Genomic DNA, 144,179 nt, shown 5'->3' with positions numbered 1-144,179 from the left:
TCATAAAATCTGTTCTCAGTGATTTTGGCTATGGCATGGGTCCTGGTCCTAGACAGGCTACTTTTAATGTTTCAGAAATAGCTGACAGGTCTGTGGGCAGAAATGGCTTATTATATAAAAGGTCCGATGGGCCAGAATGGTGAGAGCTGACAGCAAGGCTACATTAACTCAGATAACCATTCTTTACAACTGTGGTGGGGCGGCACGGTGGTGTAGTGGTTAGCACTGTCGCCTCACAGCAAGAAGGTCCGGGTTCGAGCCCCGTAGCCGACGAGGGCCTTTCTGTGCAGAGTTTGCATGTTCTCCCCGTGTCTGCGTGGGTTTCCTCCGGGTGCTCCGGTTTCCCCCACAGTCCAAAGACATGCAGGTTAGGTTAACTGGTGACTCTAAATTGACCGTAGGTGTGAATGTGAGTGTGAATGGTTGTCTGTGTCTATGTGTCAGCCCTGTGATGACCTGGCGACTTGTCCAGGGTGTGCCCCGCCTTTCACCCGTAGTCAGCTGGGATAGGCTCCAGCTTGCCTGCGACCCTGTAGAACAGGATAAAGTGGCTAGAGATAATGAGAGACAACTGTGGTGAGCAGAAAAGCATCAACACGTCAAACCTTGAGGCGAATGGGCTACAACGGCAGAAGATTCCACTCTCGTCAGACAATAATTGGAATCCGAGGCTACAGGGTCACTGAAACTAGACATTTGAAGATTGAAGTTTAAAGACAATGTCACCTTGTCTGATGAATATTGATTTCTACTGTGACATGTTCATGGTAGTATCAGCAGCATGAATTCATGGATCCAATCAACCTCTTGTCAATAGTTCAGGCTATTGTTGTGCATGCTTTTATGGCCACAATTTACCCACCGTCCATGGGCCAGCATAATAATGTGCCATTTCAGAAAGCATCTCAAACTGGTTCCATGAGCATGTTGTAGAAGAGAAGAGTGTTGAACACACCACTCACACTGCAATCTTTTGCACAGTGGACAATAATGCACTATTGCCTTAAAATGTTTACAGTGTCTCTCGCACACACAAGGTTTATATTTATTTATTCCCTTTCATATACTACCTCAATATGCACACTCAACTCTGCACCTTATGTTGCTTGTGTCAGCACTTTATATTGTTTGTCATTTATTGTCCATTTATTGTTTGTCTTTTGTGTTATTTACTGTCTGCAGTGTTGCACACGTTGACTCTTGCACTTTATGTTCTCATATGTAGACTTGTACTCCTGTGATGTTTAATGTAGTACCATGGTCCAAGGAGAAACGTAGTTTCGTTTCAACTGTGTACTGTACCAACTGTACAGTGGGGCAAAAAAGTATTTAGTCAGTCACCAATTGTGCAAGTTCTCCCACTTAAAAAGATGTGAGAGGCCTGTAATTTTCATCATAGGTATACCTCAACTATGAGAGACAAAATGAGGAAAAAAAATCCAAAAAATCACATTGTCTGATTTTTAAAGAATTTATTTGCAAATTCATTCATTATCTCTAGCCGCTTTATCCTTCTACAGGGTCGCAGGCAAGCTGGAGCCTATCCCAGCTGACTACGGGCGAAAGGCGGGGTACACCCTGGACAAATCGCCAGTTCATCACAGGGCTGACACATAGACACAGACAACCAATCACACTCACATTCACACCTACGGTCAATTTAGAGTCACCAGTTAACCTAACCTGCATGTCTTTGGACTGTGGGGGAAACCGGAGCACCCGGAGGAAACCCACGCGGACACGGGGAGAACATGCAAACTCCACACAGAAAGGCCCTCGCCGGCCACGGGGCTCGAACCCAGGACCTTCTTGCTGTGAGGCGACAGCGCTAACCACTACACCACCGTGCCGCCCTTATTTGCAAATTATGGTGGAAAATAAGTATTTGGTCAATAACAAAAGTTCATCTCAATACTTTGTTATATACCCTTTGTTGGCAATGACAGAGGTCAAACGTTTTCTGTAAGTCTTCACAAGGTTTTCACACACTGTTGCTGGTATTTTGGCCCATTCCTCCATGCAGATCTCCTCTAGAGCAGTGATGTTTTGGGGCTGTCACTGGGCAACATGGACTTTCAACTCCCTCCAAAGATTTTCTATGGGGTTGAGATCTGGAGACTGGCTAGGCCACTCCAGGACCTTGAAATGCTTCTTACGAAGCCACTCCTTTGTTGCCTGGGCGGTGTGTTTGGGATCATTGTCATGCTGAAAGACCCAGCCACATTTCATCTTCAATGCCCTTGCTGATGGAAGGAGGTTTTCACTCAAAATCTCACGATACATGGCCCCATTCATTCTTTCCTTTACACGGATCAGTCGTCCTGGTCCCTTTGCAGAAAAACAGCCCCAAAGCATGATGTTTCCACCCCCATGCTTCACAGTAGGTATGGTGTTCTTTGGATGCAACTCAGCATTCTTTCTCCTCCAAACACGACAAGTTGAGTTTTTACCAAAAAGTTCTATTTTGGTTTCATCTGACCATATGACATTCTCCCAATCCTCTTCTGGATCATCCAAATGCTCTCTAGCAAATTTCAGACGGGCCTGGACATGTATTGGCTTAAGCAGGGGGACACGTCTGGCACTGCAGGATTTGAGTCCCTGGCGGCGTAGTGTGTTACTGATGGTAGCCTTTGTTACTTTGGTCCCAGCTCTCTGCAGGTCATTCACTAGGTCCCCCCGTGTGGTTCTGGGATTTTTGCTCACCATTCTTGTGATCATTTTGACCCCACGGGGTGAGACCTTGCGTGGAGCCCCAGATCGAGGGAAATTATCAGTGGTCGTGTATGTCTTCCATTTTCTAATAATTGCTCCCACAGTTGATTTCTTCACACCAAGCTGCTTACCTATTGCAGATTCAGTCTTCCCAGCCTGGTGCAGGTCTACAATTTTGTTTCTGGTGTCCTTTGGCAGCTCTTTGGTCTTGGCCATAGTGGAGTTTGGAGTGTGACTGTTTGAGGTTGTGGACAGGTGTCTTTTATACTGATAACGAGTTCAAACAGGTGCCATTAATACAGGTAACGAGTGGAGGACAGAGGAGCCTCTTAAAGAAGTTGTTACAGGTCTGTGAGAGCCAGAAATCTTGCTTGTTTGTAGGTGACCAAATACTTATTTTACCGAGGAATTTACCAATTAATTCATTAAAAATCCTACAATGTGATTTCCTGGATTCTTTCCCCCCATTCTGTCTCTTATAGTTGAAGTGTACCTATGATGAAAATTACAGGCCTCTCTCATCATTTTAAGTGGGCGAACTTGCACAATTGGTGGCTGACTAAATACTTTTTTGCCCCACTGTATACGGTTGAAATGACAAAGAAAAAGACCTTGAGGTGAATTGCAGCATGAGTGTGCAGCAATTATGTGATGTAGTCATGTCAACTTCTTTTTCCAGCTGCTCCCATTAGGGGTCACCACAGCAGATCTGTTCCACATATTTGCTCTGGCATTGGTTTTACACCGGATGCCCTTCCTGATGCAACCCTCCCCAATCTATTCGGGCTTGGAACCGGCATTAAGTATGCACTGGCTTGTTACCTAATCTGCATGTCTTTGAACTGTGAGGGAAACCAGAGCACCCAGCAGAAACCCACACCGACAGAACATGCAAACTCCACACAAAAAGGCCTCCATCGGCTGTGAGGTTTGAACTCAGAACCTTCTTGCTGTGAGGTGACAGCGCTAACCACTGCACCACCATGCCACCCACTGATGTAGGCATGTCAACATGAACCAGAATCATAAAGGAATGTTTCCAATGTTTTAGGAAATCCATGCTGTAAAGAATTGTGGCTGTTCTGAGAGCATGGGGAGGTCCTACCCAGTATTAGTGTGGTGTTCCTTATAAAGTGGCTGATGAGTGTTTAACAACAGTAGCAGGCCAAATAATCTGAATAACTGCATGTTGTATGCTTTACTTGGATTTGGTTTCACTTGAGGCTCTTTCTGTGTCATTTACACTGGTCTTTGTTTTTATTTCGTAATAGGATTTTGCTCTCTCTCGTTTTTTCTTCTTATGGCTCACCTTTACTATTTATATATCTTGAAAGGATCTGACCTGGCACGTCTCCAGAGGAATGAGAGGGCCATGCTCTGTTGGATGTGTGCTATTAAGCCTACAAATAACATCAGTACACATGACCTCTGCCTGAGGCTAAACATAAAAGATCTTGATCTAGTCCTCAGATGGAACTGTCTTAGACGGTTTGGCTATGTCCAGCGGAATGTGTCTTGGACCAAGAAGATCTGTTCCCTCCAGGTGCATGGATGTAGGACATGCGGAAGGCCACGAAAGAGCTGGCAAGAGGTGTTGCGAGAAGATCTTAAGTTATCTGGACTAGATACCAGAGATACTGCTAATCACGATTTGTGGAGGGAAAGAATAAATACCATGTGCCGTCAAACCCACATTGGTGGAAACATTGACGTAAACGGATAGTGAGTGAGTGATTATATTTTTCTTATTGGCATTCAAATCCCCTATTTATTTATTTATTTATTTATAATCTGCTTGAAACCAGTGAAGTAGTATTGAAAGGCAATTTTATACTAAAATCGATTCAAATCTATGTCTCAGACTGTCTCAGATTTTGGAAAGCTCTGCATCTGGAAAGATCCCAGAAGGTTTCACGTATTTTGCCAAAAAAAAAGATATTTTCATGGACGTGTAACCCTTTGCTAGACATATGGCTTCTGAGTCATGAATACATAAGGAATTAAAAGTGATGACTTAAATTATTGATTGTCCTGAAATTAAGCAAGCAGTAAGAGGAATGGCGCAACTGCAAGGGTGGTCAGAGGAAGAGAAACTCATGTGATGTGGCTCACTTGGCAGAGGCAGCAGCATGTTTTACTGGAGATCAGATGCTTTTCAGTGATTCATGTGCTGTAATAGAATCCTTGGAATGAATCTTCCAGCATTCTTCCAATAAATGGTCTTGAGTCCTAAATACCTGTATCTCTCCCTCACATTATGAGCATATAAACACTCTTTCTTCAAATCTCCCCAACCCCTCGCCCAATTCATACTTTCGACTTCTGTTTTTATACTCTAACCACTTCATGTAGCTTCACATGCAATTAGTACTTATAAAAAGGATAAAGATCTTTCTTTTTGTGCTTTGCCCTTTTCAGTGTAAAACATACAATAATGTGGACAGGAAAGCCGCTGCGTCCTGTAGTGAAAAATATCTGTAGGCTTTAATGATCATCAAGTGTTCATTTTGCTCTATAGGCATTCTAAATGTGTGACTCTCTGCACAATTCAAAGTTAAAATCACACCGTTTTTGTTTACTTGCATACTCTACATTCACCTCATGTTGCTAATAGGTGTTTTTAATGTACATTGGCTAGTTTAGGACTTTTGTGATCAGTACTGGCATGATGGTTTTTCACAATAAGTTTTACAAGTGGATTTGTCAGTAGTGTTTGGAAATAAGCATGTGAAGTAGATCAAAAGGGAATAAAAGACTTGAAAAGGTACCTTTTAAAGTGTTATATATCATAAAATATGTATATGAAATGTTAGTTTTAGAGCATACACAACTAAAAGAACAGTAAATTTTTAAAAAAGCATTTAAATGTGCATCAGTCAGGATTGTCTAAGATTGGAGTTCTAGCAGTTACGTAGATGAAGTACAACAACATTGGAATAATTTTGTTTGTTTTTACTCCTTGAACCTGCCTCCAATTCCCATGTACATAAATCTCACCCACCCAAATCTACGGTGTCCAGCGAGTTCAATTAGTTACTCTATCAAGAATACTTATAACAACCAGTTATATATTTCTCCATCTTGGAACAGTGCTACCAGTGTTTATTCTAGTTTTAATGCAATCCCTGTTATTAAAGCTAGGGGAGGTAATTTGGAGAAACCAGCAAGAGTAAGCTAGATTTCTACCAAAATCTACCAGATCCAACCAAAAAATCCATCCTATCAACTCCCTTCAGCCTTCCCTCCAAAATACATGAACGCGCATTGCCTGACTACTGCTGGAAGATGAGTCCACGAAGGAGAGCATGGGGGAGCGTAGGACATCACTATCATATCCAAGAAGGGTTTCTCATCCACATAAAACATTGGTGTAATTGTATTGCTTAAAGAAGCATTTTTTATCACGTTCTACAAATTTTCGAGGTTATTTATACTTCTTCTTCAGTGTTCTGCCTGACGCTGCTCTGACGGCTGCAGCTGTCAAAGTTTCTAGGGAAGGGTTACCGTAGTGGCTTCCTGTTGCCTTGTACTGGATTATTGTAGAGGTTTTCTCCTCTCAGCCATTCACACCTATGGACAATTTAGAGTTGCTAGTTAACCTGGCCACATGCCTTCTTGCTGTGAGGCGACAGTGCTAACCACTACGCCACCCTTATTTATACTATCCATCCATCCATTATCTGTAGCCACTTATCCTGTCCTACAGGGTCGCAGGCAAGCTGGAGCCTATCTCAGCTGACTATGGGTGAGAGGCGGGGTACACCCTGGACAAATCGCCAGATCATCACAGGGCTGACACATAGACAAAGACAACCATTCACACTCACACTTACGGTCAATTTAGAGCCACCAATTAGCCTAACCTACATGTCTTTGGACTGTGGGGGAAACCGCAGCACCCGGAGGAAACCCACACAGACACAGGGAGAACATGCAAACTCCACACAGAAAGGCCCTCGTCAGCCACTGGGCTCGAACCCAGAACCTTCTTGCTGTGAGGTGACAGTGCTAACCACTACACCACCCTTATTTATACTAGTAAGGAAAAAATCAACTATTGCATCTTTAGCACATTTTGAGAGCAAACACTCGTCTGTCTCATGAGCTGAAGTAAAAATAGAGATTATATTTAACACAGTCTTACTAAGTGGAGCGGACTTCTTTATAGTCATATACAATGAGAACTCTTTAAATGTATAATCAGACTGAACACCAGAAGCGTAATAAACCCATTCCTTTAGACTATGAATAAGACCTATTATTGCCAACCCGTCGCAAAAAAGGTTTTGACAATAATCCTTCCACAAACAATTCAATAGCCCAAAATGAGTGGGTAGCTAGTAACGTTTCCTGAATCAAAAGCACTGTGATTAGGTGTTTGGTTTGACCAACATAAATTATAGTGAGCACGTTATATAATTTTCACACTACCTAAACAATGCTGGCAGCAACAGACTGACTGACAGAGTGAATAATATGAACTGAACAGAGGGACATTTTATACAATGCTGATACAGCATATATTCTTTATCAGTGAAAATGAAGATACAACGTGAAGTTGGAAATAAGGTTTGTGTGTTCTAGATTGTCGATAACTGGGACAATCTTTACATCTTTGTTGAGATGTAGAGAAACAAAACAAAAATGAGACTGAGAAGAAGTAATTTAGGAAGAGTTACATAATTTTAGCTATGTAAGCACATACAGTATTTGCGTAACTGTGAGTAAGGATGACTGTTTTGAATTATGAGAACCGATCCCCTGAATTCTTGCTGCTAATTTAGCTCTTGTAAACACAGTCTCATGTAGGTACACTTTTAAATGTATGCCATGTTTTTACCTTCCTACCCCCCAAAGTCAGCATTGTTGTCTAATATTTCAGAGGGTTGTTTTATATCTCTGCATGGGTTGGTGTGTGCTCCTCATTACAGCATTTGTCTTGGCCTTGGCTACTTCGTCTTCCAGAACTGTAACAAGTTCCATATGTGAGGCTTTAAGTTGATTCCCCCCCCCCCCCCCACCTCACCTCACAAAAGCACAGAAATGTTTTGCTTGATTCAGTGAAGGCAACTGAGCACCATGGTACACCTCGTTTAGTATTCAACAAGGCCGCCTCTGTTACGTGCTGGGCAACAGGCCAGAGTTTCCCACCTAATACATTAATACAGCCGCTGGCTGAGTGTGAAAAAGGTACTTTGGTTGTATTTAGGCAGCATTGTTTTGGTGAGACTTGTGCACCAATAAGTGCTTAGGGTCATTTGGGCTCGCTTCATAAGCCAGGACTTTGACCCACACTTCAAGGAAAAAAGGCTATTGGTTTCCTCTTTCCAATAGGAAAAAGAAAACAGAGATTAAGTCTGAGGATCTTCAGTGTCTTAATCGCTTGCAGAGGGGGAGAACCGCTTGGTCAACATGGGGGTGAACACAAGAACATTAAGCCTTTGGTGTGTTTATTGTTGTGTTTGTAGAAGGAAAATGAGATGTGAACCCTGAAGCATTCCTCAGACTCTTGGCACAAGATCTGGGATGTTTGTTGTCCACTTGGGAAGTGGCTCTTGCAGAAGAGGAAGAGGGTGAGCAAAGAGAAGAGGGTGTTTGGCATGCACTGAAATTAAAATGCCGAGAACTTTCAACTGACAAAACATTTAACTGTTGACTTAAGTAGAGACTGTAAAATACCTGGAACACGTAAAATTAACGGCAGCATTACTTCCTCCAGGCGGTACGGTGGTGTAGTGGTTAGCACTGTCGCTTCACAGCAAGAAGGTCCTGGGTTCAAGCCCAGTGGCCGGCGAGGGCCTTTCTGTGTGGAGTTTGCATGTTCTCCCTGTGTCTGCGTGGGTTTCCTCCGGGTGCTTCGGTTTCCCCCACAGTCCAAAGGCATGCAGGTTAGGCTAATTGGTGGCTCTAAATTGACCGTGAATGGTTGTCTGTGTCTTTGTGTCAGCCCTGTGATGACCTGGTGACTTGTCCAGGGTGTACCCCACCTCTCACCCATAGTCAGCTGGGATAGGCTCCAGCTTGCCTACGACCCTGTCGGATAGGATAAGCAGCTAAAGATAATGGATGGATGGCATTGCTTCCTCCTCTTCTTCTTTCAGCTGTTCCCGTTATCCACAGCAAATAATGTCCCTCCATCTCCTCCTGTCCTCCATATCTTTTTCTGTCACACCAACCATCCTCATGTCCTCCTTCACCATAAATCTTATCTTTGGTCTTCCTGTTTTCCTTCTACCTGGCAACTCCATCTCCAGCTCATTCTTTTCCCAATAAAGGCATCATTGCTTCCACAGAGCTTATTCACCATGACAAGCACAAAGATCATTTTCTTGGTTGTACATTTTCATATTTGATGTCACAAAACTCTTTAACAGTCAACCCTACATTTAATGGCACCATTGGACAAATGATATGTATCAAATAAACATTACATACAGTGGTTTGAATTTTCAACTCAACCTAGAGAAAGCTGAAGAAAATATTTACCTTTCCGTGATAAAGTCTTTCTCATAAGACCAGTTGAACTCACATTTAAAATAAATGCATACAAATGGTTATTTTCAAAACCAAATAATGTTGGAGACAGATGGATCTTGATGTCATGTAATGGACATTTTTTTAAAAAAGGATTATTAAAATGTCTTTAAGCAATCAGTATCATAATATGAAAAAATATTAAAGACTCAAATGCTTAAAAAACTTTGGCAGGAACTGGATACATATGCATACTGACCCCACACACAGAGGAGAAAATGGTGAAGCAGGAAAGAAGAAGAAGAAGCACCCAAAGATCAGATTCAGGAATTCATTGTTTCATTGATATTTGGGCTGTCCATTTTCAAGATCAACACCACCTTCATAACAATTACCTGTTTGTAATGGTTGCATGACAGAAGCCCTTCACCAAACATCATGAGGTGCGACTGAAGCTATAATTGGAATCATGTCTCATCTCATCTCATCTCATTATCTCTAGCCGCTTTATCCTTGTTAGGACTAGGACTGTTTTGGCCTCTAGAGGCCGCTGTTATTTCCTTTTCATGTCGTGTTTATTTTGGCCTCTAGAGGCCGCCACTGTTCCTGTGTTTTGTGTTTGTGTTAATTGCCTAATTATCTTCACCTGTGTCCTTAATTAGTTTGTCTATTTATACCCCTGAGTTCAGTCCTCTTGTCACGGAGTCTTTGTGCTGTTATGTTTATCTCCAGTTTCCTTTGTACTGTGTTTTTTGATCTTCTTAGCTTTTGAATTTTTGCACTTTGCTTTTCTTTTGGATTATACTCTTTGGTTTTTTTTTTTTTTTGGTCTTTTGTTTTGCCCTGTATATAGTGTATATAGTTTAAATAAACCTTTTGATTCTTTTTCTACTTCCGCCTCACGCCTCTGCATTTGAGTCATCCCCCTGGTGGCCTAGTGGGGGTTTGCTGGATTATCACACCAACGAACCAGGTTCGAATCCCAGCAAAACCCTAACAGAAAGACTCCGTCATGACCGACTCAGCAGAGGCTGCTTCAACTGTCTACCCGGCCAACCTTCAGGGAATTATGGCAGCTTTGACACGCTTCGGAGCTACCATGGACGCTCATGGATGTACGCTCACCAGCCAACGTGAGGCCCTCGCTCGCCACGAGGAACTGCTTCAGCAAATTGGGAAAACCCTGGCACAGCTGACATCTCTGCCTGCATCTCCTGCTCCTGATCCAGTTCCTGCTCCTGATCCAGCTCCCACTCCTGCTCCAGTGCCTCCTGCAATGCTGCCTTCTTCACCTCGCGAACCCAGCCTTCCTGCACCACAGAGGTATGACGGCAAGCACAGTGAGTGCCGAGAGTTCCTTACCCAGTGTCAACTCACCTTTGAGCTTCAGCCTACCACCTACACTACGGATCGCCGCAAGATTGCCTTTGTGATCACCTTATTAGCTGGTAAGGCGCGAGCCTGGGCTACTGCTATCTGGCAAAGACAGGGACCTGAGTGCTTTGATTTCCAGCTGTTTTCTGAAGAGATGCTTCGGGTCTTCGATCAGGCAGACATCAGTACTGACGCAGCCCGAAAGCTCATGTCCATCCGGCAAGGAGGAAGCGTCGCAGATTACGCCATCTCGTTCCGAACACTCGCAGCAGTAAGTGGATGGAACGAGACTGCCCTGGTGTCAGCCTTCCACCATGGTCTGTCTGACCCTATCAAGGACGGTCTGGCCTCTATTGGATGCCCAAGTGACCTCGAAACCCTCATCTCACATGCTATTCGTCTGGACAACAGGATGAGAGAACGCCACCAAGCCTTGAGCCCCCCCAGCCTCCCTACCTCTACCTGGAAACCATCTACCTCCTTCAGTGACTGTCCAGAACCCATGCAAGTGGGTCGTACTCGCCTCTCCGCATCTGAGAGGGAGCGCAGAAGGAGGGATAAGTGCTGCATCTACTGTGGCAAGCCTGGTCACTTCCGAGCATCATGTCCCGAACTCTTGGGAAAAGGACCGCCCCGTCCAGCCGAGGGAGGGTTGTGACGGGGCCTACCCTCTCTCCCGGACTCCCTGGCCAAGGAATCTACATCCCGGTCTCCATCTCCTGGGGTGAGTCTGTCCACTCTTGTCAAGCTTTGATAGACTCAGGGGCGGCTGGGAACTTTATGGATATTCACTTCGCCCAAAGCATCAATATTCCGACTGCACCTCTTGAAGTCCCACTGTCTGTGTCTGCCCTCGATGGCCAAGCGTTAGGTGATGGAAGAGTCACCCAAGTTACTTCTCCAGTTTTCCTCCAGTCTCAAGGTCACAAGGAAGAAATATCCCTGCACCTGATTCCTTCACCTGAGTTCCCAGTTATTCTAGGCCTTCCTTGGCTTACTCGCCACAACCCTCGCATAGACTGGGTAACAAGCCAGGTTGTGGAATGGGGCCCTGCATGCCATGCCTCTTGTCTGCTCTCTAGCTCTCCTGTGTCTCCTGCCGAGCCCCCTGATCTCACCGAGTTATCTCAAGTTCCCACAGAGTACTGGGATCTCAAGGAGGTATTCAGCAAGAGCAGGGCCGCCGTTCTTCCTCCGCACCGGGCCTACGACTGTGCCATCGACTTGCTCCCTGGGACTACCCCTCCTCGTGGCAGACTGTTTTCACTCTCTCAGCCAGAACACAAGGCCATGGAGGAATACCTCAAAGATGCCCTGGTCTCTGGGTTTATTCGACCCTCCACTTCACCTGCTGGAGCCGGCTTCTTCTTTGTCGGCAAGAAGGATGGGGGGCTCCGACCATGTATTGATTACAGGGGCCTGAATAAGATCACTGTGCGCAACCGATATCCCCTTCCGCTGATGTCCACAGCTTTCGACCTGCTCCAAGGCGCCACCGTCTTCACCAAGTTGGACCTACGGAACGCATACCACCTCATCCGTATCCGACAGGGAGACGAGTGGAAGACTGCCTTTAACACCCCGTCTGGGCACTACGAATACCAGGTGATGCCCTTCGGACTCACCAACGCACCAGCTGTTTTTCAGGCCCTAATCAACGACGTCTTAAGGGACATGATTAACCTATACGTTTTTGTCTACCTCGACGACATCCTTATCTTTTCCAAGACCGTGCAGGAGCACCGCCACCATGTCCGCCAGGTTCTCCAGAGGCTGCTACAGAACAATCTGTTCGCCAAGGCCCAGAAATGCGAATTTCATGTTCCCGAGGTCTCCTTTCTGGGATTTATTGTACGGACAGGCCAACTCCAAATGGACCCTGCCAAGACCCTGGCCGTCCGGGACTGGCCTACTCCCAAGTCTGTTAAGGAGGTTCAGCGGTTCTTAGGATTCGCTAACTTCTACCGCAAGTTCATCAGGAACTTCAGTTCTGTGGCAGCACCCATGTCAGACCTCACCAAAGGGACAGGTGGATCTTATGGCTGGTCTCCTCAGGCAGAAAAGGCGTTCAAAGACCTCAAGGACCGCTTCTGCACGGCACCCATTCTGGTTCTCCCGGACACCTCCCAACCATTCATCGTGGAGGTGGACGCCTCGGACAGTGGTGTCGGCGCGGTGCTCTCTCAACGTTCGGAAGGAAAGCTGCACCCCTGCGCTTACTTCTCCCACCGCCTGAGTCCTGCTGAGTCCCGGTACGATGTGGGGGATCGAGAACTGCTAGCGGTCAAACTGGCCCTTGAGGAGTGGAGGCACTGGCTGGAGGGAGCACAACATCCATTCCTGGTTTGGACTGACCACAAGAACCTGGAGTACCTCCAGCAAGCCAAGAGACTGAACCCTCGACAGGCTAGGTGGGCCCTGTTTTTCAGTCGGTTTGACTTCACCCTCTCATACCGCCCCGGCTCCAAGAACACCAAACCTGACGCACTGTCCAGACTGTTCTCTGCCACTAACAGGGAGAATGAAGTCGGGCCTATTATCCCTGTGTCCCGGATTGTGGCCCCTGTCCGCTGGGGTATTGAGGAGGCTGTCCGACGAGCCCAACGCCAGGATCCCGGTCCTGGGACGGGGCCACCAGGCCTCTTGTACGTCCCACATCAAGCCCGGGCCAAGGTTCTCCAGTGGGGTCACTCTTCCCCTCTCACCGCCCACCCGGGAGCTCGGAGGACCCTGGACTTCCTGAAAAGACGCTTCTGGTGGCCTAACATGGAGAAGGAAGTAAGGTCATTTGTCCTGTCCTGTGAGGTTTGTACCAGAACCAAGAACCCACGACAGCGTCCCCAGGGTCTCCTGCATCCTCTGACCATTCCCCGGCGTCCCTGGTCCCACGTGGCAGTCGACTTTATCACGGGTCTCCCTGAGTCACAAGGTAACACGGTCATTTTGGTCTTAGTTGACAGATTCTCCAAGGCCTGCCGCTTCATACCACTGTGCAAACTCCCCTCTGCTCTTGAAACTGCGAAACTTTTGTTTAATCATGTCTTCCGAGTCTTTGGTCTTCCACAGGACATCGTCTCAGACCGAGGGCCCCAGTTCTCCTCCCGAGTGTGGCACGGGTTCTGCAAGGTCATCGGAGCCACTGCCAGCCTCTCCTCTGGGTTTCACCCACAGTCCAATGGTCAGACGGAGAGGCTCAACCAGGACCTGGAAACCACCCTGCGAGGCCTGGCTATGGATAACCCGACATCGTGGAGCACCTGGCTGCCATGGGCGGAGTACGCCCACAACACCCTGCAGTCATCGGCCACCAAGCTGTCGCCATTCCAGTGCCAATTCGGGTTCCAGCCACCTCTGTTCCCGGACCAGGAGGAGGACGCGGGGGTGCCCTCGGTCAACCAATATGTGAGACGGTGTCGCAAGACCTGGAGCAAGGTCAGGAAGACCCTCATACAGACCTCCAGAACCAACCAGACTCAGGCCAACCGCCATAGAAGACCTGCACACGCTTTCCGCCCTGGGCAGCGTGTTTGGCTGTCCACTAAGGACCTTCCACTGCGGGTGGAGAACCGCAAGCTTGCTCCTCGCTACATTGGCCCCTTCAAGGTGGTGCGCAGGGTGAACCCTGTCTCCTACCGGCTCCAGTTGCCCCGGACTCTGAGGATCAACCCCACTTTCCATGTTTCCCTGTTACGGCCCGTACTGACGTCTACGTATGCCCCTGCCCCTAGGAACCCCCCACCCCCCCGCATCTTCCAGGGGCAGACTGTGTTCACTGTGAATCGCCTGCTTGACTCCCGCCGGGTCCACGGCGGGTTGCAATATCTGGTGGACTGGGAGGGCTATGGTCCTGAGGAGCGCTGCTGGGTTCCTGCTCGGGATGTCCTTGATAAAGAACTATGTCGGGATTTCCATTCGGCCCATCCGGATCGCCCTGGGAACGTCAGGAGACGCTCCTAGAGGGGGGGGTCCTGTTAGGACTAGGACTGTTTTGGCCTCTAGAGGCCGCTGTTATTTCCTTTTCATGTCGTGTTTATTTTGGCCTCTAGAGGCCGCCACTGTTCCTGTGTTTTGTGTTTGTGTTAATTGCCTAATTATCTTCACCTGTGTCCTTAATTAGTTTGTCTATTTATACCCCTGAGTTCAGTCCTCTTGTCACGGAGTCTTTGTGCTGTTATGTTTATCTCCAGTTTCCTTTGTACTGTGTTTTTTGATCTTCTTAGCTTTTGAATTTTTGCACTTTGCTTTTCTTTTGGATTATACTCTTTGGTTTTTTTTTTTTTTTGGTCTTTTGTTTTGCCCTGTATATAGTGTATATAGTTTAAATAAACCTTTTGATTCTTTTTCTACTTCCGCCTCACGCCTCTGCATTTGAGTCATCCCCCTGGTGGCCTAGTGGGGGTTTGCTGGATTATCACACCAACGAACCAGGTTCGAATCCCAGCAAAACCCTAACAATCCTGTTCTACAGGGTCGCAGGCAAGCTGGAGCCTATCCCAGCTGACTACGGGCGAAAGGCGGGGTACACCCTGGACAAGTCGCCAGGTCATCACAGGGCTGACACATAGACACAGACAACCATTCACACTCACATTCACACCTACGGTCAATTTAGAGTCACCAGTTAACCTAACCTGCATGTCTTTGGACTGTGGGGGAAACCGGAGCACCCGGAGGAAACCCATGCGGACACGGGGAGAACATGCAAACTCCACACAGAAAGGCCCTTGCCGGCCACGGGGCTCGAACCCGGACCTTCTTGCTGTGAGGCGACAGCACTAACCACTATACCACCATGCCGCCCTTGGAATCATGTGTTATGATCAAATGGGAGCAAATCAAACCATTTTAGCCTTAGCACCATCGACATGTTTATTAAAATGTATACAAGGAAAAGTCTCTAAATCCATTGTAAAATACTGTATGATGGTAGTTCATTAATGCTTTGGTCCAGTGGCTCTAACTACAAGGATATTTTAATCCAAAACCTGGTTGTCTATTCCAAGAACTTACAATTTGGCTGTAGATAAGCCTTTCAACAAGGCACTGACCCCCCAAATTTACCACTGGTCATGTGAACAAAATCAATGTGGTCATCAAAAATATTTTCACCACATGTTTTAAAGTTCAGGAATCATTTAATCCGCTCCCCTTTCTGAATTGTTTGAGCTGGTACCCATCCCCATGCATCATCTTGTTTCAATACATTTTATTTCCTAATGTAGGGCGTCCTAACCGCACGTTAGTCTGTTTACAAACCGCTCGCTCAGCAGCCAGTTCGGAAAAGTCACGTGAGGTCATGTGTGGGTCAGAGGTCGCAACCGAGGAGCCACAGCAAACATGGCGGATCACCCAGATTGAACGAAGACTCTTAAATGGAGACAAAAAATGACGATTTTAAAGAAGTATCTGACACTGTTAGAGGCAAAACACACCAGAAAAGGGGGGGGGACAGAGCAGACAAGCAGAGTAAATATTGCTAGCCAGCTTTCCCGATGGCGCGCTCACTTCTGTGTCAGAGGCCGCCAGTTCTTGCATGTTTGTTGCGATAATATTATAATGAGGATGAACTTCGGCCGTTTCTGTACTGAAGCATAAGCATTAGCGCGCAGTGTTTTTCCAGCTCGTTCTCCTTCACAGGCATGAGACAGTGGGCAATACAGTGTGTGATTCAAGTACCTAGGGGTTATTCTAGCTCCACAGGGTACTATTCATCTTTTTAATACATCGATCTTTGTCACTTTAAACAATTGAACTTGGTCCTCTTTAGGTGGAGCAGCAGTTCTTCTTCTTCATCCCATAGCCAGCAAGGGCCGTAAGGGCACCGCTGATGACATAGGTGTGTCTAGGGCATTTAAACTTGGTAGAGCCCATCCCTCTCCAAGCTTGATCAATTTAGAGTAGCCAGTTAGCCTAACTTCATGTATTTGGACTGTGGAGGAAACCAGAGCATCTGGAGGAAGCCCACAGAGACACAGGGAGAACATGCACACTCCACACAGAAAGGCCCCCGCCGGTCATGAGGTTCAAACCCAGAACCTTCATGCTGTTAGGTGACAGTGCTAACCACTACACCACCATGCTGATGGGCCAGAAATTGGGCTGACGAAAAGAAAACTGAGTTCCCTTTGTGTTCACACTGTCTCTGGTATTGAAAGTGCACACCAATCACTTTCTGGTTCCCTTCAGCTCTTGGACCAATAACCACTTACATTTGTGGATAAATACAGTAGAATTTTCCAAATAACATTATTCCAGCATTGTATATGGGTCTTGTCGAATCCCTTGGGCTTATTTTTGCTTTTTTTAAAACTGTTCAAGCCCTATAAAGTTTTTTTAATGAGTTGTCACTGATTCCTTATATAATCCTTACTCCAACTGTCAAAGAGAGCCACTGTGTCCTCCTCTGACCACACAAGTCAAACAAAAGTATTACATTTTTGAGCTCAGCTCCGATGTAACATGACCTGAAGAATGTAGAAGAAAACTTGGGGGTCAAAATGGTTTTAAAAAGCAATTATTTTTGAGAAGTGTGCTGGTTGTGCTTTGCATTTACAGTGTGTCAACATACAAAACCACAAAGCAGAATTGAAACTAACCATACTCTGACCACCTCCCATGATGTTATGAGTTTGGTTGGCATTGGGGGGTCTGAGTTCAATTGAAAACTTCACATGTGGCCCAGATGGGGGGATGGGGGGGGCATCAAGCGTCTGAAACAAGCTGAGTGTCAAAATACCTTTGGTCTTTGGATTCGAACTCTATTGAAAACTGGGTCAGTTCATGATTTTATAATACATTACAGAATGTGTGATACAAACCATGGAATTCATTTGAACCATCATTTGTGTGTGTGTGTGTGTGTGTGTGTGTGTGTGTGTGTGTAGAAAGCACAGTATGATTAGCAAAGCCAGAAGAAATAACTTTGCGACAGGAAGAACGGCAAAGCTTTTCTAGCAATTGTTCAGACAGGCAGAGGGGAACCATCAGGTCTTCTAACCTTTCAGAGAAGGCCCAAACATATCAGCATTTCAAATATTATATTTAATTTCTTTCATTCTTTAATTTCTTTCATAATTTAATTATAATTATTCTCCTCTAATTCTAATCTGGCCTCATTTTCTATCAAAATTGCTTCAGAAATGAAAGCGTTACTGTCCTGAAAACATTAAAATCGAGTTATCCAATGAGATTTTTTGTTTGTTTGTTTGTTTGTTTGTTGTCTCTTGGCAGAGAAGAGTTTAGAGCTGGCTCGCTCATTGGTTAGGACTTCATTTCTGGGACAGAAGGCCATGGCAATGTGTGTTTATGTTGGAAATGACAGATGAATTAACCAATCAGATTTTGATTTATAATGGGAGGGACCAACAATGTATCGCCCTAGGCCTTCTCGAAGACCAACGTGAGCTTACCTGCGAGTCTGCGAAGTCAGCGCGGCAGTGAAGTCACCTTCCAGCCGGTGTAGCGTTCATCGGTAGTTTTAGCAAATGCTAATAAAGCGGTTAAGCCTGTGCTATTAAGAGCAAGTAGCACAGGCTAATGACCGAGAAACTAAGATTTCTGTCTCCAGACTCTTCTTCCACGCACACTTGCTACAGTATTTTTCACTCATACTTAAGTATTTATTTCTATATATAATTTAGTTACTAGGGCGGCACGGTGGTGTAGTAGTTAGCGCTGTCACCTCACAGCAAGAAGGTCCGGGTTCAAGCCCCGTGGCCGGCGAGGGCCTTTCTGTGCAGAGTTTGCATGTTCTCCCCGTGTCCGCGTGGGTTTCCTCCGGGTGCTCCGGTTTCCCCCACAGTCCAAAGACATGCAGGTTAGGTTAACTGGTGACTCTAAATTGACCGTAGGTGTGAATGTGAGTGTGAATGGTTGTCTGCTGTATGTGTCAGCCCTGTGATGACCTGGCGACTTGTCCAGGGTGTACCCCGCCTTTCGCCCGTAGTCAGCTGGGATAGGCTCCAGCTTGCCTGTGACCCTGTAGAACAGGATAAAGCGGCTACAGATAATGAGATGAGATAATTTAGTTACTTTTAAAATCAACATCATCAACTACACACAATGGAGCGACCTGGCAGCCTGCCACTAATTCCTTGCAAAATCCTTTGCCCTGTTGCTTTTTTGGTGTGTCTAAGTTTTGGCTGAGCTGAAATTCCAGCTTTAATAGTCACAGTTTGCCACTGCAGACAGATGTGTCTCTGCAAATCGTGACTTGAATTGCAAGCTAGACCTTGTCTCTGTTGACCAGTGCTCTGGAAAATTTAGTATTAACATCATGATGAAGTCAGAACTGCCACAATTTTTGTGTCATAGTCAAAATAACAAACGGTACCTTCGAGTAAACATCAATATTGAATTGCAGAGAGACAGACAGACAAACACAGGATAAAATTACTTTGGAAGTCAGTGCAGTTTAAATCCTTTTAAAAGCATAGCCTGTGGAACAACCTGTGCAGTATTTCAAAAACACATGACAAATCTGAATATACACTACCGTTCAAAAGTTTGGGGTCACCCAGACAATTTTGTGTTTTCCATGAAAAGTCACACTTTTATTTCCCACCATAAGTTGTAAAATGAATAGAAAATCTAGTCAAGACATTTTTCTGGCCATTTTGAGCATTTAATCGACCCCACAAATGTGATGCTCCAGAAACTCAATCTGCTCAAAGGAAGGTCAGTTTTATAGCTTCTCTAAAGAGCTCAACTGTTTTCAGCTGTGCTAACATGATTGTACAAGGGTTTTCTAATCATCCATTAGCCTTCTGAGGCAATGAGCAAACACATTGTACCATTAGAACACTGGAGTGAGAGTTGCTGGAAATGGGCCTCTATACACCTATGGAGATATTGCACCAAAAACCAGACATTTGCAGCTAGAATAGTCATTTACCACATTAGCAATGTATAGAGTGGATTTCTGATTAGTTTAAAGTGATCTTCATTGAAAAGAACAGTGCTTTTCTTTCAAAAATAAGGACATTTCAAAGTGACCCCAAACTTTTGAACGGTAGTGTAGAGTATGACAATCTATTTAACACTAATTAACAGTCTTGGTATTCAGTCTCATATACTGTCAATGTCACTTAACAGAACCATTATTTCGGTATGAAAGTACTTTTTTCTAATGATTTAAAAAATCCATTAGAAAGGAACAAAATGTTTCAGGAGTTATGGGAAATATCTGTTTTCTTAGCTCTTTCCAAAACTAGAGAGGGAGAACATCTGTGTCTGAGGGATGTGAAAAACACCACCAGGAATGAGCCACAGACCTACAAAGAGACGAGTCAGCAAGCAAATTTTCAGGAAAGGATTCCACTGAGAGAACAACTCCCATCCACTGTGTGTGTGTGTGTGTGTGTGTGTGTGTGTGTGTGTGTGTGTGTGTGTTCCTCAGACCGTAATTGTGCGATTCTAGTCAGTTTGAGTGGCGACAGGATTGTGGAGAAGCGGATATGATGCAAGCAGTTGCACTTCGCAGTTTGCTGACCTTTTAATTCAATGTGGAGTCCTCAGCAGAACATCTGGAGCAGCTTATCATCACTATACGCTTGTTTTAGTGCTGTTCTTTGACATTTAGATCAAGTACTAATATTTGAAACATATTCATTCGTTCATATTCAGGAACCGCTTTACCGTATATTGGTCAGGGTCGTGGTGGATCTTAAAACATATCCTGTACCAGTCCATTTTGCTGGAGTTCTATAAGACACTACAGCAAAAGTTGACACAAAAATCCAAAATATTTGCACACAATTAGCTGGGCCTGCTAGTGTCATGGAAACTCTCCCAAGCAAAAATAAGTCAAAGAGTTTGCAGAAAAATTTAAACTTTTATTAAATCAATTAACAAAAGCCGAGTCAGTCTGCAGAGTGATTTGACTCCAGAGTGTAAAAGCATCCATTTTTTATAGTGTTCTGATATAAAGGTTGATCAGTATAATGAATTCTGATTGGTTCACACATATGGTGGTGTAGTGGTTAGCACTGTCGCCTCACAGCAAGAAGGTCCGGGTTCGAGCCCCGTGGCCGACGGGGGCCTTTCTATGCGGAGTTTGCATGTTCTCCCCGTGTCTGCATGGGTTTCCTCCGGGCGCTCCGGTTTCCTCGACAGTCCAAAGACATGCAGGTTAGGTTAATTGGTGGCCCTAAATTGACCGTAGGTGTGAATGTGAGTGTGAATGGTTGTTTGTCTCTGTGTCAGCCCTGTGATGATCTGGCGACTTGTCCAGGGTGTACCCCGCCTTTCACCCGTAGTCAGCTGGGATAGACTCCAGCTTGCCTGCGACCCTGCGCAGGATAAGCGGCTACAGATAATGGATGGCTGGATCTTCTGCTTGGTTTAACTAAAAGAATAAACAATTCAAACAAGACTTTATTCTGATTTAACACATGGTTCAAAGTTCTATAATAATCTAATGCTTTAACCAATCGATTTGTAATTAATTTTTAGGTAAATCAACTTCATTTACTCTTTGCTGAAAATCAACATGATTGGCGCTGAATCAAAATACATTCATCATAAAACAAATTACTGTGTGTGATTACATCAAGGGGTGTGTGTGTGTGTGTGTGTGTGTGTGTGTGTGGGTGGTTACGTGGTTACATATGCATAAAATCACCACACTAGTTCCAATAAACCTCCAGAGAGAAGAAAAGTAACAACTTTTACACTACTAATACAGTCGTAGATCTGTGTGTGTGTGTGTGTGTGTGTGTGTGTGTGTGTGTGTGTGTGTGTGTGTGTGTGACAGGACAGCACTGAAGCCCACTGTAAAGCAAATGCCTTTAATATGCTGCCTCATTTGTAACCCTAAACATTTGGTCTAATGCAATTCAGCCACAAAGATGCATCAGTCTTGGACCACTGCAAGCACAAAGAACAGACTGAACATCTACATTTCAAAAATTCATCAGATTACGACCCCACAATGAATGTAGGCTTTATCAATGAAGCCCTTCCTGTTAAAGAGGTTCTTGTGAGTGGAGATCGAGGGCAAAAGATGAGGTGAAATCATGTGACCCGTAACCTCTGGATGCCTCGGAAGAATGAGCAGCTTTCCGGGAAGCCATGAACGTCATTCACAGATACAGAGCCTCAAATCTTTCATGGATTTTCCACTGCTCTGATGTTTCTTCATCTGCTCTTCCTCTCCTGCCTGTTTTTTTTTGGAGAAATATACTTGGACAAAAGTACTGTCAGGGGTCAGTGTATGACTCAGAGCTGCTGTTTGAACAGTTGAAGTGTGAGATGAACGCAGTCGACTCTGCCATGGCAACAACGTTCAACAGCCCAAGCCTGTAATAGGTGGATTGTTTTTGCAAAAAAAAAAAAAGACTGGTGAAACATTTACTACAGGAATAGTGTGTCGAGAAAAAAACATTCACAACAAGTTCAGTTTATGTTCTCCAAGCTGTGTGCTGGTGATCCAACACCCAGAAAGGGTTAAAAAGGTTTACACTATCCTAGAGTAATTATGATAACGTTTTTTTTTTTTTTTTAATCTCAGGAGAGTAGATAGCGATATTCCTTATCTTATCTTGGAATGAGGGAAGAGAGAGAAAAGGCTTGGAACTGCTTGATATCCCAGGTAGAAAATAGTTTTATGGAATTTGATCAGCCTTGTGTTTAGCAGACTGAATTTAATTTTTGGAAAAGGTGAACATGAATATGAGACTCCTAAAAGAAATATAGATGAAGAACTATATGTCTGATGTTGTACTGTAAAGCAAAGAAGATCAAGGATGCCTTCACAACAGACTCCTTTATTTTATATTAGTTTTTGCACTTGTTTTTTTTTAATTATTCTTTACATTTCTTTGTGCATTTACTGGAAATCTTCCACCCTCCCGGGTCAGACAGACGTTGTTTTCAGTGTCAACAAAATGTAGAGACGCATGAACAGGAAGGAAGGCAGTGTGTCATTCAAGTTATTCCCGGGTTAGTGTGACATGCATTTCCTTTTTCCCTTTCTTTTGAATTCTTGTGACACAATAATGTGGCTGTCAACACATTTCCCTGAAGAAAGTAAGCGAATTATATGTAGAAAGAAAGAAAGAAATTAATTTCTAGCTGATATATATAGAATATATTATTTTATAAAGATGATCCATCTCCACAAAATATTAAGCACATTATTTAAATGTATGCAATAATATTCTCACTATTTACTGGAGCTATAGAGCGTTTTATTCCTGACCTTCCCATTGACAGAACACGCCACCTAACTGATGGTGTTTGTAGGCTGACTTACATTTGATTTATTGAGGTTTGGATTAAAACGAATTAGATTCAAGTGACATTCAAAGCAGTGAAAAACTTCATCATATCCCCTTTGGACATAATGTGTACAATTATACACATGAAGTATCATTGCATTTTTTTCCTTGTGTCCAAAGAGGATAAATATAAGCGTGATAATAGTGGGCGGTGATTTCCAACACTGTAACTCACAAAAAAAAAAAACACACAAAAAACAAATAGCGAACCACTTCCACTAAATAACATGACAAAACAGTACCAAGCAAATGTCCCCTGTAACAACATACTGTTCATATTGTTGTGATAATCAATATAACTAGATACTTTAAATGCTTATTATTTTATTTTATTCTAAAATGTATGCACAAGAATGTCATAGCTATAGTTTGCACTTTCTTTCTACAAATAATATCAGGCTGTCTTACTATTATACTAAAGATTATAACTACCGTAGATGTGTAGCCTATATGCTACATTTAATGCAGAATGTCATAGCTATGCTTTTTAGATCATTTTCTAAGTCTGTCTGCCTGCCTGTCTGTCTCTCTTCCTGTCTGTCTGTCTACTTCTCTGCCCACCCACCTGTCTGCCTCTCTGTCTGTATGTTTGCCTGCCTGTCTCTCTGCCTGTATGTTTGCCTGCCTGTCTGTCTCTCTTCCTGTCTGTCTGCCTGCCTCTCTGCTTATATGTTTGCCTGCCTGCCTGTCAGGTCTCACTGCTTATATGTTTGCCTGCCCGTCTGTCTCTCTGCTTATATGTTTGCCTGCCTGCCTACCTGTCTCTCTTCCTGTCTGTCTGTCTACTTCTCTGCCCACCCACCTGTCTGCCTCTCTGCCTGTATGTTTGCCTGTCTGTCTGCCTCTCTGTCTCTCTGCCTGTATGTTTGCCTGCCTGTCTGTCTGTCTGTCTGTCTGTCTGTCTGCCTCTCTGTCTCACTGCTTATATGTTTGCCTGCCTGTCTGTCTCGCTTCCTGTCTGTCTGCCTGCCTCTCTGCTTATATGTTTGCCTGCCTGCCTGTCTGTCTGCCTGCCTCTTTGCCTCACTGCTTATAATGTTTGCCTGCCTGCCTGCCTGCCTGCCTCTCTGCCTCACTGCTTATATGTTTGCCTGCCTGCCTGCCTGTCAGGTCTCACTGCTTATATGTTTGCCTGCCCGTCTGTCTCTCTGCTTATATGTTTGCCTGCCTGCCTACCTGTCTCTCTTCCTGTCTGTCTGTCTACTTCTCTGCCCACCCACCTGTCTGCCTCTCTGTCTGTATGTTTGCCTGCCTGTCTGTCTGCCTGTCTGTCTCTCTGCCTGTATGTTTGCCTGCCTGTCTGTCTGTCTGCCTCTCTGTCTCACTGCTTATATGTTTGCCTGCCTGTCTGTCTCGCTTCCTGTCTGTCTGCCTGCCTCTCTGCTTATATGTTTGCCTGCCTGCCTGTCTGTCTGCCTGCCTCTTTGCCTCACTGCTTATATGTTTGCCTGCCTGTCTGTCTGCCTGCCTGTCTCACTGCTTATATGTTTGCCTGCCTGTCTGTCTCTCTGCTTATATGTTTGCCTGCCTGCCTGTCTCTCTTCCTGTCTGTCTGTCTGCTTATATGTTTCCCTGAGTGTCTCTCTGCCTGTCTGTCTGCTTATGTTTCCCTACCTATCTGTCTCTCTGCTTATATGTTTGCCTGCCTGTCTCTCTTCCTGTCTGTCTGTCTTCCTGTCTGTCTGCCTGCCTGTCTGTTTTTATACTATATAGTCCATTAGTGTGTGCTTTCAGTCATTACCTCACTCTGCTTAATGAGGTGTGTGTGTGTGCGCGCGCGCTCCGGCTCATACAGAGTTAAGTGGAGGCGTGCTGAAGGCGGCACTCAGTGGGGGAGTTGGTGGGGGAGTTACTGCGTCTCCAGCCGCTGCTGCAACATCACACAGCGCATTCCAGAGCTGAGCTGAGCTGAGCCGCTAACATCTGACTACCACATCCCATCTCATTTCATCTCATCTCACCTCATCTCGTCTGATTAAAGCCCGGCTACACGGCAGACTGCCTGCACTGTAGGTTAGTGAAACCCCGCCATCCTCCTCCTCCTCCTCTTCTCTTCTCCTCCTCGGCACAGGACACAAAGCAGTGCGCGCTCCGAGCACCACGGCTTCAACACACATCGGTGAGTAGCTATAGCGATACCTACAACCTGTTTCTGTCGATTTACCTGGAAAAAAAGAAACACTGGATGATTTTCATGACAAAATTGGAAAGATTATCCTACCTGTCAGATATAACTGCAACAAAATTAAAAACAAAAAGCACCTTTGGTCACCATTTATTATTTTCTCCATTTCCTTGTGCGGTGTTCATCTGAATTGTAGACTGTACATGCAACCTGTTGTTATTTTTAGGCTGGAAGCGTAATCACTATCCGACCTGAACAGGACCAAACCACACACACACACTGACACACAGCACACACACACACAGCACACACTGACACACAATACACACACACACACACACACTGACACACAATACACACACACACAAACAGCACACACTGACCCACAACACACACACACACACAGCACACACACAGCACACACTGACCCACAACACACACACAGCACACACACACAGCACACACTGACCCACAGCACACACACACACACACACAGTCCTAAAACCGGACGGTCTGTTGGGGTATTTACATATGACACATGACACAGAACAGTCTGTCTGCCCAAACACTTGTGTGTTATATTTTGACACTTTTGTTTCGCCACATCTCTGTTTGACCTTTGAACTTTGCTATTCTTGCTTGTGTGTGTAATGTATAAGGACTGTGTTGCATATCGCGTGCCGGGCGTGAGCTCAATAGGCTTCACTAAAATGTAGCCTGAGGTGTGATGAGATGTAGTCTGGGTTACACTTAAAGGCTTGTCTGATATTCTTTGTGTTTTAACACCGAGGACTTTTCAAGTCTCTGCTTCACAATTTGTCAACCCGCGTATTCTGAGATTCATAGCTACACGATGTGTCAGGCTTAATTAAATTAGCTGGTGTTTAACAGACTAGCCTCTGAGGATTTATTCAGTTGTTATAGCGTAGCCTGTTAGCTCAAGTGTTCTGGGTTTTCAAGAATAACTGAGGAAAGGACTTAGTCCTGATCATGTTTGTCGAGAAAATACAAATTAGTTAATTGGTTCATTTCTTATCCGATAAAATCTTGATGTTCTACCTACTGTTTGGTTTCACAAAGGACAAGAACATTACTCATTAATGACTGTTAGGCTATAACCTACCACCTACTGTCAAAACATATGACCAATATCTTATTATTCGGTTTATTTTAGGAGAACATTGTGTACAAACACTTTTTCCCTGACTGCAGGAATGATCTAAGTCAGAAGGAATGTGTGTGTGTGTGTGTGTGTGTGTGTGTGTGTAGACCTGGACCTTTATAGCAGTCCAGGATGTGGAAAAGTAGAAAGAAAGAGAAATGAGAGATGACAGGAAGAACGAGTAGGAGGGGCGAAAAAAATGTCAAAGAGGCCTAGAAATAACCATAATTATGCCATTTTCTCTTTCCCTCTTACTGCCTTTGCCCACTACCTCACCACCCTTCATGTTCCATCTAGTGGAGGAAATGCCACTGTAAACTCACTGCACTCCATTTCATAAGGAGCCAACAGATTGTGGAAGTGTTTTAAAGAGTGTTTCAAACAGTTTGGAGTCATGTAAGGTAAACATTACCAAAAAAAATGTCAAGGGAAAATGCTCATGGTCTTTCTGTGGCTCCAGAAACGGCCCGGGATGTAGAGACGAAGATTTAATCTTACAGAAAGTAACCGCACCCCCAACTAAACAGCCCTAAATATCCTAGCTGAGTAAGATGTTTAAACACAAGTCATCACTGTGTGTATAACTATGTTGTAAGAAGTGAAATAGCATTTTTTGGGGGGGAGAATAGCTATGTTTGAGTATGACTCAGAGCAAGACACTTGAATTTTTTTCTCTTTTGGTACAATGCATGCAGTTTTATTAGAAGCAGATGTTGGCGCTCAACTTAATTTCCCTCCTTGAGTCATTCCTTCGCTTTGGCGTGCTCCGAAGCATTTCTTCTCCTCGGCTATCCACCTCTCAATAGAAGGAAAATAAAATTTGGTGAAGAAAGTTCAGCAAGGACAAAGAAAGTAATGCGAGGTCCCGTTAAGAGTATAGAATGCCAGAAAGCTTTCTCGTTTGAATTTTCTTGGTTGCCTTTTTCTGTTTGTGTGGATGGGTAAATTAAAAAAAAAAAAGAAGTGCGATTGTATTTTATTGGCAGCATATCCAAGTCACTCGAGAAGTCATGGTATCTCTTGTATGTGAAGAGCAGTATTTCAGTGGGGTGGCCACATGCTGAGGTAAATGACCTTTGCATTGCCTGTTTGTTTGTGTCCCACTTTCCTCCTCTCGTGAAGAAAGAATGAAAATCTGGACAATCACTTAAAGCTCTGCATTGCTCCATGGTAAAAAGAAAAAAAGAAAAGAAGTTGAGACCAGATGTGGAACCATTTGTTTTCTTCACTTTAGAGCTGTAACAGAGGATGACACTTGACCTCCATTTCTGTAAAAGTTAGAGTTTTACAGGTCAGCTCAATTTGAGTCACATTTTGAGTAAATGCTCATGTGCAATTTGAGTCGCTGTTCTTGACAAAACATGTCCTTTTGGTGTTAAGAACCTCTTGTAACGGTGACCCAACATGTTCTCACACTTGCAGATTTGTAATGACTGGATTTGTATGAAAATCTATCTTCTTAATCACCTCAAAGCTACTTGATGAGGCTGAGAGAGTTGAGGAAGACTGGATCCCACTCAGTATGGTTTTGTCAGGAGTTTCCCCAAACAATTTCATCCCAGAGCTCATTGTAGGACTGTAAACTGATATATAGTATAATTGAAAAAGAATGGCCTGAGCTGACTTACTCACTACCAGTTTAAGTAAACAAGGGCATTTTATAAAAATCCTTGAGGAAAACTGCCATTGTCTGGTGTTTGGTTGTGTTTTTATACTCCAACGCTACTGACTTTTAAGACCACACAAGATGACAGCTTAAAACTATTTTCTTATCCTAGTCCAGTGTTCACCCTTCCATAACATAAAGTCTCTACTTACTATGGGAATTTTTGGTGGGAAGATACACTGTCCCTTTGTCATGGAACGGGACTGGGTTAATTTTATTATGAGCAAAAACAATATAAATTCAGGGTAATTATGTTAACAACTGCTTTTGGTGGCTTGTAAGCACCATGCTTATTTTCGCTTTTCAGGAAATTATACTAAGCACCTTTAGACGTCACTGTAATGAAAAGGTATGTTTATCTTGTTACTATGCTCTGAGCATAAATTGCAGTTATTACGGTACATGCACCTCCCATATTGGTGCATAGGTATACATTTACTAGTACTGTGTTATATTTACTGCATGACTGTAGCTCATCTGCTGCAACGGACAGTTTGTCAGCCTGACTCTACCCCATTGATCAGTGGAAGGGGATCACCACAGGACCATCACAGAGCTGGTATTATTTACAACCCCGATTCCAAAAAAGTTGGGACAAAGTACAAATTGTAAATAAAAACGGAATGCAATAATTTACAAATCACAAAAACTGATATTGTATTCACAATAGAACATAGACAACATATCAAATGTCGAAAGTGAGACATTTTGAAATTTCATGCCAAATATTGGCTCATTTGAAATTTCATGACAGCAACACATCTCAAAAAAGTTGGGACAGGGGCAATAAGAGGCTGGAAAAGTTAAAGGTACAAAAAAGGAACAGCTGGAGGACCAAATTGCAACTCATTAGGTCAATTGGCAATAGGTCATTAACATGACTGGGTATAAAAAGAGCATCTTGGAGTGGCAGCGGCTCTCAGAAGTAAAGATGGGAAGAGGATCACCAATCCCCCTAATTCTGCGCCGACAAATAGTGGAGCAATATCAGAAAGGAGTTCGACAGTGTAAAATTGCAAAGAGTTTGAACATATCATCATCTACAGTGCATAATATCATCAAAAGATTCAGAGAATCTGGAAGAATCTCTGTGCGTAAGGATCAAGGCCGGAAAACCATACTGGGTGCCCGTGATCTTCGGGCCCTTAGACGGCACTGCATCACATACAGGCATGCTTCTGTATTGGAAATCACAAAATGGGCTCAGGAATATTTCCAGAGAACATTATCTGTGAACACAATTCACCGTGCCATCCGCCGTTGCCAGCTAAAACTCTATAGTTCAAAGAAGAAGCCGTATCTAAACATGATCCAGAAGCGCAGACATCTTCTCTGGGCCAAGGCTCATTTAAAATGGACTGTGGCAAAGTGGAAAACTGTTCTGTGGTCAGACGAATCAAAATTTGAAGTTCTTTATGGAAATCAGGGACGCCGTGTCATTCGGACTAAAGGGGAGAAGGACGACCCAAGTTGTTATCAGCGCTCAGTTCAGAAGCCTGCATCTCTGATGGTATGGGGTTGCATTAGTGCGTGTGGCATGGGCAGCTTACACATCTGGAAAGACACCATCAATGCTGAAAGGTATATCCAGGTTCTAGAGCAACATATGCTCCCATCCAGACGACGTCTCTTTCAGGGAAGACCTTGCATTTTCCAACATGACAATGTCAAACCACATACTGCATCAATTACAGCATCATGGCTGCGTAGAAGAAGGGTCCGGGTACTGAACTGGCCAGCCTGCAGTCCAGATCTTTCTATCTTTCTATCATCTATGTTCTATTCTGAATAAAATATGGAATTTTGAAACTTCCACATCATTGCATTCCGTTTTTATTTACAATTTGTACTTTGTCCCAATTTTTTTGGAATCGGGGTTGTAGATGGTGGAGTTTTCTCAGCACAGACATGATAATGTAGTGAAATTTTTAAATAATATTGGCTGGCTTTTTTTCGTGGTATATCAGATATACACATAAGCATAATCTCACACTGAAAATTGTAGAAAAATGTAACCCTTAACTCAAGTGAATTAACAAATAAAAATAAAAAAAATCCCTGATTAAGAAATAATTATTTTTCATAAAATCACCTGTTCCACAATTATTGGCACCCATAACGATTCCTAGAAAATAAATGTAATTGAAGCATATCTGTCATTTCTACTGTAGTTTATAAAGTTGATCAGAGTATCTGGGAACCTTTAATTAGTAATTCATCACATCCTGTTTCCCTGGGGTATAAATATGATATGACACAGAGGCCTATTTCTCTTATCCACTCTTCAACATGGGAAAGACAAGAGAACACACCGTTCAAGTAAGGCAGATGTGTGTCGACCTTCATAAGTCAGGCAGTGGCTACAAGAAAACAGCCACTCACCTACACTGGCCCATATCTACAGTCAGAGGAATCATCAAGAAGTTTAAAACAATTGGAACAGTTACAAGCCTGGATGAGGATGCAAGTTTATCTTGCCACCATGCACAGTGAGGAGGATGGTAAGAGAAGTAAAAAGTTCTCCGAAGCTCACTGTTAGAGAATTGCATCAAAGAGTAGCATCTTGGGGTCACAAAGTCTCCATAACAACCATCAGGCGCTATCTACATGCCAACAAGCTGTTTGGGAGGCATGCACGAAAAAAGTCTTTTCTCACTTACAAGCATAAACATAAACATCTGGAGTTCGCTAAGCGGTACTGGGACTTCAACTGGGACCGTGTGCTTTGGTCAGATGAGACCAAGATAGAGCTTTTTGGCAACAAACACTCTAATACATCACAAAAGATGTGGAAAAGCACCTCATGCCCACTGTGAAGTATGGAGGAGGATCGGTGATGCTGTGGGCCTGTTTCTCTTCCAAAGGCCCCGGGAACCTTGTTAGGGTGCATGGCATCATGAACTCTTTGAAATACCAGGGCACTTTAAATCAAAATCTGGTGGCCTCTGCCTGAAAGCTGAAGATGGGTCATCACTGGATCTTTCAGCAAGATAATGACCCTAAACATGTGGCCAAATCTACACAAAAATGGTTCACCAGACACAAAATCAAGCTCATGGCCATCTCAGTCCCCAGACCTCAACCCAATTGAAAACCTGTGGGGTGAGCTGAAGAGGAGAGTGCATAGGAGAGGACCCAGGACTCTGGACGATTTAGAGAGATTGTGCAAAGAGGAATGGTTGAATATCCCTCTCTCTGTATTCTCCCTTCTTGTGAAATGTTATAGGAGAATATTAAGTGCTGTCTTGTTGGCAAAAGGGAGTTGTACAAAGTATTAACATCAGGGGTGCCAATAATTGTGGCATACATGATTTCATGTAAAAGAATTATTTCTTAATGTGGGATTTTTTTTTCCTACTGAATAAATGCACTTGAATTAAAGGTTGGATTTTTCTCTTTTTTTGCATTGTTGTCCTATATTATTTTTTTAAATGAATTTATTAGAAGCCTAAGAACATATCTTAACGAGGGGTGCCAATAATTGTGGAGGGCGCTGTATTCCATTCAGCTAGCATGATATTGAACAAGTTGAAAATGAGTTCAATATCATGCTAGCTAAATGGAATATATCTGATATACCATGAAAAAAGCCAGCCAATATTATTACCTCACCTGCTACGGAGTAAGCGGGGCAAGGTTTTGTTTTCAGTTGGGTTTCTTTGTTTTTTTGTAAACAATATTACACGCTGGACCAATCTTCATGAAACTTTCAGGATAGATGGGCATTGGTCTCAAATAGAACCTCCAACATTTTGAGGGTGATCCGGTCAAGGTCACCAAAAAGGACAAAATCGTTTTTATTGTGGCTACTGCCTCATATCGAGGCGCTAGCCACTACATCATCATGCTGTAAGAATGTAAGAGTGTAACAGTCACGCACTGCGCACACGCATACACATGTTCTGATTAAAATGACCGGTGAGTGTATACAATTCGGTTCACCATTCGAAATAAATGGACTAGACTAAAGAAATCGCTTTCAGACATATTTATGCTTATTACAGAGGGAAAGTGCGTTCCACTGAGCTCTAGCACCGGGCCATTTCCGGGAAATAAGAGTTTTGGTCATGGCGACAGCGTGCGTATGTCAGCCTCGGTTCAGAGGTTTCAGTTTTGAAAACTGTAAGAGGAAAGAGTAGAATAATATAAAGTATAGACACTTGGTATATTTTACTTCTGTGATTTTTTAAATTGTTCATTTTTGGATTACGTTTCATTTTTGTGGCTACTGCCTCATAGAGTAAATATGTATGCTATATTTACTGTATGGACATGGTATCAGAAAACAATTTTATTTACAGTATAAGCAGTAGCCACATGTATCCATAGGGTACCTATTTTTTTTTGCAATATCTTCCTTCATATTCATCATAAGTGCTACCGGGTGAGGTTTGTTTTGCCTGGCAACACATTATTCTCATCTCATTATCTCTAGCCGCTTTATCCTGTTCTACAGGGTCGCAGGCAAGCTGGAGCCTATCCCAGCTGACTACAGGCGAAAGGCGGGGTACACCCTGGACAAGTCGCCAGGTCATCACAGGGCTGACACATAGACACAGACAACCATTCACACTCACATTCACACCTACGGTCAATTTAGAGTCACCAGTTAACCTAACCTGCATGTCTTTGGACTGTGGGGGAAACCGGAGCACCCGGGGGAAACCCACGCGGACACGGGGAGAACATGCAAACTCCACACAGAAAGGCCCTCGCCGGCCACGGGGCTCGAACCCGGACCTTCTTGCTGTGAGGCGACAGCGCTAACCACTACACCACCGTGCCGCCGCAACACATTATTATTATTATTATTATAATACATGCACAAAATCTTCCATTAACTCTTCCATATTTAACGACGCAAACCTGGCGGCCATGTTTGTTTACAAATTGTCACAGTTGCATGGAAGTTTTATGTGTAATATGTATCTTATGGCATTTTCAATTAACTGCGACAGTTTATTGCCTGGTGCCGCCGGCAAACAAAGAAATGCTTCTGCGCATGTGCAGCAGAAAACTTTCTCACTGCATATTCCCATCAGCTCCGATGTGTGACGTCATGTTGTCTTGACAACCATGCAATGTCGTAAATCATATTCAACGCTCATTCTCCATTGGGTAGAGTGATGTAATACATGTAGGATAAGCGATATGCTAACAATATTGCATGCTGTCAAACCAAATGAATGAAACCTGCTAGAAGGGAAGAGAATACATGTTTTTATTCCATCAAAAAAGTGTCCTGTGTGTATAATAATAGTGTGTATTGCACTGGTACGAGTGCTTCTGTGGCACAACTTTCAAGGAAAAAGGGAATTACCATATTCCACATAGCAACAGATGAGCTTCAGGCAGTAATGGTATACCTACAAAGTGAACTTCTCTTATACGTACAACTTATACTGTATGTACCTATAAACTGGCATCTGATTGTATTAGGCCACTATTATATGGCATTTCTGATATAAAGTGTGACTTTCACTGTGGCGTGGGTGTTGGTTTGAGCCAGATGGACTGGTTTGAGTATTTCAGAAACTGCTGATCTCCTGGGGTTTTCACACACAACCGTCTCTAGAGTTTACACAGAATGGTGCAAAAAACAAAAAACACTGAGTGAGTGACAGTTCTGTGGGTGGAAACAAACACCTTGTTGATAAGAGAGGGCAGAGGAAAATGGCCAGATTGGTTCAAGCTGCCAGGAAGGATATAGTAACTCATAGTAACTTTTTACAACCGTGGTGAGCAGAAAAGCATCTCAGCATGCAACAGCAGAAGACCACATTGGGTTTCGCTCCTGCCAGCAAAGAACAGGGATCTTAGAATCAAGAGCAAGTTCCTATTAAAGTGGCCAGTGAGTTTATATTAAATTGCGTTACTAATCAGAAATGTTTCCTGCTATAGCAGATCAACCTGAGGTATTTTTGGTATTGTAAGATTACGCAGAAGACGATATTCAGTTTATTTCTTTACGTAAATGTTACTATTTACATGCCTGCCATGTTGTGTAAGCTCAAAAGACCAGCTCATTTTCTGCAAGCTCGTGACTAGTAAACAGAACAGAAAAATCCTTCCAAAGCTATTTGTATGTCTTCGTCTTCCCTCCATTTTGTTTGATTATGTGTCTCTGGTGATGGATTGTGTGTTTGCTGTGTAAAGCCAGACTATAATAGCTCAAAGTAGAGCAGTTTTGCCAGTACCTGTCTAAAGAGCATGTGGGAGTCATGGCAACTCTTCCAGAAAGTGCACTGTGGAAATCATCTGTCCTTATTTTCTTATTTTCTCATTTACAAGCCTGTAGATCTCACTCAGCTAGGGATGACTAATTGTTGACTGGAAAGAAGTTGGCAGCCGGTGCATTTTACATGTCCTACCTTTTAACCTAGAGCAGTTATTTAGAGCAGATACTCAATTATCTGTTCAGTTCGAGTTTTTAAATATTAACACATTCTTAAGCACACATTTATTTAAGGTTTCAAAGTGTGAAAGATGGCATCGATCTCATACCCAGGACTGATCCAGGCTGACGCCAGGAAAAAATGGTGTTTTGGGTATCGTTGACGAAAACATGAGTGTTTTTGGAATTGGAAATATTTATACATAAAGGGACTTGGCTGATTTTTTCCTTTGTTAGGATTGAATTATATTTATAATTTATACTTATGTATTTATACTACATACTTGTACTTTGTTATATTTATTATATTTGCAGTATAAGATATTTTTGTGCAGAAGAGTTTTAATTGTGATGAAAAGATGGACAGCTTAGTTTTTAAAGAAAACAATATCGGATTGGTATCAGCTGATGCTCAAGGTTTCAGTATCTGTATCAGGAACAAAGTGTTATTATGCCATCTTTAGTGAAAACCAATGTTATGGGTCCAATAGTCAGAACTGTGGATTGAGACCACCATATCAAGCATTAAATTAACACTAGTTCCACAAACTATAACATATTATTCTATCCCCAGTCACTGGACATGAGCAATCGCACACTCTGATTGGCTACTCTACTACTAGGATATCAGCTCCTATACCGTGAGTAGAGAAAAACAAAATGGCGGAGCGTGTTGCTGAACCAACCGAGGATAAAATAAAAACTGTAGTCGAAAACAAAACCCCAAAAATTGTTATCAAGTATTTAAAAGAAATAGAAATAGCTAAAAGAATATCCATCCGTAGCCGCTTATCCTATTGATTGATTGATTGCTTTATTCCGAACAGTAAAGAAGATGTAAAAAAATAAAATTAAAAATGCAATAATCAAAACATTGTCACAAACAAACAGAATAGCGTAACTACAAGGCAGTAACATAATAATGTTTGGAAAGGATTAGGAAGAAGTAAATAACTTATCAAATCCTAACCCTCTATACCACCGCTAATCAAACGTCACTTTCTGCCATAATAAACTATATATACAAAACAAAACAAAAGCAACAAAAAGAAAACATACCAACATGGTATAATATCGACCAAATCAAATATACAGATATTTACAGTATGTTATGCATATATACACACATCCTATACAGGCTTGCAGGCAGGCTGGAGCCTATCCTAGCTGACTAGGGGCGAGGTACACCCTGGACAAGTCTCCAGGTCATCGCAGGACTAACACGTACAGACAAATAACCATTCACACTCACGGTTAATTTAGAGCCACCAATTAGCCTAACCTTCATGTCTTTGGATTGTGGAGGAAACCCACGCAGACAACATGCAAACTCCACGCAGAAAGGCCCCGTCGGCCACTGGGCTCGAACCCAGAGCCTTCTTGCTGTGAGGCGACAGTGCTAACCACTACACCACCATGCCACCCGCTAAAGGAATATAGTTTTTTGTTTGTTTTTCGCCAATATGTCCTGTTCCGGTGGCATGGTTGTGTAGTGGTTAGCGCTGTCGCCTCACAGCAAGAAGGTCCGGGTTCGAGCCCCGTGGCCGGCGAGGGCCATTCTGTGTGGAGTTTGCATGTTCTCCCCGTGTCCGCGTGGGTTTCCTCCGGGTGCTCCGGTTTCCCCCACAGTCCAAAGACATGCAGGTTAGGTTAACTGGTGACTCTAAATTGACCGTAGATGTGAATGGTTGTCTGTGTCTATGTGTCAGCCCTGTGATGACCTAGCGACTTGTCCAGGGTGTACCCCGCCTTTCACCCATAGTCAGCTGGGATAGGCTCCAGCTTGCCTGCGACCCTGTAGAACAGGATAAAGCGGCTAGAGATAATGAGATGAGATGAGATGTATCCTTTATATTTTTCAAAAATTATTATTATAGCATTTTTCACAAATTGCTACCGTCATTTCGCTGGTTTCTTTACATTCTAAACAGACATTATTTTGTCAGACATTTTGTACAAAGTTTTTATTTATCGAATTTGCAAAAAAAAAATGCTCTGTTTCTCAAAATCCAGTAAATGTGGATAGAATAAAAGTTATTCCACTCAATCTCGTCGTACATGGCTTATAGCCAACTCAGCACTACGTGCCTCGTTAACTATCAGCTCATGTACGACTCGATTTCGTGAAATAACCGTTAAATGTTTTCCCCTCTACACTGTACATTAGCAGCAAGTATAATGGTAGTTTTTCACCCCAAAATATACCGTAAACCTCTCATTATGTGTGTATTGTCACCCTGTCATGTGTGTCCCAAATGTCCTGAAGAAGTCTGTAACTCCTGCAAACAAGGCTACTTTAATTTTGGTGTTAGCTTAATTGCTACCTAGTTGCAGTTTGTGCTTTCTTTAACGGTCTAATTCTAAGGTACAGTCTTTGGTGAATCAAATACATGTGGCCTCAGACCTTTCTGTAACCTTTGCAGTCTTGTTTGGGGTAACTGCTAAATCTACACCCGCTGAGATGCTTTCTGTTTGGAGACTTGTCCTCTGTGAAACATTCCTGGCACAGTGCTGAGGTAGATGCGTCTCGGCTTCCAGCCTTTTTTTCTTGATGTGTGTATTTAGGGATCTGCACAGCCTGTGTGAAGAGAGAGGCATGGGGCCAGGGAAGAGAAAAGCTGCTGTTTACTGTACACTCATTGTTCTCCCTGGCTGGAAGGAGTCGTGGCTTCGGATCTGGCCCCCTTGTTCACTTTCTTTTCTGGAACTAGATCCTAGGAGGCTGGAGGTCATATCAGGCCAGAAACTAGGTGTAAATATAGACGTCGCATTTGGGGCTTAGTTATGACCAGGAAGTCCTGGAATCATCTGTATTAGTGGGGGAAGAGGCTTTAAAGGAAGTCTCCAAGCGACTTCTAAAGAATACTTTGAGGCATGGTGTCCTGAAAAAAAGGAAAGAATGTGCTTTGAACTAACACCAGAGGTTTTAGAAGAGCTGGTCTTATAGCCAATCTATTAAGAAGTTTCCCTGAAATCAAAATTGGTTGTTCAGAGCATTTGGTACCTGTGATGTAACATTTTTCAACGGCTAACCTGCTATATAGTGAATGGGTGGAGCTAATTTGCTGTAAAGTGAATGGGTGGGACTAAGGTGTTCTGAAGTGAATGGGTGGGACAAATTTTCTCTGAAGTGAATGGGTGGGACAAATTTTCTCTGAAGTGAATGGGTGGGGCTGATCTGCTGTAAAGTGAATGGGTGGGGCTAACCTGCTCTGACGTGAATGGGTGGGGTCAACTTGCTGTGATGTGAATGGGTAGGGCTAATCTGCTCTGAAGTGAATGGGTGGGGTTAACTTGCTGTAAAGTGAATGGGTGGGGTTATTCTGTTCTGAAGTGAATGGGTGGGGTTAACTTGCTGTAAAGTGAATGGGTGGGGTTATTCTGTTCTGAAGTGAATGGGTGGGGCTAATTTGCTGTAAAGTGAACGGGTGGGGCTAAGGTGCTCTGAAGTGAATGGGTGGGGCTAATCTTCTCTGAAGTGAATGGGTGGGGCTGATCTGCTGTAAAGTGAATGGGTGGGGCTAATCTTCTCTGAAGTGAATGGGTGGGGTCAACTTGCTGTGATGTGAATGGGTAGGGCTAATCTGCTCTGAAGTGAATGGGTGGGGTTAACTTGCTGTAAAGTGAATGGGTGGGGTTAATCTGTTCTGAAGTGAATGGGTGGGGCTAATCTGCTGTAAAGTGAATGGGTGGGGCTAAGGTGCTCTGAAGTGAATGGGTGGGGCTAATCTTCTCTGAAGTGAATGGGTGGGGCTGATCCGCTGTAAAGTGAATGGGTGGGGCTAACCTGCTCTGACGTGAATGGGTGGGGTCAACTTGCTGTGATGTGAATGGGTAGGGCTAATCTGCTCTGAAGTGAATGGGTGGGGCTAATCTGCTCTGAAGTGAATGGGTGGGGTTAACTTGCTCTGAAGTGAATGGGTGGGGTTAACTTGCTGTAAAGTGAATGGGTGGGGCTAACCTGCTCTGACGTGAATGGGTGGGGTCAACTTGCTGTGACGTGAATGGGTAGGGCTAATCTGCTCTGAAGTGAATGGGCGGGGCTAATCTGCTCTGAAGTGAATGGGTAGGGCTAACCTGCTATAAAGTGACTGGGTGGGGCTAATCTTCTGTAAAGTGAATGGGCGGGGCTAACCTGCGGTAAAGTGCATTGGTGGGGCTAATGTGCTGTAAAGTGAATGAGCAGGGCTATCCTGCTGATAAAGTGAATGGGTGGGACTATCCTGTAAAATCAATGGGCAGGGCTAACCTGCTGTAAAGGGAATGGGCGGACTTATCTGACTGTACATTGAATGAGTGGGGCTAATCTGCTGTAAAGTGGATGGTGGGGCTAATCTGCTGTAAAGTGAATGGGTGGGGCTAATCTGTTATAAAGTGAATGGGCAGGGCTAACTTGCTTTGAAGTTAGTGGGCAGGGCTAACCTGCTGTAAAGTGAATGGGAGGGTCTAACTTGCTGTAAATTGACTGGGCGGGGCTAATCTGCTGTAAAGTGAATGGATAGGGCTAACTTGCTGTAAATTGACTGGGTGGGCTAATCTGCCCTAAAGTGAATGGGTGGGGCTATCCTGGTATAAAGGGAGTGGGCGAATATAATTGTGTTTATTTTTGTGTTTTTGAAGAAACAAGAAATCCAAAACAGTAAAAAAAAAAAGCAAGTCAACAAAACACGCTCTATCTACAGCTTAGTATTAACTACAGTATGTATATGAGCCTCTTTTAGGCAAATTTGGTTTTCCATGACCCTTTAATGATTACAAGGTTTACTATGATCTGTGAAGAACAACATTTTGTAGCAGTTATTCAAGTGATTGCATGCTATCCCTTTGAAAGGATAGATATCTGCGACTAATAACAGTTAGTATGCATAGCATATGTGTGCAGGTCTGCTTCAAGATTCTGTGCTTCTGAAATATTGTCACAGCCTGGTACAAGCTCTCAGGCATGATTTGGGTGTGCACCCTTCCAGCAAGAGGTCAGTAAGAAACATCTTTGCACACAGCTTCCCAGGATTAGCTGTATCAGACTGAGAATTCCCAGAAATGTTCTGCCAGTTCCTTTTCTGCCTGTTAGCATACCATATTCTTTTGATTTTTTTCACCATATTTTGACATTTCTTTTACCAACTGGTTTGTCCTATTTCTAAATAATTATTATCCTCTCAAAGGTCATTAACTATTGGCCACATGATGACCATGGATTATTTTGTTTTGTACACCATGAAGCAGCCAAAGTTGTGGTTGAGTCTAACACAGCTGCTCTCTTTATGATATAATCTGATCTACATTTATAGTCGTGCAGCTCAGTTTACATACATTACCTGCTAAAAAAAGCTGGGGTTGTCGATCGTTTGCTGCTCAGTGAGGTGCAGCTGATTATAACGTGCAAAAGGAAGTGTTAATGTCAGGTGGCACAGAAAAGTGCTTATGTTCACCCAGCCTGAAAAAAGAGCAGGAAAGGAAACAGGCTGTGAGATAATAAAAGGTGACCTTTTCCATTTTGGGAAATTTTCAGGAAAGTGTGTTGGTAACTGTGTGTCATTTGGGGAATTACTCGTCTGTAAACAAAGCTTCTTACAATGCAATCCAACTTGTGTGTTTAGATGAGGATTTGTAAATCCTGCTTCTTGAACTTTGGGAACATTTCATTCTCATTACTCACACACAACACAGCCATCAACCATCCTACTCTGAGATGAATGACAATTGTAGCATTGCTTTCATTAAGAGCAGAGGAGCATATTTATAGAATTTACATTAATTTCCTGCTCTTAAATAGGTTGACACGGGCAAAAAGGAAAGACGCCCCAAATATTTGTACAGAGGTCTCGCTCTGATTTCCTAGATTGAAAACAAGCGCAAGAAAACAATCAGCCTATGTTCTGAATAAGGTGGAGGCTCTATGGATCCCAGATGCAAGGGAAGCCCCCATTTCCTTTCGCCACATTTTTGGTGACATTTTTAATAGCTTGAATACCAAGGCAAAGTATATTGACAGCACATGTTCTTTTAACTTCTAATACCAGCTTGTTTTAATCAGTTTACTTTTTGTTCTTGCTTCCTTTTTTATTTATACATACAGTACTGTGCAAAAGTCTTAGGCACCCTATTTTTTTTCATACAAACTTTGTTATAGATTTTTATTTTATGACTTCTACATTATCGGGTCAGTACAAAAACATTTTAGTGTTCCAAACGTTCATTTTCCAGCACAAAATTAAATGTTACAGAAAAAAAAATTTTGGACCTGAGCAGCATATTACATAACAGAGCACTTTTCAGATTAAAAAAGAAAACATAATGAAGACTACTGGGTTTTGGTGCAAAATTAAGAGGCGAGTGTGACAGTCAAAGTGTCCAGAAGAACTGTGGCTGGTTCTGTAAGATGCTCAGTAAAACCTACAGCTCATTTCCGCATAAAACTGCACTCATTGTACTTTTTTTTTTTTAAAGCAAAGAGTCGTCTCACACCAAATATTGACTTTGTTTCATTTATTATGGCTTACTGCTGTTTATAGTATTTTTTTATGTTGAAACATTTCATTTCATTATTTTTAAGCCATTTTTGGTCCACAGCATTTCTTTACATGTGCCAAAGACTTCTGCACAGTACTGTATTTATACAAATATAATTATATAAACCTTTTTCATTTCTTCAAGGTGTGTTAGAGATTATAGTAAGAAAATCAGACTGTCACATTACAACTTCCGTCAAGAAAGAAGAAGGCGACTGCAGCACAGTCAGTCAAGTTGAGAGAATTTATAACCGCTGCAGTGCTCGCTCGTTAAAACAATGGCTTTGTTAGGACTGAGGAAAAAGTGTTTTGAGAGATAAGCTAGCTGAATGTTAGGTGCAGTGTAATAAACAATGAAAAGTATATTCTCATACTGTAACACCACAGCCATTTTCAGATGCACCAAAATTCAGGATCTTTCTTTCAGCTTCTGTTTTACTGCAGGGCCACTTTCATTTCTGCTGTTGTTATTTGGACACTGACACAAATTTTGTTTTTTTACCTGTTTACTGAAACATATTCAAGTTATAGTTATATAATGGACATGGACATAAAGTCCAGACTTTCAGCTTTCATTTGAGGGTATCCACATTAAAATTGGATGAAGGGTTTAGGAGTTTCAGCTCCTTAACATGTGCCACCCTGTTTTTAAAGGGACCAAAAGTAATTGGACAATTGACTCAAAGGCTATTTCATGGGCAGGTGCAGGCAATTCCTTCGTTATGTCATTCTCAATTAAGCAGATAAAAGGCCTGGAGTTGATTTGAGGTGTGGTGCTTGCATTTGGAAGATTTTGCCGTGAAGAAAACATGCAGTCAAAGGAGCTCTCCATGCAGGTGAAACAAGCCATCCTTAAGCTGCGAAAACAGGAAAAACCCATTCGAGAAATTGCTACAATATTAGGAGTGGCAAAATCTACAGTTTGGTACATCCTGAGAAAGAAAGAAAGCACTGGTGAACTCATCAATGCAAAAAGACCTGGACGCCCACAGAAGACAACAGTGGTGGATGATCGCAGAATAATTTCCATGGTGAAGAGAAACCCCTTCACAACAGCCAACCAAGTGAACAACACTCTCCAGGAGGTAGGCCTATCAATATCCAAATCTACCATAAAGAGAAGACTGCATGAAAGTAAATACAGAGGGTTCACTGCACAGTGCAAGCCACTCATAAGCCTCAAGAATAAAAAGGCTAGATTGGACTTTGCTAAAAAAGCATCTACAAAAGCCAGCACAGTTCTGGAAGAACATTCTTTGGACAGATGAAACCAAGATCAACCTCTACCAGAATGATGGAAAGAAAAAAGTATGGCAAATGCGTGGTACAGCTCATGATCCAAAGCATATCACATCATCTGTAAAACACGGCGGAGGCAGTGTGATGGCTTGGGCATACATGGCTGCCAGTGGCACTGGGTCACTAGTGTTTATTGATGATGTGACACAGGACAGAAGCAGCCGGATGAATTCTGAGGTATTCAGAGACATACTGTGTGCTCAAATCCAGCCAAATGCAGCCAAACTGATTGGTCGGCATTTCATAATACAGATGGACAATGACCCAAAACATAAAGCCAAAGCAACCCAGGAGTTTATTAAAGCAAAGAAGTGGAATATTCTTGAATGGCCAAGTCAGTCACCTGATCTCAACCCAATTGAGCATGCATTTCACTTGTTAAAGACTAAGCTTCAGACAGAAAGGCCCACAAACAAACAGCAACTGAAAACCGGTGCAGTAAAGGCCTGGCAGAGCATTAAAAAGGAGGAACCACAGCATCTGGTGATGTCCATGAGTTCAAGACTTCAGGCAGTCATTGCCAACAAAGGGTTTTCAACCAAGTATTAGAAATGAACATTTTATTTACAATTATTTAATTTGTCCAATTACTTTTGAGCCCCTGAAATGAAGGGATTGTGTTTAAAAAATGCTTTTAGTTCCTCACATTTTTATGCAATCATTTTGTTCAACCCACTGAATTAAAGCCGAAAGTCTGAACTTCAACTGCATCTGAATTGTTTTGTTCAAAATTCATTGTGGTAATGTACAGAATTAAAATTAGAAAAAATGTTGTCTCTGTCCAAATATTTATGGGCCTAACTCTCTCTCTCTCTCTCTCTCTCTCTCTCTCTCTCTCTCTCTCTCTCTCTATCTATCTATCTATCTATCTACTTAGTCTTAAATGTCTGTTATAGTCTTTTATATAAATATAAGAAAACTACTATAAGTAACACTACAGTAAGGTTAAGTAACTTGATTTTTCACAATATTGAATAAGCAAACTTATCAAAAGCACATTACAGATGAAATGATCAAAAACAACATTACACAAAAGTTGACTACTTGCATTTGTCTGGTTTAAATATTTATTACAGTCTTTAATCTCATGAACAGTTCATGAACACCTCCTAACAGTCAAGTTAAATATTTGACCTGGGCTTGGAAGCAAAAACCTTACTGACAAAACTTGAATGGTTTGCTGTGTTAGTCAGTGGTAAAGTATTAAAAGTGCAGTCATCGACTCTAATCCAGTACACCTTTTATCTAATTCAGTGAATATCCCCTCTCGGTGTGTACGCTGGGAAAAAAATCTGGGGTTCGTACACAGCCCTGGCTCTGAAACTGGGAAACAAAAAAGTGGCTCAGACCGAGCCACACAATACTATTCTAGCCAATCAGCAGCACGGGGCAGGGTGTTCGTGTTCATGCACAGGACAGGGGGAAGGGGAGGAGTGAAGGGAGTGGCACTGTTAGTGCCGTTGCCTTGACAATGCGCATCCATGGATCTGGTGGGTGGAGCTTCTGAAGGAGCACTGAAGGTGGGTGTGTATTTGTGTATCACCCCCTAATTGATGACCCCTCCCTCCCCAATTTAAGGCAAATAATAGTATGATTTCATCCTTACTTTGCACTCTGAGTATCTTGGCTCGTGCAGCAGAGAGGAAGTGGAGAAAATCCAGGGCCCCTGCTGACCTGTCCCGCTACCAGTCCCTCCTTGCTGAGTTCACAGCCTCGCTCAAATCAGCCAAGATCAAGTTTTATCACTCCAAAATTCGTACCTTCATCTCCAACCCTCGTCAACTGTTTTCTGTTTTCTCTTCTCTCTTCAACTCTCCACCAGCTGTACCTCAGTCCTCCATCACTGCAGAGGACTGTGCAGTCTTTTTTGAGGAGAAGATCATAGCCATCCACAACTCCTTCACCATGCCTGCCTCATCCTCGCACCCCCTCCCCACCCTCCCTGTCCCTTCCCCCTTGCTCTCTGCTTTTTTACCTCTTTCTACTTCAGATGTCTCCCAGCTCCTGCTCTCTCACCGTCTGGCCACCTGTGCCCTTGACCCTATCCCCTCATCTCTCCTCCAGATCATCACTCCTGACATCCTCCCATTTATCACCTTCCTCTTCAACTCCTCCTTGCCCTTCGGATACTTTCCCTCCAGCTTCAAACAGACCCACATCACCCCTCTGCTGAAAAAAAAACACCTTAGACCCCTCTGTCATCCAGAGTTACCACCCCATTTCTCTTCTCCCCTTCTTGTCAAAGACACTTGAATGTACTGTTGCTAACCAACTCTCCTCTTTTCTTTCACGTAACAACCTCCTGGATCCCCCCCAGTCCGGTTTCCCAGCCGGACACCCAACTGAGACAGCGCTTCTCTCCGTCAGTGAGGTACTTCATGCAGCATGTGCTGCATTCCTCTCCTCTGTCCTGATTCTCCTTGATCTTTCTACCGCATTTGGCACTGTTGATCATGCCATCCTCCTGTCATCCTTATCAGCTCTATGGATCTGCAGGACAGCCCTAGACTGGTTCAAGTCCTACCTCTCTGGTTGCTCCTTCCAGGTTACCTGGTCTGGTACTGTATCAGCACCACGCCCATTTACCACCAGTGTCCCTCAAAGTTCAGTCCTTGGTCCGCTTCTCTTTTCCCTCTATACCCAGTCTCTTGGCCCAATTATCTCTGCTCATGGTCTATCCTACCACTGCTATGCTGATGACACCCAATTGTTTCTCTCTTTTCCTCCTTCTGACACACAGATCTCTGCTCATATCTCTGCTTGCCTGCATGACATCCAGAGCTGGATGGACAACCATCACCTGCAGCTCAAGCCAGGCAAGACAGAGGTAACCTACATTCCTGCTCCATCCTCTTCACCCCTGGACATTGTCATCTCACTGGGGGACATCTCTAGGTCTTCTTCACCTAGTATGAAGAACCTAGGGGTCATGTTTGATGACAAACTCTCCTCCTCAGCGAACATCGCTGCAGTGACCTGGACGTGCAGATTCCTCCTCTACAACATCTGAAGGATCTACCCTTTTCTTACCACCTACTCTACTCAGCTTCTGGTCCGAGCACTGATTCTCTCCTGCTTGGACTACTGCAACTCTCTCCTTGCTGGCCTTCCAGCTTCTGCCATCAGACCCCTGCAGCTCATCCAGAATGCTGTAGCTCGCCTGGTCTACAACCTCCCTCGTTCTTCCCATGTCACCCCTCTGCTTGCCGACCTACACTGGTTACCTATCGCAGCTTGCATCAAATTTAAGATATTGGTGCTAGCTTACCAGGCTCTCAAGGGATTAGGGCCAGCATACCTCCAGAGTCTGTTCTGCCCCACACACCAGCCAGATCCCTACGTTTTGCTACTACTGGTCGTCTGGCCTCTCCTCCTCTTCACTCCTGCCCAACCCACTCAAGACTACTGTCTGTCCTGGTTCCCCATTGGTGGAATGATCTTCCCATCGAGGTCAGAACTGCTGACTCCCTGAGCACTTTCAAGTGCAGACTAAAGACTCACCTCTTCAGGCTGCACCTCTCCCCTTCTTCCCTGCCCACTGTGTAACCGCGTTTCGGTCTAGACCAACCCGGGCTGTGTAGGGTCTAGCCTGGCGTTAGCTGTTTGGAGTTCCCTATTTAGTTATACTTTTTGGTTCGTTTGCTTGGCTGTTTGAGTATTGGTATTTCAACAGCATATTACACTAGGTATTGCTGTCACTTGTTCAGTTGGCACTAGAACTTTCTTGTCTAGAAGTTCGGCACTTTGTGTACCTGACTTTTGCACTCATTGTACGTCGCTCTGGATAACAGCATCTGCTGAATGCCATGTAATGTAATGTAATGTAATCACACAAAATGAATAAAGCACTTAGTGTCAGATGTGTTGAAAATGTGTTGTATAGGTTGTATTCAGTCACATGATTTTTGCTTGGGGCAGCATGGTGGTGTAGTGGTTAGCGCTGTCGCCTCACAGCAAGAAGGTCCTGGGTTCGAGCCCCGGGGCCGGCGAGGGCCTTTCTGTGTGGAGTTTGCATGTTCTCCCCGTGTCCGCGTGGGTTTCCTCCGGGTGCTCCGGTTTCCCCCACAGTCCAAAGACATGCAGGTTAGGTTAACTGGTGACTCTAAATTGAGCGTAGGTGTGAATGTGAATGGTTGTCTGTGTCTATGTGTCAGCCCTGTGATGACCTGGCGACTTGTCCAGGGTGTACCCCGCCTTTCGCCCGTAGTCAGCTGGGATAGGCTCCAGCTTGCCTGCGACCCTGTAGAAGGATAAAGCGGCTAGAGATAATGAGATGAGATGAGATTTTTGCTTGCGAGTTTACTTCCGGTGAATAAAGTGGTGGTCTGGCAAACCGATTTGGCTGCGATTATGCGAAGAGCTAGCAAAACTGTCTCTGACTATTTTCACAGCTTAGAGGCCAATGCATGGTCAAGATCTCATCTCATCTCATTATCTCTAGCCGCTTTATCCTTCTACAGGGTCGCAGGCAAGCTGGAGCCTATCCCAGCTGACTACGGGCGAAAGGCGGGGTACACCCTGGACAAGTCGCCAGGTCATCACAGGGCTGACACATAGACACAGACAACCATTCACACTCACACCTACGGTCAATTTAGAGTCACCAGTTAACCTAACCTGCATGTCTTTGGACTGTGGGGGAAACCGGAGCACCCGGAGGAAACCCACGCGGACACGGGGAGACCACACAGAAAGGCCCTCGCCGGACCCGGGGTTCGAACCCAGGACCTTCTTGCTGTGAGGCGACAGCGCTAACCACTACACCACCGTGCCGCCCCATGGTCAAGATACCTACAGAAAGTTTCTCTTTGCAATGGGATAGTTCCTTACACGTTATCAAAGAAGGATTTTTTCTATTAGTTGGAAAATCATCCATCTGTTGAGTTCCCCAACATCTCAAACTACCTGGTGTTGCAGACATCGTTTTACACAGACAAACAGATGAAAACCTGGAAGAGCATGGAGGCGTACAACTTTTTATATGTGGCTGGGTTAAAGATCTGGGGATCAAAACACTACAAGAAAATCCTCTATTGTTTTTGCCCAGGTACGTAGCATTTTTGGGCTTTTTATTTGCGTCTTTGTGATGATTGCTAGGACACTACAAGTTTTAGTATCGGGTGTAAACAAACCACAGTCATTCTCAATCCTCCCTGATCTTCTCTTCCAGGTAAATCCTTCACCAAGGTCCACAGAAACACCTTTAAAGACCTGGGTATTGGTGAAACAGGATGGAGAAGTTATCACAGCTTACTGTAACTGCATGGCCAGGGAAGCAGTTTCGTGCTGTTAACTCATGAGCTCTGCTTTTGTGCTTACGTGGCTTGTCTTGATTATCTGATCTATCTAGTTCAGTGTAGGAACCGAATCTATATCATCGTCCTTGTAAAGATTGCTAGGACATCTTGAAACATAAAGTGAAAACATATGTGTTAGTTTACAATATGGCAACCACAATCAAACAGTAAACAAAAACATATCTGAGGACTTAAGCATCTCCTGAACTTCAAAACATCATGAAATAATGGAAAATGGTAAGAAAAGTAATTTGCAAATCCAAACTAAATAAATCAGAGGAATTTAGGATTAGAATTAGAATTAGAATTAGAATGCCTGTACACAGTACAACAACATTGAAGTGCTTCATCTGATAACGCTTAGAAAAAAAACGCATTTATAAATGAGACATAGACATAAAATTTATAAGACAGAAACATAAAATCTTTACAAACCTTTCACATAGCGATCACTGCAAACTTGAGCGTTCTTCAACTCTACTCCGTTCCATCGCAGAGAAAGGTTCAAGAGTCACCTTTCTCATCGTCTTTTGGTAAAATCCTTTGCTCTTTCACTCTTTATTGCTTCACAGGGAAGGAAGAAACTTTTATCAGTTTCATGGTTTGTTTGATTCAAACAGCGCAAAACAATGCAAGCGTAGGGCATTTTAATGACTAGCAAGGTGCCTCAGTGATAGTATAACACTTTGTGAAGTTTAGCTGACCATTTCATGTCTTGTATATCTAATGAGACGGTTGCTATGTCAGATGCAACCTACTTATAGTATGATTTCATCCTAACTTTACACTCTGAGCATCTTAGCTAACAATCACACAAAATTTAAAAAAGCACTTTGTGTCAGACGTGTTGAAAATGTGTTGTATTGAATGTTGTATTTAGTGCATCAGTGTGAAAGTATGGATGGACTGTATGTTCTGCAGAAACCACAGTTTTTGGAGTTTTATTCGGAGGTGAAGGAAATATTGTAACTTTCTAGTGAAAGCTAATGTTACTTAATATACGTAAGTGGCAAAATTCCCCACTTTTTGCAACATCATACAACTTCCGTGTTTTGCACTCAAACTGTGTGCAATGGTAAGAAAACTGCAGTGTTAGCATTTCTAGGTCCATAGATGGAACTTATACCAACCTCCAACGTCGGGTTCAAAACATCCATTGGTTTTCCCATGCCACCTTGGAGGAGATGTACGGGAACTTGCCGCCAGTCACAATGAGACTCAAATCAAGAAGAGTCCTCTTCGCGGGGCACTGTTTTAGAACCAAGGGGGAGGTGATAGCTTGCCTTCTCCTCTGGAGCCTGGAGCACTGCCCAGTGAGGTCAAGAAAGATAACCTACCCCTCCCTATCTACAACCCTGATTCCAAAAAAGTTAGGACAAAGTACAAGTTGTAAATAAAAACAGAATGCAATAATTTACAAATCTCAAAAACTGATATTGTATTCACAGTAGAACATAGACAACATATCAAATGTCGAAAGTGAGACATTTTGAAATTTCATGCCAAATATTGGCTCATTTGAAATTTCATGACAGCAACACATCTCAAAAAAGTTGGGACAGGGGCAATAAGAGGCTGGAAAAGTTAAAGGTACAAAAAAGGAACAGCTGGAGGACCAAATTGCAACTCATTAGGTCAATTGGCAATAGGTCATTAACATGACTGGGTATAAAAAGAGCATCTTGGAGTGGCAGCGGCTCTCAGAAGTAAAGATGGGAAGAGGATCACCAATCTCCCTAATTCTGCGCCGACAAATAGTGGAGCAATATCAGAAAGGAGTTCGACAGTGTAAAATTGCAAAGAGTTTGAACATATCATCATCTACAGTGCATAATATCATCAGAAGATTCAGAGAATCTGGAAGAATCTCTGTGCGTAAGGGTCAAGGCCGGAAAACCATACTGGGTGCCCGTGATCTTCGGGCCCTTAGATGGCACTGCATCACATACAGGCATGCTTCTGTATTGGAAATCACAAAATGGGCTCAGGAATATTTCTAGAGAACATTATCTGTGAACACAATTCACCGTGCCATCCGCCGTTGCCAGCTAAGACTCTATAGTTCAAAGAAGAAGCTGTATCTAAACATGATCCAGAAGCGCAGACGTCTTCTCTGGGCCAAGGCTCATTTAAAATGGACTGTGGCAAAGTGGAAAACTGTTCTGTGGTCAGACAAATAAAAATTTGAAGTTCTTTATGGAAATCAGGGACGCCGTGTCATTCGGACGAAAGAAGAGAAGGACGACCCAAGTTGTTATCAGCGCTCAGTTCAGAAGCCTGCATCTCTGATGGTATGGGGTTGCATTAATGCGTGTGGCATGGGCAGCTTACACATCTGGAAAGACACCATCAATGCTGAAAGGTATATCCAGGTACTAGAGCAACATATGCTTCCATCCAGACGACGTCTCTTTCAGGGAAGACCTTGCATTTTCCAACATGACAATGCCAAACCACATACTACATCAATTACAGCATCATGGCTGCGTAGAAGAAGGGTCCAGGTACTGAACTGGCCAGCCTGCAGTCCAGATCTTTCACCCATAGAAAACATTTGGCACATCATAAAACAGAAGATACGACAAAAAAGACCTAAGACAGTTGAGCAACTAGAATCCTACATTAGACAAGAATGGGTTAACATTCCTATCCCTAAACTTGAGCAACTTGTCTCCTCAGTCCCCAGACGTTTACAGACTGTTGTAAAGAGAAAAGGGGATGTCTCACAGTGGTAAACATGGCCTTGTCCCAACTTTTTTGAGATGTGTTGTTGTCATGAAATTTAAAATCACCTAATTTTTCTCTTTAAATGATACATTTTCTCAGTTTAAACATTTGATATGTCATCTATGTTCTATTCTGAATAAAATATGGAATTATGAAACTTCCACATCATTGTATTCCGTTTTTATTTACAATTTGTACTTTTGTCCCAACTTTTTTGGAATCGGGGTTGTAATATCAGGGGACACTGAAATTGGGGTACAGGACCTGAAATTTGCAATGGCTGACAGGAATGTGTGGAAGAACATTGGGTGATTTATCTCGGCCGAGGCCGAAGAATGGATGATGATGAGCATTTCTAAAGACATCTGTGAATACTTTTGTTTTAAAAGCATCCAGTATACAGACTTATTTAATATTTGTATATGCTACCGTATAATATCACTGATAATGTACGTGGCACATATCAAGACAAGTTACACTTGTATCGGGTAGCCATGGCCTAAAGGTTAGAGAAGCAGCTTTGGGACCAGAAGGTTGCCAGTTTGATTCCCTGGACCAGCAGGAATGGCTGAAGTGCCCTTGAGCAAGGCATCTAACCCCCAACTGCTCCCCAGGCAGCTCTGGGTATGTTATACGTCGCTCTGGATAAGATTGTCTGCTAAATGCCAGTAATGTAACTTTCATGTCATGAACAACAAGGAAGCAAGTTATTAGCAGTAAACTAGCGGTTTACAGAATGCTTTGAGTTGTCTGATGAGTGTAGTTTCCCTATAAAAGAGATATTATCAGCTTCATTTTCAGTCGTTTCCCAAACAGTTTACTCTTTCATCTTCTCAGTCATATTTAGCTTGTGTTTTGTTTTTTCTTTTACTAGAATTATTTCACTCAACCTTTTCCTCTTTCATGTCTCCCCAGCTCATGCTTTGCTGAACATGACCCACTGTTGAGTCAGGCTGTAGCGAGCACACTACACAGTGGAGAGAAGGACAGAGAGCTGCTTTCGATCACCCCGTCACGTGAGGCTGGCCTCGAAAAATGTCTGCAGAGGTGGAGCCCGGCATGCCTCCAGCTGAGCAGGCACCCATGAAGACACCATCCAAGAAGGAGAAGAAGAAGGGTATGTGAGCATGCTTGGTGGTTACAGCATGGTGCATGGTTATGGAATTTGGAAACGGTTTGTTTTTCTAGCTGCATCTTTGGAGCTTTGGAGGCTGGAGGCCATGTACAGAGACCTGGTTTGTTGAAGGTTTTCTAGTTTGACGTATGGAGCATCTGACTGAAATTGTGCTTTATGCATCCTTTTTCTTTGGAAGTCTTTCCTTTTTTTTTTTCAAAAGAAGCAGCTGCCTTTTTTTGGTGCTATGATATCTGCTGTTGTTTTCCTGTGACGCAAGAAATTCCAGGGATGATAGAATTCTTTATTACTTTGCAAGAATTGCACATTTTTTAAAGATACATTGATGATTGATGTTCCTTACACAGAGGAACACATGAATGCACAGATCTGAATGTTTAAGAGAAACTCCATTCAGTCTGACGAACACAGGACTTCTCGTTTTCTTGTTCTTTTTTTCCCTATACGTGGAAAAAGCAGAAGGTCATCAGTTTCACTGGGTTTATGTCCAAATAAACCACAGATGTAGAATAGTTACCCAAGTATTCACAGTATTTTTGAGGCAAGTATGTTCATTATGGATCATTACGTCCTTATATTCTGCCGAACGTCCTGATCCTGAAATAAACGTCCGATGTGCTTTTAGCTTTGATGCATTTTATACACAAGTTCTTTAACAACCTTAAACTCCCAAGACCTGTTTACGGGTCCAGAGTTACATTCCTGACCCTAGTTACTGCCTTTCTGATGAGTTTCACTGTATTTACGAGACATTTTGAAGTAATCACTTAATGATATACTGAATATATACTGCTGAATATAGTACACTGTTGAAGTGTTGAATTAGATTGGTCAGAGGTTTGTATCATATGTTTATATGAACGTGCAGGTTCTAATACCTGTTATAATGCAGTAGTAGGGATCCAAAGGATTCGACCGTGTTATGAGTGAATCTGCGTTGTAATGGAAAATCTGGCATGGCTCGAGTAGAAAACATTCTACCATATAAGCTTTATTTTTTGGATAAATCAGTCCCTTGAAGATATCCGATGAAGAAATTCCAAGAACTACGATCGTTTTTACTGTGCTGATAACTCTTTTTGTGGCTACTGTCTCATAGAAGCGAAGCGAGGCAGTAGCCACTATGTCATCATGTTGTAAGAATGTAAGAATGAATGTAACAATAGCACACTGCGCATACACATACGCATTACAATCACCAGAACGGCGAATCGTGATCTTGCGATAGGAACAGTTGATCTTGCGTTATCAAAGGTACACAAGAACAATGTCATCATGTTGTAAGAATGTAAGAATGAGTGTAACAATAGCGAAACTTTGTAACCAATCAGCACTTATCCTGATCAAGTTCGATTACCCGTTCTACTTCTTGATAAACTTCGGAACCAGTCAGAACCAGAAACAAACCTCGTTATAACTTCGTAGTATCAGAAGATAATCGGCAGATAAACGGATAAACGAAATTGACCTCGTGGTTCACCAAGGCTACTGATTCAATATCGAGTAAGTGGTGTTTACGAAAATTTACCTTTTGATTATCACGGCTTTTGTTTGGTCCTTCTGAAAGGTTAAACGAAAGGTTTTGTAAGTTGTTGTGGTTTTTTTTTTAGCTTTTTGGCAAATACATTGAGAAGCCGATATCAAACTTCTGCTATTCGCTTTAACTTTTTAATTAAGTTTTTTATTATATGGCCCTTTTCCACTACCCTTTTTCAGCTCACTTCAGCTCGCTTCAGCTCACTTCAGCCCGACACGGCTCGCGTTTCGACAACCAAAAACCAGCACGACTCAGCTCGTTTCAGCCCTGCTTAGCCCCTAAAACTCGCACCGTTTTGGAGTGGGGCTGAAGCGAGCCAAGCCGTGCCGAGTGAGGCTGGGGGCGTGAGCAGACACTCCCCTGTGCACTGATTGGTGAGGAGGAGTGTCCTCACATGCCCACACACGCCCTGCGAGCGCGCTGGGATCTGTAAACACCGCAAACCCGGAAGGAGAATAATTACGAATTACGAGAATTTCTGGAGCCTTATGCGCCTCGCCTCATCTATACGCTCTTGCCAGTATCTGTTGGCGTTGTCGGTGACAACAAGCCACAGCACCAAGACCAGCAACACTAACGACTCCATGTCCTCCATGTTTATTGTTTACTATTCGGGTCGTGAGACTACCGCTTAAAAGCTCACTGAATCAGTGACATACAGAGCATCGTGCACGAGTTCGCGGAGTGCAAGGCTCGTCGTATGCCCTTCAAATAATGCGCGCAGTAGGCTATTGATGTTTTATTATGAGCCATGTACAGTATGTCGCCTAATGTTTTTTTGTTTCTGAGTTACATGTTCGTTTGAAGGACTTAATGTACAAAATAACATAGTTGCACCCCGTAGTGTTGAAATTGGTAAACACAGTGCATTCAGTGAGGTTTGCACCGCCCTCCTTTTATTTCTGACTCTTCCTGTCACCGTTGCAGCCTCTGAGCGCTCATTCGTATGCCCTTCAAATAATGTGCGCAGTATAGGCTATTGATGTTTTATTATGAGCCATGTACAGTATCCTAATGTTTTTTGTTTCTGAGTTACATGTTCGTTTGAAGGACTTGATGTACTAAATAACATAGTTGCACCCGGTAGTGTTGAAATTGGTAAACACCGCAGTTGCGGACATTTTGTAGCCTAAAATGATGTTATGATAAGCTTTAATAAAGGGCCCGGTCATTTGCCCCGCCCCCGGCCCGGCTCTGACTTGTTCCGCCACTGTCACTGATGTCACTGTTTGCGCTGCTTAACGACATCACGTGACGTCCACCCACTTTCGCTAACTCCACCCAATGTGTCCACCCACTTCCAGCCAGCACGGTTCAGCGCGGTTGTAGTCGAAATGCAACTCCAACAGCCCCGCTCAGCTCGACTCAGCTCGACTCGGCACGGCACGGCTCAGCCGCGTTTGTAGTGGAAAAGCGGCATTAGAGTCTTTACACTACACCAGCCGTCTCAATATATTTCTGAGAAAGGGGCAAGTAAGAAAGAGTAGTAGGCAGAGGTTAAGCGTAAGCTGAGCGGAGGCTGCGTTAGCCGCCGCCGCGATGTATAAAAAAGAGGGGGGTCCAGGGGTCCTCCCCTGGAAAATTTTGAAAATGTAGATGTTAAATGGTGAATTCTGAGTGATCCTGAATGCAAAATTTGGATACAAAAATTATATTCATGATCTGAAGATCATTTAGTGTGTTAATATGTACAAATATAATTTTTAAAAATCAAAAAGACTGACACAAGAATACAATTTCAATCAGTTATTCATTAGAACGTAGAAAAACTGACAAATACTGTACATCATTTGTATTTCAAACTATTACAAACAAGTCAATTGTATTGAAATGTTCTAACAGAACTTTAGTAAATATCATATTCACAGTCACACAGCTTATAGCATTCATAAAAATATTTATGATCTAATATTGGAAATTGTTCAGAAGCCATCAAAGTCCTCATCATCACTGTAATCCCCTTTACTTCTTGTACAAGCTCTGGTCTCGGTGTGTTTAACAATGTCGCGCCATTTTGACTTTAATATATCGGCCTTAGGCTAGTATTTACGGTCACCGGAAAATTAAAAACTTTTAAAACTAACAAGAATTCATTTCTAAACATTTTCCAACATGATAAAAGGCATCTTTATACATATACAAGCAGACTTTAGATCTACCTGATACAGGCTATAAATCATTATAAACTACATTAAGAAGCCAAAACAACATGCTAAGATGCTCAGGGACCTCATAAACAATAAAAACATTCACAAAATTATCAAGTTTTATTTACTTTGAAGAGTGACAAAAGACGATCACATTAATCCCGGTCTTAACAGGTTGCCGGTATTGGATTTGATATCATCATCATATGCTTATTCCGAGGGCCGCATACAAATAAATGACACTTAATGACGGCCCACGATAAAGCATACATAATTAGGCCTGCTTACCACAGTTAATAGCTAGCACTTCACCACTAACTTGAGTTAATCATTGTCCAAGCATGTAACGTTAGGCCTAACAAAATGACCGACATACATCGTTTTAATACAGCAAAGAACGTTTTTAACCCTGATACGCACACACAATGGACTATATATATATATATATATATGGAATGGCTAGCTATCCATATGCTAAATTAATTTGAAAAAACGTGCGGGGCCAGATACTATAGGCCCTACAGCGAAACGCTGCATGTTAACCTAGATCTGTTATCGCTCCAATGTTTCTCCCAGAAGCTGGAGAAAATAAAAAAGAAATAGTCACTTTCCAAGCATGGTTTGTTACATGTTTACAGCAAACACTGGAGGACCTGTCACAGTCTTATTACCTTGTGTTTTCGACCTTTTTTGCAGCGAAAAAGTCGCTGATGTTTGCCTGGCACTTCCCCGACATTTTTCGGCTTTTTGTAAGCCTAACGTAGTGCTGAACAGCCCCGGGTGAACACTGCAGTTACACATAACGCGCGTGCACGCATACCGCAATATATCTGTCAAGTCTAAGCTGTCCGCGTACCTGAACGGAATTCTTAGACCTACTGTCTAAAACAACCGATTTTTGAGTGAATAAAAGAATGTCTTATAAAAATAGATGGGGGAAAATTTTATTTTTATGAAGTAAAAACTTATGAATTTCAATTCTTTGAAAAACCACTGTGAGTAGCCGGCAATGGAGCGTTTGTAGGCGGCAAAATCGCCGGTTGCCGGCAGTTGTTGAGAGGACTGCTACACTTGTGAAACAAAATGTGCTCATTAGTACTTAATAATGCTTCTAAGACCATTCATGAACAAGTGCTTTTTTACTATTTTGAAAGTAGATCCAGTTCACAGCACTGTATTTTGAACAAAACACAGTAAACAAAATTGGTAACCAAAATACTACAAGCCCTGATACTGCTCACAGCTTGGTGATGCTTGCAAGAGATGAGGCGAGTAGAATTGATAACATGTATATATGCGATATTTACTGTATGGACACGGGATCAGAAAACAATTTTATTCATAAGCAGTAGCTACATGGACCCATACTGGGTACCTATTTTTTTTTATTCTTGACTGTCAATCTCGTCAGGTCATCACAGGGCTGACACACAGACACAGACAACCATTCACACTCACATTCACACCTACGGTCAATTTAGAGTCACCAGTTAACCTAACCTGCATGTCTTTGGACTGTGGGGGAAACCGGATCACCCGGAGGAAACCCACGCGGACACGGGGAGAACATGCAAACTCCGCACAGAAAGGCCCTCGCCGGCCACGGGGCTCGAACCCGGACCTTCTTGCTGTGAGGTGACAGCGCTAACCACTACACCACCGTGCCGCCCTGTTGACTGTCAGTGTAACAAATAATATGAAATAAAATGAATGAATTTATTCTTTATAAAACTCATTTTTCTATCGCAACATCCTATGTTTACATTGCAAGGTATTAAAAATGCAAGTTTTGGCCTGCTCTGAAGCATAAATCTATACAGCGTAGTAGCACCGCTGAGTTAATTACAACTCACTATAAAATTACAGGAGCAGTGAGAAGAATATGGACAATCGTGTAATAATTAACTGCATGTAATAACAAGTAAACGAGAAGTGTTCAAACAAGCACAGTGCAGGCGTAGCACCTTATACAGCACATTTTAGTCATACTTGGTTTGACTGAAAAAAATCTGTAACTTTTGTTTGTTGAAATCCCGTGTGGGCCTGGAGTCGGATGAAATGAAGCGCGTTTCATAGATGCGTGACGCTCGCCGCAGAAGTACCGCTGCATTCAAACCATCTTAACGCACTTTCAGGAAACTCTTCTTCCAAGTCGGAGACTGTTGAGTTCTCGAATGCAGCGGCATAAAGTTACATTTTGGGAGCCATGAGCTGACCGTGTCACAACAATTTTCGTGTCACAGAGATCCGTATTATAACGGCGCTCCACTGTATTGTTTCTGTACTACTCCGGGTGTTAAATGACGGATGCACCACATAAAAATGTGTCATTGATATTGGGGGGTTTTCTATGAGAAGACGTTTATCAAGCAGTTTCGGAAGGCGTCTCCTCCAGTCAACTCTGTAACTTTAACAACACGAGAAAGTCCTGAGGACGGAGACCTCTGCGGTTTCTCATGAACATGACAATCTGCATTTTTTTTGTCTTATTAACCGAATAGAAAAGAGAGTCGAGTGCGAGAACAGCTGTTATAATAGAAATGATTACAGAAATTCATTTGTCTCACAAGTTTTCCACAATATTAAATATAACTATTAATTAAGGGCGGCACGGTGGTGTAGTGGTTAGCGCTGTCGCCTCACAGCAAGAAGGTCCGGGTTCGAGCCCCGGGGCCGGCGAGGGCCTTTCTGTGCGGAGTTTGCATGTTCTCCCCGTGTCTGCGTAGGTTTCCTCCGGGTGCTCCGGTTTCCCCCACAGTCCAAAGACATGCAGGTTAGGTTAACTGGTGACTCTAAATTGACCGTAGGTGTGAATGTGAGTGTGAATGGTTGTCTGTGTCTATGTGTCAGCCCTGTGATGACCTGGCGACTTGTCCAGGGTGTACCCCGCCTTTCGCCCGTAGTCAGCTGGGATAGGCTCCAGCTTGCCTGCGACCCTGTAGAACAGGATAAAGCGGCTAGAGATAATGAGATGAGATGAGATGAGATGAGACTATTAATTAATGAAAAGTGCAACGTGACATTGTTTAGTTAATAAAAATCACAACTGTTGACCAATTGTTGTGGTATAAAACAATACAGGACATTACACTTCACCTCAGCCTGCATTAACCCAACACCCCACCCCACCCCACCCCACCACCTGGGTGATTATTTTCCTATAACAGGACGCCCTATTGTTTTATTCTTTACTTATGATAAATAACTGACAAATAAATTAAGAGTTTAAGAGGTTCAATAAGAATAAATATAGATCTAATAAAGTAAGAATAAGAATAAGAATTATTCTTAATTCTTATTATAAAAAGAATAAGAATATTCATTATTCTTATTCTTTTTACTTTGCACTTTAAGAAGAATAAATGCTTCTATTGCGCAAATTTACATATCAGTATGATCAAATATGCATTACAAGAGTAAAATCAACATAAAATTTGACAAAGACACAAAATAGCTAACGTAATGTCCGATGGTAAAGCGCCCTATGATTACTATAAAAACTATCAATATTAAAACATCCTGTTGTGAAATACCCAATAATTAACAGTTATTCCATGAAATCGAATCGTACATGAGCCGATAGTCAATGAGGCGTGTAGCACCGAGTTGGCTATAAGCCATGTATGACAAGACTGAGTGGAATAATTGTTTTATTCTATCCACATTCACTGGATTTTGAGAAACAGATCATTTTTATTTTTATTTTTTGCAAATTTGATAAATAAAAACTATACAAAATGTCCGCCAAAATCATTTCCACTTAGAATGTGAACAAACCGGCGAAATGACAGTAGCAATTTGTGAAAAATGCTATAATAATAATAATAATTCTTGAAAAATAAAAAAGATACGTTCTTACCACCAAATATTTTTATTCCATATTTGTTGCTTTTTTTGTATTTTTTTTTCTTCTTTAGGGTTTTTTTGGTGGTTGGCAAACCAACTTAAAGGTGCATTACCACCACTGACTGGGCTGGAGTGTGGCACAGGAGATATTGGGGGGGGAGGCTGTATTCTTTTAGATATTTCTGTTTCTTTTAAATACAGTATTTGAGAACAATTTTTAGGGTTTTGTTTTCGAGTAGAATTTTTATTTTGTTCTCAGTTGGTTCAGCAACATGCTCCGCCATTTTTGTGGCTACTGCCTCATAGAAGCTGTAGCCACTATGTCATCATGCTGTAAGAGTGTAACAGTCGCGTACTGCGCATGCGCATACAGGTGTTCCTATTAAAATGACCAGTGAGTGTATACAATTCGGTTCACCATTCGAAATAAATGGACTAGACTAAAGAAATCGCTTTCAGACATGTTTATGCTTATTACTGAAGGAAAGTGCGTTCCTATTTTAAAATATACTCCAGGTCGTCCCCCTTTCCTCACCTTCTTCGGCCAGTGGTCCCATGTATGATGTAGATGTGACGCACTTCCAAGTTCTGACAGGAAGTTGTCGAAAAGAGTATTGAGACCACTGAGCTCTAGCGCCGGACCATTTCCGGGAAACAAGAGTTTTGGTCATGGTGACAGCGTGTGCATGTCAGCCTCGGTTCGGAGGTTTCAGTTTCAGAAACTGTAAGAGGTAAGAGTAGAATAATATAAAGTACAGACACTTGGTATATTTTACTTCTGTGATTTTTAAATTGTTCATTTTTGGATTATGCTTCATTTTTGTGGCCTCACAGAATAAATATATATATATATATATATATATTTACTGTAGGGCGGCACGGTGGTGTAGTGGTTAGCGCTGTCGCCTCACAGCAAGAAGGTCCAGGTTCGAGCCCCGTGGCCGGCGAGGGCCTTTCTGTGTGGAGTTTGCATGTTCTCCCCGTGTCCGCATGGGTTTCCTCCGGGTGCTCCGGTTTCCCCCACAGTCCAAAGACATGCAGGTTAGGTTAACTGGTGACTCTAAATTGACCGTAGGTGTGAATGTGAGTGTGAATGGTTGTCTGTGTCTATGTGTCAGCCCTGTGATAACCTGGCGACTTGTCCAGGGTGTACCCCGTCTTTCGCCCGTAGTCAGCTGGGATAGGCTCCAGCTTGCCTGCGACCCTGTAGGACAGGATAAAGCGGCTAGAGATAATGAGATGAGATATTTACTGTATGGACATGGTATCAGAAAACTATTTTATTTATAAGCAGTAGCCACATGGACCCATAGGACACCTATTTTGTTTTTTTCTACTCAAGGTATACGAGCTGATATCCTAGTCGTAGAGTAGCCAATCAGAGCGCGCAATTGCTCATATCCAGTGAATGTGGATAGAATAATGACTATGATAACCACCCTATCTTCAAATAAGATCATCTCATTATCTCTAGCTGCTTTATCCTGTTCTACAGGGTCGCAGGCAAGCTGGAGCCTATCCCAGCTGACTACGGGCGAAAGGCAGGGTACACCCTGGACAAGTCGCCAGGTCATCACAGGGCTGACACATAGACACAGACAACCATTCACACTCACATTCACACCTACGGGCAATTTAGAGTCACCAGTTAACCTAACCTGCATGTCTTTGGACTGTGGGGGAAACCGGAGCAAACCCGCATGGACAGAACATGCAAACTCCGCACAGAAAGGCCCTCGCCGGCCACGGGGCTCGAACCCGGACCTTCTTGCTGTGAGGCGACAGCGCTAACCACTACACCACCATGCCGCCACTTCAAATAAGATATTCAAGATAAATGTACATAATAAAAAAACTAACATACTAAATATATCATAAATTCAATAATAATAATAATAATAATAATATGATTCCTTAGCTTCTATTCGATAGCTTCATAAGAACTAATAAAAAGCCAACCTAAAAAAATATGTTTCCTGTAAACTCTTGAATCTATTAAACCGAAATTTGTTTAAAACTTCTAAAGCCGATCTAATAAATTAAGTAGGTGGTTCTCTTACATAATTCCTGACCAAACACATCACTATGTTACTGCTAAACTTCTCTGCTCCTTCCAAAGCAGACCACAACAGTGTACAGAACATTAAAAGTCTCGAAGCAGGATTCGGTCAGCCTCCTTGACCCAATAGTTCTCTGGATTTATTTTTGTTAAGCTGGACTCAGTGCACAGTGATATTGTTTGTCTTTGCCTGGCTTGCTCATAGCAGAAGAGTGCACTGGTGATAGAGTCCATTAGGGCTGTCTCTACAATATCTTCCAGCTGCAAGTGCAAATCCCTCCCCACCCTGTCTGTTTATGATCCTTTTTCACAGGCATGAAAACAAGTGAAGTGTTTCTCACAGTTTCATGCTGAGGATCTTACGGTGACTTGGGTTACAAAGTGCATCTGGACAGCTCACGTCGTAGTGCATTTCAAAAAAGTGCAGCTAGATCATGTAAGCTGATTTGGTTTTGCTGTCTCGATCTAGTTTGCAGAAGACCAGAAGACAAATCTGGTGCATAACACTTGTGGTGTGACTGTTCTAGTTTTCACCAAAAGCTACTTGTATCACTTGCTTGTATCAGCAGGCTAATTTCTAAATGCCTGGGTTTCTAAATACCGTAGCTGTCACTTGTTAATCTCAAAACACCTCATATCAGGACGACAGTGGGAAATGTTTAGTCTGAAAATAATGCTGTCTTGCACATAAGGTACTTAACAGGTCAGAGGTTACGTCGTAAAGAACATGTTCACTGAGGTTGTGTTTCCAGACAAGAAGCAGTAATGTTTCACCCTTTAAAAGCCCCACAACATCTGATAAGAGAGACCAGTTCAGTTTTTCTTCTATATCAATGACTTTGCTGGGCGGGCGGCACGGTGGTGTAGTGGTTAGCGCTGTCGCCTCACAGCAAGAAGGTCCGGGTTCGATCCCCGTGGCCGGCGAGGGCCTTTCTGTGCGGAGTTTGCATGTTCTCCCCGTGTCCACGTGGGTTTCCTCCGGGTGCTCCGGTTTCCCCCACAGTCCAAAGACATGCAGGTTAGGTTAACTGGTGACTCTAAAGTGAATGTGAGTGTGAATGGTTGTCTGTGTCTATGTGTCGGCCCTGTGATGACCTGGCGACTTGTCCAGGGTGTACCCCGCCTTTCGCCCGTAGTCAGCTGGGATAGGCTCCAGCTTGCCTGCGACTCTGTAGAAGGATAAAGCGGTGCCGGCTAGAGATAATGAGATGAGATGAGATGAGACTTTGCTTCGTTCAGTCATCCATTTGTCTTCAGTACGTGCTTTATATTGGCCGGGACTATGATAGATTTGGACCCTGGGGCGTGAAGTGAGATTACACCCTCAATGGGAGCCCAGTTCATTAATTCATACACTTTTAGATAACTTTGCACATTTTAGTGTGGTCAAGTCAAGTCAAGTTTATTTGTATAGCGCTTTTAACAATAAACATTGTCGCAAAGCAGCTTTACAGAATTTGAACGACTTAAAACATGAGCTAATTTTATCCCTAATCTATCCCCAACGAGCAAGCCTGTGGCGACGGTGGCAAGGAAAAACTCCCCCAGACGACATGAGGAAGAAACCTCGAGAGGAACCAGACTCAAAAGGGAACCCATCCCCATCCGGGCAACAATACCAGTAGGTCACCTACTGGTATGTTCCTGGGAGGTCGGAGGAAACTGGAGTGCCCAGAGGAAACCCATGAAGGCACAAGGAGAACATGTGAAACTCTAGAGACCCTGCAGTTGTGAGGCAGCAATTCTTGGGTTTCACGTGACGTCACATCCGCCTCATTAGTTATTCAAAACTTTAGTTGGTGGTCTCCCAAAGCTCAGTTGACAAAACGTTCGTACGGAGAAGGTGCATTGCTCGCATGAAAAATGCCTTACGCTTGCGTTGTCTTAGGTTGTTCGAACCGTGAAACTGATAGAAGTTTCTTCAGGGTTCCCCGTGAAAAAGGGCGAACAAACACAGGATTTCACAAAAAGACGTCGAGAAAGGTGGCTTTTGAACCTCTCACTGAAATCGAAGGGAGCCGAGTAGAAACATGCTCGAGTTTGCAGTGATCACTTGGTGAAAGGTTTGTATCTCCCTCTCAGCTACGTCCTTAGTGTTTTCCAAGTACTTTTCTTGCTATGTGTCGTTATTTTCTGGTACTTTATTTTGTCACGAAGCGCTAAAGTCCCCAGCTGTTTCTCTGTTTACTCCTCACAAAGTCCATATGCATGAAGGTCGCGACAAAATTCTTCCCCAGCCATATCGTTACAATGCGCCGTGATCACTTCTCCGTCTTGTTTAACTAAGATCCAGGTCTTTAAAGAGGTTTCTGATGATCTTTGTGAATGATTTACCTGAGAGATAACAGCCAACACAAGTGAGAATCAAGCGAACTGTTGTTCGTTTACACTTCACCTTGCAGCGCTTCGTTGTAAAGACATGAACGAAAAGCTTAAAAACATACTTACACGGGCAAAAACAATACAGGATTCATTTGGCAGCGATTTGATACCAAGGTCCTTTACCCAGACACATACAAAAACGTTGTAAGCCTCCATACTCTTCCACGCTTTCATCTGTTTTGCGGTGTAGAAGGACGTCTGCAACATCAGATAGTTTGAGATGTCGGGGAACTTGACTGAAGGGTAGTTTTCGAGATCGTATGACAAATCCTTCTTTCCCAGACTGTAGGGGTCGATTCCATTGCACATAGCAAGCTTCTGAATGTATCTAAAGCCAGCAGTGGCTTAGAGATTACTCGCGTCCTCTGATAAGTTATCACTAGTTGTTTGCACTACGGCAGCCGTTTTGGTTTGCTCGACCACCAGCTGTTTTACCGGAACTGAAATTGCTAAGAAAAGTCATGTGACCGAAACCCAAGAATAAGTGACCAGCGACATGTATGACATGAATTTAAATTTACAATGAACAAGTAAACAATCACAATCACAGCTCTTTTGAACACATTTTGGGAAAGAGTGAAGCGTTATCTTACAGAGAGTCTTACAGATTTTCGCCAAACTGTCTAATTGTTTGGTCACACTTTACCAAGCCTTGAAGTCTTCTATCTTAATTCACTGGCCAAAGTCATCAAATGCAGTTGTGTCTGATCTGTTTAAAAGGGGAGGAATTGACTGAAAGCGGCCTGCGCATTCATTGGTGTGGGGGTCGTCCTGTGTCCCCGTGATAATGAGGGGGGAGCCTCCAGCCTGTTGAGTCGCTGCATGTTTTGAAAGTCAAAAGCGTCCCTTACTTTGTTCACAAACTGTCTGGCTGTACCCATTCTTTCACTCCCTCTCTCCGCCCCTGCCATCTAAACAGGACTGACAGTCGAGTGGAGAACCCCAAGACAATTAGCTGAGCTCCAAAGAAAGAGAGCGTGCAGAGGGAGAGGAGAAAGAGCCAATAGACCTGGATCAAAACAAGCAAGTCAAATCAGATGAATGAGAAAGATGGCAGAAAAGCAATGCCAGATAGAGAGAGAGAAAATAACAAATCAAACGCTATCCAGTTCTATGAAAGAGGATAAACAAAGGCGGGTAATAAACCTGAAGTAGATAAATCAGCTAGCGAGGAAATCACACTACGTTTACATGCACATCCAAATCGAGCTGCTGTCGGTAATCGAGCAAAGGGTCCCAGCAGGGGTGCCAGAGAAATCCAATCCTACATGCACACAAGGAAATCGAGCTATTGTGTGAGGTACATTGTGCACCCGAGCCACAGGTGGCGCTACGCGCCCCATCGTGTTGGTACACTTCCGGTTGTCGTCATGAAGAAGAGCTATTCAAGAGTGTAAACAAAGTTATCAGTTCCGTGTTCTCCATTGCGCGTTTTTCTCCCGTCCATGAATTTTAATATATTCAACTCTTTAAGCTGAATGAGCATGAACTCTGTCTCCTCATTGCTCCAGAAGTGCACGTTTCTGCTCGCCATTTTCTCTTCTTCGTTTGTTCCTCCTGATCTCTTCTGCTGCTCGCTACTACTGTTGTCATGCCGACCGAGGCTGTCGTGTTTCCCGCTTGTGGTCTCGTCACTCGTCACTTCCGGAAGGGGCAGTGCTGAAGTAAGTAGCTTGACTACGTAGCTCGATAGGGTTTACATGCACTAAGTAGCTCGGCTACAATCGCATAATCTAGGTCGTGTACAACCCTGATTCCAAAAAAGTTGGGACAAAGTACAAATTGTAAATAAAAACGGAATGTAATGATGTGGAAGTTTCAAAATTCCATATTTTATTCAGAATAGAACATAGATGACATATCAAATGTTTAAACTGAGAAAATGTATCATTTAAAGAGAAAAATTAGGTGATTTTAAATTTCATGACAACAACACATCTCAAAAAAGTTGGGACAAGGCCATGTTTCCCACTGTGAGACATCCCCTTTTCTCTTTACAACAGTCTGTAAACGTCTGGGGACTGAGGAGACAAGTTGCTCAAGTTTAGGGATAGGAATGTTAACCCATTCTTGTCTAATGTAGGATTCTAGTTGCTCAACTGTCTTAGGTCTTTTTTGTCGTATCTTCCGTTTTATGATGCGCCAAATGTTTTCTATGGGTGAAAGATCTGGACTGCAGGCTGGCCAGTTCAGTACCCGGACCCTTCTTCTACGCAGCCATGATGCTGTAATTGATGCAGTATGTGGTTTAGCATTGTCATGTTGGAAAATGCAAGGTCTTCCCTGAAAGAGACGTCGTCTGGACGGGAGCATATGTTGCTCTAGAACCTGGATATACCTTTCAGCATTGATGGTGTCTTTCCAGATGTGTAAGCTGCCCATGCCACACGCACTAATGCAACCCCATACCATCAGAGATGCAGGCTTCTGAACTGAGCGCTGACAACAACTTGGGTCGTCCTTCTCCTCTTTAGTCCGAATGACACGGCGTCCCTGATTTCCATAAAGAACTTCAAATTTTGATTCGTCTGACCACAGAACAGTTTTCCACTTTGCCACAGTCCATTTTAAATGAGCCTTGGCCCAGAGAAGATGTCTGCGCTTCTGGATCATGTTTAGATACGGCTTCTTCTTTGAACTATGGAGTTTTAGCTGGCAACAGCAGATGGCACGGTGAATTGTGTTCACAGATAATGTTCTCTGGAAATATTCCTGAGCCCATTTTGTGATTTCCAATACAGAAGCATGCCTGTATGTGATGCAGTGCCGTCTAAGGGCCCGAAGATCACGGGCACCCAGTATGGTTTTCCAGCCTTGACCCTTACGCACAGAGATTCTTCCAGATTCTCTGAATCTTTTGATGATATTATGCACTGTAGATGATGATATGTTCAAACTCTTTGCAATTTTACACTGTCAAACTCCTTTCTGATATTGCTCCACTATTTGTCGGCGCAGAATTAGGGGGATTGGTGATCCTCTTCCCATCTTTACTTCTGAGAGCCGCTGCCACTCCAAGATGCTCTTTTTATACCCAGTCATGTTAATGACCTATTGCCAATTGACCTAATGAGTTGCAATTTGGTCCTCCAGCTGTTCCTTTTTTGTACCTTTAACTTTTCCAGCCTCTTATTGCCCCTGTCCCAACTTTTTTGAGATGTGTTGCTGTCATGAAATTTCAAATGAGCCAATATTTGGCATGACATTTCAAAATGTCTCACTTTCGACATTTGATATGTTGTCTATGTTCTATTGTGAATACAATATCAGTTTTTGAGATTTGTAAATTATTGCATTCTGTTTTTATTTACAATTTGTACTTTGTCCCAACTTTTTTGGAATCGGGGTTGTAGCTCGATTACGAGAAATCAAGTTCGGTTCAATTTCAGCCTAGCTAAGGTGTTTCCATGGCATTTAGAACTTCGATTTCAGTCGAGCAATGGCAGAAATTCGATTTTCTCTATGTGTATGTAAACGCACTGAGTGTGTATGTGATCTCAGGAGAGATAAATCCTAGTAAAGGCTGGTAGAAGAGGTTAAAAACAAAATGCAATGTCAAAAGAGGGCATACAAATATAAAACCAGGGTGGAGGGTCACCGAGTGGTGCAACGGAAAAGCATTCGCCCTATCATCCAGCAATCACAAGTTTGAATGCCAGAGTCATCCGTGGCTGGGAGCCCAAGAGAGCAAAAATTGGCCTGTGCTTGCAGGGAGGGAGGGAGGGGTGGCATTCTCTCTCTCTGTCTACCCTATCAGTAAGCATATCAAGTGAAAATTCAATCCAAATTGCTTGAAACTGGTTTCATTGAGGGCGGCACGGTGGTGTAGTGGTTAGCGCTGTCGCCTCACAGCAAGAAGGTCCTGGGTTTGAGCCCCGTGGCCGGCGAGGGCCTTTCTGTGCGGAGTTTGCACGTTCTCCCCGTGTCCGCGTGGGTTTCCTCCGGGTGCTCCGGTTTCCCCCACGGTCCAAAAACATGCAGGTTAGGTTAACTGGTGACTCTAAATTGAGCGTAGGTGTGAATGTGAGTGTGAATGGTTGTCTGTGTCTATGTGTCAGCCCTGTGATGACCTGGCGACTTGTCCAGGGTGTACCCCGCCTTTCGCCCATAGTCAGCTGGGATAGGCTCCAGCTTGCCTGCGACCCTGTAGAAGGATAAAGCGGCTAGAGATAATGAGATGAGAGATGAGATGAGATGGTCTCATTGAATGCAGAACAACATACTTTTTACAGAATTAAAATGTTTATCCATTCTTGAGATATTATCAATCAAAATTGAAAAAAACAGCTTAAGTTTTAGAAAACTGCCGTAATATTCATGGTCCAAAATGGGCTACACTAACGAATAAGATCAAATGTTTTTTCTTAATAACTTTTTTATTTTTCAAGATGGAAATTGGCAGGCACGTAGATGGTTGAATACTGAATACAAAGTTTGAAAACTTAGAAAAAACTGATTCTGCAAATTAGTATTTAATTAGTATTTTTTATGCTAATTAGGTAAAACTGTTAAATCGGTACACTCTCTTCTTCAAAGTTTCACCAAACGGTTTTATTTGTGCAATATAAAGCTGATCTTAACTCTCATTTATACATCACAAAGAAGGAGAAATCAATGTAAATTACAAATTATAAATACAATTATAAACTATGCATAAATAAGCATTGAATGTCATTCCCATCTACTATTCTCTATCAAAATAATAAAAGAATTTTTCTAATACCCTCTTTGTGCACTGTAGGATTTCTCAAAAGGATTTCTCAAAATTGTTTGGATTTCTCAAAAGTAGGGCCTACTAGTGTTTATATGAAATAATATATATATTTTCTTTCATATAACCATATAGTGCCTTGCAAAAGTATTCATACCCCTTGAACTTTTTCACATTTTTCCACCTTACAACCACGAACTTAAAAGTTTTTTATTGAGATTTTATGTGATAGACCAACACAGAGTGGCACATAATTGTGAAGTGAAACGAAAATGATAAATGGTCTTCAAAATTTTAAACAAATAAAAATCTGAAAAATGTGGTGTGCATTAGTATTCAGCCCCCTGTCCTCTGATACCTCTAAATACAATCCAGTGCAGTCAATTGCCTTCAGAAGTCATCTAATTAGTTAATAGAGTCCTACTGTGTGTAATTTACTCTCAGCATAAATACACTTATTCTGTGAAGGCCTCAGTGGTTTGTTAGAGAACACTGAAGAACAAACAGCATCATGAAGACCAAAGAACTCACCAGACAGGTCAGGGATAAAGTTCTGGAGAAGTTTAAAGCAGGGTTAGGTTATAAAAAAATATCCCAAGCTCTGAACATCTCAAGAAGCACTGTTCAAGCCATCATTCAAAAATGGAAAAAGTATGGCACAACTGCAAACCTACCAAGACATGGCCGTCCACCTAAACTGACAGAGCGAGCAAGGAGAGCACTGGTCAGAGAAGCAGCCAAGAGGCCCATGATCACTCTGGAGGAGCTGCAGAAATCCACAGCTCAGGTGGGAGAATTTGTGCACAGGACAACTATAAGTCGTACACTCCACAAATCTGGCCTTTTTGGAAGAGTAGCAAGAAGAAAGCCATTGTTGAAAGACAGGCATAAGAAGGCATGTAGGGGACACAGCAAACATGTGGAAGAAGGTGCTTTGGTCAGATGAGACCAAAGTTGAACTTTTTGGCCTAAATGCAAAGCACTATGTGTGGCGGAAAACTAACACTGCTCATCACCCTGCACACACCATCCCCACTGTGAAACATGGTGGTGGCAGCATCATGCTACGGGGATGCTTTTCTTCAGCAGGGACAGGGAAGCTGGTCAGAGTTGATGGGAAGATGGATGGAGCTAAATACAGGGCAATCCTGGAAGAAAACCTGTTGGAGGCTGCAAAAGACTTGAGACTGGGAAGGAGATTCACCTTCCAGCAAGACAATGACCCTAAACATACAGCCAGAGCTACAATGGAATGGTTAAATCAAAGAATATTCATGTGTTAGAATGGCCCAGTCAAAGTCCAGACCTAAATCCCATTGAGCATCTGTGGCAAGACTTGAAAATTGCTGTTCACAGATGCTCTCCATCCAATCTGGCTGAGCTTGAGCTATTTTGCAAAGAAGAATGGGCAAAAAATTCAGTGTCTAGATGTGCAAAGCTGGTAGAGACATACCACAAAAGACTTGCAGCTGTAATTGCAGCAAAAGGTGGCTCTACAAAGTATTGACACAGGGGGGCTGAATACTAATGCACATCACATTTTTCAGATTTTTATTTGTTTAAAACTTTGAAGACCATTTATCATTTTCGTTTCACTTCACAATTATGTGCTACTCTGTGTTGGTCTATCACATAAAATCTCAATAAAAAACTTTTAAGTTCGTGGTTGTAAGGTGGAAAAATGTGAAAAAGTTCAAGAGGTATGAATACTTTTGCAAGGCACTGTATGTATATATATATTATTTACCAGCTGGGAGGTCTGTATCGTGAAATACCGTGACCGAGGTCTTGAAAATACTGACTGAGGCCTCTGGGCCGAGGTCAGTATTTTCAAGGCCGAGGTCATGGTATTTCACGATACGGACCGACCTTAAGCTGCTAAATAATTTTTTTTTTTTTTGCTTTACCAAGTTCTAACAGAAAATGAGAGCGCCCGAAAGGGAAACCATATTTAGAACAAACCTGCTACAAGCTCGTCAAAAACCTGTTTGAGAAGCTACATCAGCTCGGAATAAACTGCTGGATTTGCTCGGCGTTAGCAACAGTTACAGGTTTTCGGCTTTCTCCTGAAATGTTTTCTTTTATTTCATCTTCATCAGGGTAGTAAAACTCGCTTTTGCTGTGAACACTGTCATCGCTATCCATGCTGTAAAATTAATGCTATTATACTGAGAAATGCAAAAATAAATGTTGACAAAAAGTTGCTACTACGTTTGTTGTTGTGGTGAACGACCGAGTCGCCAAAGGTCTGTAACCGGGGTCCGGATCATAGGATTCCAGACCGCTCGCGAACCAATCAGAGTGCACGATTTGATGGAAACCAGACCGCAAAAATGTGTGCGTGCTCATTGCTCACTTGTGTGTGTGTGTGCATGCGTGTGTTCACTGCTTTAGATGGGTTCAACGCAGAGGACTAATTTCACTGTGCTTGAGTGTGCATGTGACAAATAAAGGCTTCTTCTTCCAGTAAACAATTCCATTTAATTGAATTGAAATTGACACTCGCATTTCTGGGCGGCACGGTGGTATAGTGGTTAGCGCTGTCGCCTCACAGCAAGAAGGTCCGGGTTCAAGCCCCGTGGCCGGCGAGGGCCTTTCTGTGCGGAGTTTGCATGTTCTCCCCATGTCCGCGTGGGTTTCCTCCGGGTGCTCCGGTTTCCCCCACAGTCCAAAGACATGCAGGTTAGGTTAACTGGTGACTCTAAATTGACCGTAGGTGTGAATGTGAGTGTGAATGGTTGTCTGTGTCTATGTGTCAGCCCTGTGATGACCTGGCGACTTGTCCAGGGTGTACCCCGCCTTTCGCCCGTAGTCAGCTGGGATAGGCTCCAGCTTGCCTGCAACCCTGTAGAACAGGATAAAGCGGCTAGAGATAATGAGATGAGATGAGACTCGCATTTCTGACTTCCGGTTTTTTAAAATTTCATTCCGACCACTAAGATCTCAATATTTTTCAGCAAAACAACTACGGTTATATTCTAAAACAGTATTTATTTAAAGGAATCAGTTTGATTTAAAAAAAATAAGTAGGTAAAGCTATGAAAACTCACTTCAAAGTGTCCCGTAAATCATAACATCAAAACTAGCTGATGGAAAATTTTGCTGAACACTTCATCAGAAACAGTGAGTGCGAGAGAACATTACTATAAAAGTTATCTGATTGATATTCATGAGTAACCCAGTCGGAAACCGATCAGAAGAGAGAGAGCCTGACCGCTTTCCCGTGACTCAAAAAGCACCGGTAGTTTCCCGACGTCATGCGAACAGAGTTTTTACTCTGTTATTCCAACTTCAACCTGTCATTACTCCCAAAGTACTGAAAATATCTTAACAAGATACATTTCTTTGGAAAGCAGAGATTATAAGCTTTTTAATGATGGTATTCACAATAGAAAATATTCAAGAGTTAAGCAGTGACAGATTTGGAAACTTAAATGAGTGTCTGCATGCACAATTTTCACAGCACAGCCAGCAAGCGTCTGATATACCTACTGTCAGTTACAGTGATGTTAGCCAATCATAGGCATCTGTGAACTCATGCATACAAAAGTGGACGGATAGCACTTTCCTACAAGTGTGTTACACTTGACGTTGCACTTGACGTTTGAAAAGATGTGGTCATCTAGTGTCACGTGTCTGGAGGAAGCATGTGACGACCTTTGCCCTCCCTGGTTGGTAGCTGTTGTGTGTGGGTGGGAATTGGTTTCACTGGAAAACCTCACCTGCATACTGTAGATTTGCACTTTCAAAAAACTCCTGCTGTAATCATAAATGCTATCCTGTCCTCATCCCAGGACTGCTAGTCATTATGGGATGTATTCAGACTCTGCGATACAAGTCCAAAGGTTATGTCAATAGTTGCATGGGGAAAGTTATGGATATTCACAGACGGGTTATGTACATACCTGCTCAAATTGATTTTTATTGGGTGTGCCATTCACGTAATGCAAATCACTCACATCTAGGTCACATCTCCAAGGTTTTTCAGTCACCAATACCTCTGACTTCAAATATACACCCTTGCTTTTAAGAACGAAAAAAGATCATGGGATAGAAAATGCGGACTGAAGGAAGGAAATAATTTTTTTTTTGCTGTCAATTATAAATGTAAATGATGTAGCAAAAACCAGTATGTTCCTGAACATTGTAATCATACTGAACATCCTTTTAAAACACTCATTATTGTTTGTCTCCACTCTTCTCTAGCTGTATAGTGTAATGATTCATAATCTGGGAGTCACCCAGAAGAGGATGGGTTAAAGTTTGTCAGAGTTTCTGCTTATGTCTCAGGGAGTTTTTCTTTGCTACTGCTACCTTTAAATTGCTCATTAAGGGCGTAGATGAAGATCTAGATTTCTGTAAAGTGGTTTTATTGAATTGAATTGAATTGAATTGAATTGAATTGAATTGAATTGAATTGAAGGATTTGTGCGAACAGTGGTGTAGTGGTTAGCACTGTCGCCTCACAGCAAGAAGGTCCGGGTTCAAGCCCCGTGGCCGGCGAGGGCCTTTCTGTGTGGAGTTTGCATGTTCTCCCCGTGTCCACGTGGGTTTCCTCCGGGTGCTCCGGTTTCCCCCACAGTCCAAAGACATGCAGGTTAGGTTAACTGGTGACTCTAAATTGACCGTAGGTGTGAATGTGAGTGTGAATGGTTGTCTGTGTCTATATGTCAGCCCTGTGATGACCTGGCGACTTGTCCAGGGTGTACCCCGCCTTTCGCCCGTAGTCAGCTGGGATAGGCTCCAGCTTGCCTGCGACCCTGTAGAACAGGATAAAGCGGCTAGAGATAATGAGATGAGATGAGATGAGATGAGATGAGATGAGAGGAGATGAGATGAGATGAGATTTGTGCGAATGAAGATAGATCTCTAAACACCGCCATGCACTGCCGATCATCATAAAAGAGTAATAGAGTTGTTTTTTGTTGACCCGTTTTTTGTGGCGCTTGATTAAATTTAACCACATGAAGCAGTTAAATCAAAGTCACTGACATGAGACGACCTTTACGCGAACTACAAAAGCTGCCTAATAAGCACCGAACATAATGATGGGTTGTGGGAATTGCAGAAGACCTGTTCTCCCCTTTTGAGCAATAAGACAGTCCCAGCCAAGAAACACTCAGCATTTTGTTTCAGTATAAACACATTACTCTGAACAATGTGTACTTTCTGCTTTGTTGTTCCTTCAGTCAAAATACATAACTCTACGAATTAAAATACTGTTGAGTTTACAAGTTACAGTAAACTGCATTGCAAATCCACTCGTTCTTTTTTTTGATTTGGAGCCATAAATTCATGCTTTATGTGGTTTCAGGTGTCTTGCCTAATCACAGTTAATCGCCAGGTATAACAAAAAAAGACTCTTTTGATAAATATTGGCTTTTCATTTGAGCGGGATGCTTTCAAGAGCATTTCTTAGCTTTATGATTTCTCACAAGTGTTCTGTTATGAACAAAACCGCACAGTGTGCCGTCCTTTAACGAGGCTTTCTTTGCATATGAGTCCAAGGATGTGGGGAAAAAAAAGGAAAGGAAAAGTAGACCTAAGTGAAAATATGAGTATTGATTCAAAACCAATTAAAATACAAGTAGCTAGTCAAAGCTCTACTTGAGTGAAGGTTAGAAAGTGTCCACACTAAATTGCGAGCATTTAAGGTAAAAAAAAGAAGAAGAAGAAAAAAAAAGCCACGACATTTTTCTCACTTGCAGATCCATTGCTTTTTGCGTGACTCAATTTGTATGAAAAAATACAGAGGGTAAGATTAAGGTTCGAGGTAGATGTGGCGTTCAGAGCAAGTGAGAATGAAAGGCATGATTGGTTGATGTAGCCATGCTGTTCTCGTTAAATATTTTGTTAAAGCTAGACGGCCTTTCGATTTCGTAAAATCTGTGAAATTTAGTTCCCTCTGTAATTTGGTCATTGTGATAAATGTTTATTTCTGTAATATCTCACAAAATATCAGGTCATTCTGTGGCTGGGAAGTTATTTCATTTGAGGGGATTCCTTAGCAAATAATATGCATGAAATCGCTCACTTCACGCAGCCAAGCAGACATACCGTAGGAAGTCCGTGTGAGCATGCGCAGGTTTACCTTCTTCTTCTTCTTTTGGGTTTTACGGCAGCTGGTATCCACAGTGTTGCATTACTGCCATCTACAGGTTTACCTTGACCGTGCACTGACAGTTACATCATTCTGTCGCTAAACGAAACGAACAGCTGATCACACCAAGGTGCTCGCTGACCGCCGATATTTATTAGTTTGGTCCTGCATTTCCTTTCCTTCATATATAGCATAACATATTTTCTTCTCGCTTTCCGTTACTGTAGTCGGTCTTTCACATTTTATTCACACACTCATGTCCTCCATTTTCCTCTTCTGTTTCAAATTTGTATCCCACAATGCCTTGCATGAACGGGGAAAGCCCACCACGTGATGCATGACATAGTACGTATCTTGAATTGGGTCACAGTGAAGCAGGAAAAAATAGGGGAGAATTTAGGGCCATGTGGCCTTAAATTAATTAATTGTTCTATTTAAAAAAAACTAATAAAATTGGAAGTCTGTGATTCGGGGCAGCACGGTGGTGTAGTGGTTAGCGCTGTCGCCTCACAGCAAGAAGGTCCAGGTTTGAGCCCCGGGGCCGGCGAGGGCCTTTCTATGCGGAGTTTGCATGTTCTCCCCGTGTCCGCGTGGGTTTCCTCCGGGTGCTCCGGTTTTCCCCACAGTCCAAAGACATGCAGGTTAGGTTAACTGGTGACTCTAAATTGACCGTAGGTGTGAATGTGAGTGTGAATGGTTGTCTGTGTCTATGTGTCAGCCCTGTGATGACCTGGCGACTTGTCCAGGGTGTACCCCGCCTTTCGCCCGTAGTCAGCTGGGATAGGCTCCAGCTATAGGCTGCGACCCTGTAGAACAGGATAAAGCGGCTACAGATAATGAGATGAGATGAGATATTAATGAAGTACACATGTGTATGCTCTAGTAATGTTCGTCTCTGCTGCAGTGTAAATGCTTACAGTATGTCAAAGATAAGATGACCAGATCTCATTGTAACAGCCTACACAGAACCCGCATTTCTACCAGTGTGTCTGTTCCAGGCTGAACCATCAAAATCCATTCGTCTTTAGTCTTTGCTTTATGTAATAGTACTTACACATATTCCTATCTCACCTTTAGCTACTCCGGAGAAAACTGACGAGTTCCTGCTGGCCAGGTTCAAAGGTGATGGTGTTCGGTACAAGGCCAAGCTAATTGGAGTGGACGATGTGCCGGAGGCTAGAGGGGACAAAATGAGCCAAGACTCCATGATGAAACTGAAGGTAGGTGAAATAGTAAAGATTAAAGCAACAATAAAGGTTTTTGTTTTTAACAAAATCTGAAAAGTACTGACGAAGTATTTTTTTAAATAATTAAACAAACTGACGTCAAATAATAAATTGTTTACTTAAAGGAACAGTCCACCGTACTTCCATAATGAAATATGCTCTTATCTGAATTGAGACGAGCTGCTCCGTACCTCTCCGAGCTTTTCGCGACCTCCCAGTCAGTCAGACGCAGTCAGACGCGCTGTCACTCCTGTTAGCAATGTAGCTAGGCTCAGTATGGCCAATGGTATTTTTTGGGGCTGTAGTTAGATGCGACCAAACTCTTCCGCGTTTTTCCTGTTTACATAGGTTTATATGACCAGTGATATGAAACAAGTTCAGTTACACAAATTGAAACGTAGCGATTTTCTCTGCTATGGAAAGTCCGCACTATAGTGACAGGCGTACTAACACCTTCTGCGCGCTTCGACAGCGCATTGATATCTGAGCTCCGTATCAATGCGCTGCCGAAGCGCGCAGAAGGTGTTAGTACGCCTGTCATTATAGTGCGGACTTTCCATAGCATAGAAAATCGCTACGTTTCAATTTGTGTAACTGAACTTGTTTCATATCACTGGTCATATAAACCTATGTAAACAGGAAAAACGCGGAAGAGTTTGGTCGCATCTAACTACAGCCCCAAAAAATACCATTGGCCATACTGAGCCTAGCTACATTGCTAACAGGAGTGACAGCGCGTCTGACTGTGTCTGACTGACTGGGAGGTCGCGCAAAGCTCAGAGAGGTACGGAGCAGCTCGTCTCAATTCAGATAAGAGCATATTTCATTATGGAAGTACGGTGGACTGTTCCTTTAAATGTGAAATCTTTTCTAATGTTCAAGAAACTACAAAAATGATCTCGGAACATTTTTATGACTACAAATAAGTTGCATTGGTGCAGCAGTGCAAAAATATCTTCGTAAGTGAAGATATCTTGAGTAAAAGAAAGTCAATACACAATTTGTCATGAGATTAGTATAGAAGAAACATACATACTTTATAGACATGTTTACAAGCTTAAAATTGTATTATTCTACTGGGAGACAATTTTGTTTCTTTCTAGAAATAAATACTTGAAATAAGTAACATTATCTTCTAGTAGAATAAGAATATATTTTAAAATCTTGTATTTAAAAAAAAATCAATCTAATAAAGAAAAATACTAGTTCGATTTGCCTCCATTAAAGAACTTTTTACTTATATATAACAGTTATTCCATGAAATCGAGTCGTACATGAGCTGATAGCTGATGAGGAACGTAGCACCGAGTTGTCTATAAGCCATGTACGATGAAATCGAGTGGAATAACTGTTTTATTCTATCCACATTCACTGGATTTTGAGAAACAGAGCATTTTTACTTTTTTTTTTTGCAAATTCGATAAATAAAAACCTTATTCAAAACGTCCGACAAAATAATTTCTGCTTAGAATGTAAACAAACCAGCGAAATAACAGTAGCAATTTGTGAAAAATGCTATAATAATAATTATTGAAAAATAAAAAAGATACATTCTTACCATCAAATACTTTTATTCTATATTTTGTTGCCTTTTTTTTGTATTTTTGGGGGTTTTGTTTTCGAGTTTTTATTTTGTCCTCGGTTGGTTCAGCAAGACGCGCCACCATTTTCTTCTTCTTTAGGGTTTTTTTGCTGGTTGGCAAACCAACTTAAAGGTGCATTACTGCCACCAACTGGGCTGGAGTGTGGAACAAGCGATTTTAATTTTTTTTGGGGGGGGGGGACAACAACGGTGACTATATTCTTTTAGCCATTTCTGTTTCTTTTAAATACTTGATAAAAAGGTGATATGTCTGACTTGATGTGTGCCGCCATTTTGTTTTTCTCTACTCACAGTATATGAGCTGATAGCCTAGTAGTAGAGTAGCCTATATATATATATAAGATCAATAGATAGCGTTATAGATAGATAGATAGATAGATAGATAGATAGATAGATAGATAGATAGATAGATAGATAGATAGATAGATACATATTTTTTGCCGTGAGGTAGATGAGTGGGATTTCAGTATCTTGATTTGCATTCTCATATTCTCAGCAGTTTATTTGTCAGTTGCTAGACAACCAAGATATTTTTTGCTAAATAAATAACTTAGCTAATGTATGAACAAGGAGAATCTGTTAATTTTTTTTGTGTCATGTCATCTATAATAATTTATAATATTTAATATATAATTATAACATATAATTATTATATAATAATTCATGCGATTGAATCTTTTTTTTTTACTGAGGTAATGAAGAAAGTAATTTTGGTGCATTTTTAAGTTCAGTGGTATGAAAATGTATTTGCACTTTTTAAGCGTGTGGCTGTTTTTCAGGGCAAGGCGTCAGCTGCTCGCTCTCAGGGCAAACACAAGCAGAGAGTTTGGGTGAACATATCTCTCTCAGGAATCACTATTACAGAAGAGAAGACAGGGGTGAGCCTTCTTTGCTATTCGCTGCCAGCTCTGTTTGTTTTCTCACTTTAAAAAGAAATGTTTATTGCTTTTCTGCACTAATTATATTTAATGTCATCTCTGCAGGCAATACTGATGGAACACGCAGTGAACAAGATCTCTTTCATTGCTCGCGACGTTACAGACAATCGAGCGTTCGGATATGTGTGTGGTGCAGAGGGCCAGCACCAGTTCTTCGCTATTAAAACTGCTCAGCAGGTGGGATGGGGTTCCTAATGGGCTCATTTTTCTTACTCCTTTTTTTTTAACATATAAACTGAATTTTATTTGAATGCCTCTTAAGTGGAAGCAGACTAACAGTCGTGTTTCCTTTCAGGCAGAGCCTCTTGTTATTGACCTGAAGGATCTCTTTCAGCTCATCTTTAACATGAGGAAAAAAGAAGCAGAAGGTTCAAAGAAGGTAGAGGATTCATTTATATTGGATTGCTGCATTATCAGGGCCATAAAACTGCAGTTATGACATGTTAATTACAATTTTCACCTCAGGCTATTATTAGTGTCATAAATGCTATTATGAGAATTGTACCGATACAACTGTAGTAAGAAAAGCTGTCAGTCTAGACATACAGAAGTCAGCACCTCAAAGGTGTAGAGTCGATGTTTCTCAATACATAATTCCAATGCTGAAAGCTTGATTTGAACCAGATATTAGAGGAATACATACAGTATATAGTCGATTATGTTTAGAATAAGCGAGACTCCATCCATATTTCCTTCGTATTTTATAAGATTTATTTAGTTTTTATCCCCCGCTGGCCGAAAGGCACGAAGGGGGATTATGTTGTGGCGATTTCCGTCTGTCCGTCCATCCCAGGAAAGGTACTCACCTTTTGAATTCAACCCCTCTCACAATTTTCCGAGGAATTTCACGAAACTTGGCAAGATTCTTTGCTATATGTTGATAATATGCATAATGTAATTTCGTTCCATTGGGTCACATTTTACCAGAGTTACAATTGATTAACAAATTTCCTTCTGAAATCAACTCCTCTCACAATTTGTGGAGGAATTTCACCAAACTTGGCAAAAGGCATTGTTGTATGTCGGTAGTACACATATTGTTATTTTTGTCCAATTCGGTCGCATTTTACCAGAGTTGTGGCCTTTGATTAACAACCTTGTACTTTCACAATTTCATTAAGGTGTGCTTGCCTTCTGACATCAACTCCTCTCTCAATTTTTGGACGAATTTCTCAAAGCTTGGCAAAAGGCTTTGTTATATGACGATAATACACATATTGCGATTTAATTTCGTTTGGGAAAATTTTACCAGAGTTTTGACTCTTGATTAACCCCTTCAATGCCCTTGGACGAGTCACATACGTCATTACACTACTGTTCAAAAGTTTGGGGTCACCCAGACAATTTTGTGTTTTCCATGAAAAGTCACACTTTTATTTAGCACCATAAGTTGTAAAATGAATAGAAAATATAGTCAAGACATTTTTCTGGCCATTTTGAGCATTTTAATCGACCCCACAAATGTGATGCTCCAGAAACTCAATCTGCTCAAAGGAAGGTCAGTTTTATAGCTTCTCTAAAGAGCTCAACTGTTTTCAGCTGTGCTAACATGATTGTACAAGGGTTTTCTAATCATCCATTAGCCTTCTGAGGCAATGAGCAAACACATTGTACCATTAGAACACTGGAGTGAGAGTTGCTGGAAATGGGCCTCTATACACCTATGGAGATATTGCACCAAAAACCAGACATTTGCAGCTAGAATAGTCATTTACCACATTAGCAATGTATAGAGTGTATTTCTGATTAGTTTAAAGTGATCTTCATTGAAAAGAACAGTGGTTTTCTTTCATAAATAAGGAAATTTCAAAGTGACCCCAAACTTTTGAATGGTAGTGTAAATCTTTTACCGCTGTTCCTTTATGACGTACACTACTCGTCATAAACGCCTCCTTTTATGTACCTTACATGGCACATTACTTTTACTTTACAGTGGTACATTACTGCGAGTTGGCCTAGCGGTTAGCATATCTGCTTCTCAACTGGGAGATCGCAAGTTCTATTCATGGTTGGGTCATGCTAAAGACCATCATAAAAATGGTATCCAGCTACTTGGAATACATGGATCCTTGGTGTACATTGTGTTTTCAAGTACTAGTAATTCATGTTTATGGACAGGTTCTCATTGACAAGACCTGTTGTCTTGGATGTTTTTGATTCCTAAAGTTATTTTTACTCTACAACAGTGTTTTTTGTGATTTTTCTATACAAATATTACAAGTATAAAGTTCTGAACAAGGGCAATTCCATGTAAATGTCAACCTCACCATGCAAAAATAAAGCAACATGTAATACATCAAAACCACTCCCAGAGATATCACCTAGGCCTGTATTTTACAGATGTGAATAAGTTGAACCAATTTGTAACCAACCTAATATGTCACTGTCAGTCTTTCTTTCTTATAATGTAAACCCCAAGCTAAAATCAACTTTGATCATGTACAATTCTATATTATTGCCACAAGCCACAGAAATGTATGCTAAAATCCACAAAACAGCAAAACAATAGCCATCCTAAATATTATTTAAGAACTTTGATAGTTTTAGCTGATATTTAGAGAGTTTTTCAAAGGGTTATGGTGGTTAAATTGCTGATTTTCTAAACATATGCCATGTCTATTTCAGACGCGTCACATCCATAACCGAATTTCGTCGCATCCATAACGCTGACTTTTCCTTCCGAAACTCTGCATGAAATACAAAATATTTTAAACAAAGATTTTTTAATATTCACCTTGGACCCCTCTATCAAATGGATATCTCCATTTCGACATTAGGTTTACGATTTCACAGAGTTTGATAAAAATGTACAGTCACCCAAGAAAAGTGATACTTTTTCTGTCACATCCATAACGCATCTTTTATTGGCATTTTCTGGCATGCCCTAGATGTACTATGGGAATTGTTCTTGTTCTATCACTTCTCCAGTATGGTACAGCCTTAAAATATGCAACACCTGTTTAAATACTGGGAGACAATAAAACATGCACTGGGTCATTTGTTGCCATTTTGTGTTCAAGTGTCACGTCCATAACGCTGGAATTGCTCACAAGTTAAAGAAAGCTTATCAAAATATCCCAATTTTGACCTATTTTTGTCCTATATGCCCGGCACATTACAATTAATTATGGGTGGCAGCCAAGGGGTTAAATAACTTGTACTTTGACAATTTCATGAGGGTATACGTTCTTCTGAAATCAACTCCTCTCATAATTTGTGGAGGAATTTCACCAAACTTGACAAAAGGCTTTGTTATATGACAGTTACTCGTATACGCATATTGAAATTTCGTTTAATTTGGGCAAATTTTACCAGAGTTATGCCCTTGATTATTTTTTTACCTTTATTGGATAGGACAGTTTAGAGACAGGAAATGAGCAGGAGAGAGAGACAGGGAGGGATCGGGAAATGACCTGGGGTCAGAATCAAACCCGGGTCCCCAGATTTATGGTATGGCGCCTTATCCAACTAAGCCACGACGCCCCTATGCCCTTGATTATTAACAAACTTGTGCTTTGGCAATTTCATCAAGGTGTGCTTGCTTTCTTAAATCAACTTCCCTCACAATTTTTTTGCTGGAAGTTCATGTAATTTGGCAAAAAGTTGATCCCCCGCTAGCTGAAAAGCCAGAAGGGGGATTATGTCGTAGCGATGTTCATCCATCCCAGGAAGGGTACTCACCTTCTGAAATCAACTCCTCTCACAATTTTTGGAGGAATTTCACAAAACTTGGCAGGATTCTTTGTTATATGTCAGTAATACACATATTGCAATTTCGTTCAATTCAGTCGCATTTTACCAGAGTTATGCCATAGTTGCCAGCAGGGGATATTGTGCTCTCAGAGCACTCTTGTTAAAGTTTAGTCCTGCTTTTCATAATAGCACCCAATTGAAATTAAGTGCAGCCTGGATGTATTTACTCTTCGAGAGTCTAGACATGTTATTTCATTTCCACCTATGTTGATGAAGGAAATATCAGTTTTCAAGTTGTATCATCACTAATGAACCTCTAATCAGTTAATAGTTAGGCGTGTGCTGTATTTGCCCTGTTTATTGTAGCTCTTCTGTTGTGTTATCTTCATTATATTACTAATCTGATTTTATCTTCTCTCCAGGAAGAAACAAATAAAGCAGTAGAGGTAAGTATGGACCATTACAAAGCTGGTAAATGAGTAATGAAGAGCACTAGTTATAAGAAAATTCGATATATTAAAAAAATGAAAGTAAATGTTCTTTTTCACCCCAGAATGGAAGTGATACGTCACTCAGCAATAGAAAAGTAAGTATTCATTATGTTGTGCTTTTGTGTTTTATGGTTAGAACCCATGATGATGCATGATTGAGTATCACAACAGCAGCTTACAATCTGATGATCATGAACATGATGAACCTCAATTCTGTCATGATTGCTATGTCAAACGAATACTAGGATAAACTCAAGCGTAAAGCACTAAAGACGACCCTGTGCCTTAGGGTACAAACTAATTCAAACAGAAAACAGGAAATCAGTGACACAAGCTAACTCAGACCCATCGTTTCCTTTGGACCATATGAAAAATAAACAATTTAATTCACTTCTAGAGATGTCCACAAACGCCGGCAGCTGGCAGTTTTCTCCGCCTACACAGATGGTCTGCGCCGGCTACTCGATCCCAAAAAAAAAACAAACCTTGCCTTTCAATGTTCAAGCGACTTATATTGTCTCCGCTGCCCATAATTTGCTGCAAATCCAATTATTCCACCAGGAAATGGTCTTCAATTCGGGTCTAGCATGACCGGAAGCGACGCCATAGTTGTTGATCGATTCTCGCGCTCTAATTGGCTGAGCCGGACCACGTCACCACACTATAGTGTATGTAGTTATGTTACACCATGTAGTTATGTTACAGAGCCAGGCAGCGTACTACAGAGGGTAACTGAGAAAGCCAAGCGCACACATCTGGAGGGAAATTTCATCCATATTTTGCAAGTATTTTACAGGGAAATGGTTAATAATTTATTAGCTGAGAATGAACTAGAAGGCATGTAAATTTCTAAATTTTCTGGGGGGGGCATGCCCCCCTAGCATCAGTGCAGCATCGCCACCGCAAATTCCAGAGCTGCCTACTACTTTTTATTTAGCCAGCTACTTCAGATTTTCTGGAGAACACTGGCTTCTCTTGAATGGCTGGCAGTTGAAGCTAATTCCATTTTTTTTTTTTGGCTGTATGAACTTTGTATGACTTGCAGTCATTGGCCCCCATTTAATCACCTGAGTATAAAATCTCTGCTTTGTTTTCTGCTGTTTTTTCCTCTTGTGCCATTCCCTCTAGGGTGTGGAACAGCTGGATCTTTTTGGAGACATGTCAACCCCGCCAGACATGAACTCTCCTTCAGTAAGAGTCAAAACAACATATTCCAGTAAAACACTCAAGTTAGAATTAAAAATAATTGCAACATTAGGCTCACAGGTAAATAAACCAGTGATATCTAACTCAGTAATCTGAGCTGTGTGAAATTTATCGAGATCAAAATCGAATATTCAGCACGATCCTTGTTTGTCCGTTATATATCAACTTGCTCTTTAGCAGAACCGTGGTATGTTAAATGAATTAGACATGTCTGATTCCAGCTCACTTCTCCAGCTGTGTTTTTGGACCTTGTTGTCGAGACTCCAGTCTGCAGCGTCTCAACAACAAGTGTCATATTGGCCTCAGCTTTAAGGAAATGAGGTTTTTGGGAGTAGTGAAGTTTGACTGAAGCCAAGAATAATATCTGACGTTGTAACTTACACAAGGCTCAGTTGTTGGAGGTTCTAGCACATGAAACAGGTTTTTTTTTTCTATTTTACTTATTGTTCTTAGTGTCAAAGTGTTGATTAGTCAGAACCTGGGATATTCACAGGGTTTATAGAAAGAGCTTAAAGTCTGTAGCTGTAGAAATGAATGAGTCCATTGATCTGGAAAGTGTAGTTTCGTAGGAAAGCGCAGTTAAATAATAACCACCAATGACATGGTATTTGCATGTTGTTTTGCTTCGTATTAACAAAGTGTCTTTTTTTTCTGCTAAATTGCAATAACCATGAGAGAAAAAGTTCAGGTAATTATCTAATAAATTAGATGCCTGTGAAGTCAGTTCAACCATTACAGTGTTTTCACAAAGTTGTGTTCCAGTCATGACTGTGCATAAGAATTATAGAGATAATTTAATTGGTCAATCATCATAGCATGACCGTGTCAGTGGTTTCATATCATGAAGTTCACACATTTTTTCATTTTCATACCTGGTTGCATGTTTTATTTGTTTTCTTTATTCCCTTGCTAAGTAGTATTCTATTCCTTACTGACGGGACTTGTCGATGGATTATCTTCTCTCAGGAATCTGAGGACATCCTCTTGCTGGATCTATCCACTGAGATAGACAGCAACCAGAACTGTGTGAAAGGCAACCCATTTACCAACTCATCCTCTACCCTCAGAGCCCAGTCCAGCCTCTCGCCTGAGAACCCCTTCTCCTCTCAACTCAACTTCTTCCCCACCCCTAGCCACGATCCCTTCCGGGATGACCCCTTCTCCAAAAGCAACAACCAAACAGAAAATCACAACTCCAACTCGCACCAATTTTTCAATGGCGACTCCAAGAATGGTGACTCAGACTACTTGGGCCAGCAATTTGACCAGCTCTCTAACAGGACAATGGTCCAGACACTCAGTAATGGCCAGTGGCCACTTGATGGCAGGCCAAGAGAGGCAAATGCCTGGACTCAAAATAAAATACCAGAGAGGGAACAAAACGGCCATAGCGGAAAAGTAACACCAAATCCATTTCTGGAAACTGCTCAGAATGGAGTGAAGCATGAGAACGGAAGCAAGCCTGAAGCTGCTGTCAACCAAGCCAAGGATTCTATTATCATAAGCCCGCCACCTCTCAACACAAAAGCTGGCCGAGGAAGGAGGGGCGTGAAGGTGAGGACACAAGCATGTTCGTTTTGACCTTTTTTTTTTTTTACACGAGATTTCAGAAGGCAGCAGATCTTTAGGAGCCTTTATTTACTGTTGTTTACATACAGTTAAAGGACCGTAATATGGTTAAAAGTTAATTTTGGGCTGTGTATTTACACAAGGGTATGGCTTGAGGGCAGGTTGTCTGTTCTATTCCAAAAAAAAAAAAGGTTCAAAAAAGCAAACCTAATTTGAACCTTTTATGACAATAAGTCAAAGCCTGTAGCAGGTTAGTAATGAATGGTTGCACTTTTTACTAAAGACCCAGTAAGGAGGCTACACACCTGGCTACACATCTAGACCTTGGAATTATACAGTTCTGTTTGGTTTTCCCTCTTGAATATATTAGTTACTTACATGCTGTTCAATATATGTGAGACGTTTTATACCAAAATACCGATTCTTCAAAGTAGCCACCGTTTACCTTGATGATGCTTTGCAAACTATTGCCATTATCTTAACCACGACCTTTCGATTTCATAAAATCAGTGAAATTCAGTTCCCTCTGAAATTTGGTCATTGTGAAACATGTTTATTTCTGTAATATCTAAAAAAAAAGAAAAAGAACCCAGGCCATTCTGTGGCTGAGAAGTTATTTAATTTGAGTGGATTCCTGAGCAAATAATGTGTATGAAATCGTTCGCTTCACGCAATCAAGCAGACAGAGGAAGTCTGTGTGCACATGCGCATGCTTACCTTAGCTGTCGTCGTCTTCTTCTTCATCTTTAGGGTTTTACGGCAGCTGGCATCCACAGTGTTGCATTACTGCCATCTACAGGTTTACCTTGACCGTGCACTGACAGTTACATCATTTTGTCGCTAAACGAACAGCTGATCACACCAAGGTGCTCACTGACGCCGATATTTATTAGTTTGGTCCTGCATTTCCTTTCCTTCGCAACATAACGTCTTTCTTCTTGCTTTCCGTTACTGTAGTCGGTCTTTCACATTTCATTCGCACACTCACATCCTCCATTTTTCTCTCCTGTTTCAAATTTGTGTCCCACAATGCCTTGCATGAACGGGGAAAGTCCATCACGTGACGTATGATGTAGTATCTTGAATTGGATCATGGTGAAGCAGGAAAAAATCTCATCTCATCTCATTATCTGTAGCCGCTTTATCCTGTTCTACAGGGTCGCAGGCAAGCTGGAGCCTATCCCAGCTGACTACGGGCGAGAGGCGGGGTACACCCTGGACAAGTCACCAGGTCATCACAGGGCTGACACATAGACACAGACAACCATTCACACTCACATTCACACCTACGGTCAATTTAGCGTCACCAGTTATCCTTACCTGCATGTCTTTGGACTGTGGGGGAAACCGGAGCACCCGGAGGAAACCCACGCGGACACGGGGAGAACATGCAAACTCCGCACAGAAAGGCCCTCGCCGGCCACAGGGCTCGAACCCAGAACCTTCTTGCTGTGAGGCGACAGCGCTAACCACTACACCACCGTGCCGCCGCAGGAAAAAATAGTGGAGAATTTAGGGTCATGTGGCCTTAAATTCATTAATTGTTCTATTTTAAAAAAAACTAATAAAATTGGAAGTCTGTGATTTGAATTCAGTAGCTTTCGGTCCACTAAACAAAAATAATTGGGTGTCGGGGAAAATTCTTTTTATGACCTAAACTTGAAAAATCTAAAAGGTGGTCTACCTTTAAAAGGTGTGCCTCGTCAAAAGTTAATTAGTGCAATTTCTCACCTTCTTAATGCATTTAAGATCAAACAGTAGATAGTAAATAAATAGTCCTATTCCACAACTGTAGTAATCCATATTATGTCAAGAACCGCTCAACTAAGTAAAGAAAAACGACATCCATCACTACTTTAAGACATGAAGGGACTTAATTAAAAATAAAGAAAAAACATTCAGTTAGAAGGTGTGTCTAAACTTTTGATGCCAATAGTATGCAAAGCGGCATCAAGGTAAATGGTGTCTCCTTTGAAGAATCTAAAATATGAAATATATTTTGGTTTTTAACACTGTTTTTTTTCATACATAATTCCATACATGTTCTGTGTGTTATTTCATAGTTTTGACATCATCAGTATTGTCCTGTGAATGAATAGGGGTGTACACACCTTTGGCTACTTTTTGATTTTACTGAGTGTCAGAATTATCAGAGAGAGTGTTATAGTTCCAAGGTTTGGGCATGGTTCTCTTGCATGGGGTTCTAATGACTTGATCTGATCTTTTAATGCTTCAGTGAATGAGAGAACATTAGGTAAGAACTGACCAAGTGCTGCACTTAAATTCTTTTCTCTGCCTTTGTGATATTAATGACTTGCCAACATTTCAGGATGCGATACACTGTTATGCTGTATTTCATAATGCAAACAGTGTTTTAATAGTTTTGTATGTACTCCTCAGTCCCCAACAAATGAAAACACTGCTGCCGATCCATTCACTTCACCCGCCCAGTCAGAGTCTCCATCTCCTCCTCAACCGGACTGTACCCCTGTGAGCTCTGTTGATTTTTTCAGCAAGAGCACCACCAGCACCTCAGACACCCTCACGGGCCTTGGTAAAATCCTCAAAACTTTGACCTTTATATGACACATTTGAAGGGGCGGCAAGGTGGTGTAGTGGTTAGCACTGTTGCCTCACAGCAAGAAGGTCCTGGGTTTGAGCCCAGCGGCCGGCGAGGGCCTTTCTGTGCGGAGTTTGCATGTTCTCCCCATGTCTGTGTGGGTTTCCTCCAGGTGCTCTGGTTTCCCCCACAGTCCAAAGACATGCAGGTTAGGCTAATTGGTGGCTCTAAATTGACCGTAGGTGTGAATGTGAGTGTGAATGGTTGTCTGTGTCTATGTGTCAGCCCTGTGATGACCTGGCGACTTGTCCAGGGTGTACCCCGCCTTTCACCCGTAGTCAGCTGGGATAGGCTCCAGCTTGCCTGCGACCCTGTAGGACAGGATAAGCGGCTAGAGATAATGGATGGATGACACATTTGACCTTTCTAATGGTTTATCAGAAATGCCATTAAAATGTCACAATCTGGCATTTCAGATGCAATGGAGAATTTATATCTAGCGCCATCTTCTGTTTTGATAGAATGTGGCATGTCAGCTTAATAATACTGTGTCTCTTTTGAAGGAGGGCTGTCTCTTGGACACTCATCTTCCTCTTCTAATCCTGGTACAGCCACATGGAATGAGTCCCTCTCTTCCGTTTTCCCCATAACTACCAATGTCGCCAATTCTTTCACACCATCTTCAGCCTATTCCACGACTCCAGTACAAACTTGGGGAGCCAGCCATGGAGCTTTTGGGACTCCATCTACCCAACAGCTTCCTTCCTGGGGACAGAACAACACTCCTGTGTCTAATGGATCCTGGACTCAGCATTCAACTTTAGGTAACCCCTTTCAGCCCAGCATCTTTCCTCCAACTTCAAGCCTAATATCAGGGGGACAGAAGAGCTCCAGCCCCCCTCCACAGATCCCACCACGGGCAGGACCCGTCAAAGAACCCCCTAAGGTGGACACTGATGCCTTTGTGGACTTGGATCCTTTGGGGGAAAAAGAGAAGAGGGACATCAAGGAAATGTTTAAGGATTTCCAAATGGCTAAGCCGCCTAATGCCCTGGCTAAGAATGGTGAGAAGGCAGATTTAGCTGTTTTTCCGTCTTCAGTTTGCCTTGAATCGCAGTGTGAATAGACTTCAGTGTGGGTAAGTTGTTTTAATAGATGTCTTCTTTTTACAGAACCACTAAAAGTTGGTGGCCAAAACTTGTTTGATAGTCCTCTTGGATTAGGTGTTTTTGGAGCTCCAGCAACGACTCCAGTAAGTGTTTTATTTTCCTCCTATAGTGTTACACTTTTAAGGGGTGGCATGTTAGCACTCTGGGTTCGAGCCCAGCGGCCAACGGGGGCCTTTCTGTGTGGAGTTTGCGTCTGTGTGGGTTTCTTCTGAGTGCTCCAGTTTCCCCCACAGTCCAAAGACATGCAGTTAGGTTAACTGGCAACTCTAAATTGTCCATAGGTGTGGCAGCAGGGGTGTCCAGCATAAAACTATGCTCCAGTTAATATGAAACATGGATCAATAAGGTCTACATGGCAACAGTGCTGGAGATGATGAGTGTTCCAATGTTGTTTTATTATGATAGAATGATTCTTGCAAGGTTTTTGCTTCATTTCTATTGAATTTTTCATGTTGCATGCACACTTCAGACTCGACACAAGACCTGTTTTCCTTTCAGCTTTACCAGCCTTTTGCAGTGTCTTGTTAAGTGAATATAATCCTAGCTAGTTAAAAATAGAATACCTGCTTATGTGTGTATGAGTACGTATTTATTTATTATCAAGTGTATGCAATGTAATACATTCACTCATTAGATTTACAGTTAAATTATCCTATTTCCCATTGAATGAGCTGCATTTTAGAGAAACATCCTTCCATCCATTATCCGTAACTGCTTATGCTGCGCAGGGTCGTGAGCAAGCTGGAGCCTATCCCAGCCGACTATGGGCGAGAGGCGGGGTACACCCTGGACAAGTCGCCAGATCATCACAGGGCTGCACATAGAGACAAACCACCATTCACACTCACGGTCAATTTAGAGCCACCAATTAGCCTAACCTGCATGTCTTTGGGGGAAACCAGAGCACCCGGAGGAAACCCACGCAGACATGGGGAGAACATGCAAACTCCACACAGAAAGGCCCTCATCAGCCACTGGGCTCGAAGCCAGAACCTTCTTGCTGTGAGGCGACAATGCTAACCACTATGCCACCCCAGAGACACATTCATAGTGGAATTTTCATAATCAAGAGTTTATTTATTGATATTTCTGTTATTTTTAAGACCACTCAATAATTACAGTAAAATATTTAACAGTAATTCCCTGAAATTGAGTCGTATATGAGCTGATAGCCAACAAAGCGTTTAGCGCAGAGAAGGCTATAAGCCATGAATGACGATGTTGAGTGAAATAACTGTTTTCTTCTATCCACATTCACTGGATTTTGAGAAACAAAGCATTTTTATTTTTATCTTTTGCAAATTTGATAAAGAAAAACTTTATACAAAACGTCTGACAAAATCATTTCCGCTTAGAATGTAAACAAACCAGCGAAATGACAGGAGCAATTTGTGAAAAATGCTATAGTAATAATTCTTGAAAAAGATATGTTCTTACCATCAAATAATTTAGTTAGGTGTGTGTGTGTGCATGCATATATATATATATATATATATATATATATATATATATATATATATATGCATATGTGATGAGTCATGGAATCCACAGACACGTCAGCCGAAACGGATCCGAAAAAATCGCAAAAGAAGCATTAATTAATTAATTAATTGATTGATTGATTGATTGATTGATTGATTGATTAATGCTTTTTTTGTGATTTTCTCGGATTCGTTTCAGCCGACATGCGTCCGTGGATTCCATGACTCGTCACACATATATATACAGTGGCATGCAAAAGTTTGGGCACCCTTACTGAAAATGTCTGTTACTGTGAATAGTTAAGTGAGCAGAAGATGAACTGATCACCAAAAGGCATAAAGGTAAAGACGACACATTTCTTTTCAGTGTTTTCTGCAAGATTTGTGTCTTATTTTTGTTTTGTACAATTGGAGAGTGAAAAAAGAAAAGGAACACCATGCAAAAGTTTGGGCACCCCAATACATTTGAGTCCTCAGGTAACTTTTATCAAGCTTCCAGACCTTAATTAGCTTATTGAGCTATGGCTTGTTCAAATTCTTCATTAGGAAAGGTCAGATGATGCAGATTTCAAAGCTGTATAAATTCTCTGACTCCTCAAACTTGTCCCTAAAATCAACAGCCATGGGCTCCTCTAAGCAACTCCCTCGCATTCTGAATAATAAAATAAGTGATGCTCACAAAGCAGGAGAAGGCTACAAGAACGTAGCAAAGTGTTTTCAGGTAGCTGTTTCCTCAGATTATGATGTTATTAAGAAATGGCAGTTAACAGAAACAGTGGAGTTCAAGGTGAGGTCTGGAAGATGAAGAAAACTTTCTGAAAGAACTGCTTGTTGGATTGCTAGAAAGGCAAATAAAAAAACGCTGTTTGATTGCAAAAGACCTTCAGAAAGATTTAGCAGACCCTGGAGTGGTGGTGCACTGTTCTACTATGCAGTGACACCTGAACAAATATGACCTTCATGGAAGAGTCATCAGAAGAAAACTTTTCCTGCATCCTAGCCACAAAATTCAACATCTGAAGTTTGCAAATGAACATCTAAATAAGTCTGATGCATTTTGGAAACAAGTCCTGTGGACTGATGAAATCAAAATAGAACTTTTTGGCCACAAGGTGCAAAGGTATGTTTGGAAAAAAAAGGGTGCCAAATTCCAGGAAAAGAACACCTCTCCAACTCTGAAGCATGGGTGTGGCTTGATCATGCTTTGGGGTTGTGTTGCAGCCAGTGGCACAGGGCACATTTCATTGGTTGAGGGAAGCATGGAGTCGAATAAATACCAGCAAATTCTGGAAGCAAACATCACACCATCTGTAAAAAAGTTGAAGTTAAAAAGAGGATGGGTCCTACAATAAGACGATGATCCAAAACACACCTCAAAATCTACAATGGAATACCTCAAGAGGCACAAGCTGAAGGTTTTGCCCTGGCCCTCACAGTCCCCTGACCTAAACATCATTGAAAATCTGTGGATAGATCTCAAAAGAGCAGTGCATGCAAGACAGCCCAAGAAACCTGTAGAACTGGAAGCCTTTTGCAAGGACGAATGTGTGAAAATCCCCCAGGTAAGAACTGAAAGATTATTAGCTGGCTACAAAAAGTGTTTACAAGCTGTGATACTTGCCAAAGGGGGTGTTACTAGGTACTAACCATGTAGGGTGCCCAAACTTTTGCTTCAGGCCCTTTTCCTTTTTTGTCATTTTGAAAATGTAAAGGATGAAAATAAAAAATTGTTTTTGCTTAAAATATAAAGGGAATGAGTCATCTTTAACTTTATGCCTTTTGGAGATCATTTCATCTTCAATTTGCTTAACTGTTCACAGTAACAGAAATTTTGACCAGGGGTGCACAAACTTTTGCATACCACTGGATAGATAGATAGATAGATAGATAGATAGATAGATAGATAGATAGATAGATAGATAGATAGGGCAAACCAACTTAAAGATGCATCACTGGGCTGGAGTGTAGAACAGGAGATATTGGGTGAAAAAACATTTGCTATTTCTGTTTCTTTTAAATACTTGATAACAATTTTTGGGGTTTGGTTTTCGAGTAGAGTTTTTATTTCATCCTCGGTTGGTTCAGCAACATGCTCCGCCATTTTGTTTTTCTCTACTCACGATTTATGAGCTGATAGCCTCATCGTAGAGTAGGCAATCAGAGCACGCAATTGCTCATATCCAACGAATGTGGATAGAATAAAATACTTTGTTCTACATGGCAAGCTGCTATAGTATAAGTGTGAGCAGGAATTATTTTGTTTCATGAATGTTCCACAGCATTAAATTGTACTTCAAATGGATAAAAAATATGTCATTCTTTCATGAACAAAAATTGTAATCGTTGGTGAGCTGCTGTGGTGTAATAGGAATAAAACACACATCACGCCACCTTGTTGCTGAGTATTTTTCTATCAAAGTTTTATTTTAAAATGTTTAATTCCTTACATAACGAAGTCATTTTAGAAAATACACATTGCCATCACTGGCCTTTCTGTTTCTTTGATGCACGCTGGTTAAATGAATTGTACAGTGGCTGACACATGTTAAAAATTTTTATAGAGTGCTCCTGCCATCAAGGCTGTGGGATCAGATCCTTTTGGAGCCCCATTTGGAAACCCCTTCGCATGATGACCCTTCATGTTCATGGATCCACGAAGTAAGTCAAGTAAAATGTAACCTCAAATGTATACTTACCTGCGTCATCACTGAATATGGCTTGTACAGTAGGGTGGTCCCAAAATTTTTTTTTTAGGATTTTGTTACGACCACCTTACCTTTTTTTTACATTGCCTAAAAGAAGTTATTGCGCGAAATTTGGTTAAGATTGAACAATATTTAGAGGTGCCACAAAGCCATTAAAGTTTTCACTCAAGACACAATATAAAATAATGTGGCTTATTAACTGTTTCAGGGCGGCACGGTGGTGTAGTGGTTAGCGCTGTCACCTCACAGCAAGAAGGTCTGGGTTCGATCCCCGTGGCCGGCGAGGGCCTTTCTGTGCGGAGTTTGCATGTTCTCCCCGTGTCCGCGTGGGTTTCCTCCGGGTGCTCCGGTTTCCCCCACAGTCCAAAGACATGCAGGTTAGGTTAACTGGTGACTCTAAATTGACTGTAGGTGTGAATGTGAGTGTGAATGGTCGTCTGTGTCTATGTGTCAGCCCTGTGATGACCTGGCGACTTGTCCAGGGTGTACCCCGCCTTTCGCCCGTAGTCAGCTGGGATAGGCTCCAGCTTGCCTGCGACCCTGTAGAACACGATAAAGTGGCTAGAGATAATGAGATGAGATGAGATTAACTGTTTCATATTAATACAAACAATACAGTAATATAACTTCCTGTGTTCAAAGTAACATTAGCTATTACTTGTCTGTGATTTTCTAAACCCTTCGGTATGATGGTATCTTGTGGAGATAAAAGAACACACGAAGGACTTCCCTAGCAGAAGGAAGCTTTCTCCCAGACAGTTCCTTGGAAGTGGGACCAGTTAACCAAACATAATTGTCCTTTCTGGTTTTGTGCTTTGCACCACCGGTACTACTTGTATTACTGTTGCTAGCCATCTGAAAAACATAGAAAGAAAAACATTCACAACTTCATTAGCATATTACGATCAATGCTCATTGTTTAAGAACCCCTTAGTGCATGAAAGTTAACCTTCTATCAGTCTATAAACTCTTCCTGCCTCTTCTTTTTCATAGAAGTGGCATATTCCCTCTAGAACCGTGACTTTTTGGGGGTTTGAGATCTTCTCTGCAACAGTCTAAGCACCAACTAATGTTAATGGCTTAACCCGATTTGCAACCTCATGTGGCACCTCTAAATATTAACCAATTTTTCTGAAATTTTGCTTGTTGCCTTCTTTTAGCCTATGTAAAAAAATGGTAGGGTGGTCGGAATGTTTTGGTAAAAAAAAAAATTTTCCATACATTTTGGGACCAGGGCGGCACGGTGGTGTAGTGGTTAGCGCTGTCGTCTCACAGCAAGAAGGTCCTGGGTTCGAGCCAAGGGCCTTTCTGTGTGGAGTTTGCATGTTCTCCCCGTGTCCGCGTGGGTTTCCTCCGGGTGCTCCGGTTTCCCCCACAGTCCAAAGACATGCAGGTTAGGTTAACTGGTGACTCTAAATTGACCGTAGGTGTGAATGTGAGTGTGAATGGTTGTCTGTGTCTATGTGTCAGCCCTGTGATGACCTGGCGACTTGTCCAGGGTGTACCCCGCCTTTCGCCCGTAGTCAGCTGGGATAGGCTCCAGCTTGCCTGCGACCCTGTAGAAGGATAAAGCAGCTAGAGATAATGAGATGAGATGAGATGAGATGAGATGAGATGAGATGAGATGAGATGAGATTTTGGGACCACCCTATTGTACAGTTCTACTCTACCCATGTTATTAGTTTCACTGCTAATCTTATGGTCGTGTTCTTCACAGCTCCAATTAAGGCACAAGGTTTTCCTGTGAAGTGCTGCCTTTTCCAATGTCTACGGTTAAACCAAGATGCCACCCAAAAGCTCCATGAAATCCTCATACTTCAGAAACACAATATGAGACGACTTTTCATGCAGTACTCAAGGCCAAGACGGCATAGTGCAAATGTACACTGATGTTGCTTCATATTATATGGCACTATACTAGTGGTTAATGCAGCCACTGGCAAGAAAGCACAAACTGAACCAGAGGAGAATGCTGAGTGTTCATTGCGCAGGTAGAAGTAATGGAAGAAGAACAGTAACATGGCGTAGGTCAGGTTTGTGTTGTTCATTGCAGTATTATTGCTTATCTCTTTATTTCATTTACTTGCCAGATGCTTGTTAATTTGCAGATGATTTATCAGACATTCTGCCAGACTATTTAGTGATATAGGGGTGCTATTTTCTTAAGCTTTTTCCTTTTCATTAATCCAGACTGAAGTTTATGGTCAAACGGACATATATATCTCTGTAGACCAGCTGGATGTCATTTATTACTTTTAATGATGGACAGAGTACAGTCACTCCTATGGAGATGTTAGAAAATTTGGCAGGCTATAGCTGGCAATCTGGTTCACGTTGCTCTATTACTGATCTGATGTCTTGGGCTGAGAATTCCACCACACTTGGTATTGTACTATTGAAATATTATCAAGCTTAAAGTTCAATTTTTAATAACGCGTTCAATTGTCATACAGTATATGGACACCGATCATCCCAAATCATTCATGTACTTGACATAAGAACGTCTATGACTTATATGTATGTATGTATGTATTTTAAAGATGATGGTCAAACACTCACTTTTCTCACCGTGTTACGCTGAGTGACATATCAAAGAAAACAAGTAAGCAAGGACCATGCTGTGCCATGCGAGATGTAAGGTCTGAGACTTTATCAGCGTGCCTTCACCTCAGTGACTTTAAGGCTCAGAAAGAAGACTGAAAGACGATCTGTCTGTACTGTACTTGGAAGTCTTGTTATAATGACTTATGAGTTATGTGTGTATGGGACTGTGTGTGTTGTGTAATGTGTGTGTGTCTGTATAAATATATAAATAAATATATATATATATACATACATATATATATATATATATATATATATATATATATATATATATATATATATATATATATATTACCTCTTGTGCACTATGGCATTTATCCTGTACCTGTAGTTGTTGCAATAAACTGGAATTACAGTTAATAGAATGGGATAAAAAAAAAAGTCTCCTATTTATCTGTAACAATTTGTATTTCATCTTTTATTGGAGTATGTGTTAAAATAAAACAATTTCTGGCTCTTTGATAACGTTCTGAGTGTCAGGTATGTGTGCTTTATTATATAGACACAAGTGTTTTACTGGGAAATGTGCCACTTGTATTTTTCATACAAACAACATCTGGGACATTGAGTAGCATATTTAAATATATTGGCTGGCTTTGAATGGTATCCATCCATCCATCCATTATCTGTAGCCGCTTATCCTGTTCTACAGGGTCGCGGGCAAGCTGGAGTCTATCCCAGCTGACTATGGGAGACAGGCGGGGTACACCCTGGACAAGTTGCCAGGTCATCGCAGGGCTGACACATAGAGACAAACAACCATTCACACTCACATTCACATCTACGGTCAATTTAGAGCCACCAGTTAACCTAACCTGCATGTCTTTGGACTGTGGGGGAAACCGGAGCACCCGGAGGAAACCCACGTGGACACGGGGAGAACATGCAAACTCCACACAGAAAGGCCCTCACCGGCCACGGGGCTCAAACCCAGAACCTTCTTGCTGTTAGGAGACAGTGCTAACCACTACACCACTGCGCCGCCCACTTTGAGTGGTATATCAGATATACTCCATTCAGCTAGCATGATATTGAATGAGTCAAAGACGAGTTGAATATCATGCTAGCTGAATGGAATATCTGATATACCACTCAAAGCCAGCCAATATTATCCCCGCCCAAACGAAGTTTGGCAGTGGCTATAGAAATGGGGTCCATCCATCCATCCATCCATCCATCCATCCATCCATCCATCCATGTTTTCGTTTCTGGACCATATCTTTAAAACTACTGAAGATATATTCATGAATCTTTGTATAAATATCAAGCAACATGTGAACTGGTGCCTTTTGCTATTTTGGAGTTTTGAAAAAAATATATTTTTCAAATTTTTACATAGAAAATAGATTTTGACTTAGTTTCTAAGAGCAATGTTCGTTTCTGGAGCATATATTCAAAACTATTCATGATACGGATTTGAAACTTGGCATACATGTTAACAAGGTGATGTAGATGTGCCTTTTAGAAGCAGGTTCCATCCGTCTGTCTGTCTGTCTGTCCGGTCATGGCAAGCCTGCGGAGGCAGTTTGATGCTCTGAGCCATGTTCTGCTGGGAATCATTGGGTCCTGGCATTCATGTGGATGTTATTTAGACACCTACCTAAACATTGTTGCAGAGCAAGTACACACCTTTATGACAATGGTATTCCATAATGACAGTGGCCTCTTTCATCAGGATAATGTGTCCTGACACACTGCAGAAATCATTCAGGAGTGGTTTGAGGAGCATGGCAAAGAGTTCAAGGTATTGAATTGGCCTCCAAAGCAAGCTATTGGCTAAGCTAAAAATAAATAAATAAACCAATGAAAAATTTTCAGAAATTTGCGATATTAATGGAAGAAATGAAATCAAAAGTTATCATAATGAGTTTCTATAATAAATAATTTACAGTATTTGGAACTAAAGGAGTATGTAACTAATATTATTGAATAGGTGAGAGCTTTGTTAATTTACTTGACAAAAATAGCACATCATGTCTTCATCATCATCACCTTTATCCTGTGACCTATTTGTGCACATTCTGGGACATCCTGTACAGCTTGGGCTTCAAAACAACCCAAGCACACACTCCTTAAATATGTCTCCATCCATTATCTGTAACCGTTTATCCTGTGCAGGGTCACAAGCAAGCTGGAGCCTATCCCAGCTGACTATGGGCGAGAGGCAGGATACACCCTGGACAAGTCGCCAGATCATTGCAGGGCTGACACACACAGACAAACAACCATTCACACTCACGGTCAATTTAGAGTCACCAGTTAACCTAACCTGCATGTCTTTGGACTGTGGGGGAAACCGGAGCACCCGGAGGAAACCCACGCGGACAACATGCAAACTCCACACAGAAAGGCCCTCACCGGCCACAGGGCTCAAACCTGGACCTTCTTGCTGTGAGGCGACCGTGCTAACCACTACACCACCGTGCCACCATTTTTCCTTTTCATATTTTCTCATCTCATCATCTCTAGCTGCTTTATCCTGTTCTTCAGGGTTGCAGGCAAGCTGGAGCCTATCCCAGCTGACTACGGGCGAGAGGCGGGGTACACCCTGGACAAGTCGCCAGGTCATCACAGGGCTGACACATAGACACAGACAACCATTCACACCTACAGTCAATTTAGAGTCACCAGTTAACCTAACCTGCATGTCTTTGGACTGTGGGAGAAACCGGAGCACCCGGAGGAAACCCACGTGGACACGGGGAGAACATGCAAACTCTGCACAGAAAGGCCTTCGCTGGCCACGGGGCTCGAACCCGGAACTTCTTGCTGTGAGGCAACAGCGCTAACCACTACACCACCGTGCCGCCCCTTTTCATCTCATCTCATCTCATTATCTCTAGCCGCTTTATCCTTCTACAGGGTCGCAGGCAAGCTGGAGCCTATCCCAGCTGACTACGGGCGAAAGGCAGGGTACACCCTGGACAAGTCGCCAAGTCATCACAGGGCTGACACATAGACACAGACAACCATTCACACTCACATTCACACCTACGGTCAATTTAGAGTCACCAGTTAACCTAACCTGCATGTCTTTGGACTGTGGGGGAAACCGGAGCACCCGGAGGAAACCCACGTGGACACGGGGAGAACATGCAAACTCTGCACAGAAAGGCCTTCGCTGGCCACGGGGCTCGAACCCGGAACTTCTTGCTGTGAGGCAACAGCGCTAACCACTACACCACCGTGCCGCCCCTTTTCATATTTTATTTTTTTTATATATCTGTATATGTTAAAACTTAATTTATCTAGAAGTTTTCTCTATTTCTATTCTCTGTTTATTCTCTAATTATGCTGCTGGAATTTTAATTTCCCTGAGGGAACCCTCCCAAAGGGATTAATAAAGTTTTATCTATCTGGTTCCAATAAGTAAGTTGGATCTACATGAGGCACATCTTCTATAATTCTAGATTAAGTCCTATCATTGATCATAAACACATCACGCTCAACACAAGCATGAAGAAATAGTCAGATCATACAGTACAGAGCTCAGGTTTGTAGCACGTGCGCGCAATCAATTACCGCTATGACTTATGGGAAATGTAGTCTTTTAGCCGACTACAGCACGCAAATGGACAGAAACGAAACTACATTTCCCAGAATCCCCTGAAACAGAGTTCCTCAGCTGAGTGCAGCAGTGTGAAGGCTGTGAGCCGGCTAGTGTGGTGCTGAGAGAGAAAAAAGCCGGCTGAAATTGAGCTGTTTTTATAAAACTTCAGCGTTTGGTTTCATATTTCAGCGTTTTAATAGCGGTTTGGTGTTAAAGTGAGTCATAATGTCGTCTGGTTGTCAATTATTTTAAACATTTCGTGTGTTTGTGGTCAGGTTTGGAGTCTCTTTCTGTCTCAGTGTGCTGTCTCAGCAGACCAGCCCAGTTTACCACAGCCCGGATAAATTAGTGCTAAAGTAGCAAATAACAGATGCTGTTAACTTTAAAGAGTGTCTTAAAGCTCCCTCTCCCTTTAGCAGTTCTCTGTTCAGTCTACTTTTATATAAATCTTCACATTAAACACTTATCTAGTAGATATGACAGTGCACCACACTGAGTGACGTCACTGGGATTAGTCACGTGCTCCTTTATGTCTTATTTGTGTTTTGTTTTGTCTCATATATTGGTGTGGTGTTTGTGCTGGGACTTTTATTTCACTTTATTTATTTAAAAAAAAAAATCCCATCTCAAATCATCTCTCTCTCTCCTCTCTTTTTAGAAAGCTCTTCTGTTATTTCAGGATGATGCGAAGATCAAGAATCAGCGTTAAACCGAACTTCAGGCCTGGAAATCGAACTGGTACAGAGGGTCAACAGGTCTCCCAGGGGGTGAGGGAAGCAGGTGGCACCTTACCAGCAGTTGAAGCTGAAGAAGTAGTAGTGGGAAGACCAGGACCATCTCACCAGGAAAATGTTGCACTTATAGAGCGTTCTGAGGATGTGGGTATGAAAGATGCCCCTGAAATACCTTCAACGATGAACCAGTAAGTATTTCCTGCCTGGTAAGGACTATTATGAGAAAATATGAGCATGCATGCTGACTCACTGATTATATGATGGTACACGGAAAGTTTTCTTTGCTCACTCTTTTTAAAGTGCATATTCTGGATTTTGTTTTTCCATTTTGTTTTTGGCGGCACGGTGGTGTAGTGGTTAGCGCTGTCGCCTCACAGCAAGAAGGTCCGGGTTCGAGCCCCGTGGCCGGCGAGGGCCTTTCTGTGTGGAGTTTGCATGTTCTCCCCGTGTCCGCGTGGGTTTCCTCCGGGTGCTCCGGTTTCCCCCACAGTCCAAAGACATGCAGGTTAGGTTAACTGGTGACTCTAAATTGACCGTAGGTGTGAATGTGAGTGTGAATGGTTGTCTGTGTCTATGTGTCAGCCCTGTGATGACCTGGCGACTTGTCCAGGGTGTACCCCGCCTTTCGCCCGTAGTCAGCTGGGATAGGCTCCAGCTTGCCTGCGACCCTGTAGAAGGATAAAGCGGCTAGAGATAATGAGATGAAAGAATGTCCCTTTACTACAGAGCCCCTCTGGTGACATGGGTGAAAAAAAAAATATTCCGTGGCCATGAGTGAATAACGCGTGGGAACGAGATCCTATTCCGTGGCCACGACTTGCTTAATGCATAGGAACGAGATGATTGTTGGGTGGCCACGAATTAATAACGCGTGGCCATGAGATGATTCAAGTTCCAGCCTGATGGGATGATGTCCAGTTTTTGAGTGGCCGTCAATTGTGCAATAAATACAGGTAATTATACTTTTATATTCAAGATTATAAACCTATAACTCAACTAGGATCAGGGCTGTACATTAAAACACTCTGTTGATCTGATGAAATGACTAACACTTCTCATGGCCACGCGTTATTAATTCGTGGCCACGTAATAATCTCATTCCCACGCATTAAACAAGTTGTGGCTACGGAATAGGATCTCGTTCCCACGCGTTATTAACTCGTGGCCATGGAATATATATTTTTTTCCACCCGTGTCACCAGAGGGGCTCCGTACTTTACACACTCATCCAGAAGGGTAATTTTGCACAAGGCCATCTGTCTACAGCAGAAAAAAATAAAATAACAAAACGCGTCTGGAAAAATCCCAAGAGAGTCTGGAGCCAGATTCGTGACGTTACCTGCGGAAGCGCCAGCAGGCTGCGCGAGCTTTGCACGGTTTCAGTGCACAGCCTGTGTAGACCAAGCGCTCCCATTTCTCTCTCATTGTCCGGTCTTTTGGAAAACGATGAGTACTAATCCCATCAAGATTAGTGTTGCTACAGCCTCCTACGATACATCTGTTAACCATTTTAATAATTACGCGATAACGTTGAAGAAATTTGCAGAAAACTACCAGGTCGTTTTCTCATAAACAAACCAGCGCTGACGTAGGATTCAGAAGGAGGTGTCCCGCACGCGACGTCACGAAAATCAATGTTTGCTGGGAAATCCGAATGCCAAGTTTTTTCAGAGGCGGACCAATTCGCCTCAAATGGCTCGATTTCAACTGAATGTTTCTGGTATTGCGCAAAATGTGACAGATATTTGACCAAAGTTTAATATAAAATATGAGAATTACATTGATCTTGCTCCTGAATTTACCCGTGATATGCACTTTAATGTAGAAATAATGGAGCACCCTCTAGTGGAGCTACCACTTCATCTGCAGCTCCGCAGAGAAGAATGAGGATCTCAGCTGCTCCAAAACTCCACAGGCCCAAACTTACATCTGCACCTCGAACTCGACCCTGTGCCAGTATACCTAGCTCGGCTCCATCACCCCTGCCCAATGAAGAACATGATTCGGTTTCTGAAGCTCCGGCTTCAGATTCAATAATCTCTAATGATCTACCTGAATCAGGGACACCTAGAAAATCCACATCTCCTACAAAACCGCCTGTGCAGTCTTCCACAAGGACTCGGCCATCATCTCCATGTATTCCTTCCACCTCTGGTCTTCAAAAGTCTCCAGTCCGTAGGAAAAAGTCAGTGGAGGATTCTCCACCATCTCCACAACCTGGTCAGGTTCCTAAGCAACCATCACAAAAAACAGGACCCTCTGAATGTCCATCTTCATCTGTTCTGTCCTCCGTTTCCATTAAACCTTCCCATTTTGATAAGGCGTGTTCTTCTGAGATGACTGATAAATCCTTAGACACAGACAGGATATTAAAGGCTCTGAAATTGAAGGAACTTATGAAGATTGAACGGAGAAAAGATATTCAGGTAAATTGAACCTTGCAGATCTTTATTTTAAACTGTTTATATATTATTGTGTCCTGAATATAAATCTCTTGCAAAATGCAGTTAGAACCAGTGAGGTCATATTTATCAAGTTGATTTTTTTTTTCCATCCGTTAGATGGGGAAGAGAAGGGCTGGTCCTAAACAGTACACAGCCTTGGACCGCAGTAAAATGACTATGAGGGACCTTATCTATTACTTACCCAATACCAGCCCTTTGAGGTAGGTACTTATTAATTTTTTTCCCAAATAACCAAAATCTGTGTGTTTTTGTTGTGCTTTTTAGAGCATCATGTCATGATTTTTAATTTTACGCAAAACTGTGCTTTTAATTATTTACATACAAAATCATCTGCGGTCCTCCATCAATCTAACAGACCTTCAGTAGTGCATGAGGAGAATGAAGCAGAGACCATTATTCCACCTTCACCCAAGTAAGTTACATCACATCATTGCACACAGCAAATCTTTGTAATGTCAGATTTATTTATTTATTTATTTATTTTTTATCATTAGTCACAGCCGTGCAGCTCTTGCACTTGTATTTTTATGAACTTGGTAAAGGATGGATCAGTATGAAAAATATCCTTTATATTTTAGAGGCACTCGAACAGGCATTTTCTGATCCCTGATTTAAATAATAGTAGCCACGCCCCCTACTGTCAACCACAGCTTTTTAAAGTTGTAAGTCTTCAGGATGGGCGGCACGGTGGTGTAGTGGTTAGTGCTGTCGCCTCACAGCAAGAAGGTCCGGGTTCGAGCCCCGTGGCCGGCGAGGGCCTTTCTGTGCGGAGTTTGCATGTTCTCCCCGTGTCCGCGTGGGTTTCCTCCGGGTGCTCCGGTTTCCCCCACAGTCCAAAGACATGCAGGTTAGGTTAACTGGTGACTCTAAATTGACCGTAGGTGTGAATGTGAGTGTGAATGGTTGTCTGTGTCTATGTGTCAGCCCTGTGATGACCTGGCGACTTGTCCAGGGTGTACCCCGCCTTTCGCCTGTAGTCAGCTGGGATAGGCTCCAGCTTGCCTGTGACCCTGTAGAAGGATAAAGCGGCTAGAGATGATGAGATGAGTCTTCAGGATTTTTTTTTCCCCCAAGCCAGTATTCAAATCAAAATCCCATGAGTAGCACTGAAAACAGAGGCATATGAGTCCCTCCCATGCCAAGACCTAGTCTTCCCAGGCAGGCTCCCGTTCCAGTACTAGACTTAGACTTTCTTTATTGTCATTCAGATTTGCATCAAACAATACACATCAGAATGAGATTTTGTTGCTTTGGCTCAGTGTAGTGCAGAACGAAACAGCAGCAAGTATATTACCTGAGAAAACTGTGTCTCGTCTCATTATCTCTAGCCGCTTTATCCTGTTCTACAGGGTCGCAGGCAAGCTGGAGCCTATCCCAGCTGACTACGGGCAAAAGGCGGGGTACACCCTGGACAAGTCGCCAGGTCATCACAGGGCTGACACATAGACACAGACAACCATTCACACTCACATTCACACCTACGGTCAATTTAGAGTCACCAGTTAACCTAACCTGCATGTCTTTGGACTGTGGGGGAAACCGGAGCACCCGCAGGAAACCCACGCGGACACGGGGAGAACATGCAAACTCCGCACAGAAAGGCCCTCGCCGGCCACGGGGCTCGAACCCGGAACCTTCTTGTTGTGAGGCGACAGCGCTAACCACTACACCACCGTGCCACCCAGAAAACTGTGTATAAAGTCCTATATACAATATAAAGTGTATTGCCTGAATATAAAGTATATTGCCTAGGTGGTGGTGGGGGGATTAATTTGGTTCAACAGTCTTATGGCATGTAGGAAAAAGCTGTTGTAGAACCTGGCTGTTCTACTCCGGAGGCTGCATAGCCTCTTTCCAGAAACCAGCAGCAAGAACAGTCCATAGTGGGGGTGGAAGGTGTCTCTGCTGATGTTGCGAGCCCTGGTCAGGCAGCGTTTTTCTGCAGTATCCTATATCGGAGGAAGTGAAGTCCCGATGATTTTCTCCGCCGTCTTCACCACCCTCTGCAGGGACTTCCAGTCAGAGGCCCTGCAGGCTCCCGACCAGACAGAGATGCAGCAAGTCAGTATGCTCTCTATAGTGCCTCTGTAGAAAGTGGTGAGAATTGGAGGGGGGAGATGTGCCGCCTTCATCCGGTGCAGAAAGTGCACGCACATCTGAGCCCTCTTTACAAGGGCCCCGGTGTGATGGGACCAGGTCAGAGTGTCTTTTATGTGCACCCCAGATAACGGACAAATGTGAAACAGGAGAGGAAAATGGAGGACATGAGTGTGCGAATGAAACGTGGAAGACCGACTACAGTAACAGAAAGCGAGAAGAAAAGACGTTGTGTTGTGAAGGAAAGGAAACGCAGGACCAAACTAAACCACCAGGCCCTTAAGGTGCATTGGGTGGTACCAAGTTCCAGTTCAGTAGCCCTCGACCTCTCGCCTATTACGTAGCTAGGGTTACAGTGGGGGGGTTTGGTCCTCTGGTAACCGCAAGAGTTTGACTCCCCACTCGCATCTGTATTGTGGTGCGCCTTACCAGATGGCAGTAGGTACCATTTTTATGATGGTCTTTGGTATGACCCGGACCATTAGTAGCACTCACGATCTCCCGGTCAAGAGGTGGACATGTGAACCACTAGGCCAGCTCGCGGTATTGGTATATGCAGTCCTCTCAATAACTGCCGGCAACCGGCGATTTTGCCGCCTACAAATGCTCCATTGCCGGCTACTCACAGTGGTTTTTCAAAGAATTGAAATTCATAAGTTTTATACTTCATAAAAATTAAATTTTGCATTCAGGATCACTCAAAATTCACCATTTAACATCTACATTTTCAAAATTTTCTGGGGGAGTACCCCCGGACCCCCCTCTTTTTTTATACATTGCAGTGGCGGCTAACGCAGCCTCCGCTCAGCTTACACTTAACATGGATTCCAGACGTCCGCTATTTAGCGGAATTACGCTATTTTTCTAGCCAAAGTGTTTTTTTTTTTTTTTAAATCTCTTGTATAGCCGTTAAAAATATGTTTAAGTAAAATGACCAGCAGAATACGTTCTGATTTGGTTTGCTTGTTTAGCGATGTTTTCGTCAGCTTCGTTTGTTCTCGTTGACATTCGGGAACACTCGGAAGTTAAATTGATGTAAATACCGTGAGACTGTACGCAATAGAACGAGAAAACAATATGGCTGCGCCCATTTGCTAGAAAACGTGTTTTAACTCCGTTCGTGCTTTTGTTTCTAATGCGTTGAACTTATTTCACTATGTCGTGGAAAGCGTAGTTGCGCTTAGCCAGAGAGGAAGTTGGATCCAAGAAGAGATTAATGAATGTGGTGAATACAGAACTTGAAACAAAAGCTCATGCGAACAGAGTAGCCAAGAAATGATCCAAAAGAGCACTGCAGGAACATCAGAAAAAGCAGAAGGAAAGATCAGAGAAACAAAAGCAGAGAAAACTGGAGGAAAGATCACAGAATGCACCCCAGAAAAGAGCATTAAACTCCTCTGCAGTGAAACCTTTCAAAAAGAGAGAGGTTTAAATCAAATATCTCCAATATTTGCTGTACATATGTATATATCTAATATTACTGAATCATTGATTTCTGCTCATATTCATGATTTTTGAAAAATGAATGTGTCCTATATTAGATTAGTATTGACATATTAACTCGAAACAAAAAAATAAACAAATGAGATGAACTATGGATACTATTGTTATATTATAACAATCAGTGGAATATTTAGGCGAGTATATTCTTCAAAGCTACATTTTCGTCTAATTTTTATAAATAACAATTTTTTTTTGCCACTTATGTCATAGATTACAAAATATGGCATCAAATAGATACACATTATTGTTAAAGGAACAGTCCACCGTACTTCCATAATGAAATATGCTCTTATCTGAATTGAGACGAGCTGCTCCGTACCTCTCCGAGCTTTGCGCGACCTCCCAGTCAGTCAGACGCGCTGTCACTCCTGTTAGCAATGTAGCTAGGCTCAGTATGGCCAATGGTATTTTTTGGGGCTGTAGTTAGATGCGACCAAACTCTTCTGCGTTTTTCCTGTTTACATAGGTTTATATGACCAGTGATATGAAACAAGTTCAGTTACACAAATTGAAACGTAGCGATTTTCTATGCTATGGAAAGTCCGCACTATAATGACAGGCGTACTAACACCTTCTGCGCGCTTCGGCAGCGCATCGATATCTGAGCTCCGTATCAATGCGCTGCCGAAGCGCGCAGAAGGTGTTAGTACGCCTGTCATTATAGTGCGGACTTTCCATAGCATAGAAAATCGCTACATTTCAATTTGTGTAACTGAACTTGTTTCATATCACTGGTCATATAAACCTATGTAAACAGGAAAAACGCGGAAGAGTTTGGTCGCATCTAACTACAGCCCCAAAAAATACCGTTGGCCATGCTGAGCCTAGCTACATTGCTAACAGGAGTGACAGCGCGTCTGACTGCGTCTGACTGACTGGGAGGTCGCGCAAAGCTCGGAGAGGTACGGAGCAGCTCGTCTCAATTCAGATAAGAGCATATTTCATTATGGAAATACGGTGGACTGTTCCTTTAAATTCTGTTGCTTTTCTATGTTAAATCTATGTAAAAAATGTGTTCTAGAGCATCTTTAAATGTTAAAATCTCAACAGCTTCAGTTGATAGTTCAGTTGATATTCCATGCTGATAGTTTCTTACATTCCTCTATTTTTTTTTTTTTTTCAATTACTGCTGGGATCCCTGGCCTAACCTCTGCCTACTACTCTATCTTACTTGCCCCTTTCTCAGAAATATATTGAGAGGGCTGTGTATGAGATGTAATATAATCTAATTTATGTCCAGAAAATTAGAGGAATAGTTTCTTCTGTCAGACTACATAAGGTAGACTAAGATACTTTATTAATCCCAGAGGGAAATTCAAGGTATCCCGTAACATTTCCACATTGCACGAGATCAATACAAAAACTAAATGGCGTTATACATATAAAAAAACTAAATTACAAAATACCAAAAGAAATAAAACATTACCAATAAGAGCAAATACCGACTAGTGGCCTAGTGGTAGCGTGTCCGCCTCTCGATCGGGAGATCATGAGTTCTATTCACGGTCGGGTCATACCAAAGACCATCATAAAAATGGTACCTACTACCATCTGGCAAAGCACGCTGCAATACAGATGTGCATGGGGAGTTAAACTCTCGTGGTTACCAGAGGACTAGCCCCCCACTGTAACCCTAGTTATGTAATAGACGAGAGGCCGAGGGCTATGGAAACGGAGATCGGCGCCGCCTGATGCGCCACCATACAGATTGGGCCTGGTTAGTACTTGAGTGGGAGACTGCCTAGGAATACCAGGTACTGTAAGGCATGGGAAGGACTTTGACTTTTTGAATAAGAGCAAGTAATAGAATATACAGCTCTCAGTGTGGGAGGTAGTGAGGTCGTGCAGTTGGCAGTAACCAGTCACAGTGCAAATAAGCGTGTAATGAGCAGTGCAAATACTTTGTGGACAGTTACATACATGTGCAGTGTGTTTAGTGGTATATGGTAGATAAAAAGCATAGTATATTACATGATAGGCATAGTTAAAGTATATATCAGTACATATAGTATATGTAATAGTGTGATAGTATGTGATATATAATAAGTTAGTGTGTGTATATATAGCAGTATGTATAATATATAAGCAAGTAGGTACATTATAACAGTATATAATAAGGTAAAGTACAACATACCAGCTTATCTACAAATATCTGTATATACCCATCTATGCATATAATGTACATCTGTGTAAACAGCAGAAAAGTGCAATGGACATGAAAAGAGCAGTGTAACTAGTCCTGAGTACAGCAGAGTCACAGTCATGCACTACGTTCACACTGCAAGGCTTAATGCTCAATTCCGATTTTTTTGTGAAATCCGATTTTTTTTTTTTGTGAGGTCGTTCACATTAACAAATATATGCGACTTGTATGTGATCCTCAGTATGAACGAAAAGCGACCTAAAAGTGTTCCGCATGCGCATTGCAGGATATGACGACGTCACACGCGGTGAGCATGGTCAGTGTTTACGGAAGTAACCTAAAGTTTCCTGTGTATGACAGTAGCCAGCATGGAGTACCTGGCGATGATGCAGTTGTTGCGACGGAGCCAGAACATGCACAATAGCCTGATGTTAAGGAGGAGGTTGAGAAGGAAGAGGGCAAGGGTTTTGGCTCAGGCGTTCTGCGGGGTAGTGACTGCAGCCTCCGTTCAAAGGAACATCAAAGCCATGTTGTTGTAACTTTTTTTGAGAGACCCGCCGCCTACTTCAGCGCAGAATAGTGACGTTTGTGGCTTGTTGATGACGTGTAAGTCGGATGAATGCGACCTGGCGGTTCAGACTGAAGTCGCATATGAAAAGATCGGATAGGAATCGGAATTAGGACCACATATCCAAACGGCCTGGGTCGGATTTGAAAAAATCGGATCTGTGTCGTTCATATTGTCAATAAAAGATCGGATACAGGTCACATATGGGCGAAAAAATCGGATTTGAGTCACTTCAGCCTGCAGTGTGAACATAGTGTTATTTTTGCTGAGCCGGGAGGAGTTGAACAGTCTAATGGCCTGAGGGACAAAAGACTTCCTGAATCTATCCGTGGTGCAGGGCAGGGACAACAGTCTGCCACTGAACGAGCTCCTCTGCCTGATGATGGCGCTATGCAGAGAGTGGTGAACGTTGTCCATGGTTAAGAGCAGTTTGCTCAGGGCCCTTCGCTCTGCCACTGATGTAAGGGACTCCAGCTCAGTTCCCAGCACAGAGCCAGCTTTCCTCACCAGCCTGTCGAGCCATCCAGCGCGTCTCTTCTTAATGCTGCCTCCCTAACACACTACAGCACAGAAGAGGACACTGGCTACCACAGACTGGTAGAACATCAGCAGCAGTTTTCAGCAGATCCTGAAGTACCCGAGCCTCCTCAGGAAGTAGTCTGCTCTGACCCTTCCTGTAGAGGGTGTCAGTGTTCATGACTGAGCAAAGTCCAGTTCTGTGTACAACTTTTAAAGGTATACTACCTTTTCAGATTTTTCAAGTGTAGGTCATAAAAAGAATTTTCCCCAACACCCAGTTATTTTTGTTTAGTGGACCGAAAGCTACTGAATTCAAATCACAGACTTCCAATTTTATTAGGTTTTTTAAAATGGAACAATTAATGAATTTAAGGTCACGTGGCACTAAATTCTTTGCTATTTTTACCTGCTTCACCATGATGCAATTCAAGATACTATGTCATGCATCATGTGGTGGGCTTTCCCCGTTCACGCAAGGCATTGTGGGATACAAATTTGAAACGAGAGGAAAATGGAGGACGTGTGTGTGTGAATGAAACGTGGAAGACCAACTACAGTAACAAAGTGAGAAGAAAAGATGTTGTGTTGTGAAGGAAAGGAAACGCAGGACCAAACTAATAAATATCGGCGGGCAGCGAGCACCTCGGTGCAGGGATGTGATTTTTCCGCGAATTCGCGGAATTCCGCTTTTTTCACCTCAAAACTTGAAGAAAAATTTTTTTCCGATTTTTCCCTCATCCACATTCGTATCCTATTCGTTCCGACTTTGTTTGAAAGATGGAAGCCTCGGATTTGCATCTTTACGCCTCGATCACGGAGGCTGCCATCTTTCAACTCTTTGTTTGAAGCGAGCTTACGTACAGCTATCTAACAAGCGCGTTCATTGGTTGTTACAGAGCGATGAGCCAATCACGTACCTCATTTCATCTCATTGACGTAATTGCGTAAATGACGTAATTACGTCAATGAGATGAAACGAGGTACGTGATTGGCTCATCGCTCTGTAACAACCAATGAACGCGCTTGTTAGATAGCTGTACGTAAGCTCGCTTCAAACAAAGAGTTGAAAGATGGCAGCCTCCATGATCGAGCGTAAAGATGCAAATCGAGTTAAAGAAATCGACAGAATAGTGAAAAAAAAGTTCCGCTGGGAATGGTTGGAGAAAAACCGCGGCTCGCCTCGGGGCGAATTACGTCACAAGGTGCAGGGCTAGCAGGCCCTGCTCGCGCTGGTTCTTTGGGGTGTGTGTGTGTGTGTGTGTGTGTGTGTGTGTGTGAGAGAGAGAGAGAGTGTGTGAGCGAGCGAGCGTGTGTGTGCGCGTGAGCGAGTGAGAGTGTGTGTGAGAGTGAGTGAGCGAGCGAGTGTGTGTGTGTGTGAGAGTGAGCGAGAGTGTGTGTGTCAGAGTTGCATGTTGACCATTAAATTGGGTTGAATTTGTTTAGCCCCCCGGCTAAAATTTTCAGATAATTTCACCAGCCCCAAATCACATCCCTGTCGGTGTGATCAGCTGTTCGTTTAGCGACAGAATGATGTAACTGTCAGTGCACGGTCAAGGTAAACCTGTAGATGGCAGCTGCCGTAAAACCCAAAAGAAGAAGATGATAAACCTGTGCATGCGTGCACGGACTTCCTCTGTCTGCTTGATTGCGCGAAGCAAGCAATTTCATGCAGTTATTTGTTTGGGAATCCCCTCGAATTAAATAACTTCCCAGCCACAGAATGTTCTGGGTTTTTTTTTTTAGATATTGCAGAAATAACATATCACACTGACCAAATTTCACAGATTTTATGAACTCGAAAGGCCATCTAGCTTTAAACCACTCGCAGTATGCAAAGTATTTCAGCAACTTTGAAGTCCATACTGAAGAGTTGATAGATTTGATAAGACAAGTGTCAGTTTAACCAGAATCCTGCACAACAGCTTAAGACAAAACTAGGACATTGCTAAAGTGAAATTTAAAATAGAAGCTGAATGTACTGTACATTTGTGGAGTTTCGATGTGTAAAAGGATCTGTAAATCTTGAAAGCACTCATTATCTCTGCTCATTTCTTTCTTAGAAGAACATTATTGTTAACTATTCAAGGTAAGTTCTCAATACAGCCGAGTGAAATACTGATCTTCCATCTCACCTCACACGAATTAATGGAGTACGAAGGCAAATTCAAGTATTAACATCAAGTAATTTGAAATGTTAATAGTGGATAAAGGCAAATACCAAACTGAAAGCGGTTGTGTGTAATGAGAAGTTGCATTATTTGATATGATCTCAGAAAATGGATTATCCCAAAGTGAAGTGTTAGAAATTTCAAATATCTTCAAACTAAACTTCAATTTCAGAAGTTATTTTACTAAACTAGTACATTGATAAAACTATTCAGGCAACAAATTAAAACAGCAGAGAAGGATGAAGAAGAAGAAGCAGCAGCAGAGTCTGAAAATGAAGAAATGCTGGTGCCGAAGGTCAGAGTGGCGGCGGACGGATCGATCGTTCTGGATGAAGAAAGGTATTGTTACATCAGCTACAGTCACAGTGCCATTTTTTTTTTATTATTATTATTTTTTTTATAAATAAACATACTATTCTTAAAATCATATCAACTCATTTTGTATTCGGAGAAGCCATGGCCTAATGGTTAGAGAAACGGCTTTGGGACCAAAAGGTCGCCGGTTCGATTCCCTGGACCACCAGGAATGGCTGAAGTGCCCTTGAGCAAGGCACCTAACCCCCAACTGCTCCCCAGGCTGCTCTGGGTATGTTGTACATCGCTCTGGATAAAAGCGTCTGTTAAATGCCATTAATGTAATTGTCATGTATTTCAGTTTAACAGTGCGAGTACAAAGGCCTTCGAACACCAAAGTGGTGGAGGAGTCGACTGCCCTGTTTGAGCGCGGCTCTACTACAACGTACTCCAGCTTCAGGACTCTAAACTACGTCAAGAGCTGGTCAGTCAGAGGTAGAACAGCCAAAATATCTTTTCATAGTTTCATGCTTTTTGTTTGTTTGGTAAAAGCTGTCACAATTATAAAATCGGTCTTTTCTCTTCTTGCTGAAGCTTGAGTGTGTGTGTTTGTTTCAGAGACAGACTTATTCTTCTTGGCTATTAGTATGGTTGGGACGGATTTCTCTTTGATCGGCCATTTGTTAACCAACCGTAGCCGTGCAGCAATTAAGGTGTTTCCTTTTTTGCCGGTTTCTTCCAAGTTCTATTTTTCCATGATGTAGCTGGTAGCAATATAGTGCTTTAATTAATGCTTTTTTGTGTAGAATTAATTTATTAATTACGTTGTTTATAGAACAAATTTAAGAAGGAGGAGAGAGTCAACCCATGGAGACTAGACAAAGCTATGAGTGAGTGAGGGTCCCCCCCCCCAGCATCACAAATACATGATTAATGCAGTTTTTGATTATAGTGCATTACAGAAAGAATAAACACCAAATAGTAGTTTTATAAATGTCATCTAGTAAAATAATGTTCTTTCATGATGACAGGCAGTCGCATTTATTTATTTTTAAATACAGTATTTTGTCTGTGTGCTATTTTTCTCACCCTGAAGGAAACAAGCGACCCTATGACAAGGAGTTCTTTAGCTATTTGCTGGAGAAGGTTTTGGCAAAAGATCGAGACAAAAGAAACTCTGTCAGACTGATACTGCCAAAAACCAGGCAAGCAAGGAAATCCAAAGGTAACACTTGCTATGACTAGAAGGGCACTCAGTAGAGTGCATACCTCCACCAAGCCACATATCCGGATTTGCATCAAAAGCTAATCAGTTGTTCCTTGGCCCACGGCTCACCTTTCCTCCAAATTTCATCAAAAGCCGTTCACTACTTTGAGTTATGTAGGGAACAGACAAACAAATGGAGGTGAAAACATAACTTCCTCCAACAAAGTTGGCGGAGGTAATAAATAATGGAATATATATGAGCCTTTTCAAATTGGGGGGTGTTAGACCAAAAAAATTTTTCTACCCCCTCCAAAATATGGAGATGATCTAAGTATGGAAATACCAATATTTGGCCAACTGAAAAATGCTAACCCTCCTGTACATACCCTCTGAAGTTAATAACCCCTCCAAATCGTCAAAAACTGCCTTTTTCACTAATGTAAGCATTCCTTAACGGAAATAACTCTTAAATATAACCTCAATACGGAAGCCGAGAGAGGCCCTTCATATAATCCTTTTTTTTTATTCACCTTGTTATCCCGAGATAACGACATAATTAATTCAGGATCTCGAGAAAACAAAATTATTCCGTGATCTCGAGAAAGCAAATCAATTATTTCATGATCTCGAGTAAACAGCTGAGAAATGGTTCATTCAGGTGCGCCAAGAGACTTGTGATATGCTGACTTTGGGGCTATTTCTCATTCTGTATAGACGCAACTTTGGTCATTAGAATGTCTGTAATAATCGATCACCTAATAAGGCAATATTTTGATCAGGGGTTGACACAGGGAGAGATTGCATTCAGTCTTTTAATAAGGGATCATTTCAAAATTAGTCCGCGGCACCTCCGCAGAAGACTGGCCCGGCTTCTTCTCTACCGACGGAGATACAGTGATCCAGCTGAGATCATGGAATAATTGTTTTGTTTTCTCAAGATCGCGAAATAATGGTTTTGTTTTCTCGAGATCTCGAATTAGTTGTTGTGTTTTCTCGAGATCCTGAATTAATTATGTTGTTATCTCGGGATAACAAGGTGAATAAAAAAAAAAAGATTATATGAAGGGCCTCTCGCGGCTTCCGTAATACAGTGAACCAGCTGAGATCATGAAATAATCGTTTTGTTTTCTCGAGATCATGGAATAATTGTTTTTTCTCGAGATCTCGAAATAACGGTTTTGTTTTCTTGAGATCTCGAATTAGTTGTGTTGTTTTCTTGAGATCCTGAATTAATTATGTCGTTCTCTCGGTGAATAAAAAAAGGTGAATAAAAAAAGATTATATGAAGGGCCTCTCACGGCTTCCGTACATCAAAAATCACAGTAATAACATTTATTTCTCACAAAAAGAGTTGTTCGAAACCCTCATTTTGTCTCTGTTTACGGGTTTGAATCAGAGTAACAAATTCTCCATAAAGTTTCAAGATATGCTTCTTTATATGTCTGGTGTGGATGGTGTACAAGTTACAAAATAACCAGGGCTCTTGAACAAGTTCTGCCAGCAACTGAGCAGCAGCATCCCTGGATCTCTGTGCTTGACCAGCACGCTTCGGCCGCAGCAGATCGAGCATATTCTGAATGATGTCCTTCCCTGTTGGAAGCATCCCAGAAGGGAACTCAGCCTGCTCTATGTACTCTACTGCACCTCGTATCTTCTTAGCTTTTGACCGTGTTGCAACAGAAGCCATTATTTACCTGCAAGAATACAAATAATGACTATTTAATACATTGGGAGATATAATTCAGATATGAATCATTTGTGCATACTAGTTCTTAAAACTAAATTAGTTACCTTAAGTAATGATCCTCTGTGCTTAAAAATGGTTCATATTTGAGGTATTACTGAAGAGTGTGACATTCATCAATAACTTTAAAACTTGCTGAAAAAGAGCAGAATTACCGTATGTTTAATTTACTTGAATGTAAGGTTACTTATCGCTAAGCTTATTACCTTAAAATAATGATCATCTGCACTGAAAATGTTGTAGTCGTACCTAGTGGCATACCTGAAGAGGTTCGCATTCATCGATAACTTTAAAGCACATTAAAAAAAGCAGCATTCTAATATCAAACAGCACTGTAATGTATTTTGTCATATTGTAAGAGTGGAAACTTTCGGAGGGTATGTACAGGGGGGTTAGCAAGGTTCAATTTAATAAAATTTGACATTTTCCCACATAGATGGACCATCTCCATGTTTCTGGGGGGGTAAAACATGGAAAAGTCAAAATTCTTAAAATAACAACCCCACCTATTTCAAAGTCTAAGAAGCCAAATAGATTCTTAGTACAGCTATGTTTTTTTAAGCTATTAAAGTAGTCAAGATGTTTGTCTATTCATTCGTTAGGAAAAACGTCAGATGAAATGTGTGTTAAGAGGCGTGGTGGTGGTGATGACGACGATGATGACAGCATCTTCCACATGGATGATCATGACTTGGATGATGATGATGATAGGAATGCCAGTGTAGAAAAAGAAAATGAGAATACATCTAATGTAAAAGAAGCTGATCCCTCTGTCCCTGCTAAAAAGAAGTGCAAACGTACAAGAGATGTCAGCAAGGATAAAGACGACACCTCCACTGAGGACCAAGCCAAAAGAAAAAGGCAAAGAAAATGTGTCAAGGAAACAACAAAAGGTATGCACATCAAAAGACAGAATGTCCAGTAAAAATGTCCAGTCGACTCTATAATTTTTGGCACCATAGTCATGGGCAATCGTTCTATTCATTAAAATGGTAAGGCATTTGAGGTAGTTTTAGTAAATTTTGTTTGTCGTTTTAGAGGTCCACGCTAAGGATGATATTGAAGGTGAAAGCAACCTCAATGTTGAGGGTGACGCTATAAATATAAATAAGGAGGATGAACTTGAAAGAAGTACTTCAGCTTCGAAAAGAAGGCGCAAACTCTCCAAGAGTGTCGGCGAGACGCAAAATGAAAAGCCAGTTAAGGGAACAAAGGGCAAGTAACTCAAGAAATCACTCAAAGGTTGTTGTTAAAGTCAGAGTTTAAAAAACGTAATTGTCTTGCATGTGTGGTTTGATGAGTACGCAACATTGAAGAGGATGATTGTACAACTTTTGACTATGCGTCATGAAATTGATAGCTGTTTGTGACCAAGAAGAGAGTGTTAATGAACACGAGGAAAGCAGCATTATGGATGAGGATGGCTGTGCTACTGAAAAGAAAAGAAAACGAACCAAAAGCAGTGATTTGGATGGAGATGAACCAGCCAAGAAGGAAAAGAACACAAAGAGAAAAAAGGCACTGAAAAGTAAGCCATTTCCACTTAGGCCAAGTTTACATTAGACCGTATCTGTCTCGTTTTCTTCGCGGATGCACTGTCCGTTTACGTTAAAACGCCGGGAAACGGGAATCCGCCAGCGTCCACGTATTCAATCCAGATCGTGTCTGATCCGGTGCTGTGTAAACCATTGAGAATACGCGGATATGCTGTGCTGAGCTCTAGCTGGCGTCGTCATTGGACAACGTCACTGTGACATCCACCTTCCTGATTCGCTGGCGTTGGTCATGTGACGCGACTGCTGAAAAACGGCGCGGACTTCCGCCTTGTATCACCTTTCATTAAAGAGTATAAAAGTATGAAAATACTGCAAATACTGATGCAAATACTGCCCATTGTGTAGTTATGATTGTCTTTAGGCTTGCCATCCTTCCACTTGCAAGTGGTAAGTGATATGCACTGGGATCACACACACAGCGGCTCAGTCCCGAATCACTGTTCGTGCGCTCCACTCGCGCGCTCTGTGAGCTGCGCAGGGCCGGAGTGCGCACCCTCCAGAGGGCACTCGCTGTTCAGGGCGGAGTGATTTGGAGCGCAGGATGCCTGCGGAGCCGAGCGTATCCGTGTATTGGCGTTGCTGTGTGCACGCGAATCGTTTTAAAAACGTTAATCTGATGATCCGCTGATAAGGTCTAATGTAAACCCCACCTTAGTCTTCTTAATCCTCTACTCATGGCTTTTCAACGTACTTTTTTTTTTTTTTTTTTCCCCAGGTACAGTAGAAAAAAAAGGAACTGCAGAAGTAGAAGCTTCTTCAGGTTTACAGGAGGCTGAAAAGTAACACATCTTTCTGCCCTGAATGCTCTAATTCACGTTTGTAGATGTTCTACTTTTAGACACATTTCCTGTTTTATTCTTATTTTCCAACTGGCTAGGTTAAACCCTCCAGTCACGGCTGAAGTAGCAGATAACGTTCCACCAAAAGCTACCAGGCGAAGTAGGAGGCCTTTGCCTAACCTGGCTACAGCACGAGGCAAGAAAAGCAATGAACCAGAAACTTCTGCTGAAGTTGAAAGGGAGAGTCATGATGAGAATAACCATGAATCCATTCTGACGGTACGGTCATTGATGTCCTGGATGCAAAGTTTGGGTGGTCTGATGAAGGGATTATTTTTTTTTCCCCCCTTTCTACATTTTTCATCAATCACTGCTACTTCTGGGTTTCAAGTTTTTTTTTTTTTTTTTTAATCGTTGTAGACAGCACACAGTCCGTTGGAGGATGAGGGGCTCCGTATGCAAGCAGTAGTTGTGCTGGAAAAGACCCCCCCAAGGCACATCACTCTTCATCATCTCAAATACTATATCCACCCAGGTTTTTAGTCGTTTTTTTCCAAAATTTTATTGATTTGACTGCCCTTTTCCTCTGTATATATTACAGGCAGCAAAATTTGCTCAGTCCTTCAAAAGTCCACTGCGAAAATAATGAATTGGAGCCCTCTGTGAGCTCTCCTGCTTCTCCACTGAGCACTGAGAGTAGTTCTTCTCAGCAGACAAGAATGGAAACAGCGGGAAGAGTGAAACGCAACCTCAACCTGTCCACTACTGGACAGACGGGAAGAAGAAAAGGAATGATGGATCAGGATGAAGCTGAACCCGAGAGTCCAATGGTTCTCTTAGAGTCGATCGCTCAGGAGGCTGAAGAAGTTGAAGAGAGTGACAATTCTTTGAATGAGGTGAAACAGATCACCCTAATGCACCTTTCAGAATTTTGGTACAAGCACCATAAATTGTCTCCGTGAAAATAACTGACTTTTTTTTCCCCCCTCTCTCTCTCTCTCTCTCTCTAGAACCTTGACTTTTCATGCCTGCGTGATTTAGATAGTAAGTCTACCACAAAAATAACATGCATATCTTTTTCTGGTTATTCATCATGTCCTCCTCCTAAAAAAAACCCCAATCCTCTGCCACAAAAAAAGGTCCGATGTTTCAAAGAAGGCCAATGGTGGCGTTATCTCGTGAAGAGGTGGATATGATCCTTAATGCTTCAGACCAAAGTGCAGATGTGGATCCATCTCTGAGTCCTCTGGATTTATCTTTAAACACGGAGCGCTCTCTTCCACTTCAATGCAGCAAGCTCTTGGAGGATAACGATGAAGAAGCGGAGGTTGAACGTGTGTTTGAGGGGCGTGAGGAAAGAACAAATGAGAGCGCTTCTTGTGAGGAAAGGAACGGTGAAGAACTGGAGCTAACAGACTCTGCATTGGTGAGCAGAGAAGCCTAAATATTATCAGTATTGACATAAAGGGATAATTATGATCAGCTTTGCTCATTATCTGTAATACGTTGCTTATATTTTTGTTAAAGGCACAGCCAGATATCTCAAACCTCAGGGACATTTCTACCTCCTTAAAACCAGAGGGTAAGATAATTCAGTTGTGATTTTGCTTTTGCATGTCGATTGCAGTGTTGTAGTCGAGTCACAAAACCTCGAGTCCAAGTCATGAAGAGAATTTCGAGTCGAGACCACTGTTGATCCGAGTCGAGTCCGAGAACAAGACTCCAGCAGCACCATTTGACGGTGGCTGTTGCTGCCTTTATGTGAAACCGTCTCTGCTACTGTGTTGGACTAACGTTACTGCTCGACTGCCCCATTTTAGTTAATAGGCTATAGATAAAAAGCTTGTTCATCGCTCAGCAAGCCCCACCCACTATCAACAGGGTAAATAACATGACAGAAGGTTAAAGGACATGGGACATGAAACATAAATGCACGCTATATCAGTTTCTTTCCATTAAAAATATGAATTAATTGGATCAACAAATACAAAATCATCTATTAAATTCAGCAAAATCGTTATATTCGTGATGATTATATGGCATTTCTGCTCGAGCTCCGATATGCATATTTTACAACCGGAAGAGCCGCTGTCACGTGATCATACGTCACAAAAACTTTCGGGCACAGCACAAGCGGGTAGATGAATGGAGAAGTGGATGACAAGAAAATTGTTTTTATAGTCTTTAACGTACATTTGAACATCATGGTGTATTGTGCTGCTTATGGTTGCAATAATTCCAATGGGAAATGCCCTGGAGTAAGTTTTTTTGCATTCCCCAAGGACCCGAAGCTGAGGAAAGTGTGGGCTCACTAAAAAACTTTGCACCTACTGTTTCCCACAAACTGTGTTCGGACCATTTCACTGAGGATTCTTTCAACATTAATACTCAGGTACTGAGCGATATTAATTGCCAAGCCAAATTTAAGAGGCTACTTAAAGATGGAGTCGTTCCCAACGTCCCACTTCAGGAACAAGACGGCGGAGTGAAACCCGAAGTGCTACGGCCACCACGAGGTGCATTCGCTAAGCGACTGAAAGCCGAGGTAAGGATTAGTATTATAATTTTGGGTGTACCAATTATTGATTATCATAATTCTGACTCATTTACTCTTGTATCTGTCCTTCTTTGTTTACGTACCGAATCGAAGAGTTGTAGTGAAGTTGTAGAAGAGTTTTTTTTTTTTAACTTTTATTTCATTTTATTATTTTATTTCTACTATTGTTTTAATTCTTATTAGAAATGGCATAGTGTTGTTGGCTGTGTGATGGCGTTTCGCCATTTTGAATGTTTTCATCTCGGACTCTGGAAGCATTGTATCTCAATCAATCTCGAAAAATTTCAGCAAAAAAAACCTAGCTTGCAACGGACTTTAGCTAGATCTATGATGAACTTTCAATGTATGATACAAAAATAATACTTCTTTCAACAGATCACTAGCCTTTGAGCAGAATTGTTTTTAACTTACCAGGAAGTGTTATCGAGCCGACAGCTTTCAGTTTCATGGGGATTGAATGAACTCTCACTCTCAGAATCATCTGACCCGTCAGAGTAAAGACAAGATCCATGTTCATGTGAATTTCCAGCTATCAGTTCGAATTGATAGGGTCTAACTTCACATCTCTGTGAAACATCGGGAATATCACTGTCGATGGTGTCCATTTCGGTAACCTTAGATTCCCAAGCGCTGGCTCCTTGGAAAGTTTTTGTGACGTCACGGGTCACGTGACCACCTAGCTAATTAACGAATCATTGTTTTACGCTGATGTATAAAAAAGTTGAATAATGTGGTGATTTTCACATTTTTGACGCCCTGCAGTGATTTAGATGGCATTTCTTATGTCCTTTATACATAATTATACCCAGAAAAAAATCCATGTCCCATATCCTTTAACACCGAGCTAGTTCATCACTCAGCAAGCAAGTCTCACCATGAACAGGACAAAGGACATAGCGTGTCACTTCCTTCTCTGGGTGGAGTCTCGCCAAATAGCGATTGAAGCTCGAGGTTGTCCCCGTTATCTCCTCGATAGTTCTTGTACATACGGTATGGAACACATAACAGTGCATTTTTTTTCCCCACTGCACAAGAAGTCTGTATCAGCAAAGCGGACAATCCTAGGGGCTTCTCTCAAGGCATTTTAGCACCATTAACGTTAGTTTGTTCCTGAACATGAACAGGTGAATGTGCATTCTCTTGCACGGAATTAGTATAAAAATTAATGAAGATATAAATATGCCAAATTATTATGGCATGTTACAAAAAATAAAGAAAAAAAATCTGAGTCCTCGTCTCCAATTTGCAAGTCCAAACACAGTTAATGCACGAGTCCGAGTCATCAGTGCTCAAGTCCAAGTCAAGTCGTGCGTCCTTAAAATTAGGGCACGACTCGGACTCAAGTCCGAGTCCTGGACTCGAGTACTACAAGCCTGGTTGATTGCCCATATCTTAGAGTGCATTTATAAGTTTTAAAATTTCTATTTAGTGTGCAGTCAACCTGAAGTAGAACTAAGCAAGATGGCATCCTCATGCCCAATGGAGGAGGCTGAACCTCAGGTCCACCCAATAGCGTGCAAAGGTAAGAGTATGATTTAGACTTCTTCAGAGTTTGGGTTCTGGACCTGTGATAAATAAATAAATGATTTTCACAGATGTGACCACTGAAGCAGCAGTGCTTGAAGACTCGCCACCTCTGGTTGTTCTGGATAACGTAGAACCTATAGGCATGAAACTAGATGCACCCGTGACCCAAGAAACAATCACCAATGAAACTACTACACTTGGCACTTCTTTGGTAGTCTCAGATGTTCTGGAGGAGTCTGAGAAAACTGTGCCGCCCGCTTTACTCAAAGACACTGTATCGGCTTCCTCTGAAATCGCAGCACGGTCAAAGCTGACCTCAGTAGGAAGTGGGTTGGAATCACCAAGGTCTCCGCAGGCAACTCTAGAAGCGAAAGGGGAATCGCAAACATCTCTGGAGGAATCTGAGAAAACTGTGCCGCCTGCTTTACGCAAAGACACTGTATCGGCTTCCTCTGAAATCGCAGCACGGTCAAAGCTGACCTCAGTAGGAAGTGGGTTGGAATCACCAAGGTCTCCGCAGGCAACTCTAGAAGCGAAAGGGGAATCGCAAACATCTCTGGAGGAATCTGAGAAAACTGTGCCGCCTGCTTTACGCAAAGACACTGTATCGGCTTCCTCTGAAATCGCAGCACGGTCAAAGCTGACCTCAGTAGGAAGTGGGTTGGAATCACCAAGGTCTCCGCAGGCAACTCTAGAAGCGAAAGGGGAATCGCAAACATCTCTGGAGGAATCTGAGAAAACTGTGCCGCCCGCTTTACTCAAAGACACTGTATCGGCTTCCTCTGAAATCGCAGCACGGTCAAAGCTGACCTCAGTAGGAAGTGGGTTGGAATCACCAAGGTCGCCGCAGGCAACTCTAGAAGCGAAAGGGGAACTGCAAACATCTCTGGAGGAATCTGAGAAAACTGTGCCGCCCGCTTTACTCAAAGACACTGTATCGGCTTCCTCTGAAATCGCAGCACGGTCAAAGTTGACCTCAGTAGGAAGTGGGTTGGAATCACCAAGGTCTCCGCAGGCAACTCTAGAAGCGAAAGGGGAATCGCAAACATCTCTGGAGGAATCTGAGAAAACTGTGCCGCCCGCTTTACTCAAAGACACTGTATCGGCTTCCTCTGAAATCGCAGCACGGTCAAAGCTGACCTCAGTAGGAAGTGGGTTGGAATCACCAAGGTCTCCGCAGGCAACTCTAGAAGCGAAAGGGGAACCGCAAACATCTCTGGAGGAGCCTTCACAAACTATGGAGACATTGCAAAGCTCATCAGAAAGTCAAGAGAGTACTCAGGAATCTGCTGAGGCAAGTTCAGAAATAAAAGCAAGAACGCAAGGTTGTGCGGTTGTACCGGAGATCGAGGAGAAGTTCCAGGAAGAGGTGTCCGTTCAATCCAGGTTTGTAATCACAAAATGTTGTGAAGAAAAATGTTCAAAATTGTCTTATGCATGACGCGCTATCCTTTTGTTTAATTAGTAGTGCCTCCATTTCTTCTGAACATGGCATGAGACCACCAAGGAGAAGCAAATTCCTGAAGCCTAAACCTAACCTGAGTCAGAAACCAAGAGCCTCAGTTCTCCAAAACCAAAGACGAGAGCTCAAAGCACACGGTACTCTAAAACCCGAGAGCAGCGAGCCAAGTAAGAGCCGTGTAAAGAACAATGCACACTGATTTACAAATGGGATTGGGAATAACCAATTGTGATTTGTCTTTTCTTTATATTTTAGCAGTGTCGACTGAGAAGGTACAGCATGGTGCATTAGAAGAATTCAGTAAGGAGAACCTCACCAAAGAAGAGACATCTCAATCAAAAGCAGTGGAACAAATGGAATCTGAATCAACAGAAGGTTCCAAACTTTGTTTGCCCATCCTGTTCTGTAATCTGAGTCCTGTTTTTTGCCATGTGTTGAACGACTAATATAGATTACATTACGTTACAGGCATTTAGCAGACGCTCTTATCCAGAGTGACGTACAGCATACCCAGAGCAGCCTGGGGAGCAGTTGGGGGTTAGGTGCCTTGCTCAAGGCCACTTCAGCCTTTCCTGCTGGTCCAGGGGATCGAACCGGTGACCTTTTGGTCCCAAAGTTGCTTCTCTAACCATTAGGCCATGGTTTAAATATTTAGGCACTGCATAAAAGCGGAACTCCTGATGAGTGTATGAGCAAAATATCTGCAGGGGCACAAAATCAACCTGAATAGGTTTATTATTATTATTATAGCATATGAACCATTGAATAGTGTAGTGTATTTCACGTCAATAAATTGCTGCATTGTCTTGTGACAGTGATTCCAATAATGATACGCATCACAGTTACAAATACATATTTATTCCTTTCTTTGACACTGCATGCCATGCACCAGAAACAATACCATTTATTATGGTGTGACTCTGCCAGGAAAGGTGCTCATAACTGCAATCGAACTGTACAATAATTATATTTATACAAGTGTGCAGAGTAAGAAATCATTCAGGTTAAACAAACAAACGTAATGCACAGATATGTTGCCCGCTATGAAAAAAATCAGTAGGATAAAAACCTACTGTACTGGTAAACATCCTTCTCGACCAAATGCAAGGTATGAGGTCCAAGGGTTCGAGCTGCAATCTTGATATGTCAAACAGTTGTCTGGTTACAACTGTCCAACAAGCTAGTGGACTAATAAAACTGTTTTAACTAGTTTTATACAAAACTGTCGTGAATATTTTCCATAAAATGTGTGAGTATATAATCCCATGTTTGTTTATTAAAAAAAAAAGCAAATGAAATATAAGCGCTGGATAAAAACCCATCTATCTTATGTAAATAAAGATACAAATTTTGTTGTTTGGTGGTCGAGTGCTTGAGATGCATTCAAAATTCAAAGTCGTTTCCGTAGCCCTCGGCCTCTCGCCTATTACCTAGCTAGGGTTACAGTGGGGGGCTAGTCCTCTGGTAACCACGAGAGTTTGACTCCCCACTCGCATCTGTATTGCAGCATGCCTTGCCAGACGGCAGTAGGTACCATTTTTATGATGGTCTTTGGTATGACCCGACCATGAGTAGAACTCCCAATCGAGAGGCGGACACGCTAACCACTAGGCCACTCGCCAGTTGAGATACATCGCCTTGCGCTTGTGATCAGGTTCCCTGTGGTGCTACATGTAAGTTGTTTATATGTACGGACGTCACACGGTCGCAAAAGCCATCAAAAATCAGGTTGATGGGTTAGTGTATTCTCTTAAGTATGTAGCTCCGCTACAAACTCATATGAGTGATTCCACGCTTATGGGTACTGAAATGGGGACATGAACTTATTCACCTAAAACCATTTCTTTTTTTTACCATCAGGTCACAAAACATGTAATCTTTAATGAATGATATGTTAAAAGATAACTTTAATTTTCTGAGATGTAATAAAAACATATTTATATGCCAAAGTCAAGCCTATGAGTTCCAAAATGATGTCTGTTACATTACTTCTGTTACGATTGTCCATCTCGCGTCTGTTACAAATTAATTACAGTCTAGCTATATACCATGTTAATCTCATTGAAAGAATGTGTATGTTTATTCTACTACACATGTTTATTAATTGTATTTGCTAAAACATCACCTTCCTATGTTTCAAAAAGTAATTCTACATTGTTAAAATTGAGAATATATATGTCCACAACACTTCTGTTACGTTCTGACTTTGGCATATAAATATGTTTTTATTACATCTCAGAAAATTAAAGTTATCTTTTAACATATCATTCATTAAAGATTACATGTTTTGTGACCTGATGGTAAAAAAAAGAAATGGTTTTAGGTGAATTTTTAAAAATAAGTTCATGTCCCCATTTCAGTACCCATAAGCGTGGAATCACTCGTATAGCAGATAATGATCAGCAGCAGCTATGGCACGGCAGCTATTGCACAGGGCCCTGAAGAAAGATTCTCAGTTTTTTGTTTACAAAAGTGGCCATGAAGTACTAAACTTTCACAAAATCCCAATGTGTAATGTCAATTTGCCCTTCCTTCCAAGTTCTTTAAATAATACAATTGTGCCCACGTTTTGGTTTATTTGAAAACGTGGACATGGTCCACATGAAGTTACTCTCAAAAAACAAAAAAAAACCCTCTGACTAAAAATCTCAGATTAATGTCAAATTGACAGTAAGCCAATTCCGCTGATTCAAGAATCCGCCTTCTGTAATATGCTAGAAACCAAATAACTGATGTGATGTGAAAAGGGGATGTTGTAACTGAAGTATATTAAATTTGTTAAATGTGTACCCTTCTTCTAGTATTGCCAGATCTCAGTGATGCATCTACAGCAGTACCAGATCAGGAGAACATCACGACAGTCACTCTGAGTCCAGCCAGTGCTGATGAACCTCAGGTGGCTTCAGAAGATAGAAGCAGATGTGATGACGTGTATGTAACCTATCTGTGTTACCGAGTTTAATCCTTTAAAGTGAATATCCTGGACCAATTTCATGTTTTTTTTAATATGAAAGAATGTCCCTTTACACACTCATCCAGAAGGGTAATTTTGCACAAGGCCATCAGTTGCTTTAAACCACAGTGACTAACCAATATGAATGAACGCTGTAAACATATTACGCAGCACCACGTCAACACCCTGCTAATGAACGTGGCCTTTTTATCTGTCCCAGTTGCTTGTGCAACGTTTTCATTCCAATGCAGACTTCACGTACAATCCAGCTTTCCAGATGAGGGTTAAATGTGTAGATTCTGTGCCTTTTTCGGTTGTTTAATGGCTTTTTCTTTTAGTGTAGCACCACATCAAACGTTTTATCCAATAACCAAAGCTCTTGCCTTTAAGATTAGTGTTAGGTGGCCATCATTAACTTACTATACAGGAAAAAAAAAAAAATCAGCTGTATCATGGGCTATACTGGTAGAAATATGAAAAATGTACATTTAATAAAAGCATACAGGAATCTTTACTGGCAAAATGAGTGCAATTTAACTCTAATTTTCAACTCTAATTTTTACTAAGCTTTTTTACTGTTCTGCCGTGTGGTCAGGTACCAACAATTCAAATATTCATAAGTTACAGTTCGTCCAGAATTTTGCTGCCAGAATTCTTTCTGGGCGGCGTAAATATAATCACATAACACCTACTCTTAAAGTGCATATTCTGGACCAATTTCGTGTTTTATTTTTTATATGAAAGTATGTCCCTTTACACACTCATCCAGAAGGGTCATTTTGCACAAGGCCATCTGTCTACAGCAGAAAAAATAAAATAACAAAACGCGTCTGGAAAAATCCCAAGGGAGTCTGGAGCCAGATTCGTGACGTCACCTGCGGAAGCGCCAGCAGGCTGCGCGAGCTTTGCACGGTTTCAGTGCACAGCCTGTGTAGACCAAGCGCTCCCATTTCTCTCTCATTGTCCGGTCTTTTGGGAAACGATGAGTACTAATCCCATCAAGATTGGTGTTGCTACACCCTCCTACGATATATCTGTTAACCATTTTAATAATTACGCGATAACGTTGAAGAAATTTGCAGAAAACCACCAGGTCGTTTTCTCATAAACAAACCAGCGCTGACGTAGGATTCAGAAGGAGGTGTCCCGCACGTGACGTCACGAAAATCAATGTTTCCCGGGAAATCCAAATGCCAAGTTTTTTCACAGGCGGACCAATTCGCCTCAAATGGCTTGATTTCAACTGAATTTTTCTGATATTGCGCAAAATGTGACAGATATTTGACCAAAGTTTAATATAAAATAGGAGAATTACATTGATCTTGCTCCTGAATTTACCCGTGATATGCACTTTAAAACCAAGAGATTTGCTACAGGCACTTTCTCTGCCTCTACAGGATACCACCTTGTACTACAGTGACTTTGGCTCAGCCTTCACAGACCGGAGAAGATACAGGTGCAGGGCAGATGATTGTTCCTTCTGCGGTAAGTGCAGCCTTGTGGAATCAAGTGCGTTTGTTCACTCGATACTATGAAAACTGATTCCCAGTTATATCTCAACAGGATGTCTTTGCCCCTGCAGAAATCCTCCACTTAACTGAAGGTGAGCTTCTATACAGAAAGCAATTTGATTTCAGTAAATTATGGACCTTTTTCTTCACCTCCTTTTTTTTTTTTTTTTTTTTAAATTATCACTGTGTTCATGTAGATGGTCAGAGTGATGAGGAACCCACGTTCATCTTGACCCTGTATGAGATTCCTGTCACTCAGGCCTACCTGTCTTCATCCAGTAATGACTCTGCGATGACCTCTGACCTTCCCACAGTTGAACCCCAGTCTTCTCTAGGGTTTTCAGACCAAACACATACTCCATCACCGACATCAGAGTTGACGAGGTCCGTCTCATCAGCGTTGTGTTGTTAAATTGTTTCCAACAGTAAAATTGTGAATCCGGTAATTTATCTATGTGTACACGTTTTTGTTTAACCTTACAGAATAGATTCTCTGCCCAGCGAAGGTAGTGGGACTGAAAAGATGTGTTCGCAAAATGATTTAGGCGTTGCCACTGAGGATTTTTCAGAGAAATGCAAGGAGCAAATCTCAGTGCGTGCAATATCTCATGAACTCATTTCACCACACACGAAGGATGAAGACAGTAATGCTTCTGCAAACCTGGAAATGGGTATTCCTCCACTTGACCCCAATTCGGAGTGCAAAAAGAGTTCTGAATTTGCCCCGCTTGATGATTCGGCACCCAGGATTCAGAGCACGCCTTCTGGGTATAGTGTCTCGAAATGGTAAGAGGCCAGAGAACTTGAACGATAGCATGAGTTTTTAGATTTGAGATTATAATTACCATTTAAAAAAATTATTTTTCTATCTTTTAGCATCACAGCTTTACCTCAAGACTCAGAGGACCCTGAGCAAGACGAGAGGGTTTCTCATACGGTACCGGCTGATGTCTGTGTCCCTGCCTTACTGGAGACAAGGGACGATTCAAGCAAGAGCGTGACGATGGCTGTAGAAGGCAAGCTTCACAACGAGGAAGCTTCTTCAGTTAGTGTCGGTGAAAATTTTGCAGAAAACATCGAGAAGGATGCGTCTCACGAGCCCATATTACTGGATACAGAGGACGAGGAGAGCGATGCTTGTGCAAATCTGGAAACCGGTATTTCACATAAGGACCCTGATTCAGAGTGCAAAAAGGGTTCAGAATTTGCTCCGCGTGAAGATTTGGCATCCAGGACTCAAAGCACATCTTCTGGATTTAACATCTCAAAATGGTAAGTGGCCAGAAAATGTCAGTCTTGTCACAGTGGCTGTGTGGGGACTGGGAAAGTCATGGCCTAATGGTTAGAGAAGCAGCTTTGGGATCAAAAGGTCGCCAGATCGATTCGCAGGAATGGCTGAAGGCACCGAACCCCCAACTGCTCCCCAGGCTGCTCTGGATAAGAGCGTCCGCTAAATGCCTGTAATGTCATGTAAGAGTTTGAGATCATTAAAATTATCATCAATATTTCTGTCTTTTAGTATCACAGCATTACCTGAAGACTCTGAGGACACTGAGCGGGTTTCTCCTATAGCACTGGCTGACGTCTTTGACCCTGTCTCAGAGGAGACACGAGACAATTCAGGCAAGGAAAGGACAATGACTGATGAATGCAAGCTTCACAGCGAGGAACTCTCTTCAGTTAGTCTTCCAGAGAGACAGGACACTCCTTATGAAGAGCTAAGAAAGGTGCATTTTGTTATCGGAAAATGGGACATTTTCGTTTCACGTTGAAGTAATTTAGGGCTGTGTCTGTTTATGACTAGTTTAATCAGTACTTAAACAAATGTCTTCCTACAGGTAGAAAATTTGCCAGCAGTGTCCCGCTCACTGTTATGTCCTGACTCCACAGAGGAGTCAAAAGCCACACCAGTTTCATCAGAGGAGAAAAAAACACCTGCTCAAAGGAGAGCAAGACAAAGTAAATGCTTGTGCATTTCATATTTGTGTTGTCACTGCTTGTAGTCAAGTGGCATATTGTTGTGATTGTTGTCTTATTGGGACTTGGTGTGTGTGTGTGTGTGTGTGTATATATATATATATATGAGTGATTCCACGCTCATGGGTACTGAAATGGGGACATGAACTTATTCACCTAAAACCATTTCTTTTTTTTACCATCAGGTCACAAAACATGTAATCTTTAATGAATGATATGTTAAAAGATAACTTTAATTTTCTGAGATGTAATAAAAACATATTTATATGCCAAAGTCAAGCCTATGAGTTCCAAAATGATGTCTGTTCCATTACTTCTGTTACGATTGTCCATCTCGCGTCTGTTACAAATTAATTACAATCTAGCTATATACCATGTTAATCTTATTGAAAGAATGTGTATGTTTATTCTACTACACATGTTTATTAATTATATTTGCTAAAACATCACCTTCCTATGTTTCAAAAAGTAATTCTAGATTGTTAAAATTGAGAATCTATATGTCCACAACACTTCTGTTACGTTCTGACTTTGGCATATAAATATGTTTTTATTACATCTCAGAAAATTAAAGTTATCTTTTAACATATCATTCATTAAAGATTACATGTTTTGTGACCTGATGGTAAAAAAAAGAAATGGTTTTAGGTGAATTTTTAAAAACAAGTTCATGTCCCCATTTCAGTACCCATAAGCATGGAATCACTCATATATATATATATATATATATATATATATATATATATATATATATATATATATATTAGTGCTGTCAAAAATGTTGCGTTATTAACGCGTTAACTTGACTCAATTTTAACGGCGATAATTTTTTTTATCGCGAGATTAACGCTCTGTGACATGATGTAGGTTTTTCATAAGCTTTTGAAACTGCCAGGAACTTGGAACACAGACTTTGCTTAGAAAACCGACAGCAGCTAGACTGTAATGCCACGCCCCGCACAGCCAGAGTCCTCTGCCCTCCCCCCCCAAAGAACCAGCGCGGGCAGGGCGCGCTAGTAGAGATGGGATTTATGGCTCTTTGATGGGATCCGCATCTTTGTGATCCATTCTTTGAAAAGAGCCGTTCAAAAGACTGGCTCATTTGGCTCTTTTTAAATATTTATTCAGTTTTAAGAAGACAGCGTCTAAAGAAGCCAGATCCCTCTGAACTGTAAACTCAATGCTATCCCAGAAATCCTTCCTGTAATATGCAAATTTGGCCGCCTCTGATTGGACAGCGCGACGCATCAACAGGCAGAAAGTGTAAAAGTACAAAATGTGTTAACTGAGCTGAAACAGTAAAGATCAGATTCAATGCAATATTTATCAACGAACAACTTAAAGTTAATATAATAGTGTACTTTATATTATAATCAAGCAAGTCAAGCCTACCGTCACTGTGTAACCTGTCTCTCTGATAGACTAACTCAAGCAGTAGATTACTTCACTCATGGTTCTCTTGCTAGCCTCGGGACAAAGAGCCACGGTGCTCGGCTTAGATTTCACTTTACAGTGGCTGTGTCAAGACGTGTTATGCTTTGCAATAAAAAAAAACATTGGTACAAAACAAGCCCATTCACTTTTTTATGCTGGTAAGAGAATTACAATGGTTTTTCGTGTGACAAAAATGTGCGATTAAATTGCGATTAATCGCGAGTTAACTATGACAGTCGCGATTAATCGCAATTTAATCACACATTTTTGTCACATGAAAAACCATTGTAATTCTCTTACCAGCATAAAAAAGTGAATGGGCTTGCTTTGTACCAATTTTTTTTTTTTATTGCAGAGCATAACACTACGGAGCCGTAGAGGGGACATGGTGAATAAAAAAATAACAAAGCGTGGGAACGACTTATAAGGCGTGTGCACGAGATATTAATGCGCGCGCACGAGTTATAACCCGAGCGCACGCTTTGCGTTAAGGCGTGCGCTCAGGTAATTAAAAGTGAGGGGACGAGTTACTACGGCTCCGTATAACACGTCTTGTCACAGCCACTGCAAAGTCAGGCTGAAGCCGCCGATGGGAAAACGAAACCTAAGCCGAGCACCGTGGCTCTTCGTCCCGAGGCGTGGCAGCGCGAGCTACCCGCGCTGGTTCTTTGGGGGGAGGGCAGAGGACTCTGGCTGTGCGGGGCGTGGCATTACAGTCTAGCTGCTATCGTTTTTCTAAGCAAAGTCTCTGTTCTGTTCCAAGTTCCTGGCAGTTTCAAAAGCTTATGAAAAACCTACATCATGTCACAGAGCGTTAATCTCGCGATAAAAAAAATTATCGCCGTTAAAATTGAGTCAAGTTAACGCGATAATAACGCGACATTTTTGACAGCACTAATATATATACGGCATAACTGTCTCTGATTTCTGATTTCAAAAGTCAAGCCGCAACCTAAACTGGTAAAAAGGGCACATGCTAAAGATGACTCTTCAAAAACCGATCAGCTTGTAAAGAAGGCCAGTCAGCCAACCTCTTCACCCGTCGTCATCGTCTTACCAGCCTCTCATGTAAAGGAAGTTAGATTTTTCAGGTTAGATTTTTTTTTTTTCCTGGTTATCCATTTCATCGCAAATTACAGCCAAATTTGTTTTGTAGGAGGAAAACCTGGCAGGAGTTTCAAATACTAGTAATGTGGCGTCAGGAGACGGAATGTCATCTCTAAAAGAAAACAAAGCCTCTGTTAGTAGAGGTAGGGAAATACAGTACTACTTGATTGGTACTAAATCTGACTGGATCGTCAAAGCCCTTTTTTCTTATTTTATTACTCTATGCTGAAAGGGAAGGAAGTAAAGCCCAAATCTGTTGCAGAGAAATCTCCAAAAATGTCTCAATGTGGCTTGGAACACACGGAGTCAAATCCCATCTCTGCTGCTCTTCACCTGTCCAAGGAAGGTAAGTTTAAAGAGGAAAACTGTGAAAATGTAACAGGAGATACTACAAATAAAGAGGATTTGGAGTCGTCTGTGGAGGACAAAGAATCCTCAATACTGACGTCCAGTGAAGGAGCAGGTGTGCAGCCAAGCTCTGAGGACGTGCGTTTTAGTCTGATGAAGACTTCAGGGTAAGAAAGCACGACAGGTATCAAGGTTTTATTTGGTTAAAAGATCAAAAGCTGTGCAATGAGTAATATATCTAACCATGTTTGTTCTTTAGTGCTGGCTCTTCAACTGTGGACTCTGAGGAAACTGAGGCAGAAACTCACTGTTTCTCTCACATGGTGCTGCCCGATGCCTTTGTTCTTGTCTCCGATGAGACGGAAGATGACTTAAGCAATAACTTGGCAGTATCTATGGAAAGCAATCCACAAAGAGTCAGTCTTCCAAAGAAGCCTGGTGCCCACTCTGGAAAGGTTGGGTTGGTTTGTTTGTTTTGCAACATGAAGTTCTTGCCTCTGAGAAATGAGTTCTAGAGATTCAAATATCTTGAGCAGGAATTAAAAACTGAAGACGCGTCCCAAACACTGACTGAGGAGTCGACACGGAATCAGTCGCCATTAGTGGACGTGAAAACACCAGTCAGAAAGAGAGGTATGAAAATGTATTGTTTGGAATATTTAAGATCTCTAGTCTCTATGCGGGCACGGTGACGTAGTGGTTAGCACTGTCGCCTCACAATGATTAGGTTCTGGGTTCGAGCCCAGTGCCTGACGTGGGCCTTTCTGTGCAGAGTTTTCATGTTCTCATGTCTGCATGGGTTTCCTCCACAATCCAAAGACACGCAGGTTAGGCTAATTCATGGCTCTAAATTGACCGTAGGTGTGATTGTGAGCGTGAATGGTGGTTTGTCTCTGTCTCAACCCTGCGATGATCTGGCAACTCGTCCAGGGTGTACCCCGCCTCTCGCCCATAGTTAGCTGGGATAGGCTCCAGCTTGCCTGCGATCTTACACAGGATAAGCGGTTATGGATAATGGATGGATAGTTGCTATGGGACGTTAGCTATTGTTAGAAATCTTAAAAACTTCGCTCCATATCAGACATCTGATTTTCTTAAACTAGGCTGGCTCCCCATCATGGAACATAGAGTTTCGTTTGTGTAAGTTAGTATTTAAGGCAGACCTGGGCATTTTACGGCCCACAGGCCGCATCCGGCCCTTTGGTTCATTCTGACCGGCCCGCGTAAGGTTAATTAGAAATGACAAAATAAACGTATTTTCTAATTTTACCTCATGCATGGACTGAATGTGCATTGCTTTTTATTTTGAAGTTGTGTTCAACAAAAACGCAATGCGCGCGACATGAACATGACATGAAATCCCACGAAACCGAATCCCGCGATAACGACTTCCGTAATTTGTCCAGACCAACCACAAACTTGTACGTCATCCTTCAAACGGTCCAGCCGATCACATAGTGTGACGTCACCAGCAGGTGCCGGAGCCCGAGCCGATCTGTAGATCTGATTCCTACACCGAATCGACTGATGATCATCTGTCAGCTGTGCTTTGCATCTCCACCTCAGACATTCAACCTGACTCTGATGCACTCGTTAAAGACCAACAGAGACTAGATTTCTCTCACTGAACAAATAAAAAACTGAAAAACACCAAATAAGGTGATTAGACTACAAATGTGGGCATCATTATTATAATATGATGTATCTTGCTTGATATTTGGAGTAGAAAGACAATATTGTGATGTCTTTATTGTGTTTTGGGGTGAATGTGACTGAAAAAAAGGTACAAACGTTCACATTTTGTTAACCATTGTTTTGGGAAATTTGAATAAATGACATTTTTTGTAAGGCAACCTCGTTTTTTCCATACTCTTACCAGTCTTAGCAGCTTGTAAAATCAATGTTATTTATTGCTTTATATAAAGAAATACAATTAATATTATGCAGAATTTAATTCAGCCTTTTGGTCCGGCCCTCCACAAAATTTTCTGTTTCTCATGTGGCCCCATGGAAAAAATAATTGCCCACCCCTGATTTAAGGCATTGCATTGTCGTTATTGACCTTATCTTAAGTTAGAACAACACGTACCAGCACGGTCTCTCCGCTCATCGAGTGCGCCTAAGCTTAAAGTGCCATTCCACCATTGGATGTATTCTTTGGCATAAAATACAATATATTTTGACAACATATATAAATGGTATCACTAGATAGAGAAATCTTTTAGCTTCAAAATGATATATCAAACATAATTTTTTGACAACGGCAAGTATATTAATTTTGCGACCAAAGTCACCTACCCTTTTAATTTCCGCACGTGATGTCATCGGCAGGTTCCCCTTCTTGTGTACCGTGTGATGTGGCACATATCAGCAATGGCGGATAGAACGCGATAAAAATAATACCAATAAATCTAGCTAACTGAAAGATTAACTCAAAATTTTTCGCAGTTTTTTTGGCCCCCATATACGAGGAGAAATGACTCTCTCACTTTGGGGGTTTCCTGGTCTAAAAATAGACCGACATGTTGTACACAAGAAGGGGAACCTGCCGATGACATCACGCGTGGAAATTAAAAGGGTAGGTGACTTTGGTCGCAAAATTAATATACTTGCCGTTGTCAAAAAATTATGTTTGATATATCATTTTGAAGCTAAAAGATTTCTCTATCTAGTCATGTTGTCATAAAATATATTGTATTTTATGCCAAAGAATACATCCAATGGTGGAATGGCACTTTAAGGCGCCATTGATTATCAAGTACTTTTTCAAGACCGCACATCCAAGATATTTAATTCCCTTCCCAAAGACGTGAGAAACTGCACCAGTTTAAATGAACAATATAACCTCAGTAAAAAGATGCTCCTAGTTTTTGTGCTGCATTTACATACTGTTCATTATAATCGTGTGGGGGGGAAACCATGGCCAAATGGTTAGAGAAACAGCTTTGGGACCAAAAGGTCGCTGGTTCGATTGTCTGAACCAGCAGGATTGGCTCAAATGCCCTTGAGCAAGGAATCTAACCCTCAACTGCTCCGGCAAGTGTGGTGGCATACCTTGTGTCTGATTAGCCAAAGAAAAACTGATGATGCGATTATCAGTTTGGGCAAGAACCTGGCCATAATAATATAATCAGTATTAGATTTGTTGCTGCTGCATGCTGTTTTAGTATCATTACTAGATTACTCTTCTCGTAGATTAGTATACATGTATAATATTTCCTTCTCTTTTTTTTTTTTCCAGAATTTATCATATCCTTGGCCTATTTTTTATTAAGCGTGTCTTTTTTTTTTTTTTTTTTAAATAGTTTTTAAAAAAAAAAACTAACAGGGGCGGCACGGTGGTGTAGTGGTTAGCGCTGTCGCCTCACAGCAAGAAGGTCTGGGTTCGAGCCCCGTGGCCGGCGAGGGCCTTTCTGTGCGGAGTTTGCATGTTCTCCCCGTGTCCGCGTGGGTTTCCTCCGGGTGCTCCAGTTTCCCCCACAGTCCAAAGACATGCAGGTTAGGTTAACTGGTGACTCTAAATTGACCGTAGGTGTGAATGTGAGTGTGAATGGTTGTCTGTGTCTATGTGTCAGCCCTGTGATGACCTGGCGACTTGTCCAGGGTGTACCCCGCCTTTCGCCCGTAGTCAGCTGGGATAGGCTCCAGCTTGCCTGTGACCCTGTAGAACAGGATAAAGCGGCTAGAGATAATGAGATGAGAGGCAAATTTTGTTTTGGATAATGCTAATAAACCAATAATAATAATAATAATAATAATAATAATTTTAATTTTTATTAAAACACCCCCCCATTTTTTTAATTAGTATTCTGAGTGTCCTTCCGGGTTCCGTCTGTCCGGTCATGTTTTAGTTTCCGGGCCATATATTTAAAACTACTGAAGGTATCTCTATGAAACTTTGTATACATATCAAACAACATGTGAACTGGTGCCTTTTGCTATTTTGGATTTTTGAAAAAAAGTCTTTTTCAAATTTTTACATAAATTGATTTTGACTGAGTTTCTAAGAGCAGTGTTCGTTTCCGGAGCATATATCCAAAACTATTCATGATACGGATTTGAAACTTGGTGTACATGTTAACAAGGTGATGTAGATGTGCCTTTTCATACTAAGAAATTTGAGAAATTTAAATTTTTCATATTTCCATGAAAACAATTTCAGACTTAGTCTCTCAGGTTAGTCTTAGGGGTAGGTTTTGTTTCTGGAGCAGAACTTGAAAACTATGAGTGGTATGGTCTTGAAAGTTGGTATACGTGTTGATTAAGTAATGTATATGTGCCTTCTGATACTAAGAAATGTGAGAAATTTACATTTTCAGCTCACCTGGACCAAAGGTCCGGTGGGTTTATGCCATGGGCTGATGAGGTCAGTGTAAAGCGGCAGGGTTGGTTTCCTGCAGCAGAGCTTGAAAAATGTGACAAATAATATCTTGAAACTTGGTATATAGAGCGGGGGATATAGATGACTCTGTCTTCTTGTTTTTATTCATGTCAGTTCTATCTGCTCTCTACTGCCAGGCAAGGAGGAGGTGAAGAGAGAGTGCCCTAAAACTGACTCGACAAAACCAAGACCGAGTCAGCCAGCATCTCCACAAACCACAACCCCATCATCACAGCTAACTACCCTGCCTCAGAATGAGAAAATAGTGCTACCTGAAGAAAAGTTACAGAGGAGGCATCACCTCATGCCATGCTCTGTTAAACTCTCAAGGTCGAAAAATTAATTTTCAGAAATCCAACCTGTTTATTGTTTACTGCAGCTTATTGGCTCTGTCATTTATTTATGTTGCAGGCTTGACATTGCAGCCCACAGTCTCAAGACTCCTGAGCCTGGTGATAGGATTGAATCAGAGGAGTCAAGCACATCACTTTCTGAGGAGATGAAATTGGAAGACTCCGAATTAAAGAAATCCCCTACAAGAAGGAAAGGTAGCGAAATATATTTTCACTGATTGCTTTGTCGTTTTGATGTTATTATGTCAGGATTTTTTTTTTTCCTTTTCTGACAAGGCAAACTAACGATCAAACTCCCGTATACCAAACAGGCAAGAAAATTGAATCGTCACAAGATACAAAACATGGTCATTTAAAACCAGTTCAAACAGTTTCACAAACTCGACAGCTAACAGTCACAGATTTGGCAAAGAAAACGTCGCATCACGCTGCAACAAACCTGGAAGAAAAAGAACCTGTGAAGTCTTCCCAAACGCAGTCAAGCTTAAAAGCCAAAGAAGGGCACCAACTCTTGGTTGAGAAGACATGGTAAGTGAATTTACTCTTATTCAGGATGGACGAATAGCCATTTTTTCCTCTTTTTTTTTTTTTTTGTGAAGTTAAGATGAAACATTCACTGTCAATCTGCCTCTCTCTTGTATTTGAGTTCAAAATCACAACATACAGATTCAGAGAAACCTCACGTAGTACCTGCTTTGGAAAAGACTGAAGAAGTGAGCAACGTCTCTGAAGAGGTACAGGATGTAACGGTGTATTGATTTTTAATTGAATACAAAAGAGAAGTTCACAAAATTTAATTATCGATTCTACCAATTTTGCCGTAGGTGAAAAGGTCATCGCAAGTGGTCAAGGAATCAACTGAAGGCACATCTGTATCGCAGGTGAAACAATCACCTGTTAGACAGAGAGGTAAGGCAAACAAGCGCTATCCTGATTAGAGCTGTGCACTCATGGTTTAGTGTATTAATTAATAGAATTATGCTCAAGTCTGACTGTAGTGACTCCTCTGATCTCTCCAAAGCCAAACTACAGGTCAAACCTGTAGTGTTGTTGAAAAGGGTATGTACCAAAAGTGAAGGTAATGTTTCAACAACCGATCAACCACAGTCGACACGGTTCACCTCACCAGCACGCCAGCATGCCCGAGCAGCCAGAGAGAAGGAAGAGTCCAACAACGAAACTAAGCAACCTGCAAAAGAGGTTTCGAATACATCATCCAGCACGGAAGGAAACTCGAAGAGCACGGAAAGCTCTTTGATAACAAGTGGTCCCCAGTCTCCCATATCCCAAGGCACTTGGCCGAGGGTTGTTCTGCCACATGTGAAGTTATGGACTACAGAAGCAGGTGTCTGCCCAGCCTCATCCACGCCTATATCCTCTCCAGCCAGGGTTTCACAAAGCGCATCTCCACCAGTGACTCCTCCACAGGTAAAGATAAGGGTTGCTGTAGGCCACAGGTTTCCAGCCCTGGTTCTGGGGCGCACACACACACACACCCATGCTCTAACACTGCCACTTCAACTCAGGAAGAGCTGCTAAATCATTGAATCAGATAGCGGAGAAAATACTCTACAGAACAGGGGTTACTTCAGGACCATAGTTAGAACCTGATTCTGTACGTGTAAGCCACACTGACTTGGATTATATACATTTTTACATCTTAGATGTTAGCATTAGGTCAGAGTCCTTTGTTTCGTATTGGATTGTAAACAATACAGCACGGTGGCACAGTGGTTAGCACCGTCGCCTCACAGCTAGAAGGTTCTGGGTTTGAACCTCACAGCCAACGGGGGGGCCTTTCTGTGTGGCGTTTGCGTGTTGTCTCCGTGCCTGCATGGGTTTGAGCCCATTTCAAAGACATGCAGATTAGGTAAAAATGGTTGAATTTGCACGTCGCTCTGGATAAGAGCGTCTGCTAAATGCCTGCAACGGTTTTCACATGCTGTTCACATCCTTTTTTTTTTTTTTTTTGTTCATATCTAGGTGAAGAAATCCCTTACACAACGCAGCTCTCCCACAGTCAGTGAGAATTCTGATGATGACCCATCCAGAGTATCCCAGTTCTTCCTCTCTGATATCTTCACTGAAGTAGAGGATGCAGAATGAGCAATTTCCTTAACCTGCCACTTTGTGATCTTGCCCTTGCTGCTACGTAATGCAATGGCCTTCAAAGAGAGTAACCAAAGCAAGCCTTTAAATCAGGCTCATTAATCTGATTACTCGTGTGTTATGTTCTCATTTAGCTCTAAAAGTGCTGCAACACACTATTTTTTACTGTGAATTTCTTTCTGGCTGCAAGCAAATCTATCTGATTTTTACTTCAGGGCAATTTACCAAATGGTAGAAGAGGGGGGAAAATTATATATCTCATCTCATTATCTCTAGCCGCTTTATCCTGTTCTACAGGGTCGCAGGCAAGCTGGAGCCTATCCCAGCTGACTACGGGCGAAAGGCGGGGTACACCCTGGACAAGTCGCCAGGTCATCACAGGGCTGACACATAGACACAGACAACCATTCACACTCACATTCACACCTATATAATTATATATGAGTGATTCCACGTTTATGGGTACTGAAATGGGGACATGAACTTATTTTTAAAAATTCACCTAAAACCATTTCTTTTTTTTACCATCAGGTCACAAAACATGTAATCTTTAATGAATGATATGTTAAAAGATAACTTTAATTTTCTGAGATGTAATAAAAACATATTTATATGCCAAAGTCAGAACGTAACAGAAGTGTTGTGGATATATATATTCTCAATTTTAACAATGTAGAATTACTTTTTGAAACATAGGAAGGTGATGTTTTAGCAAATATAATTAATAAACATGTGTAGTAGAATAAACATACACATTCTTTCAATAAGATTAACATGGTATATAGCTAGATTGTAATTAATTTGTAACAGACGCGAGATGGACAATCGTAACAGAAGTAATGTAACAGACATCATTTTGGAACTCATAGGCTTGACTTTGGCATATAAATATGTTTTTATTACATCTCAGAAAATTAAAGTTATCTTTTAACATGTCATTCATTAAAGATTACATGTTTTGTGACCTGATGGTAAAAAAAGAAATGGTTTTAGGTGAATTTTTAAAAATAAGTTCATGTCCCCATTTCAGTACCCATAAGCATGGAATCACTCATATATATATATATATATATATATATATATATATATATATATATATATAAATATAAAACTTAAGTTTTATTCCGAATTACTTGAATTTTTTTTTTCACGTTGGGAGTGCTTACCTCGGTAACAAATTGTAGCTTTCTGACTTGGCACAATGCACTAGGCAATAGCATTTATAGTCATGACAAAACATTTCTTGCCTTATTTATTGTTTAAGATTAAATGTGGATGTCTGTGTATGTTATTCTTGACTCCTTAAACTTTTTTTTTTGGTCAGCAGTGTTTTTGTGAAATTTTTTTTTTTTTTTTGGGCTTTTTTCACCTCCATTGGACAGGACAGTGCAGAGACAGGACAGGAAATGAGTGGGAGAGAGAGATGGGGAGGGATCGGGAAATGACCTCGGGTCGGAATCGAACCCGGGTCCCTGGATCCATGGCACGGCGCCCCAGCCACCTGAGCCATGACGCCCCCTTTTTTTAAATTTTAAACACATGAATTTAAAGACATAAGCAAGTATGTTTATAAGATTTTATATAGAATGCCTTTTTATTTTGTAAGGCATTAAACATAGCGACACTTGCTGTGATCATCAGTGATGGAGTGGTTTGATGTGACATGAAGCAAATGTAAGACCCAATTCAATTGAAAAACATTTACAATTGCATTTACATATCACATTTAAATAACATTAAAATAACACATTTGTAAGTGACCCAAAAAGGAACTGAAAAATCATTTTTGCTGTTCAAGTGGTCATGGAAAAGATCTGTTGCATATACGAGAAACATTATCAGATTTGAGTCACTTTTACCTACAGGTTGAACATACTGTAGCCTAACATTCAACTTTTAATCAGGAAATAATACAGTATTTTGTAACACCAAAGCTAACTTTAGCATCAGCTACTGCTGAGCTCTAATAACTAATAATACTGTATTTCAGGCATCATTAAAGCTGAAACAGTAGTGGTTTACACTGTATCTGTGTCACAAAAGCACTCACTTAAATGGCTGCCTATTTAGATCTGTAAGATGAGAGATCAATTTCAACAGCGTTTAAACTAGAAGTGTGTCAAATCTTGTGTGGGGTAATTGCACTGTAATGTGTGTGATGTTCATAAAACGTCCAAATCATCATTACAATTCCTCCATAATTAACTGGCCTAGGGTCCTGCGTTTCGTCCTCAGTTTGGGTTACTCTCTGTGTGGAGATTCTGTGCATACTCTGCTTGTGTCCTGGTGGGTTTCCTTTGGGTTCTCTAGTTTCCTCCAACAAATATGGCAGCAGGTGGGTTGGCTAAGATAAATTTTCCCTAGGTGTAACTGGGCCTGTGACACTGTGTGCATGGTACACTGGTATCCCATCCAGGGTGTATTCCCTGATCAGAGTAAAGCAGTTACTGAAAGCGAGTGTGTGAAATGGGTTGATGGTTGGCCATGCCTTTAATGGTTAATTAACAAATTTGCTGCAGTACTGCTTCTGTCTGGCATCCAACAAAAATATAGTTATCTGTGTGTTTTATATATATATATATATATATATGGGTCTGTCTCAGAAACTGGTCTCTCATTTGGGACATTATGGTCAAAAAATAAATTTTCTAATTGTACTATTTTTTTTGTATTTACCTAACACAATGTTTCTTTTGTCATGTTTAATAAGAATAAATATAGTATCTTGCTTTATCTGGCCTCCACTGTGGAAAATTTTTTTGATTACAATTCAAATGCTTTTGTAAAATTGATTTACATATAAAACTAGACGGCATTTCCGCAGAGAAAATGCAAAGTGTGCTTGCTGAGCTGTAGCAGAACTGCTAGCATGCTAAAAGCTAACATGCTAATGCCAACATGCTAATAACTAGCATGCTAACAGTTAGCATGATAACATGCTAATGGTGAACATGCTAACAACTCGCGAGCTAACAGCAGGCATGATATCGTAATGGTTAACATGCTAACAGCTAGCATGGTAACACGTGAATGCTTATATGCTAATTGCTACTGTGTGTGCATGTAAATATTCCTAATAAAGTGGCCATTGAGTTGAAGTTGATTTGCTGTCAAAGTCTCAAATGAGCAGATCCTTGCCAAATGCATCATCACCTATGGGGGAAGGGAGGAATGACTCAGTCAAGCTTCCACTGATTAGCGGCAAAATGGAGAAAAAATGGACGGATGAAAGGCAAGACAAAGACGAGTGCGGGTCAGAACCGATATCGTGTGTGTGTGTGATGGTGATTTGGCCTGAGGTGCCGTATGAGGTTTGGTGGATGTGTGGTGAAGTGTTACTGAGCAAAACTCCATTCATTTGAATGGGGCCAAAAATCAATGGAAGCCTATGGAGGTAAAAAGAGATGCGTGAAAACCAAGGAAAAGACAAGTGCAGGTCTCAGATGAGGAGATGGATCTGTGCGGGGACTTGGCCTGAGGCATCAAGTGAAGTTTCTTGAAGTTTGGTCACTTGGTTAAAAAAATTGGAGAGTGAAAGTTTTTCTCCTGAAACACCATTCATTTTCAATGGGGCCAAAAATCAATGCAAGCCTATGGAGGAAAAAGGGATGAGCAAAAAGAAAGGAAAAATATGAGTGCGGGTCAGAACCGATTGCATGTATGTGTCGGGGGAGTTGGCCTGAAGTATCACATGAGGTTTGGTGCATCTGCGATGGAGCGTGTCCGAGTAGGACAATTCGATTCATGAGCCCTATTCATTCTCTATGGGAAAAAAACAAAAGAAAAACGACAAGAACAAGAGAACGGGCGTGTTGATCCAAAAGCTGTATACAAGCACACTACACCACTTCGGGCCAGACGTCTCTGAGTTGGAACGATGTCTCTATCTCGAACGCCCTAGGAGGAGTAGTGGATCCAAAAAATGTGTCGTAATAAGGCAGAATAAGTAAACTTAAGAAGAACAATAGTGTGCTTGCCTTTGGCCTTCGGCTGCTGTGTGCTTGAGCAAGCACACTAATAACTACATCATAAAGAATTAAAGCTCCTCCTTCACAGATGAGTGAAAGTATTGAATAAATTTCCTCTTTTTGATTGCTTGGGTTAAAAATGCCAAGTTACGATGACTGGACTGATTATTCACTTAAATCTGAATAATATGATACGTTTTGGGTATTTGATATGGTGAAATAGGACACAATGGAAAAATGAAGAACACACCGGAAAGATGAGAATAACGGCGGTGGTAAAAGAACAGCGACTGTACCGGCTGAAGGTTGCGCGGGTCTCTGCTGTGGCGCACGAGCAACGGGACATCACTACCGCACCGGACGGAGCACGAAACAGGGGAGGGGCAAAATGACTGGCCGTAGATTCTATCAAAAGTTCAATCTAAATTGACCATGGTTGCAAAATATTGGACAAAAATACGCAAACACTACGAAATATTTAAGTAAGATGGAAAAGAAACATTCTATTGCCTTATACTGCAAGACTAAAACAAAATAAAACTATCAAAACTCACCTTTTCAGTGATAACGTCTGAACAGATCACTCGCGTAACAGAAAGACCACAAATGGAAGCATGATCAACTTCTAACTGTTGGAGTGGAAAATTCCATTCTACACATGCAAATTGTTAATGTGTGTCCTTCCCCGCACACAAATAACACGCTACGGTAAAAAATAGACCACAACTCATTTTATAGCTCAGAAATTCATACAAGACCAGCTACCATCGTAACATATTCTGTAAGAAACATATTCTATACCTAACTTTCAGCTTTCGTTTTAAAAAACAAACTCGCAGATTTATAACTACATTTTTATATGGCGTAGTGATTTTAAGTTACTACTTTTGGTGAGGTGGTGACCTCGACCCTGAGGCTTTCCGTTTAGATCAAAACACACGATCGTATTGGGTTTGGGTCTGCGGAAAATGGAGTTACAACGGTGATCAAATATTTTGCATGATGTTTTATTACGATTATGATTATTCTGTGAGCGCACCAATCCTTAGGTGTATAAAGTTACAACTTAAAATACAATTAGTGATAACTGTAGACTTTTCAGTGGACTACAACCCTTTTAAGCGAATGCGATGTAGTCAACCATTTATCATGTCCCAGATCAAGCCACCATTTTCTCACAAATTTGCAGAATTTTTGCCAAACTCTGAATATTCACATCAAAGATTTAGTTTTATCTGTATTATTTCTTTCATCATTTTATTTCAAATTAAAGCCAACATCACCATTCAAAACCGTATAGTTTATTAACTGTGAGTATATTTAGTGGGGTACCCCCACAGTACCCAGTTTCTGAGACAGACCCATATTATCAATTCTACTCATCTCATCTCTTGCCAGCATCACCAAGCTGTGAGCAGCATCAGGGCTTGTAGTATTTTGGTCACCAATTTTGTTTACTGTGTTTTGTTCAAAATACAGTGCTGTGAACTAGATCTACTTTCAAAATAGTGAGAAAGCACTTGTTCATGTTTCTGAGACAGAGAAACATCTCATTCTCATCTCATTATCTCTAGCCACTTTATCCTTCTACAGGGTCGCAGGCAAGCTGGAGCCTATCCCAGCTGACTACGGGCGAAAGACGGGGTACACCCTGGACAAGTCGCCAGGTCATCACAGGGCTGACACATAGACACAGACAACCATTCACACTCACATTCACACCTACGCTCAATTTAGAGTCACCAGTTAACCTAACCTGCATGTCTTTGGACTGTGGGGGAAACCGGAGCACCCGGAGGAAACCCACGCGGACACGGGGAGAACATGCAAACTCCGCACAGAAAGGCCCTCGCCGGCCACGGGGCTCGAACCCGGACCTTCTTGCTGTGAGGCGACAGCGCTAACCACTACGCCACCGCGCCGCCCACAGAGAAACATGAACACACATATATACATACACATGTATGTATATATGTGTGT

The 144,179-nt window shown here is 42.0% G+C and overlaps 2 protein-coding genes across 4 annotated transcripts; both read left to right on the top strand.

Moving 5' to 3' along the window:
* Positions 1–24,665: 24,665 nt before the first annotated feature.
* Positions 24,666–95,571, top strand: si:ch211-204c21.1 (disabled homolog 2). Of its 3 annotated transcripts, none has more exons than XM_060907197.1 (15): positions 24,666–24,854; positions 50,939–51,140; positions 75,018–75,160; positions 77,549–77,647; positions 77,753–77,884; positions 78,003–78,086; positions 81,823–81,846; positions 81,954–81,986; positions 83,020–83,082; positions 84,064–84,651; positions 87,067–87,220; positions 87,790–88,290; positions 88,399–88,478; positions 90,076–90,218; positions 92,438–92,520. In XM_060907197.1, the coding sequence occupies exons 2-14, from the start codon at positions 51,059–51,061 to the stop codon at positions 90,178–90,180; spliced, it is 2,088 nt and encodes a 695-aa protein (XP_060763180.1). In that variant the 5' UTR covers positions 24,666–24,854; positions 50,939–51,058; the 3' UTR covers positions 90,181–90,218; positions 92,438–92,520. The 3 variants fall into 3 exon arrangements, with proteins under 3 accessions (XP_060763180.1, XP_060763179.1, XP_060763181.1); XM_060907196.1 differs by having other exon boundaries at positions 24,666–24,960; XM_060907198.1 differs by lacking the exon at positions 90,076–90,218 and adding an exon at positions 94,299–95,571 and having other exon boundaries at positions 24,668–24,960; positions 92,438–92,534.
* Positions 95,572–99,415: 3,844 nt separating this feature from the next.
* LOC132872403 (transcription factor TFIIIB component B'' homolog) lies at positions 99,416–138,539 on the top strand. Its single transcript, XM_060907194.1, is given in 43 exon segments — positions 99,416–99,657; positions 101,295–101,895; positions 102,031–102,134; positions 102,290–102,346; positions 111,146–111,271; positions 111,588–111,721; positions 111,845–111,939; positions 112,062–112,116; positions 112,323–112,451; positions 114,780–115,070; positions 115,216–115,419; positions 115,538–115,705; positions 116,449–116,512; positions 116,611–116,791; positions 116,933–117,006; positions 117,114–117,408; positions 117,523–117,556; positions 117,652–117,938; positions 118,040–118,094; positions 120,499–120,591; positions 120,665–121,982; positions 122,062–122,225; positions 122,314–122,433; positions 124,860–124,989; positions 126,409–126,496; positions 126,575–126,614; positions 126,720–126,906; positions 127,006–127,308; positions 127,399–127,794; positions 128,042–128,249; positions 128,361–128,481; positions 130,874–131,001; positions 131,090–131,183; positions 131,273–131,555; positions 131,648–131,843; positions 131,925–132,021; positions 135,907–136,099; positions 136,181–136,317; positions 136,434–136,650; positions 136,769–136,856; positions 136,947–137,031; positions 137,144–137,550; positions 138,106–138,539. Coding segments are annotated over 43 exon segments (8,412 nt in total). The 3' UTR covers positions 138,229–138,539.
* The last annotated feature ends 5,640 nt before the right edge of the window (positions 138,540–144,179 follow it).

This window comes from Neoarius graeffei, chromosome 24, assembly GCF_027579695.1.
Source record: "Neoarius graeffei isolate fNeoGra1 chromosome 24, fNeoGra1.pri, whole genome shotgun sequence".
Taxonomy (NCBI): Eukaryota; Metazoa; Chordata; class Actinopteri; order Siluriformes; family Ariidae; genus Neoarius; species Neoarius graeffei.
The sequence above is the reverse complement of the archived record's forward strand: the minus strand, read 5'-3'. Positions and strand labels throughout refer to the sequence as shown.

Coding starts and splice junctions, on each gene's coding strand:
- si:ch211-204c21.1 (XM_060907197.1), top strand. CDS start 51,059: ATGTCTGCAGAGGTGGAGCCCGGCATGCCTCCAGCTGAGCAGGCACCC. Junction 51,141..75,017: donor CAAGAAGGAGAAGAAGAAGG/GTATGTGAGCAT, acceptor TCTCACCTTTAG/CTACTCCGGAGAAAACTGAC. Junction 88,291..88,398: donor TAATGCCCTGGCTAAGAATG/GTGAGAAGGCAG, acceptor TTCTTTTTACAG/AACCACTAAAAGTTGGTGGC.